General features: G+C 44.0%; 6 protein-coding genes and 3 long non-coding RNA genes across 18 annotated transcripts in view; 5 read left to right on the top strand and 4 right to left on the bottom strand.

Moving 5' to 3' along the window:
• The window catches only part of prkra (protein kinase, interferon-inducible double stranded RNA dependent activator), a 4,108-nt gene extending 918 nt beyond the window's left edge, over nt 1–3,190 (top strand). For all 3 annotated transcript variants that reach the window (XM_028992147.1, XM_028992146.1, XM_028992148.1), the window contains exons 2-8: nt 973–1,142; nt 1,236–1,317; nt 1,764–1,836; nt 1,932–2,049; nt 2,131–2,225; nt 2,303–2,465; nt 2,558–3,190. In XM_028992147.1, the coding sequence (XP_028847980.1) occupies nt 973–1,142; nt 1,236–1,317; nt 1,764–1,836; nt 1,932–2,049; nt 2,131–2,225; nt 2,303–2,465; nt 2,558–2,715 (859 nt within the window). In that variant the 3' untranslated portion in view covers nt 2,716–3,190. The remainder of the gene's footprint in view (nt 1–972; nt 1,143–1,235; nt 1,318–1,763; nt 1,837–1,931; nt 2,050–2,130; nt 2,226–2,302; nt 2,466–2,557) is intronic.
• A 2,397-nt stretch (nt 3,191–5,587) lies between these two features.
• Nucleotides 5,588–45,361, bottom strand: osbpl6 (oxysterol binding protein-like 6). 5 transcript variants are annotated; one of them, XM_028990610.1, is made up of 24 exons: nt 45,235–45,361; nt 31,701–31,929; nt 26,090–26,212; nt 25,892–25,945; nt 24,779–24,892; nt 24,525–24,695; nt 23,105–23,234; nt 20,487–20,590; nt 19,861–19,953; nt 18,996–19,028; nt 18,052–18,220; nt 17,346–17,476; nt 16,074–16,181; nt 15,144–15,278; nt 13,953–14,040; nt 11,795–12,048; nt 11,083–11,220; nt 10,598–10,661; nt 10,292–10,370; nt 9,815–9,959; nt 9,237–9,381; nt 8,526–8,652; nt 7,774–7,896; nt 5,588–7,270 (listed from the first exon to the last, which is right to left on the bottom strand). In XM_028990610.1, exons 2-24 carry the CDS (start codon nt 31,836–31,838, stop codon nt 7,162–7,164), a joined length of 2,775 nt encoding a protein of 924 aa, XP_028846443.1. In that variant the 5' UTR covers nt 31,839–31,929; nt 45,235–45,361; the 3' UTR covers nt 5,588–7,161. The 5 variants fall into 5 exon arrangements, with proteins under 5 accessions (XP_028846443.1, XP_028846442.1, XP_028846444.1 ...); XM_028990609.1 differs by lacking the exon at nt 45,235–45,361 and adding an exon at nt 42,813–43,081; XM_028990611.1 differs by lacking the exons at nt 18,996–19,028; nt 45,235–45,361 and adding an exon at nt 42,813–43,081.
• rbm45 (RNA binding motif protein 45) lies at nt 43,572–49,538 on the bottom strand. Its single transcript, XM_028990615.1, has 10 exons — nt 49,119–49,538; nt 47,221–47,343; nt 47,017–47,143; nt 46,817–46,936; nt 46,557–46,727; nt 46,144–46,273; nt 45,968–46,064; nt 45,663–45,826; nt 45,247–45,439; nt 43,572–43,844 (listed from the first exon to the last, which is right to left on the bottom strand). Exons 1-9 carry the CDS (start codon nt 49,386–49,388, stop codon nt 45,247–45,249), a joined length of 1,395 nt encoding a protein of 464 aa, XP_028846448.1. The 5' UTR covers nt 49,389–49,538; the 3' UTR covers nt 43,572–43,844.
• A 2,571-nt stretch (nt 49,539–52,109) lies between these two features.
• Nucleotides 52,110–88,800, top strand: pde11a (phosphodiesterase 11a). Its single transcript, XM_028991493.1, has 20 exons — nt 52,110–53,470; nt 55,120–55,278; nt 63,399–63,488; nt 63,759–63,899; nt 64,128–64,192; nt 68,141–68,273; nt 68,498–68,573; nt 70,333–70,400; nt 70,663–70,755; nt 71,883–71,933; nt 73,234–73,380; nt 73,490–73,597; nt 75,093–75,202; nt 76,126–76,216; nt 77,178–77,278; nt 77,506–77,583; nt 77,745–77,808; nt 77,899–77,973; nt 79,886–79,969; nt 85,953–88,800. Exons 1-20 carry the CDS (start codon nt 52,688–52,690, stop codon nt 86,529–86,531), a joined length of 3,096 nt encoding a protein of 1,031 aa, XP_028847326.1. The 5' UTR covers nt 52,110–52,687; the 3' UTR covers nt 86,532–88,800.
• A 1,739-nt stretch (nt 88,801–90,539) lies between these two features.
• agps (alkylglycerone phosphate synthase) lies at nt 90,540–119,947 on the bottom strand. 2 transcript variants are annotated; one of them, XM_028991577.1, is made up of 20 exons: nt 119,679–119,947; nt 116,055–116,144; nt 113,741–113,831; nt 113,479–113,599; nt 113,196–113,270; nt 112,363–112,434; nt 111,988–112,067; nt 110,920–111,000; nt 110,261–110,386; nt 109,633–109,741; nt 106,716–106,843; nt 105,331–105,382; nt 101,591–101,667; nt 101,232–101,344; nt 98,196–98,265; nt 97,933–97,994; nt 96,974–97,063; nt 95,846–95,945; nt 95,597–95,654; nt 90,540–91,411 (listed from the first exon to the last, which is right to left on the bottom strand). In XM_028991577.1, exons 1-20 carry the CDS (start codon nt 119,861–119,863, stop codon nt 91,290–91,292), a joined length of 1,902 nt encoding a protein of 633 aa, XP_028847410.1. In that variant the 5' UTR covers nt 119,864–119,947; the 3' UTR covers nt 90,540–91,289. The 2 variants fall into 2 exon arrangements, with proteins under 2 accessions (XP_028847410.1, XP_028847411.1); XM_028991578.1 differs by lacking the exon at nt 119,679–119,947 and adding an exon at nt 116,649–116,762.
• On the top strand, nt 93,294–93,920 carry LOC114797001 (uncharacterized). Its single transcript, XR_003750797.1, has 2 exons — nt 93,294–93,385; nt 93,459–93,920. It is a non-coding gene; the product is annotated as an uncharacterized LOC114797001 (long non-coding RNA).
• Nucleotides 119,948–125,108: 5,161 nt separating the features above from the next.
• On the top strand, nt 125,109–131,262 carry nfe2l2a (nfe2 like bZIP transcription factor 2a). Of its 2 annotated transcripts, none has more exons than XM_028991541.1 (5): nt 125,109–125,274; nt 128,538–128,780; nt 128,984–129,076; nt 129,194–129,331; nt 129,643–131,262. In XM_028991541.1, the coding sequence occupies exons 1-5, from the start codon at nt 125,236–125,238 to the stop codon at nt 130,834–130,836; spliced, it is 1,707 nt and encodes a 568-aa protein (XP_028847374.1). In that variant the 5' UTR covers nt 125,109–125,235; the 3' UTR covers nt 130,837–131,262. The 2 variants fall into 2 exon arrangements, with proteins under 2 accessions (XP_028847374.1, XP_028847375.1); XM_028991542.1 differs by lacking the exon at nt 125,109–125,274 and adding an exon at nt 125,514–125,697.
• On the top strand, nt 125,704–128,096 carry LOC114796979 (uncharacterized). Its single transcript, XR_003750794.1, has 2 exons — nt 125,704–127,249; nt 127,805–128,096. It is a non-coding gene; the product is annotated as an uncharacterized LOC114796979 (long non-coding RNA).
• An 808-nt stretch (nt 131,263–132,070) lies between the features above and the next one.
• Nucleotides 132,071–135,769, bottom strand: LOC114796978 (uncharacterized). 2 transcript variants are annotated; one of them, XR_003750792.1, is made up of 3 exons: nt 135,640–135,769; nt 132,540–134,669; nt 132,071–132,438 (listed from the first exon to the last, which is right to left on the bottom strand). It is a non-coding gene; the product is annotated as an uncharacterized LOC114796978 (long non-coding RNA). The 2 variants fall into 2 exon arrangements; XR_003750791.1 differs by having other exon boundaries at nt 132,071–134,669.
• Between the last annotated feature and the right edge of the window lie 7,028 nt (nt 135,770–142,797).

Here is a 142,797-nt window from a genome sequence, read left to right as displayed (position 1 = left end):
CATGTAATCAAGGTAAATAACGTGGAATAAACCGCTAGTGACGCACGTTTCCTGTTCATTTCATGTAATCAGTAAATAACAGGGTGCAAACCGCTAGTAACGCGTGTTACCTGTTAACTCCATGTAATCAGTAAATAACGGTGTAAACCGCTAGTAACGCACGTTTCCTGTTCATTCCATGTAATCAAGGTAAATAACGTGGAATAAACCGCTAGTAATGCGTGTTACCTGTTAATTACATGTAATCAAGGTAAATAACGTGGAATAAACCGCTAGTGACGCACGTTTCCTGTTCATTTCATGTAATCAGTAAATAACAGGGTGCAAACCGCTAGTAACGCGTGTTACCTGTTAACTCCATGTAATCAGTAAATAACAGGGTGTAAACCGCTAGTAACGCGTGTTACCTGTTAACTCCATGTAATCAGTAAATAACAGGGTGTAAACCGCTAGTAACGCGTGTTACCTGTTAACTTCATGTAATCAGTAAATAATGGTGTAAACCGCTAGTAACGCACGTTTCCTGTTCATTCCATGTAATCAAGGTAAATAACGTGGAGTAAACCACTAGTAATGCGTGTTATCTGTTAATTACATGTAATCAAGGTAAATAACGTGGAATAAACTGCTAGTGACGCACGTTTCCTGTTCATTTCATGTAATCAGTAAATAACAGGGTGTAAACCGCTAGTAACGCGTGTTACCTGTTAACTTCATGTAATCAGTAAATAACGGTGTAAACCGCTAGTAACGCACGTTTCCTGTTAATTACATGTAATCAAGGTAAATAACGTGGAATAAACCGCTAGTGACGCGCATTTCCTGTTCATTTCATGTAATCAAGGTAAATAACATGGAATAAACCGCTAGTGACGCGCATTTCCTGTTCATGCCATGTAATCAAAGTAAAAAACATGGAGTAAACCACTAGTAACGCGCGTTTCCTGTTGAAATCCTGCTCTGGCTGTGAAGCCTCCAGCCTCCTCAGATGGCGAACCCTGAAAAAACCCCCATTCAAATCTTACACGAGTACGGCACAAAAACCGACAGTCTTCCAGTCTACGAGCTGGAAAAGGCAGAGGGAACAGCCCACCAGCCCACTTTTATTTTTAATGTCACCGTAGGTGAGATCACCTGCACAGGTTTGTAGCATACTCTTAATCTCTGCAAGATTTCTTGAATAATACACTATGATATTGTATTATCATGTTACATTGTGTGTATTATACATACAGGTCAAGGATTCAGTAAAAAAGCAGCAAAGCACCGAGCTGCAGAGGCTGCGCTCAAATTGTTGCAAGTGGATTGTGGATCGCTGTAAGTATTGTGGCATGACCCCCTCAATAAGGTTCCCTGTCCTTGCATGACAACATGTCTTCATGACAACATTCTCAACAAAGAATGTGGAAGGTTGCCGGTTCGAATCCCAAGGGGTGGCACTGAGGTGCCACTGAGCAAAGTACCGTCCCCACACACTGCTCCCCGGGCGCCTGTCATGGCTGCCCACTGCAAACGAAGGGTAATGGGTTAAATGCAGAGGACACATTTGACTGTGTGCACTGGGTACTGTGCTGTGGTGTTTCACATGTGACACGTAGCACCCACAACTGTACAGTTAGGATTTACAAGTCAACAAAAGGAACCCACGTAGTAAATACTATGACCTAGTGTCCTTTGGGAATGAACTTGGCTGTGATGTGGTAGGAGCGAGAATGAGCAGCTGTGCCATAGATTATGGTCTTGACTTTGTATTTTTCCTGCAGCGCGCACATTGAAACCGAGAATAATGGATTGTCTGAGACGAGCGACCAGCCCAACTCTGTTGGAATTCTCCAGGTGAATGTCATACTGCTGTGCTTTGTGTGCCTTGTTCAGGTTTTGTGCCACAGTTAGCGTGAGTATTTACATAATTCCTGTTTGATATTTTGTAGGAGCTGGCATTACAGAGGGCGTGGCATCTTCCTGAGTACATAGTGGTGATGGAGACAGGCCCTGTCCATAGGAGGCAGTTCACTGTTACCTGTAGATTGGAAAGCCTCAGTGAGACAGGTGCACTGTGGGTATTTGTGTCCCTAAACTGACATTCGCTGTGCTGGTAAAATGAAATAATTGTTTCAAAATTAATTTAAGGTACCGGAAATTCAAAAAAGACGGCCAAGAAAAATGCCGCTGAGAGGATTCTGGCTAAACTTCAAACACTGTCAGGGTCCACTGAGATCACATGGGTATGTGCTTTTTTCATTCATTTGTAATTAAGAATTATTTAGAAATCAGAGAACTTTAGAACATGTTTTGTCTGCAGACACCAAAGCCCAGGGTTTATTTGGAAAATCTACGCAATTCAACACAGGAGAAGGTATCCCTGCTCCGGACGTGTCCTCTCAGCATTCCCAATACAGACTATGTGCAGATGATGGCAGACTTGTCTCAGGAGCAGGGGTTTGATGTGACTTATTACAATGTTGGTGAGTTTTGTGCATCCCAGCCTCATCGCAACACGTTTGAAATGTTCTAGTTCAGCTCTTTTTAACTCCACTTTCTAACTCCAATTTGGCAGATGAGCTGACCGTCAACGGGCAGTACCAGTGTCTAGCAGAGATGTCTACTCAGCCAGTCACAGTATACCACGGCACCGGCATCTCCCGCAGCAATGCGTACAATGACGCAGCACACAGTGCACTCCAGTATATCAAAATCATGGCTTCCATGAAATAGAACTAGTTATATTTAATTGGATTTCTTTTTGCAGCGTATCTACAGCGGCATCCAAAAGTTTGTGCACCTGACCTTTACTAAAGATAACTGTGAACATGCCATAGCTCAGCAAGGTGAATTAGGTCTGGGACCTTGTTCAAATATTGGCTTGAGAAAGCAAATGTATCGGGGTGTCCAAACTTTTGCATTTCTTCACTCTACAATTCTAGAAACAAACACACAGAAAATAAATGTCTAACTTTGTCTTCTGCTTTAGGAGCACGCAACTGAACATGTGTTTATTATAATACAATATATATTTATTTTTATGTACATGCCTTTCCTTGTACTTTGTGGACTTAATATTAAGTCAGTGCTACCAGTGGCAAATATGACAGACCTACTATCATATTTGCTCATTTGGAAAAAAACGCTGCAACGTATAGAACAGCCTTTTTTTTATGTGAAGTGTAATTGATTAAAACATCACACTGTCTGCTGTAAGGTGTTTTTTTTTCTAGTCTGAGAACAAATTACAATGAAACAATACCAGACACCCAATTGCGTATAAAATTACACCAGTTAGGTTATATGTGAGGAACACAGGAATGCTGATGCCTGTTGTTGTGCGATATTGTCCTTCCCAGGATTCCTCTCAGCCAATCAGAAATATCAAAATATCAAAAAAATAAATAAATTGCAATCCTTCCCCATTCCAGAACTGAAATAAGACAACACAGATATTTCTTAAGGATTGTTTTTTTTATTAGAACAAGCACTATGTAGCAGCCGTGTACAGTGTCCATGGAGAGATATGTTCTTTTACAATTGCACTTCTTCAGAGGGAACCCATCATCAAATGGATTTATGTAACTGAGCTCAACTCAACACACTGTGGTAGTGAAAATCTTAAGAGAAAGAAAAAGAAAAAAAAAGCATAAAAGAACATTTATAAGGCATTAGCGACATTCATTGGCAGGCTATGTCATTTATACATGCAGAGTTAATAAATATTACAATGGATGAGACCAATTCCAAAGTAAAAAAAAAAATCAGGTCCATTATTTACAGTCCCCCATTACTTGTACTTTTGAGTAACAAATGTTAATCAAAAATAATAATCAAATTAATCAAAATTGTGTGTCTCTTTTGTTGGAGGTTAAAGAAAGTCTGCAAGTCAAAGTATCAAGACAGCCTGTCTACAGAAACTATTTCAAGCTATCAAACCCCTACATTAGAATTACTGTCCCAATCGGGGCAGTGGGTGGCCTAGCGGGTAAGGAAACAGACCCGTAATTGGAAGGTTGCCAGTTGGAATCCACTGAACAAAGCACCGTCCCCACACACTGCTCCCCAGGCGCCTGTCATGGCTGCCCACTGCTCACCAAGGGTGATGGTTAAAAGCAGAGGACACATTTCACTGTGTGCTGTGCTGTGGTGTGTCACATGTGACAACTAGTCATTTTCACTTAACTCTCAGTCCATAACTGGTCCCTCGCCACTCTGTACCTCACTGGCCTTCACTGGTCAAAGTCTCCTGCAATTTTTTTCTTATTGATGCCTGAACTCCATGATATTCTACACTGATGACAGGTTATACATTTTATGTATTTTATTATTTTGCATGATGTAAGTGGTTTTAGCTTTTGGGTCAGTTGAACACTGCATGAATAAAGAACTGCGGTCTCCACATTGACCCTAACCACTCTGAGACGTACTTTAAGAGTTTGAGGTAACGTGAACGTAGGCAGGGTGGTCAGGGGCCAGTTTTGGGATCAGACTAATGTACAATAACTGCATTGCCTGATTAAAATCATTAAAAAATTTAGAAATAAACAAAAACACACACATGCACACAGAACTCCTCACTACACTGAGCACAAGATGGGTGGAGTTCCCTTTCATTTAGTTTTTTCTTTAAACACAGATCCCTCTAAGTGAAAAATGTGCTGCGCTGAGAATACCAGGATTCACCGAATACAGACTGTATGAAGTGAAGTGTTGTTTATCTTGATATGTGGGACATCGTGCTAAACTGTGAACGGGAGAACATGCCCTCTCTGTTGAGACCTGTGTCATAGTGTGGTCAGAAATGTGATAAGGCACAGCAAGTGGAGCTGACACAATGGAACCACGTACAGTAATCGGAGATAAACAAACTGCGCTGTGTAACTGGTATTAGCACTTTCTTCTGGCTACTTGTATACCATCCATCTATTTCATGTAACCTAAGGACATAACATGGATAAAAGGTCCCCTATTATGAAAATATTCCTTTGTGAGATTAATACGAGTTGCTCTAGTCTGTCTGTGGTCCTGCAGTGGTTAGAAATGGTGGTAGGTGTAAAGAGTGCTTTGTTCATTCTTCTTCGCCGTTCAGAGAGCAGCAGCTCAGGCTGTGGGATCTGGAATTTGTCCCCTTATGATGTTATAAGGAGAAAGGTTACCTCCTGTTTTTCATGTTTTGTCTGCCCAGAGAATTTCCCCCGGCTCCCCTAAAGAAGTATGTCCACCAACCGTCATGGCTTCCATGTGTGTGAAGCATTTCAGTTGCTCTGTGATTGGATGTAAAAACGAGCACAAATGTATTATTTTTTTTAAGTTCCGTCATGCGAGACTGAAGAACTATTTTTTTCTGGAAAAATTCTGACATGACTTCCTGTCTGCAGCAAACATTGTGATTGGTGATGATGATGCAATTTCCATGAATGCCTGCTCAATTTCTATAGGCCGCTCTCCTCCCCCGTCCCACCTCTCTCCTCATCATTAGCATTTAAAGCTACAGACTGCGAAACGGCGCGTCCTGGTGAAATCTCATTGTGGGACTGGATTAAAGTGGCTGTAATTCTGCACCAAGGCTGAATTTCGGAATTAGACTTCAGATACAGTATTGGGAGACTGGATTAAAGTGGCTGTAATTCTGCACCAAGGCTGAATTTCGGAATTAGACTTCAGATACAGTATTGGGGGACCAATAAGACTGATCGAAAAGCAAAACATTATTTCATAATTGGGGACCTCTAAATGAACTTTATAATGATATTTACTGACGCTTACCCTTATAAAATATTATCTTGATGTTCTGTTCAGGTATTTAAATGATAATTCATTTAAGACAAGTGATTATGTTAATGCACGTGTTTTAAAAATCTACACTGTCCTTCAGATGCATTGAAACCATTTGTCAAAAAAGCATGGAGTGATGAAGCATGCAAGGCAGTAGTGATGTGAACATTTAAAAAACAAAAAACAAAACCATACACTATACACTGGTGCAATAGGTAAAGTCCTGCATCATGGCTACAGTCTCTCAGGGAACCGGGCAGGTATTTCAGTAACATTCACAGTCCACCCCCAACCCTCGCTGTTGTATGAGTCCCCTTTTAATCTTTGGCTTGAAAAAAATATTAATAATGACTCGGACAAAACATTCTTCATATAAGAGTGAACTGTAAAAGTAAAGTAGCTACCCTAATATTCTGCAGTAGCAGCAGCACGCCAGCAGGTGTCGGTCCAGGGCGGTCTCTGTATTAGGCTAGGTTAAAAAAATCTAGAGCAAGTTGCAAATCAGGCCACGCAGAGCGCAGAGGACCATTTGACCTCTAAACGGCGAGCAAGGGAGCCTGGCTAATTAGATTTAGAGCCTACTCAACAATAACCTCGCATGACCTTCTGTCCGGGAAAACAGCGACTGTTTACAGCGACTTTTACAGTTGTTCTCCCGTAAGTACATTATGGCCGCTGTATCCTGGTTGGTCATTTATTTGTTATTATTTCAAGTACAACCTTTCTCAGTCATTTTGGATGAAACGCAGTGTGCAATGCAGCTGCTTGTTCCAGAAGAGAGCTACAGCTATGATGCAGGTTCTGGTGGATGGGAAGGGGGGTTAATGACCTGCCTACTGAGCACTATAAATAAATCATTAAATTAGACAAATTCAAGTTTGCACACTAACTGAATTTAATTCAAAATTTTAAATAGAAAAAAGAACATCGCTAGAGAAAGAATAAACAAAATGCTAATTATGTGACCGGTCACATAATGCAAAATGCAAATAATGTGAGGGTGAAAGCTGCCGTCTAAACATGCATGCATACTGTAGGTAAGCTAGTCTAAACCTATCACATCTGCCGGAAACAGAGTCCTGCGGAAATGAAGAAGAGTGTTGGAAGCAACTTTTAAGGCAAGGAACATATTCTGAAGCCAACATGGCTTTAGGTAAATCTACAACTTATATCCGAAGCTGTTGCCCTGACTAGACTAACTGACAAGTTACCAGGGGGGGGCGGGGAACCTCGGGGTCGCCGGGTTGGGGGCGGGGTGTTGGGTCGGGCACTGTACTAAACCCAAACGTACTACACGTATGCTCCAGGTGTAGTTCCATTCCAGTTCAAAAATGTCTTGTGCATAGGTAAAGCTTCTTTGTCGGCGGCAACGATGATATGTTGAGCACGAGTGTCCGAATGCTACCACAGCTGAAGGTTCTCCAGTTTGCTGAAGCCGGGTTCTTTGCGAAGCTCCCAGTACGTGTTATTGGACACCCACCTCTCTCTCTGGTTGGCATCCACAACTTTTCTGTAATAATAGAAGGCAGGACAGGCTGTTATTTGAAATGCTGCTTGGGTGGTGACAAGATAAATACACGGCCAACAGGAAGTCTGTGTAAAGTGAGCGGGCTGAGGAGAGCGACTTCCTGTTGCTCTGAGGCGGAATGATTTCACAATATGGGGTTTTCACAATATTTTAGGGCTGCAAATAATGATGAATCAGACAGAGTAAAATCTGTAATTCATGTAACACATCTCCACATTTTAGGCCTTTGTAAGAGGATTATGTTGTGCTTTTTTTCCCACCATGATAGAAACATATGCTCTTTTATTGGAATACAAGAAAAAACACTTCTTAATAATGTATGACAAAAACATGACAAAACATGACAAAAAACACCATCTAAAATAGCAACTATTTAATTAATCTTTTATAATCGATAATATTTTTTAGCTGTCCTTGTAATTATTATTAATAATAATATTATTTCTACAATGAGTGAACAGAGATCTACGGTCTTAGATTCTCACTTAAAGAAACGGGGATGGTGCTTGATGTTGTTCTCCTCAAGCCACTTCCTGCGGCCTCTCTGCAGGTCCTCAATGCGCTGCTTCTCAGCAGCAGCCATCTCCACATTACCTTCCTCCAGGCACCTGGGTGGTGAGAATTATCACCATGACAACAGCAACACTCTCATCACTCTAATGAGATCATAATGGCTAATGATATAGAACAATGGCTGTGTTTCTGCTTCTGCACATCTTTTATTAAATAAAATGCTGAAAATGAAAGTGAAGTGATTGTCACACGTGATACACAGCAGCACAGCACACAGTGAAATTTGTCCTCTGCATTTAACCCATCACCCTGAGTGAGCAGTGGGCAGCCATGACAGGCGCCCAGGGAGCAGTGTGTGGGGACAGTGCTTTCCTCAGTGGCACCTCTGTGGTACCTTGGCAGATCAGGAATCGAACCAGCAACCTTCTGATTACAGGGCAGCTTCCTTAACCACTAGGCCACCACTGCCCCACTAAAGTAGGAATATTGAGTAGGGAAATAACTATATATGAAAACGAAGACTAAAGTAATAAGTAAAAACGTGATTCTGATAAAAACTGCTCCTTAAGTGTATTTCCAGGGCAGGTGACTTAGCAAAATCGTTTTTCCTCCAGGTGGTGGCAGCAGTACACACAGATTTTTTAAAATTCCAAATGCTTTCATACCTGCAGGGGATAATGGCCCGTGAGTATTAAACAGCGGTGGGGAGAACAGTGCAGCGTACCTCTGATCAGGCCGAAAGCGAGCATCAGTAAGAGGCAGAAGGCTCTTCATCTCAGGGCAAAGTTCATTCAGCTCAATGGCAAACCTGGTGAACCCGTAATACAGCTCGTAGTCTGTGGGCATGGAGCCTGATGAGGCAACAAACCAGTCATTAAAGCAAACAGACTGCTACTGTCCATCCTCTGTACACTCAGAAAACTGTCATTACAAGCTTCTTCTTTTTTTTAAACACAAAATTAAATCTTCAAATAAACTGTTACGATAATTTGTTTCTGTAATATCAGCGATTGTTTCCTCACTTAATTTTGGACCTATCCAGAGGGAGGACTCGCAGGACACTCATGTGTCTACCTTCATATTTCAGTGCATGTTTCATCATGTACAATCATATTTATAGGCAGTGTTTAAGGTTTAAGTACTGATTACTTTGTAATAATCAAATTGTTCTTACAGGAATAATTAGACTACTGATTTAATACATACATTAAAATGGAACTAATTGTTAAATAAATTATTAAATAAGTAAAACTCATATGAGCAAGAAATAAAAGGGGAACTGAATCAAACGTCCTTATTTATGAAATTTGAACTGCTGCTGCAGATGCAGGTTGGGTGTAGTTGGGCTCACAGCAACACCGAATACCAACAGGGATCGGTCTGCTTTCCTTAACAGCCCCAGCCAATGGGTTCCTAAGGCTTTTTTCCCCCTTACCTGTTCTCCAGATGCACTTGGCAGAAGGGGGGATGCCACAGTATAGGCCCTCGTGCCACTTCCCAAAAAGGCGGTGAACAACTTTACCCTCCTGGTCCATCACGAAGCCCTGCACTTCGTTCACGTTCGAGCTCCAGTAATTTCCCTGAATCCAAACAGAATAAACTTATATTGTCCTGACAGAAGCATAACAGCACCAGGATTTTTCTTCTTTTTATTGCGTCTTAAAAGCTTTGTGTAAATCCTTGGAACACAAGTGGTGCAACATTATCATATATCCTCCTGCTGCGTCACCCCAGGTCAGGTGTCTGCTCGCTGTGATGCGCTTTATTATTGTGTTGGACTCCTGATCGAAAGTTCAGTTACCAAGATGGGCCGCTGCCAAGGTTCTTAACACCTCAGTGCGACGTGGCTGCAATGTGACGCTGGGTGATAAAACAATTACTATTCGCACACATACTTTATTACAATTACCTCGTTTTGGCATTTCCAGCCATGGGAACATAAAGTTCCATAGCTTTACAGACCAGTTGCATGTGACCTAAATCTGTGGACGTTGTGTGTTTTACGCTGCTCACCTTGATGAACGTGAGCTTGCAGATGCAGGCGCTGCTCTTGGTGTTCCTGATAGTGACCTCCCCGTAGTGCTCGATCCACCTCCTCCCACTGAGGATGTTGTGCACACAGGTAGTGACTTTGTTCCACTCGTAGTGGTCACCATACCTGTCGTGAGAGGAGAGAGGCGCTTATTTGACTAATCACAGACAGGAAGAGAGCTCAAGGGCGCGGCTGCAAAGCAGAGGGCGTTGCACACATCGCATTGCTAAACTGCAAAAGTGAATTTTATCCAGCGGACATGGAGACTGTTTCTGTTCAAGCTTTTACTTCGACACATGTTCACATAAAACATAAAATTACTTAATATAAACTGGGCCAATTCTGTTTCATTTCATTTTTTTGGAGTAAATTGGATGTATTGATGATTTACATTCTGATGAATGTAAATCATCTGATGTACTGATGAAAATGATTTACTGATCAGAGCTCATATTTACCTTGGAAGCATAACATTAACGGTCCCAACCGGTAGGATTTCCATAGACTTCCCCCAGAACTTATTCTTCCATCTGACATCTAAAAAAAACGCACACGACGTAACGTGAAACGGTGACAGCTACTGTTGGGAAAAAAATTCATAAATCCTTCCTCAAAAGTAATACCATCTATCTACAAACGTCAGAACATTTTACACACGGCCATTCGTTCATCGGATCTTATCTACAACTACGGTATCAGAAGATATTCAGACCACATCTATTTTCCACAGCTGGTCTGTGAAAAATACAAAGACTGTGCCTTACCCTGCCAGAAGGTGAAATTTTTGGATTCACAGTGACAAGCGGAGATTGGTGGATGGTGGCTGACCTTTACGAAAAAGAGCAAAGTTCTATGCTCAGTGTACCTATTGAAGACATGTACATATTGCTATATACATTGCTAAATGAAAATCCAAATTAATGACATTGCGCCAAAGCCTTGTGCTGTAGGATACTGAGAAAGAAAGAAATAAAAACTACACTTCGTTCTGGTTACACGACATGTCAATAATCTGTTGATCTGCAGTATTAGATCATGAAATATGTATTTGGCTTTCACAGCACATGTACGAGCGCTGAGCCGCATGATAGACAGTGCTAAAGGGTACGCCCTGGGCGACACCACTGCAGATCCGACCGCTAAGTGCGCAGTGACCTCTCAGAGGAGAAGGCATGCCATAAAAAGAGCGGAAGACAAGACCCTGCTTGTGTTGTGGACAGTCACATCAGAGACACTATCACAGGCCTACCTGTTCAGAGAAGAAGCAAAACCCCTTGTCCTCTCGTATACATTCATACGTCTCTCCAAGTAAAGGGTTGAATGGCTTACTTCCCGCTCTGTAATATGTCGAGGAATATCCTGAGACAGCAAACGCAGCAACAATCACCTAGAGGGAAGAGGGATATCCGCCGAGCATTTACTTATTTATTTCTATCGCAGTCGAAGAACAACAGCATGCATTAAACAGATAAATAGAGACTGGATCAATGAATGTAAAAGGCTTTCGAACGAATCTGAGCCTTTGACTGAAATTAGGCTATTTGGAAGGAAAAGAAGCCGACTTAATGAGGCCAACTGCGGCGCTCGTCTGTGGGCTCTTCGTGCCAAAACCGCACGACTGAGGGTTCCTACATCGCGTGGGCAGATCCATTGCCAAATCTGCACCCGCGTCCTGGTTTTGGGTACAGACTGTGCTTATATCTCAGCATTATTTTGATCTATTTCAGTTCCTCCTATTATTCATATCTGTTATATCATAAAAAAATCCTTTGACTTTTGACCATTAAACAGATGCTGCGAGGTAAAAAGCCCATCAGGGTTGGTGTGACAGGGTACACGGCCACATCCTTCTACCGCCTCAGTGTCACTGCTGTTGATAACGGCCCCACATCTAAGCACCTTTAAAGCGTGTCTATGAGGTATGCAAGTGTGAAGGGTTAAGCGCGGGTAACGTGGGGTACCATGCGCTCGAAGGGGTCGTTGGTGTCGGCCGCCTTGTCCAGCAGCTCGGTGTACTCCAGCTCCTCACACATGTGCTGCAGCGTGTTGAGCGGCTCGTTCAGTTCCACCGGCATGGACACCTTCGACAGGTCCTTCCCTATGTTGTTCCTCAGGATGTTCCACAGGTTGATGTTGGTAGTGTCCGGCGAGGGGGCGGGGAGGCAGGTGCGACGGCCGTTGCGGAAAGTGCCTCCCGTCAAATCCCCATTTGGCACTGGAATTCAGTCGGCAGAGGATCAGTACACAGGCTCACATGGGGTCAGATTTACAAAAGTACATAAAGTCATGACTATGCACCTGTCGCCTTCTTAGTCTGAAATTATTTCAATGAATTCATTATAGGATTTGTATTGTGATACAGTTATATGTTTGCATAAATTACCATTACACCTATAAAACAACCTTTTTTTCTACAGAATTTGTCATGTCATGCCACTTTGTCATTGTGATACACAAACACAGCACACAGTGAACAAAATATGTCCTCTGCATTTAACCCTTGACCCTTAGTGAGTAGTGGGTAGCCACAAAAGGCGTCCCCTTCCTTTCCCCGCTAGGCCACCACTGCCCCACAGAACATATAGAATGGAACAGAATAAATATTTTGAATAACATTTCTGTAATATTCTGTATACTGTTATAAAAAACATATATATATAAATTAGTGGTGGGCCGTTATCGGCGTTAACGTGCTGCGTTAACGTGAGACTCTTATCGGCGCTAAAAAAAATATCGCCGTTAATCTATTCACAATGTTGGGTTGGGAGCTGGGTCTATACTACACAAGCTATTGTGCCGGAGTTAAATGGTTACACTAGATTTATAAGTATATTTCTTCTTTCTTGTGTCTTTTAGTTTATTATTTCCTAAAGACTTTTATTTTGTTTTTGAGACCAAGTTCAGGTCTCTTGGACACATGGCGTGAGCTGTGAGAGCTGCGTGGGGTTTGTGTGCAAAAAGTTATTTCTTTAATTTTAATTCATGTACATATTAGGAATATTTTGCATGTGTGTTATTTTGTTAATATTTTTTTTATGTTCTTTTAATACCGTATATTGTAGAGAGAGGTGCAGAAAGACGCGATGTGTGACGCGATGTGTGACGCGACCTTGCTTTTTGTACAGAATACACTTTGCACAGAAAATATATTGGGTGTCAGCTCATCATTTGTGGTTCAAGAAACGATATCAAAAAGTTACACAACGCAGAAGAAGAACCACTACACTATGATGACTTTCACCTTGATACTTTAGCGCGGATGTATACCTAGCCGAATTGCACCGTAGGGGGCAAGAACGAGTCTTCGAACTGTGAAATTACCACATCAAACGTGACGTGGTAACATGGATGCAGCTATTTAAACAGTTGGTAAACCCAAGTACATCTTATTGAACATCATTTATTTTCATCACCAGCTATCATAGTAGAACAGCTTTCTCAAGCAGTTTGTGATGCATTTTGGAAACAGGAGATGAGCCCCTGGTCTAACGCGCCACCTGGCTTGAGAAACCCGTTCTCAAAGACTTACTTTTAGTCATTATTTGGGTAGCACACATATTCTGAATGCCTTCGGCAGAATTCAAATTAGCCATTTTAATCTAGATTAATGTAGATTAATCTAAAATATAGATGAATCTAGATTAATTTAGATTACAGTGAGATTAATCTAGATTAGTTCCAAGATTACAGTGAGATTAATCTAGATTAAGAAAATTAATCTATGCCCACCTCTAATATATATATATATATATATATATATATATATATATATATATATATATATATATATTTTTTTTTTTTTTTTTTTTTTTTTTTTTTTTTTAGGGTATATTGTTGAGTTTGAACAGCGACTGTTCGTGAAAATTCATTTTTTGGGATTTTTTGCATTTGCTGTTACACACAGTTACGCCCCAGAGCAAGACTCAGCTAATGGAAGAGGTGGAGACAGAGAGGGCTGTAATTATGAAAGTGCAAGTCGGGGTGGGCACCATCCGAGTAGAGGTAGAGGAGGCGATCACACAGGGTCCCTCCACCCTCCCCCGACCATCCCCACTCACTCCATCACATTAGTCTCCCACTCTAATGGAACACCGGGACAAAGACAGAGAGGGCGCCTACTTTGTCTGGAAACGATATCCGTGACGCTGGCATTGTCCTCCGAAATGTTATCGCTCACATCGCTGACGTATGACTCATCGTCCGATGCCTGAGGAAGACAGACAAGAGACAGCGGCCTGAGTCTGGAGCTCTCAATCCAGAATCCAGAATCCCGGCCACGAGAGTGCAGGAAGCAGGCAGCGGCTGGCTTTCTTTCTTCCATGGATTCTGCTGCAGTCACTGTGCTGCACGTTTTATGGATAAAGAATACTAGAAAATAACTGAAACAAAAAAGGAATAATATAATATATATATGAAAACTGAGTGGAGTAATTGTTCAAGCATGACGTGGACAGTGCCACTGATCCCCTTCATAATGATATCTTCCAAGATGATAACACACTGTTTAAATGAAATAAATAATATGTAAGACCTTCAGTTGCCAGATATCCACCCAAAACACACACCTATGGTAGATTTGGGTCTCCAAACACCAACTGAGGGAATACACTTAGGAACAATAGCCAAGTACAGTAAGACAGACTGGAGAAAATGAGCCGAGGCACATTGATGGTCTCGTTATTAATAATTTTTCAATTATTAAGTTACCTGCCTATACTGCCTATGTATTCGCTGAACCATCAGCACCTGCAAGTGTTCTTTTATTAGTGCTCACATGCCACTTTATTATCTTAATGGCAGTGCTTAGTGTGTGGCCTCTCAGTAGCATCTAGTGTAGAATTTCACAGAACAACATTAAGACCATCTCAGCACATCATGTGACTTAGGTGCATTAAAAACAGAACGGAAGCCAGCGAAGCAATTGGGCTTTGTGTTGCACTGTAACGGTGGATTCTGTGAATGTACTCAGATGTCGAGGTGTATAGAGGACAACACCTGGGGCAGAAATGGGATTTTATTGTTCTAAACGCAGGCTCAGCAGGAGAGGAGACAACACAGAAAAAAAAACACCACTGGAGGGAAAACAACAGGGCGACGGGTCCTCTCGATGACATATCGCTACAAGGAGAGGCAGGCTGTGATGGGGGTGTATTGTTGTTCCTCCTTAACGTCTCGCTAGGCTCTAACTAACGGGACCCAGGATTTATTGAGCTCCATTAGGAGATCCAGCAGACCTTCCATGCTGGTTCCTGCGGCCTCCCTCTTGCCTCATCTTCCTTCTCCGCCTCCCACATTTTTACTTGTCCTCACCTCATTCTCAGATGAGCTCGCTGACAGCAGCACTTCCTGTGCGTCAAAGAACTCGGACACCGACTCGGACATGGAGAGGCGGCTCTCGTTGGAGGCCTGCTGCGTGAGGGGGATTCCCACGTGGATCTGCTCGTGCTGGGAAGAGAAAGAAAGACACGGCGTGGCCGGGTTTGATGATAATGAGGTGTCGTCTCCCTGCTCTGCTGCCAGTAACCTGCCGGGTTTCCCACTGCCCTGGATCTAGAAGACATTTCAGCAGCAGTTTAATCTCTTCCCCCTGCATCCCGGGACCATCCCTCGATGTCAAGCTTTTGAATTGCGTCTCGAGTTTCACCGTCTGGGATGACTGTTGTGGTAAGCACAGATCACTGAATGTACATTCATGCCTGCGCAGAATGCAGATCCTGAATAAAGAGAGTAGCTCTCGCTTTCTGTGGTGATTGATGTGCATGATTGTAAGAGCTAAAACTGCTGTCTACAGAGGAACAGAAACCAATGATGTCAGTGGACCTGGTTTTTGCCTTCATGTTCATCCCCTGCCCCAGTTCCACGCCCTCGGCCACTCTGGTGAATGTTTACTACATCTATTTAAAATACTTTCACATTCTTAGAGAAAAAGAGACGAATAAATTGCGGTCTTACATTGAGTAACGTTCTGAGAATGACCAAGATAGAAACAAACTGGAAGGTTTAACCATCTTTCAACATTTCAACATACAGCTTACAAATAAAACTCATCACCACTAAACAATATTCTATTCATTTTTTATTTTATTATAAAAAATGTTTATTATTAAAAATATATAGGATGAACAGTACTACAATCATGTCTGATGAGGGCTCAGGCAAATGTGAACACCCCCAGTGTTGTGTCTGCAGAAACGTAACACCAAGACAAATGAGCGGAGCTGTCGGATCGGATGCAATCACCTCGTCGGGGCTTTGGATGATGTTCACACTGACCACTTGCTCAGACAGTACCGACTCAGAGTGGATGCGATTCAGACGGGTACGAAGCTCAGCATTCTGGGACAGGGCCTGTATTCACAAAATTACAACAAAACATCAGGTTTTCCGCTTAAGACCCATGGGATGAAATGCAGTAAGAATGTGAAAGTGGTTCGAAAGATAGTAATACCAGAAGAGTGCAATATGTGTGTGTATTTGTCTATATAAATATTGTCTAGACATCAGGGTGACTGGAAAAACCCGCCATAAGAATCATGAAATCTAGACACAACAGCACTTGGCGACACTGGTGCAATGATTCATACTCTTCATTCTGCCATTCTTTTGGCTCACTGTTGGTCTTTTACATGCTCAGATTCCACATGAATCCAATCACCATACATAATAATACACTACTAGATGACTTCCATACACCAAAAGCTACACCATGCTTTGGGCAGAATCAGTCACCAATTGACTCAAACTAATTTTCAATGAACTGTTTAATGAATTGTGAAATCATGTTGAGAGTGTTTTAGATAAAAAGGTGCAGTCTGTCAAATATCGGCATTTTAGAGGAAAACAAAAGAAGAAGAAGAAGAAATATACTGTCATACATGTATGGGCTGTGAGCCTCCACTGACAAAAAGTACTTAAAAAAATAAACCTACTTTCCTAAAGATTCTGTTAAGTGTTTGACCACTTCAGCTCCATCTATGACGCTCTTATTATTATCCTACAGTCTCCCTCTGTACTCTCTGCACATTAAAAGCAGAGTTAATCTTATTTCCAATTACACTGCCCGAGATAATGCAAGTTAATTAACCAGCTCTCCTCTCCTCTCCCATCTCAAACGATACATTATGTAGTGGCTATAAACCCCATAAATGCTGTATCACATACTGATGTAATAATACAGGTCTCCTTACGAACCATCCAGAATAATCCAGCAAATTCATTGGAACAGTCGTTTGCAGTTTAACACTAACCTATTTTCCTATTTGCGTAATGATTATGTACTTTCAACTCCTCATTATGGTGCAAATGTTGCAGAGGTGTGTAGTCCAGGTTTAGAAAATCTAATTTTGATTTGATATGAACCTTTTGACTGAACAACTGAGTTAACCTTTCAGGTGGTGAGGTTTTTTACTTCCTAAAAAATAAACTAGGCTCCATGATTGGTCACATACAAATATAACTATATAACTATATATATAAAATAACAACAACCCACGCCCTGGTGGTTTCACTCACCTGTGATAAAGACTTTCGAAGGGTAATGACCTGTGCTGACTGGCCGGCCTGCTCTTGGTCAGATAAGACCTGCTTGATTTTCTCCTTCTCAATGGCTACGGTGTTGAAGGCAGACTTCAAGAGGGCGTGGACTGAAATAGAAATAAATCGTCTTGGTTCCAGATAACACCCAACACATACATTTCACTGTTGGTACATTCTCTTACAGTTCCATAAACAAGTTTCTTTTCTGAAAAGGAAAGAAATATCATATGACTGTATTTACCTTTTAACTTACTTGACGTAACAAACCAAAATAGCTCCAGAACTCCAGAAGCTTACTAACACAAAGTGCTAATGACCTAGCTAAAAGTAATTTATTTAACTGCAGCATTAGGCAACAAAATGTATGCCAGAATCAGGCAAAAGAACAAATAACCAGAACAAAGGGTGGAAATCACAAAGAATCCTGTGACATGCCAAAATGGGGCCATATAACAGGGCCATTCTTTATGATCTTATCATAATATTCAAATTGATGAGAAGGAAAATCTTATAATTAATAAAGCAACCTTAAATAAAGTTGTATTTTGTACAGTGACAATTTTAACATCACTGCTGAAAATTGCCTTAATTTTCCTGCTATAAAATTCATCAATCACAGATTTCAATGTCTATACATCAACACAGGATCAATCGAACTACAGAATTTAGGCCTACTTCTTACCTTTCTGGGCAATGGCGCAGAAGTCTTCCTGGAGTTTGATATAATCGGCGGGACACTCAATGGTGTCAGTGAGGCGAGGGACAGGAGTCTGGTAGTCTGCTAATTCAGCGCACAGGTTCGGATTAGATGCGTGCAGCCGGACTGGGGACATGCTTGCGCTGTGAGGGACCTGAAGGGAGGCAAGATGGCAGTGCCATCAATGCAAGAGCAGTGCATGCAGGGATACGGTGGACCACGGCCAACAGAGACACCGGTACGTAAGCATGCAAGCCCAAACGCTGCCCTTTGTCTGCTCAAGATCTGATTAAGCCGAAGGTCGACGCAACAAGATGACATTAACCATTGTACACAACCTGGTGGAGAAGAGGCTCGTTCTTACTGGCTAAAACCAACAATTAAATTCAAATCAGCAAAAAACAACTTTTACCGGCTCTGATGAATAAATCCCGCCTCCAGCAGAAGGTGCACAATGAGAAAAGCCACTAATGGCAGTTTGGGCCCATCTAGGTCTTTTGGGTGTCATCTTGCTGAGTTGACCTGTGGTATTACAACATGGCTGCCACACAAACCACACCGACGGAGAGAGAGAGAGAGAGAGAGAGAGAGAGAGAGAGACACATAGGTGGGCAATGGAACCAAAACGATTCCACCACACAACCATGCTCATGACCGTAAAGGGTGAAGAGGGCACTCAGAGGCACTGCCTCGAAGCAGACAGAGACTCACATTCACTTTGGATACTTTCAGAGCCAATCGGTTTTCTACTCGCCGTAAAGCAGTGAGTCGCTACAGGTACTGCCTTGCTGCTATGATACATGTAAAAGAGGAGACTGTTTTCTTGTGAAAGCCTGTTTAGACTATTGGCCGTGAGTAGAGCAGAGACTCAGAGTGAATGTTATAGTGTGTTAGGTGGACCAGAGTGTCCGGATGTGGACGGTGCTTACTTTAGCCCTTCTTGATTGAGATAATGAGTGTACCTGTGGGTGGGCATGAGAACCAAACAGAACAGATTTACTGTTCCAGAGAAACGATTTTTCAATGAGAAAAATAACTATGACTGAAAATGGAACATGCACACCAAACACAAAAACTGAAATAATCAAATATACACAGTCATGCCAAACACACACAAAATCCAAAATAAACAGATAGCAGATAGGCCATAAATGCGAGGTGTTAAAATACATAGAAATCCCTCTAGAAGAGTCTAGCTAAAAATACTACATTTCACTCATTCTTAATGGACTTCCAAGGATGAATAATGCTCCGGTCTCCCTCCACACCGGTGACTCATATTAATGGTCCCCGTGAGGCCTGGAGAGGAGTTCATATCTTTCTCAGCAGCACTGTACACTGGAGGGGCTTTTTTTTACTGTTAAAGGACCCATTTATGAAAATGCGAGGATCTGGCCTCATGGCGGCAAACCTCAATGCTGTGAAACAGCTAATGTTTGGCCGATAAACTTTGAGAAAAAAAAAAAACGAGATCCATGTTTTTAACCACGTGATGAACATGAGACCATGCTGTCAGACCATTCATTGCAATAACAAAAGAACACTGACACACAGAAAACCTTTTTTTTGTGGCCTATACATCACTGCTGAAAATCGTGTTCACATGCATCTTCAAATATTGAATAATTGAGACATTTTCAATGAAAGACAATCAATAGAGGGCAAAACCAAACCCTAGCAATTACACCTCCCTTCCTGATGGTTGACCTTGGTCTCGCTCTATCCTACACCAATGAAACGCTGCCAAAGACCCATCTGAGACAACTGCTATCCAGTAAGAAAGAAGAAAAGTACCTGCAGTTGCATTTTTGCATCTTTGCTGACACTTTTTGTTCTCCATCTTCTGCTCACACGCTTGTCTTTCTTTGATAAATCTACACAATTGGTCTATGTTACAGACATGGATAAGAATAATGAAGAGGGGGTTAATAAGAAGACATAAAGAAGTCATGACAGTAAAGAACTGCAAGTAAAACATTAGCAATGGGAAAAAAGAACATCATATACAATGAAATATGAGTTTTGTCTATGCAGTGATGTAATGGTGAATTTGCTGAAACATAACGATGAAATGCAAAATGGTGAACTTGCAAGATAAATGGAGTGGTTGCATGATTGTGATAAAGTAACATTTGCAATAAAAGTTAATATGATGCTCATAAGACAAAGAAAACAGAAGTACAATAGGTGACTTATTTTGTTCCTTTCGCACCCCCCAGAGAGTCATGTGGGTGTAGGCCTGTGAAACGGAGTGGGCCTTATGCGATTTGGCCATGAGGGCCTGAGTCACCCTCCTCCATCATGTCTGTGCAACTGTGACCTCAGGACACACCAGATATCCGCTTACAAAAAAACGTCCCTCGGCCAGGCTGCAGCCAGAGGAAGCCCTGCCTGTGGCAGCAGGAGGGGGGGGGGCATACCTGCATGTCGGTGAAGTTGGGTGCGGACTGGGTCCTCTGCAGGACCTCCAGACTCTGCAACAGCCTGCTGAGCTCCATCAGGCTGGACTGGCAGTGAGCAAGTTCTGGGAGAAAAAAATGAAAGACACTTGGTAATTGGCCATGAGGGACAAAATATATTTGACATTTTCAGCCCTTTACCTCATTAAAAAAGTTTCATTGGTCATTTTTACAACACCCACGACAGCTACAGCTTTGAGAAATTTAAATATTAGTGCAGGTTTTAGTAAAGTAAAGTTTAAAAGAGCTGACAGATTTTAAGACAGATTTCATTTCCAAGCTAACAAGAAGTAGAACAGCTATAAAAGAAAACTGGAATGCTTGAATTCTGCACAAAATTTATTCACAAAACTGGAACAGTTCACTTTTTGTGTTGTTTGCTATTATATACAGGAAGTGCAGAATTATTAGGCAAGTTGTATTTTTGAGGAATTGTATTTTTGAGGAATCAACAACCATGTTCTCAATGAACCCAAAAAACTCATTAATATCAAAGCTAAATGTTTTTGGAAGTAGTTTTTAGTTTGTTTTTATTTTTAGCTATTTTAGGGGGATATCTGTGTGTGCAGGTGACTTTTACTGTGCCTAATTATTAGGCAACTTAACAAAAAACAAATATATACCCATTTCTATGATTTATTTTTACCAGTGAAACCAATATAACATCTCCACATTCACAAATATACATTTCTGACATTCAAAAACAAAACAAAAACAAATCAGCGACCAATATAGCCACCTTTCTTTGCAAGGACACTCAAAAGCCTGCCATCCATGGATTCTGTCAGTGTTTTGATCTGCTCACCATCAACATTGCGTGCAGCAGCAACCACAGCCTCCCAGACACTGTTCAGAGAGGTGTACTGTTTTCCCTCCTTGTAAATCTCACATTTGATGATGGACCACAGGTTCTCAATGGGGTTCAGATCAGGTGAACAAGGAGGCCATGTCATTAGTTTTTCTTCTTTTATACCCTTTCTTGCCAGCCACGCTGTGGAGTACTTGGACGCGTGTGATGGAGCATTGTCCTGTATGAAAATCATGTTTTTCTTGAAGGATGCAGACTTCTTCCTGTACCACTGTCTTCCAGAAACTGCCAGTAGGACTGGGAGTTGAGCTTGACTCCATCCTCAACCCGAAAAGGCCCCACAAGCTCATCTTGATGATACCAGCCCAAACCAATACTCCACCTCCACCTTGCTGGCGTCTGAGTTGGACTGGAGCTCTCTGCCCTTTACCAATCCAGCCACGGGCCCATCCTCACTCTCATTTCATCAGTCCATAAAACCTTAGAAAAATCAGTCTTGAGATATTTCTTGGCCCAGTCTTGACGTTTCAGCTTGTGTGTCTTGTTCAGTGGTGGTCGTCTTTCAGCCTTTCTTACCTTGGCCATGTCTCTGAGTATTGCACACCTTGTGCTTTTGGGCACTCCAATGATGTTGCAGCTCTGAAATATGGCCAAACTGGTGGCAAGTGGCATCTTGGCAGCTGCACGCTTGACTTTTCTCAGTTCATGGCCAGTTATTTTGCGCCTTGTTTTTTTTCCACACGCTTCTTGCGACCCTGTTGACTATTTTGAATGAAACGCTTGATTGTTCGATGATCGCGCTTCAGAAGCTTTGCAATTTTAAGAGTGCTGCATCCCTCTGCAAGATATCTCACTATTTTTGACTTTTCTGAGCCTGTCAAGTCCTTCTTTTGACCCATTTTGCCAAAGGAAAGGAAGTTGCCTAATAATTATGCACACCTGATATAGGGTGTTGATGTCATTAGACCACACCCCTTCTCATTACTTAATTGGTAGTAGGCTTTCGAGCCTATACAGCTTGGAGTAAGACAACATGCATGAAGAGGATGATGTGGACAAAATACTAATTTGCCTAATAATTCTGCACTCCCTGTATGAAAGTGAAGTGATTGTCATTGTCAAGCACAGCACATGGTGACACAACGAAATATGTCCTCTGCATTTAACCATCACCATTGGTGATAGGTGGCAGGGAGCATTGTGTGGGGACGGTACTTTACTCAGTGACAGATCATCTGTCAGAAGTGGGATTCAAACCCACGTCTCCAGGAGAGACTGCGAACTGAACGCAGTGCCTTAGACCGCTCTGCCATCCTATATATGGTGTAATGTCAAGATAATAAATGCACATTAGAATTTGAATGACATTTGAAGGCATTAAATTGAGATGTTTTTACATTTTTTTTATTTTAAGATGAAAATGAATGATGTTGCTGGTTTTCTTGTTGCTGTGCCCAGGACTTCATTTTCTCAAGCACTTACTGTTTCCAGACAATGAAAAAACTATTCTTGCACTTCTGCATTCCCTCCCTGTGAATGTCAGGTTTCTATTTATTTTACAAAGCCCGTCCCCTCCCTGATTCTGGTTGGTCAGTCATGTTGAAAAGCGTTGTAAATTGGAACTGAATGTCAGTAGACTCTGCGGGCCTTAAGGCCTAAACTGGTTCCATCTTGTCTTAGATCTTATAAACTGCTCTAAGTTACGAGTACAAACACACTGTATAGTGGGTGCAGTTGTTACCCAACCAGGAAGGGGCGGGGTTTATCTCACCCTCTGCACACTTGTCCATTTCCTCAGACTCCTGCAGCCACGCGGCCACCTTGCTCTGGCCGTTACTGTAGGAGGGCGGCAGGCTGCTGCTGCACACGGCTGGCTGCCAGGGCAAACTGCTGGGCTTCGTCTGAGAGACACAGAGAGATAGTGAGAGAGACAAGGAGAGACAAAGAGCAACAGAGAGAGGTTGGTGTGCTGCTGTCAATCATTTAGCAGCAAATTCCCCCCTTTAGCTCCACAAAACAATCTCATTATCACGCAGTCAAACTGTGGCGAGGTTGCCGTGATGCAATTACCGCCACCAGATCAGGCCCACATGGTGGATGTGAGTCTTAATTGTCTATTGAATATTTACTCCTGTCTGAAAAGAGTCCTCTTGGACAATCTAGGCAATGGGTTCTTCCAGTTAATGCTGCAGACAAGTCGTTATGATCTCATTATGGGCATGAAGAAGAGCCCTCTCAGGGGGAGCGGCTGCTGGGCACACAAAGTATTTCTTCCTCTGCAATATTCTTCAGGAAACTGGTCGTTTGAACTGGGCCAGCTCTGCAGCACCTACAAGCACAGTTTCAGGCTGCCACAGACAGAGTGACAACAGCCACCTTCACATACGTAGTCACAAAAGCTGCCTGAAAAACTGTGACAATAGAGTTGAAATACAAAATGGTGAAATCAGTCGGTTCTTCCCTGCACAGGCCTCTGTTTTGAGATAAATCTATTTAGTGGATTATAGTCTTTGTAAAATTTTGCCTCCATGCATAGTTGAGCTATGTCTATAGTTTGACCAGAGTGTTTAATCGCACTCCGTGTGTGGGACGGGAATCGATTTAGTGACTGATGTAGGCTTTTTAAGCTTGTTAATACTGCACTTTTTCTAGTATGTCAAAGACCAAAACATCAGACAAATACATTTAGCTGGCGGTAAACTGGCACCATGTTGAGTGTTGAATTGGACAGCTTTCTGGGTCTGTACGTTGTGCACAATCTGTACTCCTATTTTGTGAATGAGGTTCATATTGTTCCATGTGAGTTTGGCTTTGCAGACATCATGCTGCTCCCAGAAAAGGCTCAAGGCCCAGAGAAGGAACTGTATCTTAATTTAGATGGACTAACATGAACATTCCATCTAGAATGCAGCATTATCATTGCCATGATGTTTAAATTCCCTTTATTTCCCACTGATGTTTGAAATTCTGTTTCATTTTCTTTTTACTTATACTTCAGTTTACTATTAATAGTTTAAGTTCAAATCAGTCATTTAATCTCAGAACACTTGACTGAATATTTATGTTTTTAGATTTCTTTAAGTTCCAGTTATGTTACATGTTTGTATTTTCTTACACTTGATATTGGTTTTTACAGCCTTGTAAGAAATAGTTTCTTCCAATTTCAGATTTAATTAACAAGAACCGCCCACCTTGGCTTCATGTTGTGGTGCAGGCGTTGCTTGGGGCGAGTCCATGTTGGAGGTGGGTGGGAATGTCCGGAGGCTGGCGTCACGGGGCGAGCGCACAATCTCATTCTGACGGTACAGGCGGTGGTGACGGAGCTTAGACACCCAGGCATCGAAGACATCCTGAGACTTCACCTGCACAGAGGTGATGTTTTTTTACGTTTCTTTTTAACCTCTGGCTGTTCACGTGCATGTGTTTTCCACCCCACCCCTCCTACCTTCAGATGGTAGATGTGCTCCTCCGTGTCCAGGTCGATCCGGCGCGCTCTCTTCTTAATGGACATTACTGACAGGCCCACATCAATACTACCATGAAGCTTGCCTTTCTGAATCTATGAAAAACGTGGTGTCAGTCCAGAACATGAACACAAAGGGCCTGAATGTGTCTGAATCAATCTATAGGCAGGAACCTTCAGACTATAAATAGAATGGAGATGGCTGTCTATGTACTTTTAGAGGCCATCCTGAATTACGCTCATCCTTTAATGCTTGAGGAACATTCGTAGGAATGATGTGTGGTGGTAATTACACCTGACAACTTACTACCAGACCAGCAATTCACTGCAAACTAATCCATCTTCGCTAGGAGATCCATATCTGTACGTCTTGTTGGACGATTACTGTAGACCTTCAGCCTAACTGGTGATGCAATGAGTGTTGTGGCCCTTGAAGTGTTTCTGGTGCACCATGATGCAGAGATGGGGACTCGAGTCGCACTTAAGTCACACAAACAATGACTTCAGACTTGACTTTAGACTTGTCCTTAACGACTCTGACGTAACTGTTGTGACGTGTGTCATAACTCATAAACAATGTCCATTTAGTGTAATTATTTATGTAACTGAGCAAAAGGCACAGGCAAAAAACAAACAAATATTCAGACTGCCAACGCCCACTCTCATGAGAGCACATTGGACATCCCAGAGGGGATGAATGACATTATATCAGTTTTTCCAACGTGCTGCACAGTGTTCTGGGAAAGTCGCAGGCTGATTGATATTCCATCCCTGAGATATGTGCAATGTCGAAGCCATTTTAAACATTTTACACACACACACACACACACACACACACACACACACACACACACACACACACACACACACACACACACACACACACATATATATATATATATATATAAACACAAACACACACATAACATTAGAACAAAGCAATAATAACAAAACTAAAGTACTTGTCTTTATCATGCATCTCAGTTATGTGACTATTATTCCCACTTTTGGTGATGGTGTCTGAAACATTTTTGCCCTTTTGTTTTTCATTCTCCAAAACATTTCTAATTCCAGTGTATATAGACGTGTACTTACATCAATGGGTGATTTGGAGTACTTCAGAATCCCATTGTCGAGAACAAAAAAGCGCTGCAGAAACAAGCAACAACAATCTCAAATGAGCACACAAACACTAAAGTCATTAGGGGGCAACATAATGACTACAAATTAAGTAAGAGAACTTGTAATTAAAGTTACACTTTAATTGTAATGTAAGTCTGTGGAGTCATGCACCTTGTGCCAGCCCTTCAGTGGCCATTTTCGCCTCTTCAGCATGAAACCTTCATGCTTGTCGGGCCGCTGGACGTTCGTCTGGCCAATTTTCAGGCCTTCAATTATTTCCCAGCTGTCAGGCTCCTAAAAGAGATAAACAAAGACAGATAAACATCTTAGATATGCACATAAACCTCTTTCAAACTGGCGCTAAGAAGAGCACTACACTCCAAGTGTACTGTAGATCCTCAGGATCTACAATACGTACATAAAACGGGAAAGAACCACTTAGCACTAGTTATCTGTACCTTAAAGAAGAGAAACTAACTGCCCTTTTTTGTTATACCCTTATTGTCATCACTCCATTAAGCAATTAAATACATTTTAATAGCACAACTAAATGAAATCCTACTTAAAACATGGCTGCATCGTATTCTAAAACAACAACGACTGCTTCAGGGGGGTCACATGCTCACATATAAAGAAAACTGCAGACAGAGCTTCTCCTGATGAAAAATAACCAGCATAAATGAGTACAGCCATCTGCCGCTCCAAGTAAGTGACAAACTGTTCATTTTGACACTGGCAGCCAGAATCCTTGTTGTGGTCCAGGCCAACAAACCCTTAACAGTAGAAGGAATATTTTGCAATGTTCTGTTCTGTATTTACTGCATAATAAGCGTAGTAAATAAAGATGGTTAGCAGTGTATGGGTTTGTTGGAGCGCCTTGTTTGACTTGGTAAACAGTAATCGGATAGTAATTGGATTTTCTTTTGAGTTATTACCACTAGTATGACCATTTCAACAGTGTGTGTAATGCAGTGGCTGATTTAGTGTTAATTAAAAGGTCGAGAGGGGGCGGGGTGAGCAAACGTTCTCCAGTGTGCTGTTAAAGCTGTCTCAGCATTCTCCTGATTTCCATTAGCTTCCCCCCCCTTGCTCTCTCTGCTCCCATGATTCTGTGAGTTCTGCTTATTTCAGGACAGGGGAGGGGCAGGGAAGTTTACCTGCAGCCCTCTCCAGCTCATACAAACAGAGCTGGACCCAGGTTAGCGCCATGTGGCGAACCACGACACAAGGGCAGCGTAATGTAATTAGCTCTGTTGGCTCCTCTACCCCCACCCTCTGAGGGGTGATGGAACGGCCAGAAAGCTCAGGAGGGGTCGAGTGAGTCCTCGCGTGATGAACGGGTGGGTGGTGGTGAGAGGGTACGGTAGATACCATTACTCAGGCCCCCGGACTGAGTTGCTGTTACACAACCCAGGCCCACTGCAATCTGCTCTCACAGTTTCAGGGCTGAGAGGTTTTTTTGCCACAATGTCCTTATGCGTCCATCATCGCTCCTCACAAATCGTTCTTTTGACCTCCTGACAAAGCTTTACGAGATTCTATAATCCTTACACTGCATCTTCAGTAACCAAAAAAGGAGGTCGATTGAGCTGAAGAGCTTAACTGCTGACAAGCAGAGTACTGAGACTATACCAGCCAACAATTTACTACTGCATCTAAATATTTAAATATATATATATTTAAAAACCAAAAAATATATATTTATCTGAAAGTTGAGTCATGGCAACTGGACTTTCTTTTACATCTGAGGATGCAGAATGAAACGTCTCTACATTAAAGTAAGAAAGTCCAATGACTCAACTTTCAGACAAATACACATTTGTGAATCTTCACAGACACTTTTTATTTATGAATTAAATTTTTTTAAAAGGTGAACTATCATATTTGATTTTATTCATTGTTTTATGTTGATGATTATGGCTCATGGTAGCACCTGAAAATCCAGAAATGAAAGAGAAATCCAAGATATGATAAGATATGACATATGATATGATAAGATTAGATAACTATTTATTAGTCCCACATTTACAATATTTAGCAGACGACCTTATCCAGAGTGACTTACAATCACTAGTAACAGGGACAGTCCCCCTGTAGACACGCAGGGTTAAGTGTCTTGTTAAGGGACACAATGGTAGGGGTTTGAACCCGTGACCCCCTATCACTCCTCTACTGCTCAACTGTCAAGGTGACGCATCTTCATTTTTTCCAGACAACAGGCATCATTCTGATTACCTGACCGCAGTCATCTGTTTGCGTTTCAAATAAACCTAATGCACCAACGGGAACGATCCTGTCCCGCTGCGGCTCTGCAGACTGGCGGGACGTTGGAGAAACGGTAATGGGAGAGCCATGCTGTAAAAGGATAAATCGATGGCTCTGCGCGCTGAATGACGAATCGCTCCCTCTGCAACAATTAACCGCCCGCGCATCCTGTCCTCAGCCTGAAAGACATGTATTTTAGACATGCATCGAATTAATGATACACAAGCCTGCTTCTATATCTTGCAACACCGCTGTCCTGAGGGAAATCTTAAATCTTCTTTGGCCATACATATTACTGTAAAGCTCACAAACGCTCCCGTTGCCGAACTCGCTTCAGATTAACACTCAAAACGTACTGACGATTCAGATAACAGTGTTTGTCCTGCAGAACTAGAACTAGACGCTTTTTACAACAGAAGAAACGCTCTCCCTGTCCTGAGGGGACCCTCCCGCGGTGACACGGAACGCTGCAGTACATTACACCCTGATGCCACAATGAATCAACATTACAGGTGTGGCCCGCGAGGCCGAGAAAAAAGGACAAACACTCCTCGGGGGACACTTTAGAGGTAAATGGAGGGCTATAAATACAAATGCGGTGGTGGCGTTATATTGTTACATGACAACTTTGCAGCCCGCAGAGGCTCCCACGTGGAGAGAGTTGGGGGGAGCGTGAGAACTCTGTAAAATAGGACCTGAATGATAAATCCCTACCGAAACATTAACAAACACAGCGACTGAGCCCTGATCGTGATGATTATGTCTGACAGCCCGTCTGAGATTGGAACTTGGGGAACCCTGTTAGAACGGGGCCACTGACATCACAGAGAGCCGATGTTGGTAGCTTTTTTGTGGCGCGGCACAGTGTGGGTCTGTGTAGGTGTGAAATTAAATGTTTAGGTGTGTACGTGTGTGTGTGTGTGTGTAAAATTAAATATATAAGGCACACAGAGCCAGCGGAGAACGGCAGCACTTTGGCGGAACCCCGGCGGGGTTCATCTGCGGTTCACAAGGCAGACTTCACGCAGCCTCCTGTTGTTAACAGGCCCTGCTTATGTGCTGAGATAAGGGACAGCTGTCAGGAAATATCCACATGAGATTTTCAGCTAGTCCTGCTTCAAATACACACACAAGCCTGTGTATTAATAGTCAAATTATTTACTCACGCCACCCCACCAGAAACTCCCCAAAACATGCTACTAGGGAAGCATCTAGCTCAAGAAGCTCAACCGGCACAGGCCGGGGATGATGGATGGGATGTTAAGCACTGTTTAGCTGAATAGCGAATGTGACAGATGCTGCCAGTGTGCCAGATATGACAGAATCACGCGGGACCTGCTGTACCACCAAACCTCAGCATCAGCTACAGACAGGCAGTGATGATGGTGGCCAGTAGGGCTGATTATCAAACCAATTCATTCATTTGCATAATATAAATATTAATATTTTAATGAGAAAATGCTATACTTTATCTCTGTTTCAAGAGCCAGAGCATCGTAGTTATAATAATTAGAGTAAAAATAATAATCTTGCTTAATTTCAGAGCGCATAATATGCTGTGACAGTTGTATAGTAATTATAAATGGCTGAATAATGAACTGAGGAGTGAGAACTCATGTGAGTGAGTACAAACAGACACCATAAGCAAATTTACTCCTCCCTGCCTGAGACCGAAGAGACTAGGTGAGATAAATGCTTATCACACCTCCGCGGCTTTTAAATAGGCGCAGAACAGATCTCCCACCCATCCTGAAGACATTTCAGCACCTCTCAGCTCGAGCGGGGATCAGCGGAGATGTCTGCTAATTAGCGCACTGAAGCATTTTGTCCTAACAAATAAAACGAGGAGGAGTGTAATTCAGAGAGACGACATCGGGCCTGAGGGCTCATACAAAACCCTTCAACCACTTCACATTCCCTATCAACATCAGACTGGTCAATTATATTCTGTCATAATTACGTTATTTTAAGAATCCTATAGTGAGAGACATTTACATTTATGACATTTCAGACGCTCTTGTCGATGCTTTGTGGCCCATATCTGATCGGCATACCTGTATAGCGAGACTTAAATCATGTACATTTACATCATTTATCAGACGCCCTCATCCATAGTGACTTACAATCAGTAGTGACAGGGACAGTCCCCCTGGAGACACTCAGGGTTAAGTGTCTTGCTCAGGGACACAATGGTAGTAAGTGGGGTTTGAACCTGGGCTTTAGTGGATAGTGTTACTAGACTACTACCACCCATAAATCAACCAAAATCATCCGTTCAATAGAAACTAACTTGCATTACCACTAGAAGCCCTATTAAAGAGCAAACAACCTTACATTAAAAACCTAAAAGCACAGTGAGGAGATATTCACAGTAAGAATATTCATCAGTAATTTCTGGTGTTATAGTGCTTATTTCTGCATAAAATTCATTTTTGCAGTCATTTGTTAAATGCATATTTAAACTGATAATTTTATCAATTTTCTACATATGTGTGTGTTTATATGTCTTAAATAAGGTCAGAAGACTCCTGAACTCATTATATGTGTACAGACACCTTCAAACACCAAACTAACTTCCTCTTTAATCTTCACCGCAGGCTCGTGGAGACGTTGCTTTCAAGTGCGATTTCATTTCCTAGCGGCGGGCTTCATGCCTTCAGTGAAGTGTGATGGGTGCAGCACCGGGCTTTAATTGCACCAGTTGCAACCCCCCCGGGGAGAGAACGGCACACACTGATGCGCGAGGGGCCGCAGCTCATTAAGGCGTGTCCGCCTGGGAATCCCGTGGGAGGATGCAGCCCTGGCGCTGCAGAAGCTACACGAACGTGTGCACCCACACACACACCAGCGACACACCGCAGTCAACCCCTGGGGTCACCGGCTGGACAACTGCACCTCACCAGCGTGTCTGAACCGCATGACAGAGGCCGTGGGAACTGGGTTAATCTGTGGTAAGCTGACCATATGTTCCAACTCTTGTACTTATCTGGCCAACTGAAGTGTTTCCAATCGGTTGATGCTGATTACAGTACAATTATAGAGAAGTTTAGATGTTACTCTGCAGCTCCTCAGTCTTTTCAATGGAGAGTAATGTGCAATCTGTCCCAGTATCTGAAATGCCTCCATCATTTCCAGGTTTTATTATCATTAGCAGAACTGTACCTACATTCGCCAATTATAAATGACTTCTAGAGGGAATATTTTCGAGGAACAGTAACAGATGTGTTGCTATGGGAGGGTTGTCAAATGTCCGATAGCTCAATAGTTGAGCAATCACCATTATTGGAATGGAGTGCTGCAAATGGCAGAATGACGAAGAAAAAAGGATGCTGGGATACAATGACTGCATGGCTTGACTTTCACTTCTTAGTCTCAGATGTGGAAACTTGCTAAAAATGGCATCCTGTACCCCTATGATGCTGCCGTAATGAGACCTCCAAGGCTCATAATGAAGCTCTCCTGTGGAGCTGTGAGCTCCGCCCCGCCGTCTGCAGAGGGGTCTAGTCATGCTGCTTACTTGCCGGCTGTCTCTCTGCGAGGACGAAGAGGACGAGGCGCTCTTATGCGTTGGGGTGGAGGTCTTGTGGACGGGCGTGGAGCTCTGCTCCTCCGTGCTCATGGCTCGGGCCTGCTGGCATCTCTGGTGGTGGGACATGGTTTCCAGTGGTGGGAGGGGGTGTCCTCGGTCAGCAGCTCCGGAGCATTATCCGCCCGGCCATCCACTCCAGCTCTTGTTTTCCTCTCACCTTTATCATAGAGGGAACAGAAAGGGGCCATTTAATCCCTTCGTCAAATGCATCCTAATTAACAACAATTCATTTTGTGCACTCAAAACATCACACACTTCATGACAATTTCAAGCCAGTCGACTCATCGCTGCTCTTTTTTTTATTTTTTTTTTATTTTAAACCATATGAAGACAGCGTCTCTCTCCAATCCCGCAAAGACGGTCTCAGGCCTCACAGGGCCTCGGTGACGCTTGTGGTCCCAGTCACAGAGAGCGGAGGCGGAGGAGCAGCCCTCATTACAGCCATCCGTTGCCTACGAGAGCAAAACGTCCAGAACTGCTTTCTCTCTCGGGAGAGAGGACGATGGACTCGTCCATTATGCTGCGCACTCAGAATGTCCTCTTCACCGCCTGATTAGCATAATGAGAATGAATGGTGATGGGTGGAGGATGCAAAATCGATAGAGGCGAAACGGCATCTGTGCACAGACTGTGGTAACAGGCTGAGTCATGTTTAAATATTATTTTCATACGGGCGCTAAGGTAAACACACGCCCTTCGCGTTAGGTGATACGAGCGCTGGTGTTGGCGTAATTGTTCACAGCCAGAAAATGAAGCGATAGGCGTCAAGCAGGTCAATGAACACAGCAGCGGCGCTTTTAGTGGCGGCGGCGCGGTCCTCGTCTGTCGCTGGGCCGGGGTCTCCATTAAACACGCCGTGGAGAGGCAGCTTGGTTTGCTCAGGTTAATTGGAATCGGAGGAGCGCGTTCCTCATCCACATCACGCACCGCTCTATCAGCAGTTGTCCCAGTTTTCCACTGAGGACATGGGACAATGGACATATGCACAGAGCCGCAAGGTTTCCCCTTGGGAAAATGGCCCAGGATTCAGGCACATAAAAAGACAATGAGAAACAAGCTTGGAAAAGCTAGGAGGACGCGTCCTCCTAATAGGCAGCGGTGGCCTAGCGGGTAGGGAAGTGGACTCCTGAGTTCAAATCCTGAGCTGTCATGGTGCCAATGAAAAGCTTGGGTGATTTTATCCATCGAACAAGCTACCATCCCCACTAGCGGTGATGAAATTTATCTCATAATCGACGCATCGCAATGCAGACGTGGACGATTCCGCATCAACGCACATACCGATTAAATCATAGTGACGTTGCTTGGTGATTTTCTGGTGGCAGAATAAAAATGTAAAAATGTAGTGCCGGTAGTGACTGTGGCTTCCTGAGTACAGGGCCGCGCCGGGTAGGACTTCGGTCTCGTCCACAACAATGTTCAAAATGAACGCCCTCTGAAGGTCATACAAGCTTTTGCTCTGCTTTGTAGCTGCGTTCAATTGTTAATTTTGGCAGAAATTGACTCCAAGAAAAACGCTACATGACATTATTTGCATTATTCGACGCCATCCGAACATGCAGCCGCCTGCTGAACGCTCCAATGATCAGAAAACCGGTTGCCGTTTAGTCTGCTCTTTCGTTTTGTATGTGCTCACAATGACAAAAACAATCACCTTCACTCCTGATCAATAACATTTACAACGAAAAGAAATGTGGCACGGCAGTCACTGCGAGACCAAAATAAAAATAAAACTAGTGCATTCAGCAGCTATTACCATATTGGCCTGAATATAAAACTGTTTTTCTCCAAATAAGTCTGAAAAAGTGGCTTTGTCTAACCTCAAAAAATACAATGCAAACATGATACTTTGTCTTAATTAGTCTTGGGAAAATGTATTGTCTTATATTCTTACCAATACGGTAACTTGACGGCACTAGTAACTGTTACTGTATTTTGCAGACAGGATTTGCACGTAAACTTTACAAAGTAAACTTTTCGGGTTATTGTTTGACAGCTAGTCATGAACAGGGAAGATGTTGTAAGGAATAAATGGCTATGAACAAGGGGACGGTTCGGATTCTACATATTATTAATCCGGTAGCAGGGGTTCACAGGGTTAAAGAAACTGGAGCAGGCATCAACCAGTGTGGACCAGAGGAGGATGGGTCACCCTTGATTCCTCTCCAGGACACTCGACCCAGAGTGTCTCTAGGGGACCGTCCCTGTAACTACTGTCGCTCTGGATAAGGGCGCATGATAAATGCTGTAAATGCGAATATCAAGGTTTTCCTTGCCACAGTCACCTTTGGCTTCCTCAGCATGGGTTTTGAAAACCGTAACTTACTTGTGTCAAGGTCCATTGTGCAAAGCACCTCATTGATTGATTGATCGAAACAAACAACAACAACAACAAAAAAAACTAATTATATTCATGGCGTGGGATCAAAGGACAAGAGAGATGAGATACAATTTCTGTCGCTATAAGGTTACATTACTGCACATTGCACTTGATTGCTAACAGCGTGTTAACCTGATCCTCCAGGGCTCACAACGACGAGTAACCCGATAGCCGGCCTACATGGGAGAAAGCCCGGCCCAGTAAACATTGGCGGCGGTCTGGATGGCGGCTGAGAGTCTTTTTACCGTGGCTAGAGGCACCTGGCGAAGGAAAGCAGCGCCGCGACCGGACAGAATATCGCCACGGCATGATGCATCGGGGGACATCTCTCCCGGCACGGGCGCTCAGCACGCACTGCTGGACGGCCGTAAACAGAACACTGCACCCGCCCATTTATTATTCAGAGCCGCCCCACCTCATCAGCCTGGCCCGCGGCCAACACCCAGCTAGTGAGCAGAGGTAAACCCAGCGCTGCTCACATCGCCAGCCGACATACGCGCTACCGACACTACCGTTTCCGAGCACGAAAGGGGTTTAAATACAAAAATTACTCAATGGATAAGGAATAATTATTGAAATAATACAGGAAAAATGATGTGCTCAGACCTACATCTGCTGATGCTCTAGATACTGTACTAGTTGGTTTATTGCTTGTTTAATCAGTACAACTGTTTTCCGATCAAATAAACTCATAGAGAAAGGTTTTGACCCCTTTGACGTCTTTTTACATTTACAGCATTTATCAGACGCCCTTATACACAGCGGCTTACAATCAGTTGTTACAGGGACAGTCCCCCCCCCTGGAGCAACTCAGGGTTAAGTGTCTTGCTCAGGGACACGATGGTAGTAAGTGGGATTTGATCCTGGGTCTTCTGGTTCATGGGCGAGTGTGTTACCAACTAGGCTACTACCACCCTAAACCCATGCGATTAAATTTCAGTAAACTGCTTTTTGACATTCAGTAAAGGTCCCACCGAGATTTGAACTCGGATCACTGGATTCAGAGTCCAGAGTGCTAACCATTACACCTATCCCTTAATAGTCCAAACTAATTTTTTTAACAAACACGAGGGCATCCCTACCTGACTCTTGAATAACAAGCAGTAGTTACAGAACACAGCAAAAGTTTCTTTTGTCCATCTGATACAGCAACATGTTCTTCTATGCCTGTCAAATATGACAGTGCTGTGGTTGAATAGTGCTGTGGAAATGCATAAAGGTCTGAATGAAATAAACAAAGCACTCACAGAAGCCACTGAATGGTACACTAGTTGGTGGTAGATGATGCACCAGAAGGTAGACCCGTTGTGAATACAATTAGGAATCAGTCTGATCCTTTAAGTCCTGTCACGGTAATTATTGCCCTCCATGATCCGTCCCCCCAACTAGTGACCTGATGCCCTTTTTCTGGAAAGCCGATTACAAGCAGCAAAAGCAGATACTCGACCAGAAAAATTAGAACCACGTGATTTCTTGTGAATTCACCTTGAAAGGTCACAAGACCGTACTTCCCAGTGAGAATCTTCACTAAGATAACACAAGGACACAATTGTAAGTGAGGTTGGATCCTTCAACCCCCAAAACAAAATGTAAGTAGATCAAAATACTGAAAGTAGTATTCATTCTAAGCAGCAGTAAAGGGAAGCATTAGCCATTTTTTGCAAGTCAAAAGAAGTGAAATACAGAAGCGAGTAACGCTGGGAGAAGCCCACATCTTCTGAAAGCACACGTTACACCTCACGATGAGGCATACGTACCAATCTTCATTCCTGTTAATGCTCTTCAAAATGTAATGTAACTGGTGCCAAATAACTACTAATATCCTTACACTATTATTACTACTGGTATTATGTGTCCGTTTGTTCACTGCTGTTCAAAATATCCTAGTTTTCTGTGAAAACAATAGAAAAAAAAACTACAAAATGAAAGATAGTCATGACAAAGTCAAAATTAATGATAGTCAAACCCACATGTGGTGATGCACCAGATACTGAACTGGTGTGAAGACGGCCTGTTGCACTAAGATCATTGCAAAAAGGGTTTTCTGATAATTAATGCTGCTTTTAAAGTGACAGACCTGCATTAGTGAACACAGTATTCCATTGGAGTGCAAGACTAACTTGTTATTGATATAGTTCCCGTCTACATGCATGAAGACATTGCATCATTAACAGACATTCCCAGCAACCAGAGCTGGCATGACCAAAACACGAACAATGTTCACTTTTAACAAACTCAAACACAAGACCAAAAAAAGAGCACATTACTAAACAATCGTAAAGATCTGAATGTAGTCTTCATAAAATACACATATCTATTCTGTTACCACGATTTACTGAAAAACAGATATATATCATACAAAAAAAACTGCACAGTTCAACAGCTCTCCACGTCTTTGTGACTCATGGTGCAGCACCGCTGAGAGAAGCAGAGCTTCTGTGGGCTTCATCAGCACGGACGGGACACAGAGGAGGCTACAACGTTCTCTTCATCTTCACAACTGGCACATCAAACCCGCACGCCTACACTGGGGTGACGGGTGGAAGCGCTGTGACACCAGCAGCAGGTACAGGACAAAATTCCGAGGAAGCTTTTTACATAAACCGCTCCGGGACTGTCAGTGCCAAAAAAGTCCTCCTTCACAAGACACAGAAAGGGAATGACTTGGCAAGATTTGCCATATTAAACTGGAAAATGGAGCAGAACAATTTCATTCAAAGGTCGGACAAATAATTAAGGCAAACAATAAAATGTCTTTCTCGTAGTTATTCCAAAAGAAAAAGATAAATTATTGCCAAAAACAAACTAACAAAAGTGCTGAATCATGGTTACCTGGTTGAGAAACACTGTGCTAAACATACAGGCATTTTATGCACAAATACAAAGAATTAATGGATGAACTGAATATTAAAATTTAATAATTTTTGCATCCAATGACTATTTATTTAGCTGTATTCTGTATCCCCAATGATGCCCTCTTTTTGCCAGGCCTCACAAATCCTGTTCATGTATAAAATACTATTTTTAAAAGAACTTTTTTCATTTTTAGTTGTGAAGTAACATTTAAATTACATCATGAGTAATTACAGTAAGTGATCGTAACTTCAATTTCTGCTAAAGTTACCATGATTGTTATTTTTGCCTAAATTGGGCAGCCAGCGTGATCAGCCTTTGGCCTGCTTACTTCTCGTGAGATAATCGTTCATGCTAAATACTAATCTTCACGTTGACAGGCTTCATTCCAGGCAGGAGGCCATGGACAATGACGGCAAGAGAAAGACAGGAAGCTGACACCGTGTCACGCTAGCGTTGATTAACTGCTGTAAGCCAATAGGACAGAAGCAGAGAGACGGGATAAACTTTGGGTCTTTAACCCAAATGAAGGGAGTCTCTCCAGACTGGCCAGCGCTGCAGACGGCCAGCTCGAATGGTGAAACCGATCCTGCCCTCCGTCTATGGCCAGAAGACCTCGCCATGGTATGGGAGTCTGGGATTATCCTCCACTGACCAGAAAACATCAAAGACATCAAAGGGAAATTTGAGTTGATTTTTTAGGGCCCTGCAACCATAGCTGGCCAGTTGCACCACACCCACTCACAGATAAAATTATCTGCAATTATAAAATCCTTCCCAGGGTACCCCCAGTTTTTTTAATCTTAATTTTAAAACTTTTTAAGGCCTTTTAAGGCCACTTTAAATTCAATTCTCAGACCAACATTGCACCTTTGCTGGCAAATGAAAGAAATATAAAAATATACATAAAAAATATATTTTAGTGCAGTAAACATTAACCAAACATCCACAAATTTCACAGACATATTCAGGGTGACGCCCCGGTCACATCATGGTAAAAATATTTTGTATACCGTCACAAAAAGTGTGAGCTTTTAGTTTTCAATATTGTGCACGGACATGGTCAAAATCGTCAGGATGTTGTCAAGAAGGTCCATTTGAAGCACTGAAAATGTTGAACAGTCGTTTCAAACACGGTGTAAGTGTTTTTTTTTCTTCCTGTGAAAAGACAGTTTAACATACACACACCAAACCTGGCACACACATGTGCTGCTGTAAGACAAACACATTTATAATTGACGCCCCTGCACTAAAAAGCATGAGGGGGCGGAGTTTGGTGACGCTTTACTTCCTGGTTTTCAACGTCTGAAACTGCCTGCTTCTCGATGATATGGGTTAAAAATAAAAATGTGGTTTTGTTCTATATTCTTAAGTCCTGATTTGAAACCATGCAGCGAAAACCCAATTTCAATAACTTTTACACTGTCCAAGCGCAGCCTAAAGAACGTCAGGAAATAAACAAGAGTGAGCAGATCTTCACTGTGTTAACTCCTAGGGTTAATTACAATTTGGACCACAAATAATAACAGTAATAAAACAATTATCATATTATTAGTAGTAGTTGCAGCATTTAAGTTATATCAACAATAACACACTGATAAAAATAATTACTGACCTTGGAACCAAACTTTGGGTTTTATTGCAGCTGTAATTTACACAGAGCTCAGATCAGAATGGCAATTCAGTAAACCTCCATAAACGTCAAGGAGACAATTGGCTGAAACCAACTATGTACTAGAACTACTATAACAGTAAAGTATGTGTCATAAGAGGTATATATATATGCACACTTTGCATCTATTTATAGCTGCTGAATTCCCCATTTCAGCGCTGGTCATTTTCTCCATTATTCACTCTGGTACATAAAACAGGATGTGATGGGGAGTAAATAGCTTTCAAAACACAAGGTTGCTGCTCTCACCATGATGGGTCCTCCGGGCCACAATCACCTTGTCCCAGGCAGCGTTCTACATGCTCTGAGACAAGAGCCTTGAATTTCGTCTGTCTTCTGAATCATTTATTGCACTTATACAGACTACATCGTCCATGATTATTTCATAAATGCCTTTTTGAATTTGTTTAAGGTGTTTAATTTGACTGAAGGCAATGGTCTCAGTGAGCTAGGTTACAGGCGTGGCAGCCACCGTCCAGGCTGTCTTCACAATAGCCCTAACATGTGGGCATATCACCATACAAGGCAGGACGCAGGTGATGACGTTTAACAAAAGGCCACTCAGTGCGTTGCCAGGTTTGTAGCAAACGTGTTTGCCGTGCAAACAGTGTCAGATTCAGCCATTCTCAGGTCAGCCTGGAGGAAGATGAATCAAGCCCTTTCTCCCAGCTCAGCAGAATGTTTACTGGAAGCGTAACACCCGGTGGAGAAAACCATCCCCCACCTCGCCAACGTCTGAGTGGATCCATAACGCCGGCCATTCTCCTTTCACCCGTAACCCAGGTCTCACACACACACACACACACACACACACACACACACACACACACACACACACACAGACATTTCGTGTGAATGTGTGTTTACAAGGTGTGGGACAATAAATCAATATGGCAATATACTGTGATACGATGGTATCCGATATCAATGCATCTTTGTCAAAATTTGTTTGTGGAAGTCAGCTTTAACAGCAGAAAAAAAGTGATATCATCTCAAAACCCGAGGTGTACAAAAACACAGCAGAGACTATTTCTTTTAACAAATGTAGTCTTGATGGGAGATCACCTTATATTCGGGATCATTGTAAGTTCCAGTACAATACTTATAATTTTCAAAAACATTTTGGAAAAGGTCATTCATTTTGTATTCAAAAACATATTACCAAATATACAAAATGATATGCTACAGTCATTACACATAATGTGCACATTAGGCCTGTCACAATACTGAAATTTCAAACTCAATACCGATACTAAGGATGGACATTGATACTCAGTACTATTTTCGGTACTACAGGGGGAGGAAAAACAAACACAGAAACTTTTAATTATTATTTTTTTAATAAATAAAGGTTTTTTTGGAATTAGAGCAGTAATTGGGCCGGCCCGAGCCTGACAGAATCAGACCCAACAAGTACACTGTTTTAAAAGCCTGGATATCTTTGTGCGCTTTATTCACGCCGTATGAGCGCTATACTCCATTTCCCCTCCTCAGCATCTCTCGCGCGATAATTAAACGAATCAGCTGACCACTGTAGGGGTGTTGAAATTAATCGATAGTCGATGCATCGCGATGCGGACATGGACGATATTGCATCAGGGGAGTGCGGAATGAACACAGGCCATTTTTCTGCTCATTGTCGCAATGTATTTTGTATTTGAAAACATCATGTGACCATGGAGAACATTTATTGGGTGCATCGATATCGAGGCATTGATAATCGAATCGAATCGTGAGACCAGTGAAGGTTCACACCTCTAAAGGACGGTGGCCAAGAATTGCAAATCAAATTAACATTTTATGAAAAATGTTATTTAATAAGAAAAATTTACAACATGCAAAACAATCACAGACACAAATCACCAATCAAACTTACCAATCACTGAAACAAAACAAATTGTAGTCGGCCAGGATATTCCGTGAACCGGCAGATGCAAAAGTATCGATACCAGTGCTAATTAGTATCGAGGTCAATACTAAGTTTTAGTATAGATTAATATCCGAGAATATAACAACCATTATGTATATATATATATATAACAACCATTATGTAAATTACTCATAATTTTAAGTAATAAGCACTTTTTTCAATTCTGTAAATCAGATGATTTGAACATTATGTTCAATCACTCATAACAATGAATGTAATGTTTCTGAAAATAATCTTAATTTATTCTGTCAACCCTTGCCTGCTGATAGGCTGATTGTTGACCTTTCAGGAGGAAATGACACAACCAAACGGCATTTTCCACAATATTCCAACTCTCTTCGGGATTCACTAGTCATGACGTAGGGCTGAATTGGTGTTATCATGACAGGTTTGAATATCGCGGGTCACCCCGTGATTCCCACTGCTATTGTTCGCGCTGCACTCATTCGAATTACCCCGCGGTCGAGGGAGGTGACTTCATTAAAAGAATCTAATTAGACCCGGCTCCTCGACTCAGACGCTGGTGTCTGTGCTTGTCGTAGCTCATTAAGGTGAACACCGGAGACCCCCGCAGATAAAGCGGAAAGGGGCTGGGCGCCAGGAAACACAATTACCCGTGTATTCATAATACAGTCGCAACTACAGTCGGACGGGGTTATTACCTGGTTATTACCCAGTTATTACCTGGTTATTACCTGACAAACTGCCATTTATAAAAGCAAACGGCGCTCTTTGGAGTGGAGTGTGGGGTGATGCGACAGCGACGGAGAGTCGGCATGTGGCGCAGCGCCTCGTGACTCATCCATAGCAACAGATCGGCAGAACTGAGGACGACACACATGGTGCAACTAGATGCGCAACACATCTGGTGTCAACGTCTTTTTAACCGATTAACAAAGCCCGCGGCGCGTCAGGGGCGCCGGCTTTGACAGCCGTGACGGGTGCCATTGTCCGATTTGTCAACACACTTCACATCCACAGGTAGGAACTTATAAACAGGTAAAGCTGGTGCACCAACCGGGAGAAAATGGAGCCGTAACGCAGGGTGTAAAGTCTGCACCCTGTTAGTATAAATACCCCGGCAGGGGGGGGAGAGAGACGGGAGGACTTGCTCGCCATCCCGTGTGACAGCTCGGGCGAGCGGCCCCGTCACTTGAACAGATGCCTCGTTCTCTCGCTCCGTGACCAATCGTGCGACTGGCCAGTTGTTCGTATCCGACGCTGCAGGCGACTAATTACGATTGTGATTAGCCACCAGCCTCCACCTCCAACCCTCCACGCCCGCGACAGACTAGCTTGTGACTCAGACAATAAATCAGCTTATACCCGTACTCGAGCGACCCGGGGATTTGGCCCAGGTTATCGCACGCCCCGTAGGCGGCGTACCTGACGAGCGGCACAGGAGCCGACTCTGGAACAACGGGGACATCTTGTTTTATGCATGAGATGCATTTTTGCTTCTTTTTTGGAGGAATGGCTTCCCCTCCGCAGGCCGCGCGGCCGTCACGGGGCCTGAATTATTAAGCGAACGCCTAATTGACAGGCGCCGACTCCTTAGAGTCGTCTTACATCGAGGGATGTTATACACGGGGTTGTGTTTCCACCTGTAACCCAACGACTTCAATTAGACGCGGCCGGCCACCAAATAACGTAATGGCATTACGGTCTAAACTTTGGCGCTTTAAGCACTTTAAAAAAAAAAAAGAAATCATTTCTGACAAAAACTAAAAGGGAGGACGTGGGACTGGATGCACCGATCAAGGTCAGGAGAAGGTCCCGAATTTCTGAAAAAAGGAGAGTGACGCCGCATCGTCCCTGCCTGACCTTGCTCGGTGTGAAGTTCCCAGTTCTCTGGAGTCGTGGCTGGGCTGGAGTGACCACCTTCTCCGCGGGGTTGGGGGGGCCACAGGCACGGCACCCCACAATTGTAAAGAAGGTGGCCCCAGAATTGAACGTCCAGGTGTGAATATTTTTAAAGACTGTACCAGGTACACAGGTCACCGATCGATGACCTCGTCCCCGTGGATGCATTACCTCACCGTCATGCCACGGACCACACGGAATTCTCGCTCACTTCCCGTACAACTCGAATTTTCATCATTATTCCATTATTAGTCTGTGGCTCATATTTAGAACGAGAACCACGTCGAAAGTCACAGTCACGATAAACCCGCAGCGGCGGCGGTGCAGATGCGGAGCCCTTACCGACCGCCGTGCGCCCCGGTCACCATGACTCGCCGATGCTCTTTCTCTGTCCCCCGGCTTCCCCGGGCCCGTCAAGCCGCGGCGGAGTCCCTCCCGGCGCAAGCCCGACCGAGACCTCCAACAGTCATCGCTCGTCGTCGTGCGGTGGAGAACCGCCGGCTGCTCCGGGTTCGTGGGGCGAAGCCGACTCGGGAGCGCGCTGTGAATGGCCGAATTCGAACGCGGGCAGACGGACGCTCGGCGCGACGCTCCTCCCTGCAGCAGGGAGCGAAACGGGGCAGACCGGAAGGCCCGGCGCGGATCTCGGAACACGGAGCTGCTGCCACCGGTTCCCGGCAAAACCAGGAACCGGATTCTTAAACTAAACCAGGAACGTTGTAAATACACAGTGATAAAAAAAAATTACTGTGTTGGTCTCAATTTCATCTGAAAAATTACAGGAACGTAATTGATGCTTTATTCAAAGTAGCCATGAATTTGCGTCCCCATTAAAGTTATACTCCCAAAGATATTTTTAGCTGTGTAAATAATTAATACGCATTTAAACCGGGCTTATTTGGCCATCTGTGTGCTGCCACCTAGCGGACCTGCATAGTGATGACAAGAATATTACTATTGTGTTATGCATCTTTAATTACCTATACATTTTACAGATATAAACAACTAAAAATACCTTCTGCAGTAATAATCCAATCAAATCAGCATCTTCATCTCTTTGAATCAGACAAAAAAAAAAAAAAAAAAAACAGAAGCCCAAGATTTTTCCACACATTTATCCACTATGTCTTTTATTGAGATCAAGTACATTGTAAACAAGTGTGCTTATAATAACTTCATCTCATATTCTGTATTGTCTGTTGAACTTAATATGTACACCTTTAAAATGAGCAAGCAAATAAAAAAAAAAAAAAAAGGTACTAAAAGCATTATTTCAGAAATGTAATGAAGTCACTGTCCGTAGCTATGAGGTCGTGTCATCATATATGTCCGTCCAGTCATGTAGAAGGTCATGTTACAGGTCATGTCAAACCTCTGTAAGGACAAGAAATTAGCAGAATTACAAAGGAAAAAAACAAAACTGTCTTATTTCCACGCTCTCAGTCTCCTTAATGGACAAATGCACCTGACATCAAAGATGCTTTTTAAAATTACAGACCATCCGCAAAGGCTGCAAAATCCTGAGTAATAAAATAATAATAAAAAAGAGACAACAGGCCACAAAGAGACCTCCTTGAATTTTGCTTAGATTTACCTGATTCTGGTTGATTCTGAAGCTTAAGCAACATTACTTGGCTGAAGAAATTTCTTTAGAGACCAATGACAAATCATTTTAATTAGTTCTCCTTCACCAGCAGTCAACCACGCTACTTCAAATATAATACTATTTATAATGCTAATAGTCAGTTATCTATGAAAGAAAATTTTTTTTAGGAATTAGCAATACTAATAATACATCGCAATATTAAATGCTGCATTTTCAGTGATCCAGGCAGTGTGAAACTATGCACAATGAATGCAACGGAATTCAAAAAGCAGAAGTTGGTTGAACAGGTCCTGGTTAGGTATCTTAATAAACCATCATACATAATTGCATAAGCAATAAATCACAACCAAACAACATGGTAGGGTGGTAGTAGCCTAGTGGGTAACACACTCGTCTATGAACCAGAAGACCCAGGTTCAAATCCCACTTACTACCATTGTGTCCCTGAGCAAGACACTTAACCCTAAGTTGCTCCAGGGGGACTGTCCCTGTCACTACTGATTGTAAGTCGCTCTGGATAAGAGCGTCTGATAAATGCTGTAAATGTAAATGTAAAACATAAGTTTTGAATTTATTTTAAAAACAGCCATAGAGTGGGTGTGTATTGTCACAATATGATATGCATCACGATACACCATTCACAATACGATTATGTATCACGGTTTATTGTGATACTTTACATACTGCAATAGTTCACTGAAAGATGCTGTGACCGGTCTGACATGTTTTTTACTCTGAAATACCAGGCAGTAATTATAAGTACCATGCTGTACAGCGCCATCTACCGGAGTGGAGGTTGTAGTCGCATGCTGATTCTAATCTCTGCTGACCTCACAAAAAAAAAATGCTCAACAGCATCACCCGGTGGACTAAATCTGTATACAAAAGTATCGATATTTTATGTCCCTGTATCGATACAATATCACCAGGTAAAATATTATGCTATATTGCTGTATCGATACTTTCTAACACCCCTAGGCCTTAGCTCATTTTATTTAGCTTATTTATTATGACTATGAACTGAGAGTCAACTGGTTAAATTTGAATCTATTCAAATCAATTAAGTTTAATGTGACTTGTGACAAATTACAGCTCAGTATTTATCCACACATTGATTTGGCACTGATATATGGAGAAAAGGATTTTTCGGTATCTTACCCATCTACTCACTTAGTACGTTCTCTGCCGCTTGTGAGACTCTTCCTTGGGTGGGTCGGCCAGCATCACCTTCATCTTCACCCCATTCAACACTTTGCCGTGCAGCAGTCCCATGGCTTCGTTTGCATGTTTCCTGTCAGCATACTTAATGTAGCCAACATTGCGTCCAGGCACTAGATACACCTCGATAAGAGACCCAAAACGGCTGCAGGAACATATACAGTCATGGCTATTACCTATTACTTTTATACAAATATGCATTTGGCAAGATTACTTTTACATTAAGAAACGTTTTCTACTTGTTATTAGGATTAGAAATTTATTGAGATACTTATGAGATATCTGACCACATGTCATTTTCAGTTTTTATTTACTGATACTAACCCTACACTTGATTATGAAATTCTCAACAGTGGGTCTGGCCTCACCAGAACACTTCCTCCAGAACATCCACAGGTAGCGGTGAAGGGTTGAAGATCACAAACAGGCGCTCCTTCACCAGACTGTCTGCTGGGGCCAGTTTTTTCGTAGGTGGAAGAGCAACATCTATCTGAATTCTGGGCTTCTGTGGCATCACAGGTTGTGCATAACCCTGCAGTATGCATCAGAATATATGTATATACCATATACCATAACATAGAATATATGTACATAGCATCAATTCAGAAGGACACTTTAAAGAGCTAGGACGTGGTTGATCTTGAGTTCTAGACCAATCAGTCTATGAACGTACTGTGCTGGTCTTCATGAGCTGTGACCCACTGGGACCATTCCACACCATGGACATCATCTGGGCAGCTACAAGCTGCATGGCCATCTTCCCAACAGGGCTTAAGAAAATACAGTAAGATTTTAACCAGGATGAATAGCCGCAATTCAACAGTATTATAAAGTTGTGTAGTGACATACCTGGTCCTGTCTTCCCCATCGTCAACATAAGTCACAATAAGACGATTTCCAGGAGGATACTCAAAGCCATTCAGCTTCTCTTTAGCATACACAGCCGATCCAAGGTTGTTGTAGCGAATCATAGCTTGACCTATTAATGAATTAGACATCAGAGACATTTGTACAGCATATTTTAGGTTTAGGTAGATTATCTGATTACTACTGATGATCTTTCATCAATTAAATATAAAAGATAATCATGAGCTGTTACAGCAACTTATTTTTATTTCGTTGTGACATACGAATCATAAATTCCTAATGAATTCTGCTATGAAGTGTGACCTGTTGGAAAACCTACATGTTATTGACTGCTAAAATGTGGTGTGGAATGAATCAACACCTTTGTCCTTTACCAACCCAACCCCATACGCCACCTTTGGAGAAGCCGAACTGATCCCTTTGCATTTCACAATACTCCAGTCCTGGGATCAGGTCAAACAGTCCGAACATTTGTTCCTGAGAGACGCTGGCCCTCGAGGACACCATGAGGCATCTGGTAATGATGTCACTACTCCACATGTCTCCTGACGCATAGCTGTTATTGTCTGAAATAGGTCATGTCACAGTCATATTTCTGGGGAAAAGAGGAGACCTAAATGCCACAAAGAGACCACACAAAGGCTGAAAATACTACCAATGGGATATCCACTCATGCCCGGGTCATTGCTGGTGTGGTCTGACCGGTTATTGCTGAAGTAGTCATTATCGGAAGAAGAGTTTTTTGTCCTCGGTTCGGCAAGTATGGCACGAAATGCTGCAAAACAGACATGTTCCCTAAATTAATCAAGCTTGCAATTTAGCTACCTGTCTTTCATGTTGTGGAATTTATCTTACTTTTGTCACAGTTCTCTATAGCAATGGCTGCTTGTGACGGCTTGTAGAATCTCACGTAACCTAAACCTTTGCTTTCTCCTGTGGTTTTGTTTTTGATGATGATGCAGTAATCGATGCCTCCGTACTCCTGTTATGAAGACACAATCACATGTGTCGTCATACACTCACTATGTGGCGACCTTAACAAAGTGGCAGGTCACACACCTTAAACGTTTCCCTCAAATCGTCCTCGGTGAAAGTCTTGGGGATCATGACGAATATCCGGGTTAGATCCTCATCCTCTACGTCTCTGTGGCTGCCAGAGGACCGTGACTGGGCAATAAACACCTGCCAAACAGAAACAGAACACACCCATCAAACATCCTACTTCCAGGAGAACCTTCAGCTGTTCCAGGGCGTTGCAGACAACACTGCAGACATTGTAAATTCTAAAAATAGCAAAAGCAGCTTGTTTTGATTAAAGATCAATACATTGGCATGATTGACTATAAGTGTAACATATGCATGAATACATTTGTACACATCAAGTTCAAGTTCAAATTTATTTATAAAAAGCACTTTAAAACAAAGTTCACCAAAGTGCTATACACAGAACAGTAAAACATCTCAGACAGATTTAAAAGCCAAATTGAAAAACATGTTTTGAGGGAACTCTTAAAAGCAGGAAGGGATTTGGCCAGCCTGATGTTCAAGGGCATTTAGTCCCAAAGTCTTGGAGCAGCTTGGTCACCCCCAAGTTTCCTCCTTGTCTTAGGTACAACTATCAATGAATGTCCTGCTGACCTGAGAGCACGTGGAGGAGCATACAACTGAAGCACATTGGACAGATACTGTGGGGCAAGGCCATGAAGACATTTTTTTAGCACCAGTTAAAAGCTGCGCAGCGGCATTTAGGACCACCTGAAGTCGATCAAGTGACCTCGGGTTATAAGCCCAACACAAAGTGCGTAGAACTAGTCCAAACGATTCGTAATAAAAGCATGGATCAAAATCTCAAAGTGACGCAGAGAGAGAAGTGGCTTGACTCTGGACAGTTGTCTCAATCGAAAAAAAGCTGGCTTTGACCACTGAGCTGATCTGTGCATCGAATGTCAATTCGCTGTCCAGTTTAACACCTAAGTATTTCGCTGAATCTGTCAAGCGTTGACTTAAAGATCCTAAGTCAATTTTAACTCTCTCACTTGCTAAAAAAACAACAACATGACGTTTGTCTTTTTTTCAAATTATAAAACAATTATTCTGTACTTTACAACAACACCACGTTGATCAAAATTCCAGTCCATAGCTGATAGCTGAAAACATCTGTTAATGAGTGAATATCTTCATATATGCAGAGAGGAACTTTATCACCAAGGATTAGTCTTAAGTTCCAGTGGTGTGTAAGTCAGTCACCTAAACCTGTCAATAAATATTTCTTATTTATTTCGCAATGTTTTCTCTTAAATCTTACATAATGTATTGGTTTATGGAAAGCTTCCAAAAATAAATGCATGTAAATATATAAATGTGATACATGATGTTCATAAACTTGAAAGAAAAGTGAAGTGATATACAGTGGTAAACATAAGGTAAACATATAGGTACATTAGGTAATTTATATGATTACAATAGATCATTTCAAGTTAAAGGTGACATGTTAAATCCCCTATTATGAACATTTCAGTGTGAGACTATATAATTTTAATATGAGTTCCCCTAGCCTGTCTATGGTCCTGCAGTGGCTAGAGTTGTAATAGAGTTGTAAAGCATGCTTTGGCCATTCATTTTAAAGCTACAGACTCCGAAACGCGCGTCCTGGGGAAATCTCATTGTGGGACTGGATAAAAGTGGCTGTAACTCTGCACCAAGGCTCAATTTCGAAAAGGGGCTTCAGACACAGTATTAAAGGACAAAAAAGCTAAATAAAAAATCCTATCATCAAAAACTGTCCGCGTTTGTTTTTACATATGTACATGATAGTCGGAGGAAAAAAACGCAATTATGTAGGCGTAAAAATAAAGAGATTCTGGAAGTCGTCACAAGGTTTCTAACAAACGAGGGTCGTTCTTCAGGAAAGCGGTTCGTGAACCGCGAATTCAGCCACACTCATCTCACACTCGCACCTTGATGGGTTTGGTTCCCTCCAGCACACACTTGCCGTGCATGTCCTCCATGGCCGCGCAGGCTTGAGAAGACTTGGCGAATTTGACGAAACACACCCCTTTGGACTCCTTGGTCTGCTTGTCTCGCACCACCCAGATGTCCTGGATGTCCCCGAAGCCGCTGAAGTTCTCGCGGATCACGTCCTCCGTGATGAATTTGCTGGTGACGAGGAACAGTCTGCTGTTGGGCGGGTCGTCGAGGTGCGACGACGGTCTGCCGCTGTCTTCCATGTCGAGAGAGAGGAAAACAAGAAGAAGAAGAAGAAAAAGAAAAAGAACTCGACCCGAACGGATCAGAACCGCACAGAGTTCCACGGTCCGCGGCAACAGAGCGGTAGAAGGACGGCGGCGAAGGTCCGCGCTCCGGCGTGTAAATTTCCGCGTTAGCGCCCCCTGGTGTCTGGGATCCGCCCGCGCCAGCGCACAGCAGGGTACGAAATACAGGGTGGGCCATTTATATAGATACACCTTAATAAAATGGGGATGGTTAGTGACATTGAACACATTTTATAAGAGGTCAGAAACTTGTAAATAACTCATGACAGAATAAAGTGGCGTTAAAACCAAGCACACCGTGTTTTTTTCTTGTGAAATTGCCAATAAATTTGATGTGTTACATGACCCTCTTCCTATTTAAAAAACAAAAGTTGGATCCAAGATGACCGACATCAAAATGGCCACTATGGTCACCAACCATCTTTTCCCCCTCACAAATACTAATGTCCCACAAACAGGACGTTTATATGACCAACCATTCCCATTTTATTAAGGTGTATCCATATAAATGGCCTACCCTGTACAGCAATTATCAATATGGGGTTTGTGCGTCACTGTACGTCATTTATTCAATTATTTATTCATTTGGACGTATTTATAATGTATCTATTTACAATGCTTGAAGTTGTTCAGTAATATGGCTACAATGCCAGTGAGAATTCAAAGTGAATTCAGTGTTCTTCCACAATAATAGCTTAAACATTATTGTCTACACGGACATAAGTATTACGCTTTCCATGTGTTTTAAACAATACTCAGTAAAAATGTAAACGGGCCACCACCTTCACCCGTACAGAGCGGTGCTTATCTGTTGTTTTATTGTGCATTTTAGCGACAGTAATATTTACGGGTACGCAAGAATTCTGTATCAATGCGAGCGTTACATGTTGTGCACTTTGCTGTCTGTTGAACATTGGCATTAAATCCACTAAATACTTACGCTTTAGATCTACATATGTCTAAATATAATAAAACGCAGTGCTGTTGCTTTGAATAAACACATTAATCAATTAAAAATTAAGTATAATGCCATTTATATATCAACAATAGCCGGTTCTGGCTTGATTGAGTTTGGGCGCCATCTAGTGGAATCAAAGCCGCTACTGCAGCTAAACCCACAGCGTGCCAAGCACGTTATTACTCCGTATAAATGGTTTACTTACTGATCAGCAGGGACGGATTATGGGTCGTGTGGGCCCAAATGCCACTTGTGGGTCCAAACTAGTGCGGTGTACCGTGTTGTAAAAGCAGAATGATGTTGACAAAACCTTTTGCCGCTATTTTTTTTTTAAGTTAAAAGAAGGTGGCTTAAGTTGATACAGTAAGTTGGATCTCAAATTATAATCAGTACAGCCTAATGCCATTACTTCACGTTAAAGTTAGCACCAGGTTACCCATCTCTGTTTATAGAGACAGGTAGCAACGTAGCGCAACTAGATCGTACCATAACAAACATTATTTGAATGTCATACAATTCATGCTCTAAATCAAAGCACTTTATCTAATCATCCCATTTCTATTCAGCAGCCTGGTTATTATGGGAAAAGATAGGTCTCTCCCCATGATTTACGCATTGCAAGTTCTCCAATGTGAAAAAAACTGTTTTGGGCTAGGGGCCCCACGGGCCCTCTGCACCCCAAGGGCCCCTGGGCAGTGGCCCTGCTGGCCCGGTCCGTAATCCACCCCTACTGATCAGCACTTACTAAACATAACTGATGGCTCGAGTGAATATCTCAGCCTTGTTGGGAGAGTTTTTATGCATGATCTTCTATGCTACTACCACCTAACAAAAAGTGTATGACATTCACTTCTTGTCAGGTGGTAGTAGCCTAGAAGACCCAGGTTCAAACCCCACTTACTTGTGTCCCTGAGCAATACACTTAACCCTGAGTGCCTGCAGGGGGACTGTCCTTGTAGCTACTGATTGTAAGTCGCCCTGGATAAGGGCGTCTGATAAATGCTGTACATGTAAAAATGTTAATGTCAGTCTTGTGTTTTACGCCAGTCTGCTTATTGCTGTAACCCTGCCGCTCACCTTTGGCTGATTTTGTGCTCAGGATGTTGTCAACTAGTCAAGTTCTTCATTTATTATTTCATTATAATGCTCAGAAGACAGAAGGACTCTGTTGTGACTGAAGGAACTGTAATGTCCAATGAATAAATGTCCAGTCGAAGGTATCATCATTTGGAAGAAACCGATTCAAACCAAAACCATTTTATATAAAAAAAAAAGTCAAATCATTCATACAACATGTGCGTGGAAGTTTAGTCTCCGTGGCCATCAGATCACTTCGTGTTCTCTGCTCTGCTTCGTGTTCTCTGCTTTCTCTCACTTTCAGTTCTCTGCTTTGCGCGTTCATATTTAATATTCCAGCGTACAGTAATGGGACGTTCACCCAGCAGGGGACACTGTAACCACGCATCTGTGCGTCTGGCGAGCCCGTGGAAATCTGTATTTTATTTTTATTTCTTTTTTTTTTTACCGACCATCGGCGATGTATCAGCAGGGGACGTTACGAATACTGTGAATACGCTGTCGTTTCCACTGTCATGCGCAGTATGCCCCCCGGCGGGCTTTTTCTAGGCAGCCTCTACGTGTGAGAAATTCCGCTATTTACGCACACGGTTACGCACACGGTTACGCACACGCCTTTCGCGTTAACGCGCTGTGTGCTTCCCAGCCTGTGACCTGCGCTCCCGTGGAAGTGTTCTCGACGCCACCAAAGTGGCCCACGAGCTGCATTTTCAGGATTATGGTAGTTGTTTAAAAGAATAGTTACTTCGACCACCATGTACCACGGACTATTTGCGGGATTGTTCTATTATGAAGCGCCACTCTTCTTGTGGGCGGAAGCCTAGTAAAGATTATGGCGACGTTGTGACCGCACGCCGTCGTCCGGTGCAGGTCGCGCTTGCATCCTCGCCGGTGACGCGCGCGCACGAGAGACGGGCCGGGGGTCGCGCGCACTGGCGCGTCACCGGAGGGAGGGAGGACGAGAGGGAGGAAGGAGGGAAGCTCAGAATCATGAGGAACCGGCCGAAGTTGGAGGGAGACGCCGCGGCGGCGCCGGCGGGCACCGGGGAACGGCGGCGCGCCTCGCTGGGCGGTTTGGGGATGCTTCGCTGAATCACTCCCGTTTCTGTCCGGTTCCGCGCGCGTCGTGTCGCCTGCCCGCCCGCTGCGACGTCGGTGGTGTGTCGCCGTGGGATGCTCTTGCACCGGGTCGCGGCGAACCGCACACGCACAACTAGAGATGGCTGTGGCGAGCATGGCCTTCTCTGACGTGGAAACTTTTCTCGACGACCACCCCGAGTTGTTCGAAGACTACCTGAACAGGAAGGGGAAGCACAGCATGGTGGAGAAATGGCTCAAGAGCCACCAGGCCGCCAAAACGCCCGTCGCTCCGGCCGCGGAGGCGGACAAGCCCGGCGCGCACCGGGACAGCTGGGCCAGCCGCGGGGACGGCCTGCAGCGGCGCGCCTCGCAGAAGGAGCTCCGCAAAACTTTCGCCCGCTCCAAGGCCGCCAACGCGAACCGCACGTACGACGAGCACGTCAACTCGCGGGCGCAGGAGCCGCTGACCAGCATGCGGCGGCGCGCCCTGCTGCGCAAGGCCAGCTCGCTGCCCCCGACCACCGCCCACATCCTGAGCGCGCTGCTGGAGTCGCGGGTCAACATCCCCCAGTACCCCTCCACCGCCGTGGACTTCAAGTACTACCTGAAGGAGCACAACGAGCGGGAGTTCTTCCTCGAGCTGGTCAAGGACATCTCCAACGACCTGGACCTCACCAGCCTCAGCTACAAGGTGCTGGTGTTCGTGTGCATCATGGTCGACGCCGACCGCTGCTCCCTGTTCCTGGTCGAGGGCACGGCCAACAAGAAGACCCTGGTGTCCAAGTTCTTCGACGTGCACGCGGGCACCGCCGTGCTGCCCTCCCTGAGCAACTCGGACGAAGTTCAGGTTCCCTGGGGAAAGGGCATCATTGGATATGTGGCCGAGCATGGCGAGACTGTAAATATCCCAGATGCCTACCAGGTGTGTGTTTTTCTCCGGCACCTCGACACCCCCACAACCTTTCCAGGTCAGAGGACCACCGGCACATGTGCTCACAACCAGCACCACAGCAAGTGGTCTATAGTGTTCATTTAGATGCTCGGTATCTACAAGCATCTATGTCTCTTGGCTTTATTATACTCTACTATTTTGTTATAATGTTAGCAAATAGGGAAAAAAATAGCTACAGCAGGAGCTCATCTCTGAATGCACCCTCAGAATGCTGCAAAAAAAACCTACACACCGTGGAGGAAATAATTACTGTTTTTGTACAAAGAAATGATCCATCAGTGGTCGGTACATTTGAACAGTGTGAGAGAATAAAAAACAAAAATGCATTTCGAAAAAAGCTATAAATTCATTAGCCTTATCATGAATGAAATATGCATTTGATCCCTTGTGCAAAACATGCTTTAGTTCTCGGTGGCAAAACCTTTGTTGGCCATCATAGAGGTCAGACGTCAGTGGTTCCCCGTCCCCACACCTATCCCCGGGCGCCTGGCGTGGCTGCCCACTGCTCACCAATGGTGATGGTTAAAAGCAGAGGACACATTTTGTTGTGTCACCGTGTGCTGTGCTGCAGTGTTTCACAATGGCAATCACTTCACTTTCTTGTATTTGGCCACAAGGTTTGCACATATCTCATCTTTGCAGATCCGCTCCAAGCCATTTTCAGTGCCCTGGCTGAGGTATGGAGGTTCTCACCCGAGATTTGGCTGTACATGGCTCCATCCATCCCCCATCCAGTTGTCCTGTCCCCTTGGCAGAAAATTACCCCCAAGCATAAGGTTTCCACCTCCATGTTTCACGGTGGGGGTGGTGTAGTCGGAGTCACAGGCAGCGTTCCTCTAAACAAACACGGCGAGTTGAGCTGATGCCAAAGAGCTTGATTTTGGTCTCATCTGACCACAAGAGTTTCATCCAGACCTCTTCTGAATCGTTTAGATGTTCAGTGGTGAACCTGTGCATGTGCTTTCTTGAGCAGGGGGACCTTGCGGGCTGCAGGATTTCAGTCCTTGATTGATAGTGTGTCTCCAACTGTTCTCCTGGTGGCTATGGTCCCAGCTGCCTTGAGACGACAAGCTCCTCCTGAATAGTTCTGGTCTGGTTTCACACTGTTCTTATAATAATTGAAACTCCACGAGATGAGATCGTGCATGGAGCTCCAGATCGATATTTATTTCTTTAATAAAAATGCTAATTCATTAATAACCTTTTTGAAATGTGTTACTTTGAAGTTCTGTCTCTCAGTGTTCAAATACACCTGCCGTTGGAATTAGAGACTGACTGTTTCTTGGTAAGTGAGCAAACTTGCAAAATGAGCAGGAGATCAAATAATTATATCCCCCACTGTATATACAACCGTGACGTACAGTCAGGAACCTTAAAAAGTGCTGCCCCTGAGGCACTGAAACATGAGCCACTTGGACGAGCTCTGGACTGAATCTAACTCTGTCTAACAGTGACGATCCCTGGGCTAGATGCACCGAGGAAACTGTCCCATAGTCATAGAAACAAATTCAATAATCTTATAGGTTTGTTTCTTTTAATGACTTTATCCTTTCTGCAGTAGAGAACCTCGCAGAACACAGGCTGTACATCCACTAATTCTTATAATTTTTTCCCCGCAGGATCATCGCTTCAGTGATGAAATTGACAAGCTGACTGGGTACAAGACCAAGTCCCTCCTGTGCATGCCCATAAGAAACAGTGATGGAGAAATCATTGGTGTGGCTCAAGCCATCAATAAGAGCCCAGAAGGTGCTCTCTTCACAGAGGATGACGAGAAGGTAACTCTGGCACTACCGCTGTGCTGCTGATTCGAATGTTCACTTCTTTGGGGGGTTTATTCCATATTTAAATGACAAACCTATGTAAATAATTCATCCTATGAATCAATCGTCTTTGCCTTCAGTCTCATAGCAAAGGTATAGCCCTCCATCAACACCCCAGACGACCAGAACACAATATCAGATGTAGCCCATGGGCCATTTTGGAGGGGAGAAACCAACTACCCCAAATAACAATCCCATCAGTATGTCACACCCATGGTAGCACAAGTATTGTGATTTAACGTTTACATTCTCGGCATTCTATCAGACGCCCTTATCGAGAGTGACTTACGATCATTAGTTACGGGCTCTGTCAACTCAGTGTTAAGTGTCTTGCTCAGGGACACAGTGGCATTAAGTGGGGTTTGAACCTGTGATTTTTAGGCGAGTGTGTTAACATTTGACTACTACTATCATTATTCTTTAACTGCCATTACTACTTACCATTGGGTTTCTCAATAGCTATTCTCAAGCAAATTCAAATTTGGCAACAAGGTCCTGTTTCCTGCAGATAGCCTATCAGCGCTTTTCTCCGAGAATTCAGATTGGCCAGCGACAATCATGAACACATCCAGCATATAATATTTTATATAATACCAGAAAAAGTGTCCCCCTCTGATGTCCCCCTTCCACATGAGAATGTTCTTTTCTAAAATGGAGGCGTTGTCTTAGCCCTTCACACCTTTGAAAGAGGAAACATGGAGAAAGGTGCATAAAGCCTCCACACAAGGTTGGCAATAAACAATAATGTATTTGATTCATGAGGTTTTGCAGCAGCTGCCATTGTATGATGTGTTTGGGGTTTCAGGTCAAGTTGGAGGTGGGGCTAATACATCAGCGTTAGAACTCCTTTTAAAAAATGACAATTTTGGTTCCCCTAAAATTTCAGTGTGGACTCGAGGCAAAAACCAGAAAAAATATTCCAGTTTTTGAGAAAGACTTGTTTGGACAGTCAACAATATTTCTTGCCTATATTTCTTTTTTCTGTTAATAATACACATGCAAGTATCTTTGTAACAATAAATACGTACCTGATATAAATTATAGCAGCGTGGATGAAAACTACATTACAATCAGTCACTCCGAATAACCCCAAAATACCGCACATGGCAGATTGATCTTATCCATATGTGTTGTGAACACGCATGTGCTAGGAATAGCCAGAACTGTATTATAATTGGTCGGGGGGCTGTGCTGATATAAAGTCTAACACGCATTCAAATGAGGATTGCCGCAATGCCTCGGCGGCTGAAAGATCTGGAGCCTGTGATTGGCCATGCGTTTTGTAATTACCGCGGCATTAATGTCTATGGACCAAAACTAATTGCTTTTTTCCTGATTTACCTTTGAAATGATAAAAGTCCAAGAAGGTTACCTGGCCTGACATGGTTATATTAAAATGAAGAAGGAAAAAAAACTGCTCCTTCATTAACTCCGACCATTAGGCACACCGGCGTTGCTCATTATAAACGCGAGCTGGCTGTTTAAGTCTGTCCTGGCGGCCTGGGTTGTTATTTCATTTTACCCCCTATTCCTGGGCTTAGGAGCATGGAGGTAATCCGCTAAGACAAGGTTTAACTGGAGACAGTCTGCTTGAGATGGAATAAATCTGGCAACAAAGACCTCCCATTTAATTTACGCTTTCTACTCAAAAGTTGACATGAAAAGAATAAAAAATGCGTGCACGCCGTAAATAACATAAGGAAGTAACATTCTTGGATCTGCTTGTTTTTTTTCGTGGCGTCATCTAGTAAAAACCCCCAGTCCGTATCCAGTGGAGTGGATGGATGTGCCACACATCTCTCCAGATACAGAGGGGGTCTCCGTCTATGCATATTACATCTTTACACACGACTGTCGGGCCAATAAAATGCTGTTGCAGGTCTTAAACCAAACAGACACTTAGTCATTGGTGGAAGGAACAGAGCCACATATTTTATACCGCGTCTTAATTACATATTAATTGTACTGGGCGGCTGCAGCCTCATTGTGCACTGATCAGAAAGGTGCTGAGCTGGACAGATAGGCCTGCAGAACAGGACATGCAAGAGGAACGTTCCCAAAGTCTCATCTTCTGCTGTTTAGGATCTGAACGGCGTTCTTCTTGTGTCTCTTTTGTGAACAAATTGCCGTTGTGTCACTGCGAACAAGCTTCTGCGGGGTAGCTATCACACGTCTAAGTTCCAAAAACCCCGAAGTTGCGCGTGATATTACAGAGAAGTCCCTTTCAGACGCGCTTGTGGCATTAAAGTCCGTTCAGATACAGCTGCTCTGCCGGCGACGGTGTCAACACATCCCGCGTCAGGGCTCGTATTAAATTGGCGTGAAGCTGAAAGGCTTGCCTCCTGTTTGTGTGCGGCCGTGTAATAAAGCTCGGCAGCTGGCCTGTGAAGACCCGCGCCTTTCACGGCGCGATTGTTCCGCGCCCGAAGGCCGCGGCCCCTGCCGGGCTCCGATTACAGAGCAAACAGTCGCAGAACGTCACGCCGGCAGCGCCTCGTCCAGAGCCGAGCGTCTCACGCGGGCCCAGTTGAGAAGAGGGGTGCCAAGACGCACGGGCCTTGCCGGAGAGCCCTGCCCACTTATTGGGTCGGTGATCCTCGGCCGGGCACTTAGAACGGAAAGGGTGCCTGCGGCTGGCGCTGAATGGAAATGACCGGGTGAATGGCGAGGCGCGGCCGTTGATCTTTCTGCCGGAACCCGCTGATTCCTAACGAGCTATTATTTGGCACAGTTAGTCATTTAGCGCTCGGTCCACGCCGAGCGCGGCCGCGGTGGAGCTCTGAGGCGCTCTCAATGGAGGATGCACGTTCGCGGCCAGATCCCAGGCCGCGGCGCCTCGTCCCTCCGGGTCGTTCTGGATGCGGGGAAGCGGAGATGGCACGCTGATAAAAGCAGCTGAAACGCACGCCAGCTTTTTAGGGGCTTTTTGCTGTGGTGCCATGCGATCTGTAGAGTGATTCTGGGAGTTACACCGTGGATGCAAATAAAACAACGCGGCGGCAGCACTGTCTGCACGGCAGCGCGACCATCATGTTAATGCTCAGAGTGGCTGCTGCTGAATTAATGATGAAATCCTCAGCGTCGCCTCTTCAGAGCTGTTACTGTCACAAGCCCGTTATCTGCGGATAGGATGTGTGATATAACCCCCGGCTTCAGAACACAATTACATGAATTATTTGTGAAGGACGGGTAATTCCTGGGAAATGTGTCTCTAGGCCGCCGCATTTGAATGGTCGGGGTTTCTAAGTATTTAGATTTCTGAGAATGAATTTTTTTTTTTTTTTTTAAAGAACCACAGTTATTGCCGATGACTGCAACATGCAATGGTAGCAATGGTACATAATAATATATATCCTGTTGGAAATTTGGACCAAATTCATAGTAAAATGCCTTTAAGCACATATTTCACATCATTATCATGCATGTTTGTGACTGATGATGAAGGGATTATTGCTGTAATAATACTTACCTCCCTGAGGAGAGTTGCGGATTGCTTGTTTGAATATAGGAAATGTCAATAAATATGAATTATGGATCTTTTAATACAGATCATTGTCCTTAATTAACAATGCTGTTGCATTCTGTTATATTCCTTTCTATTAACTAAGTTCGTACATTGAATATTATTTATAGAGACACATGGTTCCTCAGGCTCTCACCTTTTTGCAGATTTTTTAGAATTATGTCGGTGAACCTACACTACATAGTTATCTGAGCCTATCAAGTTTGTGTTTGAATATAGGATTTAGTCTCTTGATGGAACAAATATCAAACTTTGTGTCTTTTCCTTTGCTTCGTGCACTGCATGTAAATTTAAAAATCCAATTGGTATATTCACAATAAAACATATGAAGCGTCATGTTGGTTTTAACCCAGGAGTCAAACTGAACCTCCCGTTCGTCATTCTTGCTCCGTTCCAAAAGCAGTTGAAGCAGTACTGTAATAACCCTTTATGTGGCGGCCTGTGATGCCTCCTTCTGAAATAAGATATGAAATGTTCTCGGCAGGCTCCCAGTTGCTGGCGTCTCCTCCCGTGTCACATGACACCATGAAGCGTAGCCCAGAAACCTGCACGCTTGACACTGACAACAAGATCTGCTGTTGTTGTGGGTTATTTATTTTTTCATTTTATAAGGTTTTACAGAATCAAGCGTGGGTGGAAACAACCTGGCAAATGCCAATGTGCGCCTATGAATAATGATAATGAAATGGGATATTAACGCAGGACGCATACAAGCAATTTTATGCTGCATTGTTTCTTTGGCCCAAAGGGAATCCAGCAGTCGTGCAGGTTCCTGTAGACGGGCCCCATGAAATCCGTCACATCTTTTCAGTTTTTTTTTTTCCATTTTCTGTTATAAACATTTTTATTCACCTAAAAACGCAATATGACAAATCACATTTAATCAACTGTTCCACAAAGTGCTTGGCCGTTTACTCTTTGCTTTTGTAAACCATTTACATGTAAATAATACGATCATTTCATGCAAAGAACTATTTCACAATATTACACATTCTTCCTTTCGGGAAATAAAAGTGACGTCAACATAAAAGAACGCAAAGTTGCGTAATGAACGGGAACCATGATAAAAAAAACAAGTTTTGAATCCACCGATTTCTTTGAGTTGGCTGAACTACGGAACCGATCGGGCGTGTGATTACGTATTCGACACTGACAGCCTCTTCGCCAAAGCTGACCGAGCATTTACATTGTGTTGGGGCGCAAACGTCCTGAAACGCGCACTGTATGCAATTCCGCATTTTAGAACAGATTCCGTTTTATTTCCTGGATTCTGCAATTCCCGGGCTTTTCGTGGCGTAAATCATCGGGCTATACGAGTACCATTGTTCTGCTGGGTGCTGCCATTTATACTCTTTTTCAACTCTGTTAGCAAAACGGGAGCCAAAAAAACGTTCAGTGTCAGTTTTACTGCATAAAATGGAAAAAAAACTATCCGTGAATTTCGGCTGTAGCATTCCCCAAAAAGCCGTGGAAATGGCAGGCCGCGCGTGCCTTTACGCAGCAGCCATGAGTCAGATGAACGGAGTGATGCCGTCCCTCCACGCACATTCGCCTCTGTGTTTGCGGGCCGCTTGATGGAGAGTTCGCTTCCACAGCGGCAAGCCTGCGGGGCGGTTGAAGTAATGGGACGTGGCCGGCTGCCCGGGGAGCAGCTCCATTCACTCAAAATTGGCAAATTAGCGGCGATTTGCATCCGAAGGTTGCATCATAGCAGAAAGTTGTCCTCCTCGTGGCCGTTAACCAGATGTCCTCTTTCGTTTTGCCTCAAGCCAAATGTTTTTCCTAGTCATACAAATCCCATGTTGGGAGTTTGAGCCCCGGCTGACTGCTGGCGCTGGGTGAACTGCCGTCTCTGAATTGTTGGTGGGTGTGAGTGTGTGAGTGTGTGAATGAGCGGTGTGTGTGTGTGTGTCTGTGCCCAGTGTCCCGGGAGCAAGACTAATCGCTTGTGGAAAGTGAGTGGGGTGATAGAATTGTGGTGGTTCCGGCCGCGCCTGGGCCCTGTGTGATACTCTGTAATCTCTGCTGCTGCGGCGCTCCGTGGTGGCCACCCGCGGGCCGGGCAGGTTTCGAACACTGGACTCGCACTCGCGCCGCGGCAAGTTGCGTGACGCCGGAGAGGCGGTCCACCGAGCCACGACGCGGAGGGAAGCCTCCAGTCAGCGGGCGGGCCGGAGGGGCCACCGCGAAAGTAGGCCATCGGCGCCACCGCCAGTGCACCTGTGCGCGTTTCTGCCACGAGACGTCCGTTCAAAAAAGCACGCAGAGTAACGGAGCCGCGCTGTTACCGTTGTCTTGCCCTGGATTTCGTGCCTCCAGTAAAGAGCAATCGCAGCTAAACGCATCCGAGGTGGGAAGGAGGTCAGAAACGGCCATCGTGACACGAGGAGGGAATGCGGGTCGCGCCGGTGCCGACGGTGCCGAGACTATCCCACTTGACGCCACGTCGGGTGCTTTCACTGGGCAACGCAGTTCATTTGACGGGACTCCGAGCAGGACCAGCGCGCCAGTGTCTCACGTGTCACCTATAGGAAGTAAGGAGATAAGAATGAAGAGCGGCCAGCACCACCCGAGGGCTCGGTCAGTGTGTTCCGTTATTAAACCATTCTTCACCCAGCAGTCAGCCAAGCCGCTCCACCCACTCACAAAAAAAAGTAAGAATGAAATTAGAGGAACTTACGTTGTACCTGAATTCCTGCATTATGTTCACGCCGAACTACAAAAGAGTTCCAGGGTGTCAGTCGTACTGACCATATTGATGGGTGCAGTTAAATTACAATAATTACATGTTAGAGTGCATTTGTTGTTAATGTAATATGATTGTAATATAAATCTCTCTAATTTATATGCTCTTCCCATGTCAGTGGAGGTTTCCTCTGGGTTCTCCGGTTTCCTCTCGCCCTCCGAAGGCATGTGCACTGGTTGCATTATCGACTCTAAATTGACCGTAGGTGTGAGTCTGTGAGTGAATGGTGTGTGTGCCCTGTGGTGTTTCAAATGTCTGCAAAAGACATTTCAGTTTTTAAAATACATTAAAATGAAATGATCTGAGTACCCATCTTAAAGTAACAGTACAAATATTACACTATCTTTTTTAGCATTTTGGTTTTGTTTTTCAGGATTTACATAAATAAAAGAAACTCTTTATCTTTAATGATATTTGTGCATGTGACGTATTGACGGGCAGGTTTAAAGAATGTAGAATGAGTGTTTACGTGTGTTTAAACTGTTTAAAAAACTTTGTTAATTGTCTGAAATTGTTACACTCTAAAAAAAAGCATCCAAAAAGCGGCCCACTCTTAGTTTGCAGTACATTTGCATTCATCAGATGCCCCCATCCAGAGCAACTTACAACCAGTAGTGACAAGGACAGTCCCCCTGGGGACACTCGGGGTTAAGTGTCGTGCTCAGGGACACAATGTGATTGAAATTTTGTGATTTATCTTTTTTGTGCACTATTTCAGGCTTTAGTCATTGTTGGATACACAATTCAATGAAGTGTACACGACAACCATATAAAGCGTGCACAACTTGTTCCGAGCAGTCAAAGTGAGGTGTAGTCATTCTGTGCATTTAAATGGTCAAATAAATAACACAAAGAGATTTGAAGGTGTGTGTGTAGGGAGAAAGCACGTTAATTCATTGTCTGGAACCTTAAGTGTCTCTCAGACAAGGCAATTTAGTCAGCAAGCTGCCTGGCTGTGAGAATTAGGTGTGAACCGAGCATCAATCCGTGCATTACTGTGCTAGCCAGATTAGAGCATTCATTTTAAAATCCCATTTATCCGTCATAGATTAGTCAATCCATTACGCCCGGGATTGATTACACGCGTTCCCGGCGAACTCAGTTTTAAATGGAATAGAAAACAGGTAAATAATCTCTTTCTATTATTTTTTTCCTACTGTTCTATTACCGCAGCCTTCTTTGCACTAATGTAGAAGGAGCTTTGTGGAAGGCAAATGATAAGGGAGAGTAATTATCCGGTCTCCCAGCACTGTGGAGACAAAACAATTAAAAAGTGCAAAAAAATGTTGGCTTCCATGCTACCACCTCCAGTGTCAGACGCCTTCGTTTAATAATGCATGCGGAGCATGATGTTGCGTATAACAGGTTAACGTGTGCGTTGCATTGCAGGTCAGTAACCTGTGAAGTAACCAGCACAGGACCCTGCTGGAAGCAGTGCTGTTTTCACCGCTGTACGAACGTTGCGCATTAATAAAGCATGCGTGCGTGCCTGCTGTTCAACATCGCTGCTAAATTGATTGCGTCAGTGGTAACATAAATAATTTGTGGTTTTAGTTTGACAGGATCATTACGCATTCAAATATAACAGTCTCTGTAGTAGCCAGGAAGGAAAAAGAACACGGAAAAATTACGGAAGACGGGATTGATTACGGGATTTACGTAATCCCCCCGAGGCATGGGGGGTTGAAGGAAGCAACCAAGACCAACACTGAGATGAATTGATGTGTTAGTCGTGGCTAATGAATGCCAAAACGATGCCTTTTCCTGAACCACATTGTAACTATCCGGTAACTAATGACTCCGCAGGTGCTGCAGATGTACCTGCCGTTCTGCGGGATCGCCATCTCCAACGCGCAGCTCTTCGCCGCCTCCAGGAAGGAGTACGACCGGAGCAGGGTGAGGCTGGATCCGGCCGAGCCCACTCACGCTGCTGGGAAACATGGGCAGAGGGAGCTTTCTGGTGTAAATCACACCAGTGAGGCTGGTGGACGGGCGTATAGCTGAAGATGACAGAAAAGACCTCTGTTTATGGTTTATTTATTTTTGCTTTGAATGAAGTGTTATAACATCTTTATCGTAACTTAAGTTATTCCTGCTTTCCAGTCTTTGCTGAGATTGCTGGGATTTTCCAATTCATGTTTCCCGCGTGTTTCTGTCGCCCTACAGGCTCTTCTGGAGGTGGTGAACGATCTTTTTGAGGAGCAGACGGACCTGGAGAAGATAGTAAGGAAAATCATGCACCGTGCCCAGACGCTGCTCAAATGTGAGCGCTGCTCTGTGCAGCTGCTCGAGGACATCGAGTCTCCGGTACGCCACCCCCACCTTCACCCCACCCCTCCCTTCCCTTTCATCCTGCCATCGGTGGCTGATGCAGGTCAATTTGGGCACCAGATATTGACCGAAAAAAAAAAAAACGACGGGCCTTTGTACTTGGCTCTCTCTGACAGTCCGTGTGGAGGTGTTACTGTGGCCTTTCCAGAGGGTGGGGTGGGGAGGGGGGTTAATTACACTCATCCTGCTCTTCTCTTCCTGTAGGTGGTGAAATTCACCAAGTCCTTTGAGCTCTTGTCACCGAAGTGCAGTGCGGACACAGACAGCAGGTAAGACAGACGAGATGGATTTAGTAAAGAACCAACTCTATAAAGAATGCAACTCTACACAGAAGCTCCATAACTCAATTAGTAAGCTGGAGGTAAATGCCTCCATGCTTTAAAGCACGCGACACTGTGTGTGGCATAACTGCTGGAATCTGTTCATCGACACACCCAGAAGTAAATGAGCGATGTGCCCAGTGAATAAAAATCCTCTGCAAATGTGGAAAGCAAAACAATGTGAATTGTTATTCTTGTTATTCATCCAGCAGTATTTTTAAAAATGTGGACATCTTCACATCTTCCGCCCTTTTTTGAATTTGATTGGCTGTATCAAAAAACTATTTGGACAGTGGCAAGATGCATTTCTATTGGCTGCTGCTCAGTCTCGCTCCTGAACACATTCCTGAATATGGAACAGGACTGGGATGTGACACCCACCATTTTTGGGCCAAAAATGCCGTACACTACGCAAACACGCTGGTAAATGGGTCAGTAAGTAATAAAGCTATACATGGTATTTGAACAAAGATTTTATCTTATTATGTGCATTATTACACATTTATTTAGTTTTTCCATTATATATTCTTAGTGACATATATAGTGACAGCTGTGACTTGTATTATTTTTCGGCGGCCCAGTGTCGGAACATCAGAATGGGAGCTGCTACTGGCGCTGCTGCAATCGGGCGGCTTTAAAGCCAGGATGGAGCTGCTCGGCAGAACTGCTCCCTTCGCTGATAAATGTTTTAAACCCAGACATTAAATATTGCTGCGGAGGGATCATTTACATCCCACTGTATATATACCCCCCCCCCCCCCCCCCCCCCCCCCCCCAAACCCCCTTTCAACGTTGATGAGACACTAATTGGCCGCATGCCGTTAGTCTGAAAAAACAAACAATGGCGTAAAATATTGCACCCGTTCAGCCTCGCCTCTGTTAAAAGCGCAGGGCTCTGTCCTCCCGTCCCTCTGCATGCTCCTCTGAACACGACATGCCGGCGAGAGTCTCCGGCTCGGCCGTTAATGCAGCTCGCGGTGCACACTGAGGGTGCATCAGCCCCGTTGCCCTGAAGCCCCTCTCTTTACCTCCTGGAGGGACAGGAGAAAAGTGAACGCCGGCCACCACAACTTATATTGTAGCATTGCCGCAATGCAAATAAACCAAATAAACCCGCTGTAACCTGTTCATTTACATGCTGATGCTACAGTATTAGGTGTAAGAGTTTAAGTTTAGCTAGTGTTCACTTTTTTCATTGTGTGAAGGACACAAAACAGGATACAAGGCCAAATTTGTGGTTTTGTTCAGCGCTGCGTGGACGTCCCCACTACGAGCGCACTAAGTGCAGGTGTAATTAAAGAAGCATTGTGGCAGAATGAGGCAGCACTTCAGGGGAATGTCATGAGGAGCGGCGGCGCCGCAGCCTGGAACACCTGGGACGTGTTGTTCTCCCCGCATCAGGATCCTTTGAAGTCCTTTCAAGTCGAGATTTTGTTTTCCTGCCTTTGTGATCTGGTAGTGTTGTGATCTGGAACAGAGCTCTCAGCCCAAGAAGCGTCTTTTACTGTAGCGCTGTTCAGCATCAGAAGAACAGCAAGTCTTTGGAAGAACTTTGCCTAATTGCTTTAGAAACGTCACATTAGTAAGACGAAGTTGAATTGGGAAGACGATTGGTGTCACATCTGCACTTTGAAAATATGTATGCATCTTCATGTGATTTATGTGTCGTATTAAGGAGCTGCCAACATGATCTGACGGCTTCAGTGGGGATTGTCACAGATTTTCCAGGCCCTCCACTCTTTCATAAGATGGGTGTTTCACTGGGTGTTTCGATGATGGTGCTGGACAGTGCAGATTACGATTATGCTCCAGAATATACATTATGAGTTCTGAAGGGGTTGAGATCCAGCGACCGATCGTCATATTGTGTGATTAACGGCATTTTTATACTCATCAAAAATGAATGACGCCTGTGGACAGCACTCTTTGTCAAGACAGACGCGTTGCAGGATGGAGGTGATCCCTCACATTCACTTTGTATCGATCTGCATTCACCTTACCCTCCGAGGAGATGAGCGGCCCCAAACCATGTCAGCAAAACGCCCCACAAATGAGTTTCTCCACTCATTTAATTAGGCCTGTCCATTCTTCTGTAGTTGCCAGATTGTGTTCAGGCCTTTACTTGCAAGTTTCTGTTCTTCAGTTCATAACCAATCACTCAAGAGAATGCCAGGGACCACATGTTTAGCGCAAAACATCCATTGTACATCAATTGATTGAACAAATTTTGAGCTGAGTGAGTTCTCCTCTTTTCTACATTACATTACATTACATTACTAAATCTGATAGGCTCAATGACTTTCCCCCAGTCCATGTGTTTATTTCATGTACGTACTGCCTAAATAACTGGGTAAGATGTAAATTACAGTATGCATCAGTATACAAATATATGTACAACATAACATTACGGCGAACATTTAAATGATAGAATGTCTGGAGCGCCTGTCCTATTCACTGGTTTGCCAGTCAGAATTCTTCAACTAATTTCTTGAAATATTAAAAACGTAATTTAAGTCTTGTAGTCTTCTGGGTGTCAGGGATACTGTAAAAACACAGCATCAAAAAGAACTGGGTGCATAATTAGTTCCTCCTCCCCATGATACAGAAAATCAACAAGATCAATAAATTTCAGTAAAAAAAAGGGACATCAGCGAACACTCCCCTTGCACTGTGTCTTATGTGGCACTGTGACAATTGGGCCCTGTATGATGTATTTGTCTGGAAATGTAAAATAAAGTGTTACTGAAAGATCTAGAGGAGCTGTTGACCATCTTCATCATCTGACATCCTCAGTGTTCCCATTTAAACATTTCAACCAGACATCGGAACAATAAAGAAGCACATTAACTGTGTTATCTGCCAAGGGGCTCGGCAAGCAAGGTTTTCAACGATTTAAATTAAATGAATATATCAAAGACAGCATTTCATGACATTTTTACCTTTCCTGAAATTCCATAAGGAAACATAATGTCAGCCCTGACATTTCTCCTGCTGCACTGCGGGCGGTAATGTGGTAATCTGAGGCGGCAGGGAGGTGTTTACCCCCAGAGGCGCTGCGCTCTTTGTCCTGTGCCTGTAAGGAACGGAACGGGTGAAATCACAGGGGTTTAAAGTGTTTCCCGTGTGTTTTGCAATCTGTCGATTTGCATGACCACTTGGGATCTCGGGAGTCTGGATGTGCTGAGCGCTGCTGAGCCACAACAAACCTGGGCCGAGAGGAACAGGCAGCAAAACACTCTCGTTCCCTAAGTGTGGGTGGGAGGACGGCAATCATACAGTTAACTTTACATTATGTCACAAGGCTCTAGAGGGGCATATTGAAATGTCTGAAACCATTGGGAACGGCATCTGTTTTACAGAGGTTTTTGACCAGCAAATATTTTATTCAAAATGGTTATTTGTTGTTGTTGGAATAATTTGCTGACATTTATTCATTCACTATTACGTTCATTCATTAGTACGGTCCAAGCATTATTTAAAACACAAGTATAAATCAAATATGTTGACTCAATATTTTGTCATCAATACAAATAATTCACATTCTTTTCATTCAGTGCTTTTCATTTAGAGACACAGTTGCCTAGCAACGTGTCTGTAAAAGCAACATAAAAGCACTTGCTGTAATGTGTGGTCACAGGTGTGCAGTTATGGCTTTGAGTATGGCTCAGCCAATCAGATTTTCACATTTTCACCATTTTATGATGTTTAATAGTAATGAATCAACTACATAATACTTGCTTAAATGTGTGTTCAGTAGGCTTAATAACAGACTAATTATTTGCACACAGTTAGTGGGTATTATATTGCTTCTCTAATTTGTTTCAATTAAGTGCACGTAAACTGTTACCAAAGATGTAGAGCAAAATGATGGTCTCCATCCACCACTGTGTTCTCCAGCTTCAAGGATAGCCTGGAGAAGTCCTCCTATTCCGACTGGCTGATAAACAACAGCATTGCCGAGCTGGTCGCCTCCACTGGCCTCCCCGTCAACATCAGCGATGCATATCAAGACCCCCGGTTCGATGCAGAGGTAGACTTGGTTCCATGGGTTCTATATTTAACAAGTCACTGATATACAACTTGATCTGAATCTTCCTACGACTATTCATTTGAAAACAAATTCCATATTTATGATATTTATGACATATTATTAAAGTGCTGTCTGTCTTTGCTGGTTCTTGGACTGTTAAAGGGGTTAATTCGCACAACGTGGTGCATGTCGTTCATTTCATTGTCTCCCCCGTTTTGCTTCAGGCGGATCAGTTCTCCGGTTTCCACATACGCTCTGTTCTTTGTGTGCCAATCTGGAACAGTAACCATCAGATAATAGGTAAGTTCCGCTTTTCTTTGATGCCAGCGTGGAGTTGGTCAAGTGTGCATGTGAAAAGATATCTTACTAATGCCTGAGCCTCGGCTCGGTGGCCATTACAATTTCAATTAGACTCTTAATCCTTCCAGAACTTTCCTAATCACCGGGCGCTGCTGCTTATAATACGTCTCTCAGCCACCACAGCATCAGCTCCGGGCCCGGGCTGCACTACCCGTGCACCCTGATAAATCATTGATCTCCTGCTCGACGCTGGTGCTGGATATTGCGGCGAGAGGCAACGCTAGCAGCTAGACTCAGGCCCTCTGAGATCTGACTCTCCAAGTCATTACTTTTGCTTGAGTGCAAACCGATCAGCATGGCTGCCAGGAGAGGCGCCGGCGCTGCCTGCACACAGACGGTCAGCAGTAAAATGGGGTTGGCTGCCGTGGTGCATTGTGTGTGTGAGTGTCTATATGAGATAGAGAGAGAGAGAGAGAGAGAGATTTGTGTGTGTCTGTGTGTGGGAGGAATCTATCAGGACCCAGAGCCCATTATAAGCGCACAACAGCAGCAAACGTAAAGAGGCATTAGCAGGATTCCTCACATCCTCCCTCCTTTCAATAGGCCACAATCGCGCACAGTCAGTGCGTTTGCGAATCAAGGGCGGAAAGGTTACGAGTTGAAGGCTGAGCCGCTTTGTGATTGACGGATGTTCAAAATTCTTTTTCTGTTATTAAGCAGACCTTTTAACAAAGGACAATGGCAGTCCAACCTCAGCCGCCCACTGCCTGCGTCCTCGCGGCAGAAGAGAAGTCCTTGGTTTTTGAAAAATGTGGAGATGAATGAAGGGGATCCTGCTGGTTGCCTTGTGCCATTGACAAGACAGGCAGTGGTCACTTTATTAGGAACACCTTCTTTAAAAGGTGCATTGTATGTCGACCTACTGCTGAACCTTCATCAAAAGTCAAACTCTGTCAAACGTTCCAACACGCCTATTGTGTAAAGGCTATGAAAAAAAACAAAATGTGCCTTCATGAATCATTTGAATCATTTGAATCCTCATAAGCAGCTTCATGAGCTGATCATTAACAATAATCTCCTTCAGGAAAAAAACATCCCCATCGTCAGACATAATATGGTTAAAATGAGGACGAAAGTGTGAAACGCTGTCATGTCAGCACGTTTGGCTGCTTTCAATATGAAGCGTTTTGCTTTGTTAATTTTGGGTTTGCTTTATAACTTGATGTGTGTTATTTGAATCTTCGGATCCTCGTTTTTTCTTTTTTGGAACGTAGAAAAGGGTCCAGAAAAGCAGCTTTTGTCTGGTTGTGTGGGCATGGGACCATTCAGCACGGCACTGGACTGCTACAAGGGCTCCTGGTGTGTATGGAGACAGTAGCAGAAGACGGCAAATGCAAACTGTGCCGCATTTTTTATGTATAACGTATGTGAAAAGGGATCGTTATTGTGTCCTAGCGAGAGAAGGAAAGAGGAAGCGGATCAGTCGGCGTTGTAGCTGGTGAGCGCGGCGTGCTGTGGGCGCAGGGTAATGTCGGCGAAGCGCTTACATATTCATCAGCCGCGGAGCCAGGGTGCCTGTGCATTGTTTTATCAATGACTTTAATGAATGCGTGGGTGTGATTTAAAGCTAATTGGGGCTCGGCGAGCGCGGGGCTGCACAGCGTGCGTAAAGGCGGCCGTAATTACCGGCCGTGGAACACAGTGCTGCAGGGGGGGAGCAGCCAACACACTCAGGACTTTTGTGTGTGTTCTGTGGTAGGTGTGGCCCAGGTACTGAACAGACTGGATGGGAAACCATTTGATGATGCAGACCAGCGACTTTTTGAGGTACGAACCATAAAAGAACAGAAATGATGGGGAAAGAGAAATATGATTAAAACATAAATACTACACAGCAGTCCAATATTAGAGGGAAAGCCGTATATATAGAAATCCTGCTGTTCATATAACACGCTGGCTGTGTGAGTGTGTAGGGGCATTAATCATTGTTTGTATCCCACGACACCAGGATGAAGCACACATTTATTTTTTTTACCGTGCACACTGTGTGTAATACAGAGAAATAACAGTGTGTTCTTGTCCCTTCTAGGCATTTGTCATTTTCTGCGGTCTTGGCATCAACAACACCATTATGTACGACCAGGTGAAGAAGTCATGGGCCAAGCAGTCTGTGGCTCTGGACGTAAGAACTGTGAACGTTTATAAAGTTTGCATGGGGGACAATGGGACATCGGCGCTGGGTGGGCTGTTTTTGAGCCTGAACATTTTTAGGTTGGAATTTTGTGGATCTTTACACCCCAACCATTTGATAGCATGAAGTCTGTTCCCTCTTCCTAATTCAGTCCCTTTGGAAACGTGTCTTAATGCAGTTTGTAATGTAAACCCATCAGGTTTTAGCGCTGTTGGCCGCAGTATATTGTCTGATCAGCTCTATTAGTGTCATGTGTCTTGTGGACGTAGGCGGCCGGGCGGCGACAGAAGGGATATCTGTCAATAGCCTCAAACAAAGAGCTGCTTAATTGTTAATGCTGGTGGGCATCGCTCCTGACCAACAACAATGACGGTGCCGTACGCGGTGAGAGCCAGCCCCCCCCACCCCACCAACGTTATCATTCGGATCTCGGCTGAATGGTTGACTGGACCTCTCCAGTAGCGCAGGGATCTCAGGTGAAGCTCGTGGGGTGGCGGCGGTGTTACTGAGATACGGTGGCGGTGGGCAGGCACAGCATACAGATGCATCGCTGCCGGCGGCGCTGAATAAACATGAGCGCGCTTGATCAAATAAGGATGCGAGAGGCGGCCACAGTTATTCCTCACTGGATGCGAGCGCGAGGCACGGGGACGGAATCTATACCGACATCCCTGTTTCCCAGGGCGCGCTGCATTGTGGATCTGGAACATTCCGAGCTAAAAGAGGGACTCCGTATCACCTTGCATTATCTGGAGACCCGCATTAGCCCCGGAGTGTGTGACCGTGGCGTAGGGAGAGCATAGTGGGGATGTGTGTGTCATTCACTTTCAGTGAACATCACTGTTAGTTTGGGATCTTGCTGCTGGGTTTGATCATGCGCGATTCAATCTTTTGTGACAGCGCGTGGGCAGACCTTGTACTTTGCAGTTAACCACAGAAATTAATAGCAGATTGTTGCTTAACTCCCTTCCTGTTCACCAGTCTTGCACTCGGTAATATTCTCATATTCTCATGGCAATTATAATCAACTCACAGCTGCTCCAGCCTTATGCCCAATGGTGTTCTTGTTCAGTATTAATGCATTCAGTGCAGTAACCAGCCATGTTGTCTTCCTGTAGGTCCTGTCATACCATGCAACCTGCTCCAAGACAGAGGTTGACAAATTTAAGGTAACAGATTTAGTATCAGTGTTGATGAATGGTTATTAAAGGTTAATAAACAGTTGAATGTCCTCAATTTTATACAAGACATTTTCTCAAAGATAACTGAAAAAAATACAGCAGTATCACTGGCTTTGATTGATTGTTGAGAATTATTAGTATTAGTACCTACGGTCAATGACAATACAAACATATCCAACATCTAAAAAGTATTTTCACGTATACAGTCAAGTATTCTTATTGAGATGCAATAGTATAACAGCAATTTAAGTGCACAGTCATGTCTGATTATTCAGATTTAAATAACCACCAAATCATGAACAAAAGCAGATGCTTGATTGATGCTTTAGGCCAGCATCCATTTAGACTGTGAAGAAAAATACGTTTCACATACCTAATCGTTAACAAACCCAATCCATTTGTTTGACATTTTCTCAAATACAATAATCAGGCACCGGTCGTTCTTATAAATATATAAAAATCTGCTGTTTTTGAGAAGTCATTGCATTATTTATACAGTACTCGCTATGGGGCTGTTTATGAACCCCACCGGGGTACCATCCATCACTTGGAAATTTCGCATGTGACTCCATGGCCGATTGTGTGTCGATAAATAATGCCCCGCTGTTAAAACAGCGCCCCGAAGTGTCATCCCTGTTAGGGTGCTCCAGTGCTCTTACCCTCAGCCTCATGTTTTTCAGAGCCTCCTCACCGACGAGCGCCCGGCCTTTTCCACTTTCATAACCGGCCTACAAATAGAAGCACTGTAAATGTCACCAGCGAACGGCCCTCCACAGCCATTCATAACGCCAGGGGTCGAGTTAGACTTGCGCACCCGCTGACCCAAAAGGCAAACATTTCCCAAGGAAAGTGCTGGGCTGGCGAGGTGGAGCTGCGTATTCATCTTCTGCCCGAAAGCAGCACGGCGCTCCAGGAGTGCAATAATCTAATTAATCCGGGGAAAATATATATAGAAATTTTTTTTCCCTGTCTGCTCACTGCAACTCCCGATTTGGTTTTGCACGTTAAAAATAGAATGTTTCATTGAGTGCAAATAGTATTTTGCGAGAATCACGCCAAAGCGCCTCTCACCGTTCTCTTATTAGCACGTTGTTCGCCATTTCGATGTGTTTGTAGCGATCTAATTAACACCCTCCCTGTACCGTATGTGCTATAGTCCCTCTGGTCATTATTCCTCTGTTCCTCTATAAGCAGCCCATGCGTTTCATACATTTATTCAAGAATGAGAAGATCCACTAAAGTCATCAAAATGTATTTCTGTCACCGGGTGTCCTACTGGTAAAAACAGGCAGCAAACATCCCCCTGGTCTGTGAGCTGGGCATTGATAAGCTGTCCTTTGACGACTTCTCACTGGACGTGGATGCCATGATAACTGCTGCTCTGCGTATGTTTATGGAGCTGGGCATGGTGCAGAAGTTCAAGATCGACTACGAGGTGGGACCTGTTGTTTGGGAAGAGGGAACTAAATGTTTCATGGAAGATGACGTGTTGGTGCATGAAAGCGAGACTCTTTTCAACTGTCTTCGTCTCCCCTGGTGTGCAGACGCTGTGCAGATGGCTGCTCACGGTGAGGAAGAACTACCGCATGGTCCCTTACCACAACTGGAGACACGCCTTCAACGTCTGCCAGTGCATGTTCTCCATGCTGACAGTGAGTACAATCTCTGCATTCATCCATTCATCAGTCAACAGCAGGATTTCTGTTAGTTGTGCGTCTTTGTTGATGTTGGCTATTGGAAAGCTGTTACTTAACACTCTACGTACCATCCGACCTCTACAACTAATACAAAAAGCTGCAGCACAACTGTCCTTTAACCCTCCCAAATTCTCCCACACCACCCCTCTGCTACCACACCGCCCCTCTGCTACGTTCCCTCCACCGGCTCCCAGTAGCTGCACGCATCAGGTTCAAAATACTGATTCTGGCCTACAAAGCCAAACATGGAGTAGCACCATCCTACCTCACAGCCCTTATTACACCTCGCACTGCACCTCGTATACTCCGAGCCTCCAGTACTGCTCGCCTGGTCCCTCCATCTCTGAAGGTAAAAGGAAGACATTCATCTAGACTCTTCTCCGTCTTGGCCCCTCGGTGGTGGAATGAACTTCCCCTCGAGGTCAGAACAGCTCAGTCACTGAGTATTTTCAAACGGCAGCTCAAGACCTTCCTCTTTATAGGATATTTAGATTAACTTGTAACATTTTTATTGCCTGACTTATGTTTAGAAACTACACCAGAGTGAATAAAAAAATTGTATTCATAGTTGGGGGTCCTAGTGAAGCAGAATTGATCACTTCATCGATGGTAACATGGAAGCACTTTGTAAGTCACTCTGGAAAAGGGCATCATTCAAATGCCTTAAATGTAAATGTAAATGAGATCATCTTTTGTGTAAAACACAGGGTAATGCATGCAGCATCAACTCATCATGGACCCCTGCCAGAAGGTTTTCATTCTGTCACACACTGCTTAGAACTGACCACATTTATTATCGGGCCATTTTAAATCCTGGAGATGACAGATTGACCACTATTTTTCACTGGATAAACTGCAGAAACAAAAACTAAGAAAATGAATGAATTGACTAGTAATTTAAATTGGAATTCATAATGCCTGTACCCGCTTATTATGGTAGCTCAGTAGTCAGTAAGGTTCCAGATTTGATTCATTCTGGTGTTGGGAAGACTGTTTTATAGATTTAAAAGAGCCCATTTCTTCTGCAAATCCTTTGGGGCACTTCCACAAACTGTTTTTATTTTATCATGCATACGTTGAAATGCTATTAGGAATGATTATCAGCAGGGGAAACTGTAATGGCCCCTGTGTCATTCAGAGCTCGGGGGCCCATGCAGCGTTTATTAAGCGAACCACTATTATTTCTGCCATAAAGCCAACTGTGCTCTGAATGGCTGCACTTTAAGGCCCATCCAAGTGCTCTTTGTCTGTCGCTGCCCTCATGATTCAAAAAGCCCACTGGCAACAACCCTTAAAAATGGAATCTGAATGTTCTTACGGATGCGGAATTCCCTTCATATCGCGGTCAGTGAAGCCAGGCGGAAAGTCAGCTCGGGCCGAAACATGAGGACACCAGGGCAGCCAGGGGTCAGCCCAGCCTCTGTGACAGAACCTTCTTTGTTACTGGCAGACAGCAGGATTCCAGGAGACCCTGACGGAGGTGGAGATCCTGGCTCTCATCGTAGGATCCATATGCCACGACCTGGACCACCGCGGGACCAACAATGCCTTCCAAGCCAAGTAAGCGGCCTCATCCCTCCCTGCAGACAGCCGGTGTCTGCCGCAGCCGCTCCAGCTAAGATCAGCCAGAGTCAAGAGCTGCATTGCATAAGGCTTGCATAACAGTCTGTTGAACACGCCAAGCTGGGAGTGACAATCAGGCCACTGGGCCCTAAATGTTGTTCCTTTCACTTACGGTCAAATGTCACCTTAATGTTGTTAAGATTCTGAACTGCAGCTAAATTGCAGAGATGAATCATATTTACATATATCTGCGTGTGTGCAGATAGTAATCGTTCATTCATCAACATTCTGTTTTGTTTCTATTGTGCCTTTTTTTTAACTAATGACTTTGTCACAAGGCAGCTTCGTTGAGTCCGTCCAGCCTAATGACTCAATTAGTTACGCTGAACAGAAGTAATGACATGCAAACATTTACTCGGGTGACATGAGCTGTACAGTGCTGACAAATCAGTCATTTTCCATGTTTAGACTTTACATACAGGTTTAAAATATACCATTTGAAGGACACTACTTTACTGTCAACCTTCACTTTGACGTTGTGTGTGCAGTGTTTTGTTTGAAAGCTTCATCAATGGTGCAGTGGCACTGCAAAAAGTATTATTATATACTTGAAATGAATTCCTCATGGTTGCATGTATTTCCTGAAAAGAAAAATTTCATATGCGTTAGTGAACAAGTTCGCAAAGATATTTATTTCCAATCCTGACTTGATTACATTGCACTACTACATTATTTATGAAAGAATTATGAACACTTTGTGCGATGATGCATTATGAATGCTCTCTAATTATTGTAAAGTATTACTGTTATCTTATTTAAATATTTCTGTTAGTAAAAGTGTACTCTTTTTAAAGTTATAGTCTTCATATATCACCCTTCTGTGGGTTTTTATTCAATGTTTACCTCATGTTTTCACTCAGGACGGGCTCCGCCCTGTCTCTCCTGTATGGGACATCCGCCACCCTCGAGCACCATCACTTCAACCATGCAGTCATGATCCTGCAGAGTGAAGTATGTGCAGTGCAAGCCATGAATTAATCCAGCGCATACCACTCACCATTTAATCCATGCGTCTCAGAGCCCTTTAACACAACTCGATGGTCAGCGGCGCCATTCTGGGAGAAAATATCAGAATTATACTATGAGAAAAAAACGCAAGCCAATTTTTAATGAGCTGAGAGATATGTTGCAACAGGAGAATGGGTTTGTGCAAATAGCTAATTAAAAACAGTTCAGGGTGTGAGCAAGACGGGGATTTGCAGGCTTGGCTCCATTAGGTTCATTATCGCATCTGTGACGACACAGAAAGCTGACAAGCGTTTGCCGGGCAAATCATAATACTTTCTGATGATACGGCAGGGATGTCACTGTCACCGTCATTAGCATATAAATGAGAAGTGTCCCTAAATCACAAGGAAAACGTCCGCAGATTGTGTCCTACCAGCCTCCAGTGGGGATAATGCTGCCTGTTCCTGGAATCCAACCCAACCCACTGCTTTCACTCTGATGACATTTATAATTAGTGCATTAATGATTGGGCAAAGGGACAGCTTTAAAAGTACAGCGTAGTCTCAGTTGAAGCTGAGGGAACCAGTGGTTAATGAAAAGGAAGTGGTGATCTGACTTGTCACCGGAATCCTTAATAAAAATAGCTTGATAACCATGCTTAATACGGCCTAATCTAGAATACAGTTGGAAACTAGTGGGCTCTTCAGTGGAGATCCCTTCATTGTGAGAATGATTAGCCCCTCCTGTCCATGAATCAGGGTCCTCAGTCTCATTCAGATGATATAAGTGTATGCATGACCCTGCCGGGGCTCCTATTAAGCCCTGTTAAGTGAGGTCACGGCACTGAATGAAACAGATCCTGTTTAATTACCGGTTCAGATGTAGAACATTCTGATTGGCTAGAAGTGGCAAAGGATTTTTATTTTCAAAATTGCTTCTTTTTTCCCCCTCCTTTCTGTCTTAGGGGCACAACATATTTTCCAATCTGTCCTCCAGAGAATATGGCGACTTAATGCAACTGCTGAAGCAGTCGATTCTGGCGACGGATCTCACACTCTACTTTGAGTACGTGCGGCACCGCCTCTCTTTCCACATTCACTCCATCTTGGCAGAACAGCATGAAAACATAAAAACGTAATAATCAACACATAATCAACGCTGGCAGCAGCTGAAGTGAGAATGCTGAGCAAACAAACACCAAGGGAGCCACAGTATGCATTTGTCTGAGCCCACACTGCCTCCAAGTGGACGCTGCGTGCATGTGCATCATCTTCTTTTCTCTTGCCCTGCAGGAACAGGAACATGTTCTTCGAGCTGGTCAGTAAAGGGGAGTACAACTGGAACGTGAAGGCGCACAGGGAAATGTGCAGGTTCGCCACTTGCTCTGTATTCAAAGTAGAACGGCCGAATGATCCCACATCCATTAATCCGTTTGATCTGTTCACTTCTAAACGTTCTTTTCTAAATGTTTCATTTTGGTTTGTAGAAGGTTGTGCAATGTGAGGGAATAATTTGTTGTGACCATACCCAGGTCAATGTTGATGACGGCGTGTGACTTGGGGGCGGCCACTAAGCCCTGGGACATATCGAGGAAGGCAAGTTCCCATCGGTGACCCGTAGTGTGATCCCACACGTTCCTCCAAGAGCTGTTCATTCTTTAATCTGGCCCTGTCTTTCATGATCAGGTGGCCGAGCTGGTGACCAGTGAGTTCTTTGATCAGGGAGACCGGGAGAGATCTGAGCTGAAGCTGATTCCATCTGTGAGTTCTGCAGCCCCCCATCGCACGTCATAACCCACTCTGGAGCCGAAGCTCTTTTTCTTCTTTGTCATCACTATGCTCCCATACGATCAGTATTTACCTTATTCCTGAATGGTAGGAGGATGCCGGTCGCTGCAAAGATCAGTGGTTGCGCAGTGCTTGCATCACACAACGATAAAAGAGAAATGGGAGGACTGTCGGCTCACATCTACAGTCCCTGCTATAATGTGCGCCTAAAGCCATCTTTGAACCAACTCTGCTCGACTCTGACCTAGAATTACCCGGTTACACAAGCCAATGTAATTAGGCTCCGCACTACAAACAACTTAACCTCTGTTTGTAGATTCCAGGTCCGTGTGATAACTCCTCTTGACATTTGGATCAATCCAATTATGTGAAGTGGACTGTGACCTTGGTTCGAGAGCGACAACAATACATCTTTCTTTCTTTTTTTTTATTTATTTTTTTAAAGCGATAATAGAGAGGATCGAAGCGACACCATGTTTGCTTCCTCATTTGCTGGTGTTTTAATGTATGGGGGTGAGGGGTGCACGTGTTGGGTTTTTTTAAATAAAGAGTTGTGTTCTTCAGTAATTAGTGAGCGTTGACTAATCGCGCCGCACCACATTGCCTTCCCTCTGAAGGAACGCACTGGCCCCAGGTTTAAAGCCTGTGTCAAAATCTTTAGCCCAGAGCATGTGGGCGTTATGAATTATATATTCTGCTACTGCGCTAGGCGCCCAGTAACTATCTCTGAAGCGCAGCCTCTCCCAAGTGTTAGAAGTGCAGAGACCGGAGCGGCATGGGAAACGTGGAGGGATTCTCATGAAAGGGAACAACACAATCTCCCCATAAAGAATTTTTATTTTTATTAAGCATTTAGCTCAATATTTCAATATTCCCTGTATTTGTATATATTTTCTATATAAATTCAGTCTAACAGATTCTTTGAATGTATATAACAGATTATAATAAATTCTTAATCCAGTTGTTCCTTTCACAACGAGTACCATTAGGCTCTCTGAGTGCTGAGATTATGACCAGCATTAAAATACTAGTGTAGTGTGTTTAATTCATTTAAACAGGGGGCAGTTTTAATGTGAAAAATAATTACTATCGAAAGTCATCCACTGTAAAAAAATGCTGTCAAACACATTACGTGTGGATATTAACTATACCACACTGACAATAAGTGGTGGCCTAGCGGTTAAGGAAGCGGCCCCGTAATCAGAAGGTTGCCGCTGAGGTGCCACTGAGCAAAGCACCGTCCCCACACACTGCTCCCCGGGCTCCTGTCATGGCTGCCCACTGCTTACTCAGGGTGATGGGTTAAATGCAGAGGACAAATTTCACTGAGCACCTTGTGCTGTGCTGATGTGTATCACAAGTGACAATCACTTCACATAAAAAGGATAACTACACTGCATTTAAAGACACAGCACAGCACATCTCAAAGATTTGTGTTGGACCATGTACCACAGATTGAGAACCAAGGTATTCATCATTTGTCAAAGTGAAAATGTTTTATTTTAGTATAAGGGAAAACACCCCAAATTCACTCTCAACACACTACTGACTATAAATGATACTATAAATGAGTTTCTTTTTTGATTGGTCAGTGGTAATATTCTGGATTTGAAAGACAGAATTTTCATTATAAATTCATAAACATAAGTTCTTCTCATGTAAATAATGGAGCAGATATGAAGATTACCCTTGTAGAATTAAACCACAAAGACAAATGCTGGTGATATTCCACATTACTTTGGTATTTTTGAAGCACTAATTCAAATAAGAAATGCTTTCCTGTGTGTTGCGCTGGCTGCTTCTCTGTACTTCTGTGTGGGCTGATGTCTTGTGGGTGGACCTTTGCTCTGGCGCAGCTGGAGATGGTGCTGTTCTTTCCTTTCAGGCCATTTTTGATAGGAACCGGAAGGACGAGCTCCCCGGCTTGCAGCTCGAATGGATTGATGGAATCTGCGCCCCTCTCTATGAGGTAATTCCTCCGCACGCGCCAAGCCCAGTCTGACAGGGGCCAGATGGCTTTATTCCAGTCCAGTGTGCATGACACAGTTTCCAGTTGCCTCGCCGCAACACATTCTCCAGGATAAAATGTCTTTTTTTTTTTCTAAATCCTTTTTTTCCAACATAAAATGATGAGAGGAAAAATGTATTTTGCTCACAGTCAGTCTGTCAAGTAACGTCATGTCCAAGGCACTCAGTGTGGGGAAATAAAAATAGAAGGCTGAAAATTCTGATGTGAAGAAAGGGCACTGAGCGCTGCGAGTGAAATAGGCGGTGACACGAATGGCCATGGTGATACAGCGTGGCTTTCAGCTCCGGTGGCTTTCAGGGAGGGGGTGGGGGTTGTCCTTGTAGTGATGAGGGAGGTGATGAATTGGTTAGAAAGGGTGTGTGAATGAGCCCAGATCAGCTACTGATGCTTTTAATCACATAAAACATTATTTGAGCACATTTTAAAAAATGGCTGGAAAGGATGCAGTGAATCTGTGTTACTGTGATAAAGGCATGGTGTTTGATGAAACTCATACATAAAAATTTGCATGCATTAAATTATACTTGCAATGCATGTTACACTTCAGCAACCAGTCACTTACATTTGAATGTTCCTGTACTAAAATTGTGGAGCAGCATTGTGAGTATGAATCTTGGCTCGGACCTTGTGTGTTGTAGTTTGTTTTGTCTGAGTTGTCTGTGTGTGTGTGTGTCCTAGGTGAGTCCCCACCCTGCACTCAGTGTACCACAATGGGCTCTGGCAGACACAACCTTGAGTAACAGGACTAAGGACTAAACTTCTAGCCTGTAGTAACTCACTTACTTTCAATAATCGCTTGTCGTGAGTGCTGGAGCCCATCCTGGGACAATCAGAGCAGGGCAGGGACACACGCTGTGCCAGACATCAGTTCACCGCATGGTGCACACACTATTCTCTTACACACTCACACTAAAGAGTCACCAATCCACATGGGTGCCTTTGGATGGTGGGAGAAAACAAGAGAGCCTAAAGAGCAAACATGTGACTGAGAATCGAGGCCACAACACTAATCACAATATGCCACAGCGTGGGCCCTATCTTATACTGTATTCCATTCCAAAATATAGTTTTTACTTGTGGTTTAGTCATTTTAATCCTTTAACAACAATCTTGTTTCACTTATGAATGCTAACCTATGTATAAAAGTGCTTTTTCCCATGATCCACCTTATGATTCAAGCATGATTGGTTTTACATTTACAGCATTTACCAGACGCCCTTATCCAGAGTGACTTACAATCAGTAGTTACAGTGACAGTCCCCCCCTGGAGGCACTATGGGTTAAGTGTCTTGCTCAGGGACACAATGGTAGTAAGTGGGGTTTGAACCTGGGTCTTGGTGTTCTTCTGGTTCATCGGTGAGTGTTTCACCCACTAGACCACTACCCCTTTTTCTACATGCATACAGGTTTAGTGAACTGGTGTGACTCGGTGTGGCCCTGGTGTGTCATGATCAGGGTTGAACAGGGTTAGAACACTTAATGCTTCGTTATGTACGGCATAATGAACATTATCCCCACACCCAGGAAAACACTCATTTAAAGTCCTATACAGAAAAAATTAAGATGTGAGGAGCAGGAGTAGAAGCAACTGTCTTATCTCATTCAGAAAAAGAAACACTTTAATGCCAGAGCAGGCTGGATAACCCAGATACGCGAGTGAGCGGTGAATTGAAGCGGCACTGCGTGGGCGGCCTGCACCGGCCTCTTCCGACCGGAGCAGAAGCTTGCAGCGAATATTCCTTCATTAATTCCCCCCACGTCTCCAGTCTCTCCTGCAAAATATGACTTTATCAGGTCCGCTGCCCTCGCTCACGCCTCGGTGACGGGATGGTTCTGTTTAAGTTTCAGTTGCTTTCAGCAAAAACAGGGTCTCTATCCTATCACTGATTAGCATTTTCTGTACCCACTAGTTAATGTGAGATCTTCAAAGCTAGTAATGCTATTTGGATTTATGATGGCAAAGGATAATTGCACATATGAATGATAGTGAAATTTGGTTTGCCCAACCACAACACCCCATGTCCTCTTATGTCCTTTCACCTATTAAAACGTTGAACATGAAAAATAAGAGACTCTAGTTCCCTCTTGATTTATTTGAATGGGGTGGCCCTCTGTAAACATCATGTCAAGTTCAGCTTCTGAGTTTTTTGGACATGGAAAAAAAAAGACGTGCATGAAATGATGCATACCTGCAAAAATTAGTCTTATTTTCTAGACAGGAATATGGTGATTGTGGTTGTTCGTTCCTTACCTCAGAAGGTGATTGTCTGTTTTAAAAAGATGGAACCCACAGGACCATGTAAATGCTAACATTTAGAGAACTGAGATTTCGCATCCAATGACCAAACCAACACCAATTAAATGAGAAACGGTGGAGTGGAGAGGAAGTTCACAGGGGTTTGTGTCTGTGGGAGGAGAAGAAAATCCTACAGATCTCTCGGTGCTTCAGTGTGGAATATTAATCCGCGGTTATGTAAACCTCCAATCTTCAAAGCCCACCAGATAGCTGTGTCTCTCCCACAACTGTGCCATTGTGCTACTTTACTGGAATATTGATGGAATACTTGTCTCCAGGACGACTGTAGAGAAATTAGGGTCCCTGAGGATGAAATAGGGTCCTGTAATTATTGACTTGGAGACAAATCATTACATGCTTTAACCTGAAAGACTGCATATTGACAACATATTAAAGCAGAAAGCTACAGTGGTTGTATTGTGGTATTGTAAGTGCTACATGAAACATGTATAACATAAATAACATTTAACATGTTATTAATAATTATGAATTCAAACTAATTTTCCACTATATTGTTATAAATGTATATTATTTATAGACAAAGGTTGCCTAGCAACACATCAGCAACAGCAACATAAAACCAGCATGTGATGCATCTGTATGGATGTGACATCTATGACATCTAGAAGCTGATACTTTTACAAACTAATCATATTTAACAACTGGGTCTATCCATATCGATGTAAAGTGTAAAAGTCATGGCCTGTGTGACCTCCAGCTACATTTGTAGTAATATAGATCTTACTGGCGCTATTCGCCACATCAGTGAGTTAAAGTTTGACCACCGACTCATCACGGCTGCTGGAGCTCATCCCAGGACAATGAGCACCAGCCCAGGGCACACACACTCACATACCATTCACTTAGCAGGAATCTCATAAAATGATAACCTGTTAAATGTGATCAACATGTGGGCTGCCTTTCGAAGGCCTATGCAAAGTGATGAAAAATACCATATGTGGTGGCAATATAAATAATGCAACAACAAAAAAAAAAAAGAACATTCTGCCTCCATAAATTAAAACTTGACCTCTGAGTCATGCTGAGGTGGTGAGGCATTAATTTATGTAGCGTACGCTCAGAATAAAGAGTCAGCTGAAACTAAACCCTGAACTGCCAGCAGACTGTAGGTCTGTATTAAAAAGCTAGGAATGAGATGTGTGTGTATATATAATTTACATTTTCTGGTGTCCCCATGTTTTTTAAGACTTGAGGTTGTAAACCTAACTTAAACATGACCCCAGTAACCTCAGTTTGGGGTAAATCTTCAGCTTTCAAAAATAAAAAGGCAAGATGGTCTGATGTATGCAACACTCATTTAAATCCAAGGTTGAAAATCCATTCATATTAAAGCACTACCGGCCAGGTCTAAAATACAGCCTGTTGCCCTTAATGAGGTGCAGACATGGATATGTTAATCAGCATGTGCACACACGGCAGGTTCAGAAGCCTGCAGTAAAGCCTCCATTAGCAGCTGCCTGTCACAGCGACAGCACACCCCAGAGACGGCTCAGTAGGTGCAGAGGACACATAAAGAGAATTCAGGGGATGCTATAGACTATGTGCTCTCAGACTTAAAATGTGATGATGATGATGATGATGACAGACCCCTTCCTTAGCGTGATTCACATTACACACTGGTATAATGGTGTTTCACAACATAGTGCTGACAGCAATGCTTAATGCATTGTGACAGGGCATCCATATAATAACGTTTAAGAATTAATAATGGCAGCCAGAGCTGCGGATGGCAGTTTTGTTTTTGCTGCTGCTGGTATCCAGTGCAGAAGGCCTGATGAAATGTGGGTTAATAAGAGCGCTTAGTGAACCCGGGCACTTCACATAACATTTAGATGAGTGCTAACGTTAAGTGTACAGAAAAAATGCATAGTTTGGCTGTGAAAGAGGGTGTCACACTGACAGGGCTCTCATTTAAAATTCAGAAGAGAGTGAAAATAAGCCTGCCTTTTTACATGATATATTAAAAGATCTTTGGTAAAATCTGGCCTGCAAATCCAGATTCAGTTCCAGATTTAGATGAAGTTCATTCAGTGCTTCAGTGACTGGCTAGAGCAGGTCTGGAGGCTGGAGGGCAGCTCAGTTCACACCTTTTTGGTAACTGGTAACTATGGGCACTTGTGGTGAGTTACACCCAATGTATTATGGGAAATACACTGAGGACTAGGTCTGGATGTATGTGTTTTTCATCCTGTGACCAGTACATTTTTACATTTAACTGAGAAAGCACATGTACATGTAGTATTCACAGCCTTTACCATGAAGCTCAAAATTGAGGTCAGGTGCCTCCTGTTTCCCCTGATCATCCTTGAGATTTTTCTGCTGCTTAACTGGAGTTCACCTGTGGATAAAACAGATGTTTGGACATTATTTGGAAAGGCACACACCAGTCTATATAAGATCCCACAATTGACAGTTCATGTCAGAGCACAAACCAAGCAAGAGGTCAAAGGTATTGTCTGTAGACCTATGACACAGGATTATCTCAAGGCACAAATATGGGGAATATTACAGAAAGATTTTGAATGTCCCAATAAGCACATCATCCTAAAGTGGAATAAGTTAAAAACCACCAGGACTCGTCCTAGTTATGGCCAGTTACCTAAACTGAGTGATCAGGGGAGAAGGGCCTTAGTCAGGCGACCAAGAACCCGAACTCTGTCAGAGATACCTGTACACAGACGAGAACCTTCTAGGACAACCATCTCTGCAGCAATCCACCAATCAGGCATGTATGGTAGAGCAGCCAGATGGAAGCCACTCCTTAGTAAAAAGCACATTCACCAAAAGGCACTTGAAGAACAAAATTCTCTGGTCTGATGAGACTAAGATTGGGTTTGAATGCCAGGCGTCTCGTTTGGAGGAAACCAGGCACTACTCATCACCAGGCCAATACCATCCCTACAGCGAGGCATGGTGGTGGCAGCATCATGCTGTGGGGATGTTTTTCAGCTGCAGGTCTGGGAGACTAGTCAGGATAGAAGGAAAATTGACTTCATCAAAGTACAGAGACATTCTGGATGAAAACCTGCTCCAGAGCGCTCTTGAACTCAGAGTGGGGCGACGGTTCATCTCTCAGCAGATGCTGAGCAGATGCTCAACGGTATTGAGTAAAGGCTGTGAATACTTATTTAGATGTGATTTCTCCATTTTTTTTTTGTAATAAATTTCCAAAAATTAAACTTTTTTTCACATTGTCATTATGGCGTGTTGTGTGTAGACTTCTGAAGAAAGAAATAATTTAATTCATTAAGAAAACAAAATTTGAAAAAAAGTCATGTTCTGTGATACGCACTATACTGCAGAACTATGTGTGGGCTTGTTCACTAGTGTCATGTTAGAGGCTTCCTCCAGACTTACAGAAATAAATAGATAAAACATGGTATTTAATGACATTTGTGCATATTGACAGGCATGGTCTTTAATGAGAAAATAATGTGCATGAGAGCTGTCAATCATTGCCATTTTAGACTGTTTATTAAAACATCATTAACGATTGTGTTCTGGGTGACAGAAATAATTACTGTCATTTTTTTCTGCCTCAAGATCCAGATAACTGCTATTTTTAAATAGTGCTAACTGGTTCCTTCCTGTGTGCCTCATTTCCAGACGCTGGTGAAACTGAACCCCCGGCTGCAGCCAATGCTCGACATGATCCAAGCCAACAGGGCCCGGTGGGACGAGCTGCACCAGCTGAGGCAGCACAGCCAGGAAGGGACGAAACCGGCAGATCCGTGCTCCAGCGAGGCGCCCACCAGCGGCTGCGGCTGCCCCGGCAGCCACGACAGCGGCCCGGCCTGCAGCGCCCCCCCCCAGACCTGCAAGCTAGCCGCCGCAGACCCCCCTCCCGCTCAGCTTCTAACTCACACACGGCCCGTGGTGCAGGAGGTGCTGCGCCTGCAGAGGTTTTCTGCTCTGCCCCTTTGCTATTTGGGCACCAACAGAGAAGGGCACCGCGGCAGGGCAGCTGTGCAAGCCACACCACTTACCACCCCGCCGGCGTTTTCAGGGAGTGTTCGTGCTTCACACGGCGCGGTCGCAGGGCGGCCGCTCCAGGCTGCACAATCGCCACGATTCTGGGCCGTGAAGGACGCGCCTGCCGTGTACAGTGCAAAAAGTGTAATCTACTTCTGTTGCTACGTCTGCAGTGTCTGCTACGAAATTATTTGGCACCGAAGCAGGGCGTGATGCATTCGGGGAGGACGCTGGTCCCTTTTTTCCCCCTCTTCTCCTGTACTGCACATGTTTAATTTAATGGAATGAAATATGCAAGTTCTTTGTCATTTTGGTTTATGCGACTACTGAGGAGCCAGTGTCGGTGAGGGACCAATGGCGGTGCTTGCAATGCAGTTACGATACACGTCTCTACACTGCGCTTTGGTTAAAATGCATGGCATCCTCACCAGGCTTCATAATTATCCTGGAAATAGCTGGAAATAGGCTTTCGCATTCATGCTGATAAGGCATCTTAAACGGTTAGATTTGCCTTCATTAATTACAGCGGAGTGACAACTTATTATTATTGACCAAAATTATTTTGATTTTGGCATTTGGTGTTAGTTTGGCATTCATGGTTTTGTTGCAAGAGTAGATGCAGAGTACATAGATTTAACCACAGGAAGTGACCTAAAGCAAATGGACGTGCCTTTTCTCTTTCTTGTACTCTCATCAACTTGCTGCTATCCATTATTGAAAACAGCTTAGTAAGGTATAGAAGTAGTATAGAAATAGCCAAAAATAGAAATGTATTTTTTGAACTATGGAATTGCACAAAAGTTCATTCACAGACTCTGTCAGGTGTAAAAATGCACTGTGGTTCCTGTGGTCAGAGGGAGTGAATATTGCTGTACTTTAACCTTGGTTCATACGGTTAGTTTGCCAATGTCAACTCAAACTTCAGTTTAACAGGAATGACAATTTAGTTCCAATTAACTAATTTGTTTGTTCTTGTATGTATCTAAAACTTAATAAGTGTACTTCAGATGATGCTAGTGAACATACCCCTTGCACCAGTCTCAGGGTCATTCGAATACAGCCCAGTATCTTACACCATAGAGTTATTAATAATTATTAATGGGTGATTCTTCAACAATGGTATATTTTGTATCCCTGGATCCCATTTACTTCACAACAAGTAAAACATAAATAATAAGTAATGATACATTCATTTTATTATATAACAAGATAACAATGAATTATACCCTGCCTTCATCCTGAATTTAGAAATAAAATCATTTTCGCCATATACAAATGAAAGATTATCACATTCTTTAATCAAGTAGCATTATCTGGGAACATTGTTTTAGGGACTAAAACAATTAGTCTACAGGGACTAATAAAAAAATAAGAATTTAATAAGTAATATTAAATAGTGACTGTTTACTGGGTGTCATTTCCAAAAAAGTTAAACTGGACCAATTTCATTTTATGATGTTTGTCTCGTGTGTATTTTATGCTAGAAACGCCTCACAAGGTCATTTCCACAACATTGTTCTCTCACACTGTTGAAATGTCAAATAAATGTAAATTATTTGAAGTAATAATCACAGCCACCATCAGGATGTGTTTTTAGAGAGAATGGAGAAACAATCCAATGCAATTAGTTTATATTGATATCATATAACATTTTCTAAAGCTTTTCAGGACAAAATGGACAACAGTTGAAGAATTACCCAAGAATAACCTTGGCTCATGTTTAGAATTAGTTTGTAGGCACATCATGCCATTACCCTTTAAAAAGCCACACTTACAGGTCATTTTGTAGAGTTCGGCAGCATCTGTAGACATCCCAGTTGAGGATTGATGGCATTCACAATAACCATATAATTATTTTAGATTTTCTAAATTATTTCCTTCAGTAACTCCAAACCAGAACATGGGCGTGAAGCCTGTGTTAGCTCAGTTTTGAGATGAGAAAAAAAAAAAAAAAAAGAACTACAAGCAGACCACCGTCACCGCTTCCAAACCATTGCTGCATTTGTATTAGTCCACATTTTAAACTGTTGTAGCATTGTGAACTGGAGTTGATAAAACGTTGCTGTGCTCCGTGTGTGGCATGGACCTATGTGCTCTAGTTAGATAGACCTAAATACAACTGACAGCGGGACACTGTTGAATGCATGAAATTCTGGAAATGGCTGCTATCTGTGTTTGTTTGGGTTGTTTTTTTTTTTAAGAGGAATTACTCCTAATTTCAAATTATTAGCAATTTGATAACATTGTTGTCATTTAATGTGACTGCATGGATTGTGATATTGCATTATGGTGGCATAGAACAGATATTCTAAGACTTGACAGCTGGGAGAAGGCTTGCATTTTCTTAATTCTCACAATTTTACAATTCTCATCCTTTTTTCTGTTAATGAGTGAGGTCATTGGAACGGATATTTAAAGGCATGTTACTAGGGAATTTGTAATGTTCAGTTTGATTTAAAATAAACGTGTGCTGCTAGTAGAACCTGCTTTGTCTGCACTTCCAGGATTTTGCTGCCCCTTAGTGGGACTTTTTAACCAACCCTGCATCTCCTTTCCCCTTTACTCAACAGCTACCCTGTGTGGGGAGAACTGGAATTTTTAGTTTATTTTTTTTTGTTTTTTTTAAATCTATGTTTCCAACAGGATTTAGATTTTTATTAAAACAATGTTAGATATAGCAGATGAAGAGATCTTGTATCGGGATTCCACAGGTCATTCATGTCTTTATCACTAATCTAAGTGCAGCTCTAAGGTAGTTAATTAAATCTGTAGTCATCACTGTCCAGTTTTGTGACACTTTGATCCAGTAGGCCAAGTGAACCGGACCTTTCCATTTGCAGTTATTCTTTTGCACTTGGTCTGTGGTGCAGCTCTCGTGTTTCAGAGCCAAACGGTGGCAGAGAACAGCGGAACAGGACATAAAAACAGGAACCTGTTCACTGTGGTACAATGCTTGTGCGAAGGGAAGCAACTGTTGTGGAGGAAAAGTAAAGTGGAATTGAATAACGTCTCTGGAGACGCTGCAGGCCGTGGGCAGGTGTGGAGGTGTTGGCAGCAGGAATCCCATTCACACCACCCCAGCACAGTGAACAAGGTGAGGCCGTGGGGCGTCATGCCCAGTTCTTCCCACAATGCCACAGCTCAATGACGCTCAGGGGCAGCACGGGTTGAAGACCATGTACCAACAATAACAAAAGGAAGACTTAAGAATTTAGGAAATTTCAGTTGTATCATATAGATCTAGACACTCACTTTTTTTCCATAGATTAAATTTATTGCACAAACAGCACTGACAAAATGGTACTTCATTGTTAATACATTACCAAGAAATGAGGAGCGGAGGAAAAAAAAAATTAAGAACTCTATTAAAGTGACTTTTTAGTGACCAGTCATTAAAAGTATAGCAAAAAGAAAAAGAATGGTCCGTCCAAGACCCCTGGTCCATGTTTGGGGGCAAAAGTGGAGCAGGTAACTGCAGCGGCCTCATCTATGATGTCTTTTCATCCAAAACCTCACCTTCTTTACCTAAACGCACAGGCGAACTTTCTTCAGGTTCAAAAAAGAAAGATGAGAACTTATCATTTCACATCAGAATGGACTGTGGAAAGGGGGCAGGACTGCATCAGTTTCTTTCAAAACGAAAGTACAGAAGGTGATGATTTAAAATTGAAGTAACATAGTTCAATTTAAGTGCAGTAAGTGTCACAAATGTTCATCACTTGAGAGCTGCGCACAAATCACATAAGTCTTTTTGCATATATGTTTAAATAAAAAAAAAATTACAGCTTATAGTCAGGATGATCCGAAGGAGTCCGTTGTACTCGTACGCACAACGCTTGTCTAATTTATATACATAAAATGTACAAAGCTATGCATACAGATCGGTAGAGTTCTCTTGGCAGAGTGCCAAATCTGAACGTGGCGAGTCTTTGGTACAAATGTAAGCGATGGAGCTTTCTGCAGGACTGACCATTGGACACTCTGCTCAGGCAAATCACCATGCTTGGCATGGGCAGGAGAAGAAAAGAGGAGAGGAAAAAAAAAAAAAAGCTAAAACGGGGGTCTAATGGCCCTAGCTTTCATAACGGGGTGCATCAACTCAGACACATTTACATTTAATAAAGAGGCACTGGATTTGTTTTAATTTCAACAAACCGAATAAATTCAAAACGTAGATCCATCAGTAACTCACCAAAACACACACAGGGAATGGCAACCATGAGAAAACAACATCTCTTTTTTAATATATATAAAAAGGCAAAAGGGTTACTTTTAGGGTTAAAGGTCACACACACACATCTTCTTAAATGTGCCCATTACACTTGAAGGAATGAGGAAGGGGGGATTTTCTTGTTTGTTTAAAGGAAGGTCACACAGAGTCACATTTTAAAGTGTGGCAGACTGGAGGGAAGGCGGACAGTGAGAAGGCACAGTGCTTTAGAAAGCGCAACTTTTACAGGGTAGAAGATATTCACAAAACATAACAGGCTCACCATACATACATAAAGAATTAAAAGTTGGCATAAATTCTCGCTGATGTGACACATCAAGCGCATGTCGGCATCGTGTAACCCAGGGAGCACAATGTCAGGGTCGCTGAAATGAGTACTAAATCCACTGTGACTGTGACAATACAATAACAGGTACATGTACAAAAATAATAATAATAATAAACCGTTATGAATAACAATAAAAGACAACAGGGACAGGCGACGGTGGGGGTCGTGTTACTTTAAATGAACTTCGGCCCACGGAGAGGCCCTGTACTCTTCCAGCAGAAGACAGAAGAGGAACGAGGGCGAAATAAAAACACGGTTCTTCAGTTTAGACACTTACAAAAGGACAAAGAGGCAGTGTGTATGGAATTTCACGTTTAGTCAGCACTGATTCCAATTGAGCTAGAAAAAAACATTTCGATAAGGGAGGAAGGGGAGGTAAGAAAGAAATAAATCAAAACAACTAAATTGTAAATTAGAGGAGATTTCTGTTCCCAAATATGTTGTTCGGGTCCAGGTAATCCTTGACTGACTTCAGCATGCCCAGGCCGACGCTGGAAATGGTCTCCTGCATCCACTCTTTCCGAAGTTTTCCAACTGAAGGATCAAGAAAAAGGGAAAAAATAAACATAAAAGGGAGGAAGAAGGAAAGAAAAAAAAAAAAAAAAAAACGGCGTACGCTTGATTGCTCAGCAGGCTGCTGGGAGCCAATCAATCTTGCGAGAGTGAGTGAATAAACAGTGGGTGATAAATGCTTTTATTCAGAAAGAAGAAATGTTTTGCATGGCATGATTTATGGAGCCCAGCAGACTATCAAACTCATTAGGCTGTGTGTTTCTCCCAGAGGAGGAGCTGGCCACCGTGCACCGTCTCCCTTCTGCTCTGTCTGCGTCTCCTCCCTCGTCCTCCTTCCCTCTCCACCCCGCTCTGCACATGCAGGCCCCGAGCCCTAAGGTGGCCACGTGTGGCATCTCCACCCAGCGAGAACGGATACACAAAAAACACGGGAAGTAAAAAAAATAAAATAAAACTTCACGAGCGCTGCTTGCGCCTCCAGATATCCGGAGTCGTTACGCGGAGGGGATAAAATGACTCGGGGTCCTGCAGTCCATTCCCGGTGCCCACCAGATGTCCAGGCGGACACACTCCAGATCCCACAGACATGGGGGGAGAGGGTGGGCTGGGAAACATCAGCGACGGCCGTAACCTGATCCCCAGCTGCTCCCTGGCACCCGGTCAACACACAGGCACAACGATGACTGCAAGCCGGGAGCTTTCCTCAGCTCCTCTGACTGGGAAAATGGGGGGAATTATGATCCTTACAATTCATTCCGTAACAAAAGGATCAGAATACAGGGCTGTTATTGCAGTTAAATGAGCCTATAATAATTTACAGAGGCAACAACCGCGTCACAGAAGGCACATTGTGCATAGATGGGTTACCAAGTGGAATTAATTCTCAATGTTTGGACTTCAAAAAAATGTTAAAAAAAAAAAAAAAAAAAAGTGTGTCCAGCCATGTGAGACAAATGACTACAACACTCAAATAAACAAAATTTATCTACTCAAAGTAGGGCAGATAAATCTTTTTTTTTTTTTTCCTTACAACATCTGAGTTTTATTACAAGGACCAGGCTAAACATGGAATAATCATGTGACCCCATGAATCTGGAACTTTTTCATTGCAATGCATTACCAAGATGCAAAAAGATGCACATTTTGCTGCTGGAATGGATGTAGTTGGATCAGAACACATCAGACCTGTACATATAAATTCACAGATTTTTCTTTATGTTCCTACATTGAGCGCATAATTGGTTTACAATGTTAATGGCTTGTAAGTAATACAATTTTTAGAGACAATCCAGTGTTTATTAAGTATGACAATGACAAAAAAATCCCCATAAAATCTATTTTTTTATGCTAATCATGCTGTACTCTTTTAGTTCTGAAGGGTGTTGAAAGCATTTGATGTTCCAGTAGTCACAAAATTAGACAAACAAGAGATTGTGTGGTGGGGTTTAATTGCAGAGGGCACAGGAATAGCATAAAATATTTATTTCATATGAAACGAATCATTAATCACAATAAGCCTAATTTTCTGTCCTAATAATACAGGTTTCAACCAAAAAAAAAAAAAAAAAAAAAAAGTGGCTTTTCACATCAAGCAATCACCAAACTGAACATCTGTTCCCTCTCTTTCAGATAGAGCAGCAGGGTCGGAGGTCACCCCTCCGCGTCACCTGTTAATTGTGTGATCTGAGGCAGGACAGTGTTGGGGGCAAAGAGGGACACGGCAGAGTAGGAGGGCACCACGCTATCAGCGGCACCCAGACAACAAACTGCTTTACAAAAATTAATCTACCACTGGGGCCGCCCCAGCGACTCCTCCTGACAGACAGGGCCAAACCTCTTGGGGGCTCCTCCTCCCAATAGGCATGGGACCAATGGGTAGGGAGAAGCAGGAATCGGAGGGGCGTGGCCCTCTGTGCTCCGCCCCTCCCTCTGCCTCCCCCCCGCGGTTAGCCCCAGCCCTCCTTGTACTGACGGAGGAGGGGAAAACAGAAGGAGGTAAGACTGCATCATTGCCTCCATCACCGGGATAATTTACACATCTATCATGTCACTTTCTCCGTGCTCTCAGTGCTTTCACAATCAATCTGCCGCGGCTCCGAGCGTGCAGCTGAGAGACATGCAAAGCTCCACGCGAGGAGGCAGCCATGTCGAGAGGTGGGGGAGGACAGGAGGGAGATGAAATACTGACAGCGGACACACCGATGCGTGTAGATTCTCAGGTGGCATGGCCGAGGGAAAAATGGAGCCTGAAGAAGCAAAGCTTAACCTGTGCATTTATATTGTGTGTGTGTGTGTGTGTGTGTGTATGTATATATATATTTTGTGGGTACCCAGGCCACCTCAGCCTGTTGGAGACCCCCACTCAGGTGGCCTTTCTCCCTCCCAGAGAATATCTCCAGAGCTGGATGTGTTCCTTATAGGTCACAGACCAGATCTGAGTTGAACAGTGTGAGGGGGCAAATACACCTACTGGGTTTTAAATATTAATAAATAATACCAGGGAATAACAATAAAACAATTTTAAAAAATCCATGCTGTTAGACATACTTTATCAATATTACGATACAAGTATAAAAAGTTCTGTTTTTAGTAACTTTGTTGCAGGACATGTGTACGCTTTGTGCCATAAAAGTATAAAAAAAGATTTTTACAATATATTGCCAGTGTACAAAATAAAGGTTCACGGGTACAAAGAATTTACATAATTTCTGAAGTCTTATGAGTGTCAACCAGGAGAAACAAAAGCACTTTATTTTTGCACAACCCCAAGTCTGCCATCTTCTGTACCATTAATCACTATTCATTGCGGCAGAACATGCAACGATATGGCAGAAGTGAACTGTAGGGGAAGAAGGCCAGAACAAGGTCGATTCCTATCAGGCACTGAACGCTGGAAACATTTGTTCGAGTTGAGCCCAGTGCGGGTGCCATCAGCCGAGCTGAAGGTGGGAGAGCCAAGGAACATGTACACATGTGTGTGAGCGGGTGTGAATACGCTCCTCCTCTCCAACCTGCTGTAAACACAGGCTACCTAAAGCGTAGATTTCCCGTGGTGCCCTCCCACCTTGCCTTCCCAAGACTACATCTGTTTTCTTTGATACACAAAACCCAGAGAAAGCGGCTCCATTTGTCACACGTTGATTGTGGCCAGACAAAGCGGTCTGTCTGCGGCCAGATAGCGCGCCTCGCTGTTATTAATCACAATTACAGAGTGCAGCGCGCACGCGGGAGGTGCATCAATACTGCCCCCTTCTCCATCTCGGGTGGCCAGGCCACCACTTACCAGTCAGTAAATACGGCCGATAACAGACATCCTCCAAACCGCCCCGCCGGCTCCTTTTATTAGCGATCTTTTAATTTCGCACCTTCCCCGTGCAAATAGAAAAGAAGGGGGGTTAAAAAAAAAAGCTGATTTAATATTAGCGCTGATTCGCAGCATGCTGTTTTTGACAGCGGTGATTAATAACCTGAAGTGATGTATGAAAACAGCCAGGCGGATGGCAATATAGATAAGGCAGCCATTTCGGCTCGACCTGATAGGGCACTGGGAGCTTTCCCCCCCCTCCCCCTCCCCTGTGCCTTTCCAGCTCGTGTTTCATTTTGTCCAAGTCGAAATGAACAAAGAGCAAAACCTTGGCCATTTGTCTCTGCTGTGGTCATTTTTGCTGCTGTGGTTACTAGCGGAGAATGACACTTTCAACGGATATTCATGGAAAATCCTTCTTACTTATTACATAATTACACTGTCTGGATGTAATAACTGATAGGGGATAAGTTGCCAATTCATTTATTCCTAAATTGATGGCACTGTGTAAAATATTACAAGTTCTTTTTACTAAACTTCTGACCACATTTGAACATTCCAGGCCATTTCAAATGATTAGCTGAAACTAATCAACTACCTAAAACATGTTTATAGCCACTATTAAATAATAATAAAACTAACACTGTAAATTATGAAGTGGTTAGCAGTGGTTCTCAAACCTTTCCTTGTTTGGTGAGATCTAAATCAGAAGTTGACCATGTTGAAAATCAACATGGAATGCACAAAGCATTTTTCCCCTGGACCCAGTATAATGTATAAACAATGAAAAAAAATGCATTAAGTGGGGTAGAAAACTGACCAGGCAGTGAAATGTTATGATGTAACAGTGTGCATTATGACAGCATGTGCATTACACTAAGAGCTGAACTTCTAGGACTCACCCCCATGGTGGTGTGACAGGCTTCCCCCATTGGCAAGAATCTCCTCTCTGGCAGCATGCTGAAGGGACATGGGGACAGTGGGCAGTCAGTGGAAATGACTGTTCTGACAGATTAGTAATGCATGCACATGGATGCACACATGTACTTTCTATTTTCACTAGTCAGTTGGCTTCATAAAGCAGCAATAATCAGTAACAATCCATTATTGGTTCAAGGCAATCACGCTCTTATTTTTAAAGGATGTCCCACCTCTACTTGCTCATACACATGCACTGGGTCACTCAGGCCTCTGTAGTTAAAGGCAAAGTAGAAGTAGACGCAGGCGCCGGCATCGTAGGTCTGTGTTACTCTGACAGTGAGAGAGAGGGAGGCCACAGGTTTAAAACATAATAATATGTCTGATAAAACATATTTAAAACATAAAAACTGGTCACATAACTTATTTCCTCCGTGACCCCAAACTCTATGTAATGTTTTCATGAATGAAGATGGCCCAGCCACTCTGTCATGTTTCATCAAATCACATTATCAGCATATTAAACCGGCATCAGTGGGCTGTTACGACAATTTGCAATTACTGAAAGCACTGAAGAAGTCCTTTCAAAACCCTCAAAATGTAAACCCTCTCCATGACAAACAATAGTTTTTCTGATCCTTACAAATATACAATATGAAAGAATATGGGGCAAGTGAACACTAAATTCCCTTTTAAATGATTCAGGCTTAAGGAGAACAGGAGCTTCAGTCTGTGATGTGAAAACTATTTAAAAGATGAAGAGTAAGTCAAAGGCAAGTGTGCGTTCTGCTACTTTCTTTTGGGGGGTGGGCAGTGCAGAGACAGAGGGCGTTCCTTTGACATGGGCCATCACTCGGCGCGGTGGCTCCCTCTCAGAGGTTAAATGGACAGATCAATCTTGTGAGGGACAGCTGTGCAGTGCGGGTTGGGAGATGAATGGCTGAGGACGGCGAGGCTGCATGGGCAGGGCGGCGGGACGGGGGACAGGGAAGTGTCTGGGGCAGGGTCAGTGCTCAAAGTCAGCCGGGCTGGACCCTGGCTGGACCCCTCCCCCCACCCACCTCTGATTCTTTTCCACAGGCACTTAAGCCATGCTGTGCTACGCCAATTTGCATTTCCAATACAATAACTCGTCACTTTAGTGAAAATATTCATATAACAATTTCACCCGCCTGCAACCCATACTTTATTATAAGGAATCTAACTTCTGAATTGCACACTGGTGCAACACTCTTCCAAAACAGACAACTGGGATAGAGTTTATCAGGTAGGTGGTCAACAGGACACCAGTTCATGGCTACAATTAGTGTTTGTGAAGACAACGCAACTCAGTAAGGACATGATTTCTATATTAACCTTACCTGCATGTGGACAGAGGGGGAAACTGAACACCCTTCTCCTTGCACTCTCTCACAATGCGTTCTTTAACGTTCCGGCAAAGGTCCAAAACTCTACAAATGAAAAATAGAAAAGATGAGGTCATTTAAAAAAAAAAAAAAAAAAAAAACTAAAAACACAAAGCTAAATGTCCCAAATGTGAAATCCAGATTAATACAATTGCACACTTATGTCCAGTGACATTTGAGTACTTTACACACACACACCAGACACCCTAATGGACTGTGTGCATTTGTGTTTGTGTGTGTGTGTGTATAAGAGAGATGTTGCTGACCTATAGACCAATGTGAGTGTACACGTGTGGATGGACACCCACCCACAGGCTCTGTAATGGGTGCGCTGTGTTTCTCTCAGGGCTGTGCAGTGGTGTGTGGAGGTGGGGTAATGGCCTACACTCACACCACGGGGCCTCGATGTGTGTGTGTGTGTGTGTGTGTGTATGTGTGTGAGATGTCCTTATAAAGGACTCCTATGGACCACTGGGCAGTGGTGGGAGACGAGCGTCATTTTCCCCTGTCCACTGGAAAGTTGAGACGGGGTAATGAGGGGACAGTTGTAGTCCACATTTATCGCCTATCAATACTTAATAGGTGGCAAGTTGGCATTTAACATCAGCCCATGCACAACCTCTAAACTCATTGCTTTTTTCACTCCCCCCTGTGAAGGGGGATCAGGGTCTTAGGAGGTTTTCCGCCTCGCTTCAGAGAGCAGAGAGCCTCCAACATCCCACCCACCCAAACAGACACAGGGACTTAATGGAGGAAGAAGCAAAGCATGACGGCGAGGTCGAAGTCTGCTGCGGCTTTTATGTTGATTTGTGTGTGTGTGTGTGTGTGTGTGTTTGGGGGTTGGGGTTTCTACGAACCCTATTTAACCTTGTGGCAGGATAGTTAATAATGTACTTGAGTGTACTATACCCCACCTGTCCCAAGGCACCGAGGTCTCAAACGACTCGCCAATCACATAGTATTCCATCCCCAGGTCCTGCAAAGACAGGGACATCAATAGTAGACGATTCTTTTGAAGTGTCACTCATGCAGACAGGGGTTTCAAAATCAAGCAGATGACAAGACGTCCGCTGAACAAAAGCTACGTCTTCAGGACCACCGTTGTGTTGGAAGAGCCGTTCCATGGGCGCGAGTTCCTGAAAAGAGAGTAAGGAGCAGACAGACAGGGAGAGCTCACCCGTAGATAAGCGATGACGAAGGTCAGCATGTAGCCCCTCTGCCCATTGTCCTCTCCAGCTGCCAGGCCCCTGCCAGCAGACAAGAGGGTTAATTTTTAACCGGACCCTTTTCACGGAGGTCCGTAACTGCAGCTGCCTCCTGCTAAACCACTGCCCTGTCAATCCCGCAACGGCCACCGATCGATGAGGCTTCCGCTCATCCATCACCATCAGCAGCTAATCAAATTTTCATTTAGGACCCCGGGCTGAGCAGCGGCGACAAAAATCTCCCCATTGACTCTACATGCTTTTAACCCAGAAACAAATATCATCCGCAAGCCAGCGAGAATCAATCAACCCGCATTGGACAGGAGATGATTATAAATCATGTATATTGAATCTGTTCCAATGACAGAACATGAAAAAAAATAAATAAAACTGAGCGTGTCACAGATGGTGTTGTGAGGTCACGACTTCTAGTGACCTGTTAGGATCATAGCCTTAACTGTACAGCGGCTCCTTGTTGTGGAACGGTGGCGTGGCCACTTCCCTCTGCTATGGACATTCTTTAATGGAGTGGAACGCTGTGGTTCCTGGCGAGCCCCTGCGAGGAAGCCCCCCCGAGCATCCTCACAACATCCGCCTCTCAGCAGGCGCTCCGTTTGTGAGCAGGCGAGGCTCCTCAAGCACATTTTTTACACTAACATTATCCTAAGTGACTAACAGAGTAGCAGTGCAGGAAAACTATCTTGGGAATTTTGTGGTAGCGACTGCAAAAGGCTCAAACCCCGTTATTTTTCGGTACCACAATCTGCTGTTGTTGACTGGCTGTTTGTGTCATGTCACGTTAGACGTGAAGTTTTGTCACAGAGGCCAGAAGGGACACAGATGTTCAGAAAACTACCTAGCATTCACACAGCGCTCCTGACTGCAAAAAAGTTATCATGAAACCTATCCAGCATGACCATGAAAGTGTTTTGATGTGTGATGCATTTGACAACTCAAGAGCATATTGAGACATATTGATCATTCCCCCTCAGAAAGACATTTTTTTTGCCCTGACAGAAAAAGGAATATTGTCAAAAGAGAAAAGTCACCAAGAACAAAAATTGAGCAAAACAAAAGATGAAGTTAAAATTAATTAAAACAATGCAAGGATGTTGTCTAAATTGTATGTTTATAAGAGGAAAATTGAGTCCATTACTGAATTGATGAGGTTGATCCAAGGGTTCTTACACATTTTTACAAAATAATTTCTATGAGTTTGGCCCCATGACTTCAATGAATAAGGCAAATTTTCATGACCAAATTTCTGAGCAACTTTGAAAAACCAAAAAAAATTGGTTAAAATAAATGTATAACAGGGAGGCAACAATAAATAAAAAACAAATATAAATAAGTAAAACATTACCACAAGTTCTGGGCAATTATACAATCTTGATCGATGATCACATTAAAATTCATCTCAGGGGGCAGTGGTAGAAGCGGATAAGGAAGCGGCCCCATAATCAGAAGGTTGCCAGTTTCCCGAACTGCCAAGGTGCCACTGAGATGCCACTGAGCAAAGCACCGTCCCTGCAGTCCCCTCCCTGGGGGCCTTTTATGGCTGCCCACTGCTCATTAAGAGTGATGGTTAAAAGCAGAAGATTTATTTCATTGTGTCACCGTGTGCTGTGCTGCAGTGTTTCACAATGACGATCACCTTCACATTGCTGTTGCCATTTTTCACGATCACAGCCTGACTAGGAGCGCATGACTAAGACGGAAAGGAAATGAGCGGGTTGGACGTAAATGGTTCAGTGTTGCATGTTGAGATGTGTGTTGCATGTTTACATGTGTAGTTGTAAACCTAGAAAAACGTTGCTTGCGCAGTGTCACAGGAATGTATTCGTTATACATTCAAATTTCAAAAACTCTTGTAGAAATTTATACGTTTCTTTCATATTCCAAAATTTTTCCAATTGTTCATTTTCCAGGTTTTTAATGATAATAAGAGATAGTGATTGTGATAGCATCCGCCTCTCTTTGTTATAATTGTTGTCTGTATGTACTCTGAAAATGTAAGTCGTTTTTTTTTTTTTTTTTTGGAAAATCTAGACCCCAGTTCAAGTGCTCCAGAGTAGCGCCAGGCAGGAGGATGTCTGTGACGCATTACAGCACTTGTACAGTCACAGGCGAGTTGCATTAGGTGAGGAGTAGTGACAGCGGCACAGTGCACGTCCCTCCTCAGGGCTGATAGATAACTTATTTCCAGCAGGGCCGCTATTGATCTGCCTCGCAATCAATCAGAGAGCAGCCGGCACTCGGGCAGTTCTCCATTACTCAAGCCCCCCTTCCCTGAATGAGACGTTCTCCACCCCTCTGCCACCCAACCACCAAAACAGGCCTGACACAGGGACGGCCACAGGCAATCTATCACGGCATGGTTTAGGCTCAGCTAGGTTCTTCAAACACTCTCGCGTTCCTGCGGCTGCCTTGAGGGACACCTCTCACCCCAGATCACCCCTTGCACTCTCAAACCATTTTTTACTCTATCCCGTAAACTTTCCAGAGGAAACATCACATTAGCAAACAACTTCAGTAAGCTGATGCTTGGCCTGAAAAATTTGGAACCACTTTTGGAATGTGGCAGGTGGCATGCTTAGGTGGTAAGTGTCAAAGTGAACAAAGAACCCAAGATTTACTGATGAACCAGAGAAATCACTGTCTCCCCTAACTTGCAATCTTCCCACTTTCTCCGAGGTCCTGTTCTGAAGGTCACAGGCTCTTTGAACGCATGTTCAACAGTGAAGCACAGTGTTATGCAGTTGCAGTGCAAATGCATTTGCTGTGTTGTGCAGTTGCAGTGCAAATGCATTTTAATGCAGTTCAGAATGAAATAAGGAGACAATCAAAATATATGTTTTTTCTAATACTGTGGAGTGTTACAAGAACAGTGACTTCCTGAAAAGAAGCAAATTGTGCTTACACGGCAAAATTGCGGGTATGATGCACTAGAGCAATATAGACACTGAAAAATTTGAGTGGCACAGGAGGTGATTGTCAGAGATTCTCACCCAAATTTGGCAGCAATGTCATAAACCAGCTTCTCATGCTGAAGAACCTTCTCACGATCTCCCTCAAACAGCAGGGTGGCCACACACAAGTGGTGTGGGTCAAAGCCTTTGAACTGTTCAATAGAGGAAAGAATGTCATAAAATTCCATTCAAATAAACACGAAGCCCATTTACAGCATTTATCAGATGCCCTTATCCAGAGCGACTTACAATCAGTATTACAGGGACAGTGTCCCTGGAGCAACTTAGGGTTAAGTGTCTTGCTCAGGGACACAATGGTAGTAAGTGGGATTCGAACCCGGGTCTTCTGGTTCATAGGCGAGTGTGTTACCCACTAGGCTACTACCACCCTACCTTACCTTTGTGATGTAGAACTTTTTCAGTCCATCCAGGAAAGATGTAAAAATGGAGGAGACTTGAGGTTTCAATGCATGACCTACAGTGGAAAAACACACAGATTAAATTTCTAATAATTAAATCATTGGTCAGAATCAACATGTGACACCATTCAGGAGGTGACCAAACTAAAGAATAATGTAATTCACTAAACTTACTACAAAACCCTTAAAATCTGATTAATATGGCTTAATAATACAACGAAAATATTGTGGTAATGTTTGTGGTAATAATAATAATGTAGTAATAATTGCCTGTATGCAAAATCAGCATACAGGCAATTCTGAAATGTAGAAAAATGTAACTATGTTGGGGTACTTCACCAAAAAATACAACAAAACATTAAAATATAGCCAACAATGCTGCATGAATATGGTTAAGCTCATTAATATGGTTGCATTTTGCAGGTTAAAAAAAAAAAAAAAAAAAAAAACTTTGACAAGTGCTTTATCACCAAGACAAAATGTGAGCTGTGAGTAGAATAAGCTGATATACGAACGCCGTTCCCATGCCAGGTTGGCCCACATCTTTAACCTGCTACCTCTGGATGTCCAAACAGCAGCAGCGTGTCAGATTTATTTGCCATTTAAACAATGGGAGGAAAATAAATTGTAACATTTGAATACAACTGTGGTGAGGCTACGAGGGACGGGCGTCATAAATCAGCCGGCCTCTGAAGGGAAGTGGGGGTGACACCACCATATCAGTCTTCCTCATCCGCACGTTTTGATTTATTCCCGATCGGACGCACAAAGCGCCTGTGGACAGCCCAAAAACGAGGTGCGAGGGCCGACGGGATGGTTATCAATCACATGGAGAAAAGTCATCAGTGACTCTTCAGAGACTTAACAGCCCATTTATTTTCCTCAGGTCCCAACAACAGCCTCAATCATATCACATCTTAATTGTTTCCATTTATACCTGCTGGTCTTGTGGTCACCAATTGCCTCAAATAATCAGTCAGATGTGATGATGATGATGATTATAATTAATTTTGAGCTTATGTTTGTCGGGTAAAAATAATAAATCTGCAAATTGTCTGCCATATCATAGAGTGAAATAACAGCAATAAAAACTTCAAAAATTCAAATCACTACATCTGACAATCACCATTAAACTTGGACTCCAATTCAGTTGAATTTATTACATTTACACTTTGTAATGTGTGTGTGTGTATATAATCAAATGGAACCTGAAATTTATCAATTGTAGAGACATCAAATGTAATCATTTCAGTAGACACAATGGAATGTAATAAAAGTATCGTTTATATGTTATATGATCTGTAAGGGCTGCATTGTATGCAATATAAATTTGGCCAACATGAGAGATTTTGATTATACCGGCCTATGGCAGAACTATCGGAAATAACAAAGTCGCGTCACCTGCACAAAACCACGCCTACTTGCATCAGAAGCTATTAGCTTTAGGCTAGAGTGCATGGCAGGGTTTCCGCAGAACCTTAAAAAAATAAAATAAAATCAAAAATTCTATAGTTTCCAAGGCCTTAAATATCATTACAAGGCCTTAAATATTATTAAATTACTAATAATCCTTAAATCAATAGTTTAAAAGGTCTTAAAAATGACTGCAGAGCGAATAAACAGAATAAAACAAGGTCCATGTGAGCACTGCACTTAGTAAACCCGGAAGTGCAAGTGTGCATGAAATGAAGCAGGGGCAGTCCTAGACTGTTTGGTGCCCTGTGCAAAAAAGCAATTATGTTTCCAAAAAAAAAAAAAAAAATTTTTTTAATTTAAAAATTAAAAAAAAAAAAAAATCACACGATAAAATCTAGAAAACAAGGAGGGCCTGCATGAAAAAAAAACAATGAACAAGCATAGTGTTATTTAAATATTTTCTGATGTATGTGTGTGTGTGTGTGTGTATATATATATATATATATATATATATATATATATACACACACACACACACACACACACACACACACACACACACACACACACACACACACATATATATGGGTGTGACAAAGTCCACTTTCAGTAGAATTGGCCAGATGTTTTCTCTGGCTATACGGTTATGCTATACGTTTATGTATAATAGCTTATTATACAATTTCCTGCTGAGGTGCCTTTAACATGGACATGTTACACTTTGAAAAAACAGTTATATTTAAATTTACTCATCAAGTTATATACCGCAACATATACAGCCTATGGTTCAATTTATTTTGCAATATGAATTTTATGCCATATCGCACAGCCCTGTATTATAAAATTAGTAGAAGACAGTAAATTCAGTAAAAAGGGTGCTTTTGAAAAATTTTGTCTTAGTATTCAATTTTATTATTCAAGGGCTAATGCATATCAATATAATTGCCCAGATTTATCTTCCTTGGCAATGGAAATTCACCTGATCTATTCTTCAGAGGGCAGTATCATTAAAACCACAAGATAATTCATTAAAAAAGCCAAAACTAGTTTAGGAAAAGGCTCCGCTTTTCAGTTATTAGTGGGAAGAAACCTGCTTACTTCAGTTCTCCCGCTCAATGCTAAAGAAATGCACACTCTGTGAAAATGTGTGAAGAGCAGAGGGGCTAATGAGACCCCCTGAGACAGCAGAACTTTCCAGAGATCTCTGACAAGACCTGACACGCTCCACGAGATTTCAAGGAACGGTGTCATAAAACTTCAATATAGGGATGGCTTAATTGTTGTCACGGCGATTTTTCACCGTCCTTCAGACGCTTTTCCCTGTGTTTCTCCCTGTTCGGCTGGAGAAATAATGATCAATTTAACTTTATACAAGGCAACGGAGGGTGATCGACTCCACAGATAAATGATGTCATGCAAAATTAGATCGCTCCGCATCATAAAAATTCCACACACTTAAGTCAGGCAGCAATTAAAAAAGGGAGAGGCAGAAAGAGACTATACAGGGGAAGTTTATCACACTTAACATGAATTAAAAGTGAGAGTGTATGCTGCTTGGCACTCTACCCTGTTTGGGAGCATGTTCTACAAAGAGAAACTAAGATGGCAAATTCCAGTAGGTGTTACTGCATCATGTGAAGTGAGTCCTCTGTATTTAACAACCAATCACCAATTCTGAGCAGGGTTCAGCCATGAAAAGTGTCAGGGGAGCAGCGTGTGGAAGGTGCCTTGCTCAAGGATGGTTGGTGGATTTGAACCTGTGACCTTCCGATCACAAGTCCACTTCCCTAAAAGCTTCATATTGTGTTCAATCTGCTCCTTAAACGGAGGAAGAGAGAACGTTTTATTCAGGATCACAGTCATCTGACTCCAGAGGCAGAACTATTGTTTTCATCCCTGCCCACTGCTGCCTGTGACTGGAAGGTCTTCATCTACAAAGCTGTGGGTCCCTCAGTCAAAAAAACACCAGTTCCAAGAGACCAGTGGGAAGCAGGGTTCCCATGGTAACAGTCTTACTATTGGCTCCTCCTATTGTGCTTAGTAGTGCTCCCTCACTCATGTGTTATTCTTGTTCATTTTCCTTGCTCTGCCAATGATTTGAGGGAAATAGATTACTTTTAGGCTCTCACAGAGGATGTTTTTTGAAGGTGGATTTAAGGAATTCAATTAAAACAGGAGGTCAAGAAGTCAAGAAAGTTTACACAAAAAAAAAAAAAAAAAAACTACGAAAATTGATGACTGTCCATATGAGAGTCTGATGATGGGTCAGTGCATTTGTTTGTTTTTGACCACAAAGTACTCACCAAACTGAAACTGCTCATTGTCCATTAGACGAATGGAGGCTGGTGCACACCTCTGATGATAGAAAAAGAGTAACGATTTTACAATGTAAATAAGCTGGTCCTTTTCTGATGTTCCTGACTCAACAAAAGCACAGTTGAATGTGAAGAGCTTGTACATACTTTAAAGTATACTGCATACTGCAAAGTAATATATATATATCCATTATTAGGACAAATTAATTATTCGGTTTAAGTATGCTGTCACCCATTCATAGTCATCAGGTGTCTGTGCAAGCCACCATGGTGCATCATTGTAAATTACTTGTTTCAATAAAAGGCTAAATAACCAAATTGCAGGTGACTTTGTAAAACCCTTTCTACCCATAGTTTACCAATCCACACCAGTATGAATAATTAAATTGCTGGGAGAAAAAAAAAAAACAAAAAAAAAAAAAAACAACCTCATTGACAGCTTTACTGAACAATCAGTTGCAAACGTGTCGGAAGTCCTCTCTGAAAGGCCTTTGTACCACTTCTGCAGAAGACTAATGGAGATTAAGAAGTTTCAGCCAGAAGAAGCAGAGATTTATATGCAGTGATATAGAGTGGAGGGACACTAAGAGAGCAAAAGTACGTGTGGCGTTGAACAGAGTGCTAGGGGGAAGTTTAAGTCCATATCTCAGCTCAAAGCCTCCCTCTCTCGGTGCAGGCAACTCAATCAATAGCTTAATTGTGCACTTTAAGACAAACTCCTTTATGTGGCAGTAATATGGGGGGGATTGCATAAACCACAAAACATAAGTTTGTCAATAAAAGTCACATCAGCAGACCATCTAACTTTACACCATCTGCCAAAAATTGAGCATCGCATGCTCCTTTCACCAATCCAGTACTGTTCATTCAAAGGATGGACTCCAAAAGACTTTATGGTGTCTTGATGTATTTGGCATGTCTCTCAACAGGCCACATTTCTGCAATCTAGAGGCTTTTGGTATTGGACAAGGTCAGCAATGGCACAGGGTCGGCATGGGATTGATCTGTGTTAGACACGTTCCTATTACAGCAATCACTACGGTTTTCAAATATCAGCAGACTTGAGGACTGTGCCGGACAGGTCTGCAGTCACTCTCTCACACATTACCAAACCTTCCCTGGCATGTGCCATTTGAACAATATAATCAATGTTAATCCCTTTACTTTTCAGAGGGTTTGAGGACATGGATGAAAAATAAAAAATATATTAGCAGCAGAGGCAGTCAATTTTTACTCACTAAGCAGTTCCTTAAAGTTTTTCAGTTCTGAGGACATTTATGAGGCGTTGAGAAGAGTACAAAGATCAGGTGCGAGTGAAGAAATAGGAAATGAAGTGTAAAGGAAAAAACAGCAAAAAAGAAATGTACACAGACCTGTTTTGCGACCTCTCTTAAGCAGGCCACGCCCTGCTGGAAGTTAGGGAAGACCACTGAGCCATACTTCTGGTACTCCGGGATGGGACGGATCTTGAGTGTCACTTCAGTCACCACTCCCAGGGTTCCTGTAGAGGAAGTGTCCATCTTAAATGATCCAAAAGCGATCAGAGGCTAAAGGCATCTAAGATGTGTATCAGTAACATCAGTGGGACAAAACATAATTCATATAGCACACAGCCTCACATCCACATTCGACTCTCCACGGGTGATCCCAGGGTTATTTCTCAAGCCCGTGATCTTGTTTCATCAATCACTCAGGGAGACAAATGAAATTTACCGACTGGACCATATCAAAGTAAGGTATAACACATAAAAAACTTATACAAGCCAACCCAGCATGATACTGGACATCTTACTACACCTCTGAGTGTGGTGGTCCACGTTTCGTTTACCCAGCTCAGAGGAATAGCGGAACACATAATAAAATAATACACGACCAAAACCAATAATTTCCATCCATCCATACAACTGTAGAGATACTATGTCCACATCATAATATGATCCAGCCCTTGCCCGAACCGAACAATCTGAGATGCAACACTTTACCTAAAAGCTGTCAGAATGCGTGAAATATGGATAACGGACAGCCCAGAGTACATAATAAACATGGCAATGAGCGGTGTTTACAGCTCCCAAAGCACATGGAGCGCAGGGACCACTGGCTCAATAAAAGCGGAGCCCCAGCCAAAGCTCTATTAGGGCTGTCATCTAAACGAGATGTCGGTATATAGTGATAACCTCCTCTATAAAAGCCCTTCGTAATTCTGCCAGCAGTATATAATTCTGGAAGAACGCAGCTGAACGTCTTTTTTCCCCCCCTTCATCCAATGCTTCTGTGGTTTTAGAATTGTGCCTGGATGTCAGGCTAATGAGCATAGGAATGTTTTAAAAGTAATTTTAAAAAAGAGATCAAAATTGGGCAGGTCAGTGAAATAGATGATCATTGGAGAGAGAAGAGAAAAACAAATTCAAGAAATTAGATGAATGAATAGTGGTCTCTCCGGTTTGCAATGCTCATCAAACTGCATAGAGCCATTTCCTCTATACGAGTCATACATTAAACCACGTAATTACCACATTCTGGGCCATGTGTGTTGTTGGTTAATTAGGGTATTTAATCACTATGCATTGGCTGCCAGTTGAGATGCCCTGGTTGCTGTTGAGACCTTCTGAGGGACAAGTTGTGCTGCTCTCTAGTGGCCCATCTGAGAACAAGCGACTATTATAGCAGACAGGGCATTCCTGCATCTACAAGGAATCCCAGCACGGTTCAGACAACAACTGTTCCAGTAATTTTCCAACCCAGTCCAAGACTGTGGCCCTTCTATCAACATCAGGGTACACATGAGAGACAAAGATCTAAAAATTCCATTCCACGTCCCCTTTTATGTTGACTTAAAAAATCAGATAAAATAAATCTCACCAAACCAAGGTTTGAGAACAACTGCTGTGGACATGACCTTCACCTTCCATCCTGTTTTGACTGCTGAAACCTTATATTATGTCATTTATTATTATTATTATATTTAATAGTAGCTACAAACCTTAGATAGTTGTTTAGCATTACTTTAACATGTTTTTTTTTTTTTTATCAATATCAGGTAACAAAAGTTTCTGATTTAAAAAAAAAAATAAATAATTTAAAAAGTAGTTTTGACAGTTTCGTTTTTTTCAGCATGTGAACCAACATGGCTGTCAAACACTGCAGCTAGTAGCCTGACTGAGGGAGTCGTGATTCGGTAGGGCAGCTCGTTCAAAGCGAAAGTGGCCGTTTCACATTGAGTTATCTCCATGTGAGATAAGATTAGAGCTGCTTTGAAACATGCACCTGCATTAAAAGGGAAAAGGGGCTGATAAGCAGCACTGGAAACTCAAACTAATTATTATTGATCATTCCCTTTAAGCTGCTCACTTGCGAGGGGAGCACGGTCCTTTACATTCAGGCCCTTTCAAGGTCGGGGAGATTAAGACGAGCAGATATACGGTGTAGTCAATGAAGACAGGAAGGGCCTTAATCAAACTGAGGCCACCTGTTTTGTATGCAGAGTCTGGCAAGTGGGTGTAAAGTTTGGTGTGGAGCATGTGACACAGGGGGGACATGTCCAGATGGTGACCCTGGAACCACCGCCTCTGGGCTCCAAGAAGGCCACGCTCTGCCAGTAGAGGTGGTCCTGTCCACCAGCCGCCACATAGAGCACAAATTCCCACAGAATCTGGTTATTCATTTCTTAACATATCAGATGAGGTTCATGATGTGAAAAACATTTTACGTTAATTACACTGTGTTAGACTTGGTAGGTTATCAATCTTGGTAAAAAACCCACCCCATGTATTAAAACACTAGTTAAAACCCAGTTGCTTAATAAGAGAATGATAGAAAATAGTATGCTGCAGTAAAGCATTTGGTAACTTTACTAAATTCACGCATAAATTAAACATGTGCCCTCCCAAAACTGAAGGACATTTAAATGAGATGATTACAGTTAATGAAACATCTAGATGGACTACAATTCACAGATGTGCATTAAACACTCAGGAAGGGGGGGACCCAGCACATTATAATGAGTACAAATGGAGATTCCTGCAGCAGATTGCTGCGCTTTGTTGTGCGAGCGCACCCACAGCTGTCTAACAGCACCATGCCAACGCTTCCCGCACCACCCGTTACGGGCAGAGCCATGGCATATGGCCGAATTCTCAGTGGGCCTACACAAGGACGTGGCCACACATGGGTGGGGGTGGAGGGGCAGCGTATGGCGCCGTCTCCGAGTACATTTTTCCCCCGCCGGGTGACACAGTTATTGCTCAACTGACCGTGCAGGATTTAACACAGAGAAAACTACCAGGCGCTCACCCTCGGAGCCCAGGATGAAGTGGTGGATGTCGGGGCCGGTGGACATGCGTGGGCCCTGACAGCTCTTCTCGATCACCCCTCGAGGGGTCACCATTTTTATGTGCACCACCTGTAAAGAAAAGAGGAGCCACTTTACACAGAGAAGCAGGGAGTTCCCATTCATAGACGTACGTTTTGGCTGGTCACAGAAGAGGCTCTTAAACAGAAGTTTGTATTGTACTGTACTTAAATCCACAGGAATAGAACAGCATCAGGGCCCATCTATGCTCAGTGTTAACGATGCCTATGGATGTGGAGAGAGTTTTTAGTCTATAGTTTGCATTAATTTTGTTCCTATTTGTTCACGTTTAGGAAAGTCTGCTAAATTACGACAATAACGTAAAGGATGTACACTTCAAATGGATTGTGTTGGTTTGACTTCAATACTTTCATACATAAAGCCAGAAATACACACCCAGGCACAATAATTTTATATTGCCGTACAGTATAGCCATGCAAATAAACGCAAAAAAAATAGAAGATAACAGAGATGACTCGAAACTCTTAGTCTCTTTTAACAAAAATGCTTTCAGTATCGTATTGTTATTATTATTGAATCGAAAAAAAAAAAAAATGGAAGAGCACATACCAGATCCTCTATATTGCCATAGATATTCTTCTTCATGCCTGACGCCCTGGTGGCCACCCAGCCTCCCAGTGAACTGAACTCCATGGAGTCGGGCTCGTGACCAGTGCAGTAGCCACTCTCATTGAGCTAGATATAGAAAGAGTGCACAGTTAATTAAAATATCCCTAGGTGACATTTGCCTCAGAGTTGATGGTGAGCTATGGTCCCCAAGCTGCGTTGGAGATGGAGGCTTTGCCAGGTGATGTGGGTAAAACAGGCCCATGTTTTATTACAGACCACCCCCCCAGAACCACGCTGGTTTAATGCTGGGCCATCTGCGCCATCATTTCGGCCCCTGCTACATGCATACGCGTGATCTGTTTATGATGCAGTGCACACACATTCCTCTACATCAAAACACCAGCTCCCATTTTTCTGAATTAGTTTGATGGTGCCATCTGCTCAGAGAGTGCAGTTCAGTCTCCACCACTCACAACCGCACTGGCAGGCGTACTTCGCTCAGCTTCTGGTGAAATGGCAGCTCCCAACGCACCATGCAAACTTACCAGAATTTAGAGTCTGGGTCTTATTGGTTAAAAACCACATGGAACTGGAGATTTCCCTTCCTACTATGGGCTCTTCACATCTAGTGCATGGGTGGTTGCTTAGTGGGAACTTACCAGCCTCTCCAAGTCTTGCCCAATGATGCCAGCTTCAACATGGGCTGTTAAGTTCTTCTCATCAATCCACAATATTCGGTTCTGTGGGGAGGAGCAATAAAAGTTGCACAAAATATCGTCGACAATGAAATTTTATGGCGCTAAAGCGCTCCCACAAACAGAAGAGAAACACGAGAACAATGGTCTTTTCTTGTTCGGCTTCGGCTTTGTATCAAAACAGTGTACTGCATCCAAGCAACTGACATTCTTTTATGAGAGGGAGGGAGCCTTAAATTAAAGTGCTACTGCACTGACAGCGGGCACCTATGGCTGTTATACCCTCCGAATTCACTCCAGGTAGCAGACACTGAACTGTCAAAGGCAAATAAAGGTTGTCCTGTTGCAACAGAAATAAATGTTAGGACCAAAAAAAACAAAAAAAAAAACGCCATTTCGGTTGGCAGTGGCGGTATTGGGTCCACAAGAGTTACTGCTAGATGGGAGAAAGCTCCATTAGACAGATTCCAAAAGGTTAACCTCCTTTTAACATTCAATCCCACAAATCCTCATCTCATTTAAGCACTCCTCAAGGCATGGAGGCACACAGCTTGAGCTTCCCCAGCGCCTGCTATCAATCACAACTGCACCCCCTCCCCTCCTGGTAATAAACTGCCCACTGCTGTCATACTGTGCCTTTCATGTGAGGGGCTCCAGGCCACATGGCCCCGTGACCCTCGACACAGTGCACTGGTCACTGGTATTTATACACCCGGACTCAGAGGCCGCACTTTCCTCTGGATCAGCCGAGGATGGCGCTATCAATGTGAAGGCCGGCTACTTTGATAAGGACCAGATGCAGTGTGGATGGGGAGGTTGTGTTTTAAAAAAAAAAAAAAGAAAAAAAAGAAAAAAAGGAAGATATATAAGGAGGGGAGAAGTCATGTTCCCAGCACTTCACATTTCAACAAAAAAAAAAAAAGGAAGGCTGGGCTTTGCTTCAGTACAGTAGAGGCTGATTTAAAACGGTACCAGCTGTAAGGATGAGGCCTCTATCTTGCAATGCACTCCCTCTCCCCTGTTACTACTCACCATCTGTGATGTGTCCAGGGAGACTATGGAGCGGGTCTCCTCAGGGGGGCACTCTAGAGCACTGGACACACTTGTCCCACCTTCAAACATCAGATACAGAGAGAGAGAGAGAGAGAGCTGGGTGTTAGCAATGGAATTATATTCGACCCACAAAACCCACTCACATTGTTTCACAGGCTTTTTATACTAAATATGCAAGCAAAACCTGTTAGTCTCAGCTGTGAAATCACCTACTCACTAAATGCACATTTCAAGGAGAGCTTATTCTGTTTTTTTATTCATAATTCATGTGTGGGTGGAATGAGAATTCCTGAAAAAAAAAAAAAAAAAGCACAACTGCAGTGGCCTGATAGAGGAGTCAGGCTGAAAACTCACCTCCATATGGTATCAAACAAACACTGTGTTTGCATGCCAGCTCCACGATTTTCACCACATCATTATGGCAATCTGCATGTAGAAATGGGATCATATTAAAATATTTCACTTCAAATCAAAACATCAAACTATACATGCTGTGAAAATGACCTTGACTTGTAAATCCACATAATGTTTTGAATAGAACATTAATGCTTAAGAGTAAATGAAGGAAGACTGGCGAGGTTCTAGACCCTTCTCTCTGAAGAACCAATGAGAGAAGAATGCCAGCAAGGAGTTAGAGCAGAACAGAATTACATGCCACCTCATGCAGTCCGGTCCCATGTAAAAACACAATTAAGTGTTGTGCCCCATTTTCGACCCAGTGGTAGAACATTTTTATAAATCGTTATAATGCCAGCGCATTTGGGCAATAAAGAGGTTTTTCGGGATGGTGCCGGGACCAGGGAAGGTTAAAAAGTAAAGCGGATTTTCCAATTTGGGCTGCAGTAATAGAAGCCCGGTGATTTGCTGCCCATTTGGGAGGCTGCTAATCAATCCAGCCATCAGTCAACACTCATTTGCATGATAAAATAGTGCCAGCCATAACCACGGCAAACCAATCTCGGGACAGTAATTCACAGCAGCAGCACGTCGCCGCCCGGCTGCATAGGATTGGATGTCAAGCGCCTTTCCCTCTGACGCGGCTTATTAAACACCCGCTCATACATATTAAAATCCCACAGCCGCCGCAGAGATTAACCCTTTAAATCACTCCAGCCTGGAGGCACTGCGGAGCTCAGGGCTGTGTGAAATATAAAGCCCTTGGTAATCCTATGGAACAGGACACTCACTTGGCCACACCACCATGTCCGGGCAGCGCCCGACCCTGCCGTCACGTAGAGAAAAGATTTCATGTAAGCAGTGCCCTGGGAGGGAAAAAACATTCCAAACATTACATCAATCGGATTAATATGTGACCAAAACAACATGAGGTACATGTTTAACTTGATGTACAACTGAAATAATTCTGCAAGTTATTCTTGTACATTACTTCAAATGAAAAAATGTCATAATTTATTATCGCTGTCCTAATCATGATTATTCTCACAGTTATTAATTTAAGAAAATTCTAACCATGTGCTCGGAAGACCCGGTCCTCTGTATCATGTGAGAAGGGGATACCAGTGGACTTCAGCTCTTCTACAAAGGCCTCGTTCAGTGAAGGGGGCGCCACAGCGCTGGTGTTCAGACTGGGCTGCAGCACGACAGGTAGGCGTCAAAACAAAGAACCAAAAACAAAAAAAAAATAATAATAAAGACATTAACATCCATCCTCTGCTGCTGCTGCTGCTGCTGCTGCTGCTACAGGCAGAATGGCAAAGGTGAAGAGGCTCACCACTGCTGGAGATTTGTGCTGCAGGTTTGCTCCGAACGTCCCCTCAAACCAGTCCTTCAGACTGGGCAGGATCAACCCACTTAATCGATACCTGCAAGATACAAACTTATCAGCGACTGCGGTTTCGATGAGCCATGCAGATTCATTCTGATTTACTCCTTATCATGCAAATAATGAGAACATGAAGATAAGTTTCTAGTTTATTTAAGACAGGAACGTGATGGCAATGTATTTGCCATCCATTGTATATAAAGGGGAATCTATCAGTGGCAATTAAGAATGCAACCGTCTTGCAAAGTAAATGACGTGCCTAAATGAAAAAACCTTCTGTTTTACTGGGCGGAGTGGAACGAGGAGAAAATCGCTCATTGACTTTAATTTATGCCTGGTGGGTGTATGTAGACCAAAGACAATGGGGGTGGGGGGGGGGGGGCAATGTCATTTGGAAATAGAGTGGAAAAAAACAGAGCCATTTCAAATTTATGAACATATGGTATGATGCAGATGAGACGTTAGTGGAATTTATAATGTGTTCTTTACGATTCATGATTGGCTGGTGTGTCGGAATTAAAACCACCCAACTAGCGTGTTGGTTGTGAATAGCCTATTTAAAACCAGTCTATGAATTTTTATTTTAACAAATAATAATCATTTAAATAATTTGGTAATGTTTTCTTTGTTTTAAAAATAAAATAAATTTTGCAAAATTGAGGCCAGACCTCCTGAATATTTAAAGAAACATTCATATTCACCCCAGAATGTATAAATGAATGTATTCATTTCTCATTTAATGGCTTTATTTGTACCACAGTGGTGGCATAATAATAATAATAAAAAAAAAGATCATATTGAGAAAAAGGGTCATGTTAACCTGCCTTTGAGGTGTGTAAAGTGAACCGTTGATGAGCTGATCACTGGTAAAGCAGAAATGCCACGCTACAAATTCTCAGACAGCCACTATCTTAATATATATTTTTGGCAAAAACCCGTGTGCAGTGTTGTTATTTAATAATCATTCGGTTAGTTTGTGATTTGAACTGGCCGGCTAAGAATAAGCTAACATTGTTAGAGCTGGAAATTTACCAAAGTGGCTTTGAGGCAGAGGGGGTTTATTGGTAACGGTGTGTTTTTAAACCTACGATTTTATGATTGTGAAAATTTGATGAATGTGCAATTTGATTATTATGAACTGTTGCAAATGTTTGTGTAAAGATTATTGATTCTAGTCTATCCAGACAAAAGGTTTGGTCCAGGACTATAAAGACTGGCCCAAGCTTGCAGTCGAGAGATGAGAGTTGATTGGCGATTGAGAGAGCTTGGTATAAAGTTCATTAATACATTTAAAAGTATATTTGCTGAAATATAATTTAATAAACTGAGTCTGAATTCGAACTTTCACTTTTGTGTCATCTTCCCTGCCACCATCACTGCTCAGCTGTCCTGCACAGGGATTTCTTCATGTCCCCATTACACAACCCATTTCAAAAAACACACTAAAAACCCTTCTTGTACGGCATCAAACACCAAATATTACATGGATGCAGCGACCCCGGTTACAGCATGTCCCCAAGCTTTAGTCTCCAGCGGCCATACATCACCATTACTCAGAAAAAACATCTCTCTCACTAGACCCCCACTTTCATTGTGGGTGACAGAGATAAAGGTGGAGCACAGCAAATGGAGTTCTGCCAAAGACAGAAAAAAAGTATCAATTTGGTGTCAGCGTAAATTTAGGCCACGCTTTGTCACAATAGAAGTAAAGCGCCGTGTAAGGAAAAATTTATTCTTTATAAAATTTTCCATTTGAAACATTTCTGAATTCAACTCTTAAGACTAACAAATACGTATATTTGTCACACAGTATGAAAAGTCCTTTATTTTCTTTTTCCTGCTGAACATAACGTCTACTGGAGTGCTGCGAGCGTTAAAGGTTGTTAGAAATTTTCACAAAACCGCCTCCCACCAAGACAACATTCCTGAGCTTTCTCTGAGTCCTCTGGCTGCCAGCTTTCCCTGCTGGAAGAGAGAAAAATACCAGCCACTAGATGGCACTAGTGCTACACTCTACACTTCATGTACAGCGCATGCTGGCAGCAGAGAAAAATCTGAAGAATTTCAAACATTGACAACAAAGGAAACATTATATTTCGACACACTCAAAAACACTTTCATCATTTCTACTCGTCTCGTCTGTGTAAGCCGTAGTGGTGAGTGATACTGCATGGATCTGTCAAGTTAGATCATTCAGTGAGCACACATACAGGTCTTCAGGGTCACCGAGACATTACTATCTAGTAGACACAACCATGCTTACCTCTTGCCAGTGAACTCTCCCTGGCCTTTCTTGTTGAAGAAGAACTTGGAATCAGCGTAACCCCAACCGTTCCATTTCATTATATCCTGCCTATGCATCGAAAAAAAAAAGGCTGTTAAATGTTTATTAGGTACATTATAAAAATATCATTATCAGGAACAGTAGAAATATAATCAAAAGGGGGTAACATGCTACTATTAATACTGCTGCCGATGATATACCTTAGGTGCTGAAAATGCCATGAGGCTGCCACTAACACGTCATCATTACCACCATGACAATCTATGGCATGTTTGATGCCACTATTTGGCTTCTAATCTGTATTAAATCTAAACTGTTGCACAGTTCCTACCAGTCCAGTTGCTACTGCGGGCTTCACTCCAGAGCTACTACAGCTGAACTAATGGTTCTTCACTTCAGTTGAACATCGAGATGTTTGGCCACCTGTGATTTATAACGTGGTTATAAGGGCCATGGCAAGGCCGGACATAATGGGCCAATAAGCTCCGGGAACAGGTCTCAACCAATGTAACAGTTTGACCAAAAGTCTGAACGTTCAACTTGCTACCCTGAAACAAAACACAAAACATATACCTGTCTTTAGCCGTTTCGTTTGAAGACTGGGCAGTCAAAGGAGGGACGGTGAGCAGAGCAGGCATTGTGTGCACAAAACAAATTCAACGCTGGCATAATAAAGCTTTTTTTTTTTTTTTTTTTTTGGTGCAAGATCCGACCAGTTCCATCAAGTTTTCTATTGTCATATCCACTTAGTGAACTGATGGCGGGGTGGGGGTGGGGGTACATAAGCCTGGACTTGGGAAAGAGGAAATTGATCCGGCCACTAAATTCCAACGACAGCTAAAGCTTGTTGAGAAGCGCTAATGCAGCATGCTTGTTCCGTTTTATGAATAATCAAGGCCCTGACTGTCACTGCGCACGCTAAATCACGCGAGGGGGGTGCCACAGGAAAAGCGGGCTAAATTATGCTCCCCAATCCTGGTGTTCACCTGCTGTTGTGCTACAGGCTAGCGCGTCAGACGCACAAACCATAATTCAGGCGACTCCAGGGCACGAGGGTGTCACGTGCCCGTCACGTGGAGAGAGTAAATTACAAGCAGAGCAGAGGTGACGGCAGGCGGTGACGCGCACAATGCATGCTGTTGTCTCTGGTCCCATGTCACAGTCCGCCACCGCACCACAACCCGGCAAAAACGGCACGCATCAACAAGCAAGCGGAATATGACTGTCAGGAGGTTAATGAATTTCTTGTGTAAATTACCAGCAACTACAGAGCTCTCCTTCCATTAGCATCAATCCTGCGAGACTGGGGGCAGGCAGCTGCGCACAGGCAATAAATATAACCGTAAAACTGCCCTCGCCGCCAGCACGGGGACCCAACGCAGCCACCAGACGCTCCTCCGAGGCGATGTGGGCATAGTCAAATGAGTCGGGCACTGTCTGGCCAGATCTTACGCAAAGGGCCATACATTACCTACAGGGTGGTGACCCTCTAAAATAAACAGAGGTTAGGCTAGTTGATCGAAAACTATTTGGTTATTAGACGTTAACACACACACACACACAATTCCTACAATTCTTTAGTCACTAAAAAAAACAGCAGAGAAACTGAGCATGGCGTATGCTATTAGCTACGTAATTAGCTTTGTTAGCACAGGATGAATTCACAGAAACCGAATTTTTAGAATGAGTGTAAAAAGTGTAAACATTTTTAAACAGAATTTAAAGTCACAGCATAAGTGAACATGCTTAAGAAAACATTTGGGGGAAATATATTGGTCAGTAGCCATTGCTAAAGCTAATCATATAAGCTAATGAAAAAAAAGAAAGAAAAAAAAAGCCATAACACATTTACATACCAAAATTGGTCAAAAACACTGAAAACCCATTTTCTAATTAATAAAAAAACAAATCAAATCAATGTTCTGTAATGTAGTAAAGAATCCTATACCATTATCACAAAGCTAGCCACTTTTCATTAACATTTATGCCCTTTACCAGACCTCCACTGGTCTCATGATTTGACTCGATTACAATTATCAACGAATCCCCAAAATTTTCTACATTATTTCACATGATGTCTCCAAATACAAGAGTTGGGGTCTCCTCCGCCCTTCTGGACACTCCGATTTGCTACAACGTGCGTTTCAGACGTCCGTGGCATCAGGACTGAATACAGATCTTTTTCCCGCTCGCAACGAGGTTTGCTGGTGAAATACCGCATCATGCTACCTCCCGAGCCTTTTTGCACAGGGTTGGGATTTATACGGTTTACCTAGACCTAAACTCGCCGATTTACCTTGGTTTACATACGCTGGTGTACGGTCAGAGTTAGGTGATCGATTCACGCCATGGTAGACTCGCTCAATGAAGCAGCTCAAGTCGACAGAACGCCGGCACTACTTTTTACGGAGAACCTTTATGTCCTGTACTGCATCAATTCAGAATCATCCACATCTGCATCGATTTTAAGAGTTCACTTATAGCGAGCGACTTACAACCAGTAGTTTCAGGGACAGTGTCTCCACTGTGAGGGGACTGTGTCTTGCTCAGGGACACAGTGGTAGTAAGTGGGGTTTGAACCTGTGACTTTGTGGACGTCTGGTTCACAAATGTATTCTTTCCCACTGACTAACCTTTAGACTAAATATGTCAAGTTTATTTGACCTCGTTAACATAAACATCCATTCAAATGCATGATATCAAGCCTTGTTCAGACATGACAGCGTCTCATAATAAATCAAACCACTTGACCTTGTGAGACTGCATGTGGCCCCAATTTCTCGTTTTATTTCCTTAGATATTCGGTCAACAGAAACCTGAACAAAAAAAAAAACGTGAAAAGCTCAGCGGAGTGCGGTTGTGTGGGGACTTGTGCAACTTTACAATCTGAAACTTGAGATCGGCAAACGCCTGCAGACCCGTCCATCCTGAACCAGCCCCCCCGCCTGCAAACACAAGCCGACCAGGAACCAGCCACAAGCTCTGCTGCGTGCCTTATCAGCCCCGGCGCGGCGCCGCTGGAACATTCTCTCGGCGTGTCCGAGGCTCCAGCCCTGCGCGGCGCACGACGCTAGGTGTCCCCACCCGCCCGGCGCCGGCGCTTCCTCATAAGGAGCCGGTCAGGCCACCGGCGGCCTCGGCCAATCAGGAGGCCGCGCGGTCCTGGCCAACTTTTACCTACATACCAGCACCGGCGTCTAACGCGATCTCCGGCCCCCCTCCCGAAATGCAGAGCCCGGCCAACGCCGGGACCGACGACGCTGTCCGACAACAGCGACGGTTCAAGTGAAACGCGTGACGCGTGAAGAAGCCACTTTGTTTACATCACGCACGACTTGAGCAGCATGAAGAGTGACGCGGAGGCGGCCTTTAAATCGGTCCACGCCGCCTCCTGCCTCCGCTCTTCCCCCCCTTATAAACGTGCAAGGCACCGACGAGCGGCGAGGACGGCCGGGGGAGGGACCCGGCTCCGGCCACCGCACCCACTTCGCGCGAGATGAATGGACACTTTGTTTCGGGACCGCCGAGCCCGGTCCCCGCCCGGTCCTTCCGTCCAGCCGCGAAGCGCCGGGCTGCGATCGCGGATCGCGGCGAGGGTCTCACCTCCTTTTGGGCACCGAGCAGGGCGGCTTGTCGTCCGGCTCGGTCGTGCCCGCCCCGGCTCGGCACTCCTGCGCGGCGACGCCCGGCCGCTCCTCCGCCCCGAGTCTCCGCAGGTGGCCGGCGAGGACCCGCAGCCTCTGCTGGGCGATTCTCTGCCGCTCCGAGCCGTCGCCGATTGACGCCATGCTGCTTCCGTGTTTGTAGAGCGAACGGCGGAGCTGTCAGGGGTCAGCGGCGGCAGGAGGATATGAGGTAGGCTGAGCGACTTCCCGTCGTGCACCGCGCTCCGCCCCAGCCTGTAGTGTACTGTAGTGTACACCAGGAGCACCCTTCTGCAGGCATTTAACACGCAGGCCAGCAGAAATGTGTCATATGTTCTCAAAAAACAGTCATTTATTACACACTTCACTGTGTGGGAGCAACGTTTTATATGCAATACAAACACTATTACAACTATTAATAAATTGAAGTGATTGTGATTCACTGCAGCAAAGCACACGGTGACACAACGAAATGTGTCCTTGAGCAGTGTGTCCGGGGAGCAGTGTGTGTGGACGGTGCTCTGCTCGGTGGCAGGATTGGATTGGATTGGACCAGGATTGGAACCGGCAACCGCCCGACTCTGCTTCCTTACCCTCTTGGACACCACGCATTATTATATTAATAAAGGGAAGTGATTGTCACATGTGATACACAGTGAAGATTGTCCTCTGCATTTAACCCATCACCGCGAGTGAGCAGGCGCCCGGGGAGCAGTGTGTGGGGATGGTGCTTTGCTCAGTGGCACCTCAATGGCACCTTGGATTCGAACCGGCAACCTTCTGATTACGGGCCGCTTCCTTAACCGCTAGGCCACCACTGCTCCTTATTAAATAATAATACTACTACTAGGGTGGTAGTAGCCTAGTGGGTAACACACTCACCTATGAACCAGAAGACCCCACTTACTACCATTGTGTCCCTGAGCAAGACACTTAACCCGGAGTGTCTCCAGGGGGGGACTGTAACTACTTTACTTTACTTTACTTTACTTTATTTGCCAGACGCTTTTATCCAAAGCGACTTACAATGGGACTACTGATTGTAAGTCGCTCTGGATAAGGGCGTCTGATAAATGCTGTAAATGTAAATGTCCTGTCAAAAATGGCACAGGATAACATGCGTTCCCAGTGGGTGAGTTGTATATCATATATCATATAAATATCTATTGGATAGACCTGGTTTATGTATTAAATTAGATATATTGGTGACTTGGTCAATAAAACATCATACAAATGCACAAATAAATGAACTTACAAGATATAATGTTCTACTGCACAAGGGTGAGTGAAGTTGTACTGGTTACACTGGCAATAAACACACAAAAATCCTTTAAATACTGTCCTTGTTGGACTGCCATGTAATTAGAGAAGTTGTAATTAGAAGAATCAGAAAGGACTGTGTTCCAGGGTGCCATTCTGTTTACCCAAATGTTCTTGTTTTAAGCACACAGGTCGCTTATTTTGAACAGGTCATAAAAACACTGCCATCAGCAAGACTGGTTGGGGGATTTTAGATGTATTTTTAACATGTTAGAAGGCCGTTTCACGTCTTCAACCCCTGTTGTAATAACACGATGCACTATGTTTATTTCTAGATATAAAACATTAACAGTTGCCACAGCTTTTATTATAGTTACAATAACCAATATTGCGGAATATACACTGCTAAAAAAAATAAAGGGAACACAAAAATAAGACATCCTAGATCTGAATGCATGAAATATTGAATGAATGGAACTTTGTTCTTTACATAATTGAATATGCTGACAACAAAACCACACAGAAATGTATTAACCCATGGAGGTCTGGATTAAGAGTCACACTCAAAATTAAAGTGGAAAAACACACTACAGTCTGATCCAACTTTGATGTAATGTCCTTAAAACAAGTTAAAATGATGCTCAGTAGTGTGTGGCCTTCACATGCCTGTATGACCTCCCCACAATGCCTCGGCATGTTCTTGATGAGGTGGCGGATGGTCTCCGGAGGGCCAGTCCATAGTATCAATGCTGTCATCTTGCAGGAACTGCTGACACACTCTAGCCACATGAGGTCTAGCATGGTCTAGCTTTAGGAGAAACCCGGGGCAGGCCGCACCAGCATATTGTCTCACAAGGGGTCTGAGGATCTCATCTTGGTATGTAATAGCAGTCAGGCTACCTCTGGCGAGCATATGGAGGGCTGTTCGGCCCCACAAAGAAATGCCACCCCACACCATTACTGACCCACTGCCAAACCGGTCATATGGGAGGACGTTGCAGGCATCAGAACATTCTCCAAGGCATCTGAACCTGCTTTCATCTGGGGAAAGAACAGGGCGCCAGTGGCAAATTTGCCAATCCTGGTGTTCTCTGGCAAATTCTAAACGCTGCACGGTGCTGGGATTTAAGATCAAACCCCACCTGTGGATGTCTGGACCCCATGGAGTCTGTTTCTGACCGTTTGAGCAGACACATGTACATTTGTGGCTTGCTGGAGGGCTCTGGCAGTACTCCTCCTGTTCCTCCTTGTACAAAGGCAGCCCTGCTGCTGGGTTCCTGCCCTCCTACGGCCTTCTCTATGTCTCCTGATGTACTGGTCTGTCTCCTGGTAGCACCTCCATGCTCTGGACACTACACTTCTACATTTACAGCATTTATTAGATGCCCTTATCCAGAGCGACTTACAATCCCCCCCTGGAGCAATTTTAGGGTTAAGTGTCTTGCTCAGGGACACGATGGTAGTAAGTGGGATTTGAACCTGGGTCTTCTGGTTCATAGGCGAGTGTCTTACCCACTAGGCTACTACACTCTACACAGTCAGACACAGCAAACCTTCTTGCCACAGCTCGCATTGATGTGCCATCCTAGATGAGCTGCACTACCTGAGCCACTTGTGTGGGTTGTGGACTCCGTCTCAGGCTACCACTAGAGTGAAAGCACCGCCAGCATTCAAAAGTGACCAAAACATCAACCAGCAAGCACATGAACTGAGAAGTGGTCTGTGGTCACCACCTGCAGAACCGCGCCTTTATTGGGGACGTCTTGCTACTTACCTATAATTTCCACCTGTTTATTCCATTTGTACAACAGTGTGTGAAATTAATTGTAAATCAGTGTTGCTTCCTAAGTGGAGAGTTTGATTTTACAGAAGTGTGAGTGACTTGGCGTTATATAAAGTCTTCCCTTTATTTTAGCAGTGTATATGCATTTGACAGAAATCAGCCTTGGAAATAACTTTATTGTTTGTTGACAGAGATAGGAATCAAAATCTGTGGTCCTCCATCCAGATGTAGTGTTGGTGTCCTTCAAGCTTGAGTATCAACTCCCAAAACAAAGTTCTGTAATGCACTGACTGCAAACAATTAAGAGTCAAAGTGTATCACAGAACTTTACTTGGAAAGCCACAGTAGAGCCTGGTAATCTTCTCCGCCAGACGTCTTATCTCTGTCCTGGAAATAAAAGAATGGTCGAAAATCAAATTAGTCGAACATTTATTTTGCAAAAAGAAAAGGCGTGCGGGGGCAACGGCACCCTGGGCCTGTTACAACTGCAAAGGTGACGGAAAAATGGGAAAAGATGCCTACAGCTGGAAACTTGGGAATAGTTCTCTCACACGGACACCCCCCCAACACACACACACACACATGCAAGGTTCAACATATGCTGTAGTTACACGTGATTACATGGGAATATATTTTAACGTGACAACTTTGGAGTTTACTTTCCGCTTCAGCCTTCTTCTCTCTTCTTCATGGTTTGTTAAGTTAACAATCTTCGATACGTCAAACAGCTGACGTGTCAAAAGGTCCCAAACGTGGACTCATGAATATTAAAGCAGCGGAGGGGCCCACGAAGCCGCACCACGTTGCACCCACGAGAGAGAGGAACCCTTCGCACCCGGGGGTTCTTTTAAAACGTCCCACTCTCAATATGTCACCGGCCCGCGGAACCGACGCGACCTCGAACGAAGTCCGAATCGCAATGCACTTTACCTTCAAGTATATCAAATATCATGCACTTTCACTCGAGGAGTGCGAGCGGCTTCGAAGCTCGGAAACTCACAGCTCCAGCCGGTGGCCTCCGTCCGTGCGTAAATCGGCGCGTTTTGGTTGAACGTTTTCCCGTCGCTGACGCGCAGGAGGCACTTTTGAGGCGCGAAGGAGCAAGAACGTTGCGGCGCTACGTACCTGGCGGACCCGGGAATGCCTGCGCTTCGTTTCTCTCGCACTTCTCCTCCTTCTTCTTCTCCTTCTTCTCGGTTTTTTTTTTTTTTGCAGGTGACGTCCTTGCGTCCGCGTCCGCACGCTGCAGCTGGAAGAATGTCGACGTGGAGCTGCCAATCGTGCACGCGCATGCGGGAGCGCGCTCGAGAAAAAAAAGGGGGGATAGAGAGAGAGGGGGAGAGGGAGAGGGGGGGAGAGAGAGAGAGAGAGAGAAGGGTAAACTATACATGCAGGCTAATTTCAGACAGCGGGCGGCGGTGGTACCCAGTACCAAGAAGTGGGGTTACCACGTGTTGAAACGTGCTAAAATATTCACGTTCTTCGACAAGGAAAAAAAAAAAACAGTACAAACTTCATATTTATTTCCCTTTCAGCTAGACCGACCAAGTACGTTGTAAAATTATGCACTTAAATTTTTTTTGTTGTTGTTGCTCCATTCCGTCCCTCTCATCAGTGCACACTGGTGGCCTCCAGATGTGATGTAGGCACGGTGGCAAAAATCAGATGACAACAAAAAGTTCTTGGAACTTGAAATGGCACCCGCGTGCCAGAATGCTCCGGACAGCCTTCGTCCTACACAGTACGTGGTAGTAAGGGTGGTAGTAGCCTAGTGGGTAACACACTCGCCTATGAACCAGAAGACCCAGGTTCAAATCCCACTTACTACCATCGTGTCCCTGAGCAAGACACTTAACCCTAAATTGCTCCAGGGGACTGTCCCTGTAACTACTCATTGTAAGTCGCTCTGGATAAGGGCGTCTGATAAATGCTGTAAATGTAAATGTAAATGTTTGCGTGCACTTGATAGCTGCCATTTAAACCGGTAGGGGTCGCCAAGTGACAGACAGTGACGGGTAGACAGTTCGCGGTCTTCAACTTGGAGCTCCCGTGCAATTAAAGAGTGCACACTAATAACTACAATAACTGAGTAGTAGTGAGTGATACACGTTCACGACGCCACTACTCAACTGCACTGCCTAGGATACTATTTTCGTACCTTTGCGTGTAAAACGCTAACGTTTCGTAACAATAAACTTGCTACGGAATATTCTGTCGCCTTGCCCCATTTCAGAAGGCCACGGTTTATAGACCGATGGAGGGGCGGGGCGGGGGCGGGGCCCGGCACCTCCGAGCCGCTCGATTGGCTGCCGCCGCAAGTGGGCGTGCCGGCACGCGCCTGGGATTTTCCGTGCGTTTCCGCGAGTCTTCAGGCTGAGCGGCGGCCGTTTCCTCCCCAAAAACGACGTCTGCGCGCCGGGAGCCGCCGCCCCTGTCCAGCCGCCGAGTGGGAATACGAACGCACCGCGACACGATGGAGGTCGAAGCGCCCAAAGCCCATCCGAGTCAACAGGTACACGAACGAACGGCGCGACGAGCTGCGCTCTCCACTCACTACTAACACCGCGGATTGGAGGTTAAACGTGGATTTTAGCAAAGTCTGCCATTGTTGTCAGTTGTTCTTATGTCGTCGGTCACGAACGCGACACGGGACTAGACGTTTTTTTTTTTTCTTCATGACGTAATTACGTCGTCCGTGGCGACGCCGCACCGCGCCGATTTCTGCGGGCTGTTCCGGCCGCCTGGGAGCGATCGGTGTGGCGGGGGAGGCGTTTCCTCGACTCCGGCCGGGCCGCGCCTCTCGGTCGCTCCGCAAAATTCTGCAAAGTCATTGAAGTCGCCCCGGACCGTCCGACAGCGTCGGCCCGGCCCGGCCCGGCCCGGCCGGACTGTCCCCAGAAGCGGCTGATGATTCCGAGTGCGGCCGCGTGTTGCGGTGCGTGTTTCGTTTTATTTCATTTGTGTCATTTAGTCGTGTGTGGGGTTATTATTATTTTTTTTGGTGACTTGTCGGCCGTCTGGAGTCCCCTTCAGCCCACAGCGCCCCATTGCGTGTGATCCTGTAAAGATGGCATCGGTACCTTTGCTCTGTTCAGCTGCTTGCACAACCACCGACAGCCGAAAAAATGGAATGTCTTTGTTTTTTGTTTCCTTCCCTTTATCATCCTGCTTCACTGACGTCACCACGTCACGCATCGACGTAACGGGCCACGTTCCAACGACTTATGGGCACTGTTACCTGAAATTGGACCGGGGTCAATTTATGATTAATTCTGGACGGACAGAAGAGCTCGCTTTAAACTAATTGAGTAACTGAAAACTGAGGAGAGGTGCGCCAGCAGGAAGCAAATGAATATTTCAGGGGTAGTCGTGCCCGCCGAAGCAACGTGTGAAACGGCGGGCCTGGTGAACGGTGGTAACGTTACACCGGCTTGTTCTGTGCGCCCGGGCCGGCCGCGGGCGTCAGGCGGGCAAACAGGTTTTCATTGTGATGACGGTCTCGCTGTCCGGGGTGACAGGTGTCTCTCGCTCACCTCAACGCTCCCATGTCTTCATGCATCCACTCACAACTGGAGACAATGCAGTCCGTGTACTCGTACGTTGGCACGAAACCGTGCCAGGTTAGTAACATTTTGAGAAAGTGAAGGTATGTCAGGGACTAGACAAAATCTTTTAATTACCAGGAAATTCGTATTTCTCCACTCTGTCGTTTCCTCATTGTATAAAATTGATAGAATAAAGAATCGGATTATCCCATTACAACTCACAGAACTGATAACATCTCTCCCGGGTCCATAGTTGTTTTCTTTGTGTTCTAGTATTACTGTAGGTTTGTGTTAGTGTTACATATTTTAGTAGTTATGTTCAGTTCAGGCCATTTCACAGACCAGGACCAAGAAAACCACTCCTGTTTACTTAAACATCACTTTTTTTTTTTTTTTTTAACCGGACCGCCATTAATCCGTGTGCAAAAGACATGTTTAGAGAAGCAGCTTTACTCGGTGGAAAACGAAGTATTTACATAGAAGCTCTGCCTTCTACGTCCTCAGAATAGTGCTTCAGTTGTGCCTGTCTTACATCATGCTCACTGAATCCGGCGCTGACCAGAATACATACACACATACTTACATTATGGATGTAGTGCTTAATGGGACCATAAACGTTTTTTTTTTTTGCGGCAGGCCTCCGAATGAATAATTTCATTTAGTTTGCTGTGCTTTAAGTGTTTATTAACCATAAAGTGAGAGTTAGACACGAGACCCGCTGTTGTTCAGACGTTTCATCATCCTGCCCACAGCTCTAATCTTGGGCTGGAGAGGTGGCCTGACTCACCCAGATTAATGATCGGTGGAGTAGCCAGGCCAACGCTACTGATGGAACCTGCCCTGGCTTTCATAAACCAACACTGGCCTTGACATAACGCTGTACAAAAGTTAACCCGAGCGATTGGAGGTGAATGAACCTGGATCGGGGCACTTGGGATAGAGGTCGGAGCCTGCACTGCTATTATCTCTCATGTTGTAGTCATATATAATGAACCAAAACGCCTCCATGTCCACATGAAATATTTTCACTCTTCCGCTTTTCTTTCTTTGTGACTCGCTCATACACACAACATAGTTTAGTATAATACTGCTATGTTATACTATACGATGTCAACCAACATGTGGGCGTGTTCAGCTCTGCTTTTCGCATCATGCCTTATTATCTGGAAGTGATATTTTCACCATGTGATCAAGGACTATCGCTTTGCTTTTTTTGTTTTTTTTGGTGAATTGGGGGGAAGGGTAAACCACATGCTGCGGCGCTTCCTTCTGACCTAATGCGCTTCTTTGTGCAATGCTCCTCGCTTCTTACGCAGGTTTCCCCCCTCGCTGTAAATAAGCTGAGGGAAATGGATGTGGCAGCCCGGGGGTGGGTGGGAGGGAACAACTGTTTATCTCTCCGCATTCTTTATCTAATGGCCAGCTAATAACCTTTGGCAGGCGGTCAGAAGAGAGCTCTTTCAAACTTCCATAAACAAGCTATCTTGTCCATTCCAGAAGCTCGCCACGTGTGGAGCGTATGGTTGGGACGTGGAGACGGGAGTACGGTTTTCTCCGAAACTCGTCTGAAAAGGCGTTTAGTAAAACGCTTGAGGGCTCCTGACGATCTTTGAGCTCGTGGTCATTAAATATTGACGTTGCGGCGAGCGCAGTCCAGGAGGCGTGCAACGCGAACCCCTGCGCTAACGCCGAGGTAAATCATAGTAAGCGATCGCTTACAACGCCTCTCAAGCCCTAATATTTTGGGCTTCAACGTGAAACACAAGCCAGTGGAAAAAAAAAAAAAAAACCTTGTAAAAAAAAATTGTATTCATGTGTTCTGTCTATTCTTTTTAAAGGGGGGGGGGGGGTGATCTGGTTCCCTAAACAGTAAAACCACAGACCTTGTGACTCGCTGTGTTCTACGTACTGAAAGGGAACCAGAAGTCGAGGGATGAGGGAGGTAGAAACAACACACACAAAAGAAGACGCTGGCTCGTTTGCTGTAATGTCCCGGAAGACACCTCGTGGCTTATTAAAATCCACCCCTTTAATAACGTCCTCGGTGGGTGTGGACACGACCCACGGGAAAAAGGAGACGCGCGTCTTTTATTCACGAGCCCTTCTTCATTACGCTGGCGATTACACCGTGCCGGGAGGCGTGCTCCCATAGGGACAGGGCGTGGCCGGCGCTTCAGCCCGCACGTTCTCACCTGGTCGCTCCCCTCTCTACCTCCCCGTGCCTCGGCAGGACATGGAGCTGATCGACATCCTGTGGAGGCAGGACATCGACCTGGGCGCCGGGCGCGAGGTGTTCGACTTCAGCTACCGGCAGAAGGAGAGCGAGCTGCAGAAGCAGCGCCAGCTGGCGGAGGAGAAGAGGCTGGAGCTCCTGCGGGAGCGGGAGAAGGCCCTGCTGTCCCAGCTGCAGCTGGACGAGGAGACGGGCGAGTTCGTGCCGAGGCCCGCCGCCCCGCCCTCAGAGGCCACACAGGTACGTCACGGCGGCCCCTCCTCGCCGTCCGCACGGTAGCCAGGTAACCGCCGCGGTGTAATTATGAGGACGCAGGTGGCTCGGGTTTTAGGCTGCCGAGAAACCGGCCCGCGTCAGGAATGGTGATTAAATACAACCGAAGCCGGGCAGGGCGGCAAAAACATTAAATAATACAATAAAATACAAAAGTATTTGTCTTACAGAATGTGAATTTTCCTGAAGAGAATGGAGACGCCATGTCCTTCGACGAATGCATGGAATTACTGGCGCAAACGTTTCCTCTCGAAGCTACACAGGTAAGATTCATATTTTAATATTTAAGATTTAATATTTTAAAATAAATGTCATTCTTTTGCATTTCATTTAATAGGTCTCTTTTTTTTTTTTTTTCCTCCTATTTTATGTTTTTATAGACCACTGCCTCCACAGCAAGCGACGCCCCCATTATCATGACCCCAGAGCAGCCCCCAATCCAGCCAGCTTCACTTCAGAAGACCTGGCCGGATATGGACCAGGCCTGGATGGAGTTGTTGTCCATTCCCGAGCTACAGGTATAGCAAGAGGTTCACCTTTCCCCACATTAACCAAAAGGCGAAGGAATGCATGGATGGTGGCGGTTAGAGCTAGATAAACACTTTCACCTTTGTTCCGCCCGTCGTGTGTGACTGTGCCGGACGCACTTGGATGAACCCTTCCAAATATGCAGCAGGTCCAGAAAATCCAAAACATACAAGCACACCTATTTCCTTAAGCAGTTACACAACCTCAAAATTTCCCAGCATCGTCAGCATTAACTAACTATTTTTAACTCTGATTTAATATGCATTATGTGTATTAATTATACATGAACGTCTGATTCCAGGAAATGCTGGAGCCCCGAGATTACCTGAACACAAACGTGTCTACTGAGACGCAGGACCCAAATTACAGCCTTTTCGTGCCCAACATGACTGACGTGGCCGCCACAACTGGCGAGGTCTGCCCTCCCGAGTTCATCAGCGGGACCCCAGCCAGCCTCTTCAGTCAGATGTCTTTGAAGCCCTCGGACGTGAGCAACAACCTCAATGCCGACGGTTTCTGCGAGATTTTTTACACCGACCTCCTAAACACAAACGCCGCGGCCCAGCCCTGTGAAGGCAGCAATGAAGTTGGCCAGTTGGCGGAGATGCAGCAGGGTTCACCCCTCGGACCTTTGGAAATGCGCGACCTTTCATCGGCAGACGGCCTCAAGAACAGTAACAGTGACGTGATGACCGAATTTCCCGATTCGGATTCGGGATTGTCTGTGGGTGCGAGCCCCAGCAGCAGCTCCCCTGAAAAGTCCCTGCACGAAGACGGGTCCTTTGGGTTCAGCGATTCCGACATGGACGAGATGGACAACGGTCCAGGGAGCACAGATTCAGGCTACTCCGACTTGTTCCTGACATCGTTCTCCACAGACGTGGAGCAGCCTACCACATCTGCAAAGTCCGCGGCGGCCCAGCAGGCCGACATGAAGGTCAAGCATCCAAAGACGGAGCCTGTGGAGGCCAGCGGCCATCCCAAGCCCCCGTTCACCAAAGACAAGCAGAAGAAGCGCGCGGAGGCACGCCTCTCCCGAGACGAGCAGCGCGCCAGGACCCTCCAGATCCCCTTCTCCGTGGACACCATCATCAACCTGCCCGTGGACGACTTCACCGAGATGATGTCCAAACACCAGCTCAACGAGGCCCAGCTGGCCCTGGTCCGCGACATCCGGCGCAGAGGCAAGAACAAGGTGGCGGCCCAGAACTGCCGCAAGCGCAAGATGGAGAACATCGTGGGCCTGGAGTACGACCTGGACTCGCTGAAGGAGGAGAAGGAGCGTCTGCTGAGGGAGAAGGCGGAGCAGGGCACCAGCCTGCGGCAGATGAAGCAGCAGCTCAGCGGCCTGTACCTGGAGGTGTTCGGCATGCTGAGGGACGAAGAGGGCCGGCCCTACTCCCCCGCCGAGTACTCGCTGCAGCAGACCACGGACGGCAGCGTCTTCCTCGTCCCCAGGGTCAAAAAGACACTCGTCAAGAGCGACGGCAACTGACGCTCATCGGCTTTTGGTTTTGCCTCCTTCTCTTTCCTCCTTTGTGGCATCATGTTACTCAAGGCCACGCACTATGCAAAATAAACTTTCTAGTTGAAATTTTTGCTTTGCGTCAGTAAGACGGCAGAACTATTATATAGTTTTGGCTTATTCTACTCTCTAAACGTTTTTAATATCTATTATTTTATACTTATATTTCCCCCCCTAAGATTCTCCTATCCACATGGTTTGTAAATACATTTATACTTTATTTGCTATAGAGATGAAATAGTACCGTGTATATATCAAATATATGTTTTAGAAGGCTAACAATTTGTTGCAATCTCTGTCGTTTAAGTCCGTTTTTATATTATCTTAATTTACTGTTCAATAGTGATTTTATCTCCTGACCCTGTGCTTTTAAATAAACTGTTCATTTTAATCAAAGGCGCGTCTTGTCACCACAGTAGTGCATTGTGTGATCTACTTATGCAATCTTCTCCTCTCACATGGGTCGCAATCACCCCATAATCACTCAGCTATTAAAACCGAGCATATCAACGTAGTATCGGAACAAGCTGCGCGATGATAGCGCTCACGCCATTCTCGGAGAACAGAGAACGTTGGCTGTGGCTCATTTTGAAGCCCACCACGCTTGGGTTATGTAACCAGGGCTTATTGTCCGACCACGCCCCGTGTGAAACACGCGCGATGGCAAACATCTCACTGTTTGCCGTCAAAGGACATTTTCTCCACAAATCTTTGAATGCCAAGCCCACGTTCGCTTTTCACTCCCAGTCCCGCATTATGGTGGCAAAACAAACAAGATTAATCTTTTTTTTTCTCCTTTCTCAAAATTACAAAAGGGGGTTGAGCTGCTGCCTCCACTCTTGCTCATAAAAAACGACTATTTTACACCGCTTGAAGGTGGTGTACCACAATCAGGGCATGAGGCACCCCTGACAGACACACCCTCACCTGTTTCAGCAGAGCCCAGTTCATGTCAAGCGCAGTAATGGAAACGTGATTAAGTGCCCCGCAATCGGCGTCTTTAAACAAATACGTGCCACGCCCACAGGCAGGACTACAGTTTTCTCAGAAACCTTATTCTGTTCATCTGAATGCATTCTGAAATAAATGACTTGTAAAAAAAAAAAAAATATATATATATATATCATTTATAAAACAAAGAAAAAATAAAAAATTTTATGTGCTTAAAATGTCCTACCACTTCCACACACAATAATTATATAGGTAACTTTGGCAAAACTTTATTTACACAGCATTTATTTATACATAATTTGGTGCGAAAAAATTTGGTTACAAAAAATACAACTTACATATAACTTAAATACACATATCTTTTACAAAAGAAAAAACATCCTATTGGGGAAATTCATTAATTATACAGAAACTGCAATGACTAGTTTCAACCAGAATTTCCTCACATGACACAACCTAAACCAACCTTAAAATCTGTCCAGAGAACTAGTTCTACAAACCGCATTGTTCAGCATAGACCGAGGGGTGAGACCGTGGGAGGACGTTTAATCAGGTTTTAGACGTTGAAAAATGTGTCACCTTACCCTTCCCGTACCTGTGACAAGGACTCTCTTTCCCAATCTGTAAATCAAGCAAAGTGGTTAAATCTTACCTGCTCCATCATCTGGCTGTATGAACCTAATATTCTTAATGCATAAAACAGAAAAAAACGATACACAAACCTTTTTCTTCCCGAAGCTGTTCCCTGAAGAAACTACTAGCGTTGGAAAGCTCACTATTAAGGGGTTCATATTATCCTCCACCCATCCAGCTCTGCTGAAGATATTCTGTATGATAAAGTTTAACGTTTATGACCCTGAAACTTGATCAATGACTTGATCTTTAGTGACTTGACCCTATAGCAGAATTTGCAGATGTTCCCTTGACCTTTGAAGATGTTAAGGCTGGACATGTTGTTCTTTTTAGCCTGCGCTTGTATCATCTGCTTCAGTCTCAATTATACACTACACAACTTAATTAATCTGAGAATTTTTCCATGTGTCAAAATATTGAAACATTCTAGTGTTCTATTTGTACAGCGCAAATAAAACCCCATACGTTTTGATTCTCACATGTGCCTGCACTATTATTTACATTTACACTTTGTACTCAGGATTGAGTACAACACAAGCATGTAACACGAAAAAAGTGCACTTGGCAGACAAATTATCAGTGGGAAAAGGCAATTTTTAAAAAATAAAATATGTGGACATTTGAAGCCTTGGCAGACAAATAGTACAAATTAAACTAAATATAAATTAGTCAATAAAATAAAGATTGCTGCACAAATCACAAGTGCTTTTGGCCAAGTGCACGAAAAGAAAAGTGAGACGTCCAGAGGAGGAGCACAGGAATGTAAAGACACTAAAAGACTTTCTGGTGTCACTAGCTACACTCTTGACCTTTGTTGCTAGGGGAAGCGGTTTCCGACTTTTCTTTACAGACTAGGGATCCTGGCTCCTTGAGTGCTTCTCTAATGCCTTTAAGTAACCTGCAGCTTTCCTGACCACTCCTTTCCTGCAAAGAAACGTAGCCTGTTGAATGGATTCAGGATACAAGATCCTGTTATTCTAAGTGAGAAAATGTTAAATCTGCCCCCCAAAAAAGCGGGTAGTGTTATCGACACTTACCACTGCTCAGTAAGCGTTAGTATCGACACGAACCGTAACCCCCGCCACTTCCACCACATCAACCATAGCCAGCTGTAAAAGTAGGTGGGTTATTGAGCACTATCAGTTACTAATTTATACAGTGTTTGTTTACTGAAAAGCACTTGCCACCGTAGAGTCCACCGGAATTTCTTCTACCAAAGTCACTGCCCTTCACCACAATGCACAAATTTCATTCACTCCTGTTCTAACATTTTGCAGTGACTGACAAAATATCCTAACAAATAATAATTTTAAACCAAATGAGTACCTCCAAAGTTTCCTCCGAGGTTACAATTTTCATAAGCTCCATACCCACCGGCTTGATTACCATATCCTGGGTCACCTCCATATCCCCCTCGTCCTCCATCATAATTACCACCTGGAGAGAGTATCATCATTGTTCTACGTACAAACAAGTAGACAAAACCAACATTTCACACATTTCAACACACACCCACTAGCAAGGCTAATATTAATATGTATTCTGCACATTCCATTATTCAAATGGATACTACAAGTATGGTGAGCCACATACCATCTCCTACAAACCCATCCTAGCCATCGCCTCCATAGCCTCCTGTTAGTAATTCATTAAATAACATCTTCGGCCTCCCGGTTTGTATATGTATTAGCTTTTCTCTGTCTGAGAATCCAATAAATTACACATTGAGCCACAGTTGGCAGTGAAATGTTGTACTCAACCCTTTGATTAGATGCTGACTGCTTTTCCTGTTTGGGAAGAGCCTTCCCGACCTCACAGTTGTGGGAATTTATCGTGTGATACTTCTGAGCAGATGCTAAACGAAGATGAACATCATCAGAACGTTCAGCGGCCTTTGGACCTGATCGCAAAGGCATGCCATACCAGCCATTTTATCAACTGGGTCATGATCACCACAAGTGACAAAACAGAATCCCTGCTTCTTTCCCGCGGGACGTTCCTCCATTACATCAAAGGCCCCAGGGTTAGATGAGTCCTACGAAAGAAGCGTTTGTCACCGCGTTCACAGTCCAGCGTTCTCGTGGTGGAAGTTTGGGTTCCACAGCGCCAACGTCCACCTTACGCGGACGGGCCTTCATTACGGCGTCCACCTCGGCCACGCAGGAGTACGTGACGAACCGAAACCCTCGTGAGCGACCGCTTGTTGCCTCTCGCATGACCTGCACGGAAGAAATCGAGTGCCATGAATAATTTAAGCCAAAGGAGACACTTCTGGAATTAAACGTGACTCAATCAATGCTATTGTTAGGTGCGGCCCTCAGTGGTGGCAGTGGTGGCCTAGCGGTTAAGGAAGCGGCCCCGTAATCAGAAGGTTGCCGGTTCGAATCCTGATCCGCCAAGGTACCACTGAGGTGCCACTGAGCAAAGCACCGTCCCCACACACTGCTCCCTGGGCGCCGGTCATGGCTGCTCACTGCTCACTCAGGGTGATGGGTTAAATGCAGAGGACAAATTTCACTGTGTGCACCGTGTGCTGTGCTGCTGTGTATCACATGTGACAATCACTTCACTTTACTTTACTTTAAGAACGGGCCCTCAAGCTGTCCTCTGTGGTTTGGAAGGCCAGGCCTCCAACGCAGAGTTTCCTGAGCTGCTCGGCCCTTCTTAAATCGCCAATTCGACAGCAAAATGAGCAGAACTCCATCAATTTACATCACGGTAATGCATTTTGTTCGATCCTATTCGTTTCTTTACGCAAATCAGGTCACATTTTCTTGACGCCACAAATTGAGCACATTAAATAAGTGTTATATTTGTTTAAAGGCGTAGCCAAGCGTTTACATCTCGTTCTCTTGTTGCGAATTTGCGCCAGAATACAAATCCAGAATATTCCACCGAGTTCACCTTGCTACGCCATTTTAGATCGTTTTATTTTCCCGATGCAACACCGACCAAGTTCTAATGACAAAATGCACTTTCCTTTGCATTAAAGGACGAAACGAATGTGGCTCTGTGAGTGATATTAACGCCGCTATACGGATGCTCGGCGTCACGGTGCAGACTCGCCACAGAACGCCGGCAGAGCGTGTTCACTTCTGCAGAGACTCGGGCGGTAAAACGAGGCTTATCTGCGCCGCTAAAATGTCGGCGCTGAACGCGAGGGACACGTCGGTAGTTTAAGAAACCTACCGTGCACTCATATATGTGGAGTTCGGATTAAAACACGCGTCGCTGCCCCAACAAATAAGTGACCTTCCCGTCCATCTCTGCGTATCCGAGCCCACTCTCTGGCTTTGGATCAACGCCGGAATCGATTCCCCGAACAGACGATTCACGCGGGTGAATGAATCTGAATCAGCCATGGCATAAACCTTCGCTATCAATCCGTTTTGTATTTTAAAATAAAAGCACAGTAACTCCAGATGTATACGCATGCCAATACTTTGGGTTTAAAAGTGCATTTTCGTATATTATGTGCTGCCTAGTGATTCACAGCTTCGGTTCTTTTCCCAGACTCGATTCAGTCGAGCTATGCTGCACGATGATTCAACGGGGTGATGACTGGGGACTGTTGCCCTGTTCGGGGTTTATTAGACGCGTTTTGCATGAAGCCGGATGAATTATTACGACGACGGCTTGTGCGCAGAGCATTTAAAACGAAACCCCTCATCAGGCACAGACAGGGACCACTCGGATTCCGTTTTTTTTTTTATATTGGACAGGCCTACTGGATGCTTTTTAGAGCCCTAAATGTCTTTATTTTGTCTCACTAGAAAACGACACGTGTTTTTTTACTTCGCCAACAGTGGTGTTACATCCGTAAGCCACCTTTTATAAAGTGTTGAAAAAGCCCCTGGAACTTTCCAGAATTGATGCCACGTGACTGCACTAATTGGCCCCACAGGTATGGAAGCTTATTCCTGCTAAACAGAGGTCGACATATAAATCGTGTCTGTCGAGAAGAAGTTAAACCCTGAGGGGAAACATACATACACGGGACTCTAATCAAATGTTGTTTGTCTCTGGACTGTAGGTCTAAGGTGAAACATTTACATAATGACATTTTAATTTTGCTCATGACTTTATGGCCAGACAAACTTTTGGGGCAGTGGTGGCGTAGTGGCCCCGTAATCAGAAGGCTTCCGGTTCATCTACGGGGCAGTGGTGGGCTAGCAGTTAAGGAAGCCGATCCACCAAGGTGCCACTGAGCAAAGCACCGTTCCCACACACTGCTCCCCGGGCGCCTATCATGGCTGCCCACTGTTCACCAAGGGTGATGGGTTAAATGCAGAGGACAAATTTTCACTGTGTGCACCGTGTGCTGTGTAAAGTAAAGTAAAGTGAAGTGATTGTCACACGTGATACACAGCACACGGTGCACACAGTGAAATTTGTCCTCTGCATTTAACCATCACCCTGAGTGAGCAGTGGGCAGCCATGACAAGCGCCCGGGGAGCAGTGTGTGGGGACGGTGCTTTGCTCAGTGGCACCTCAGTGGCACCTTTGCGGCTTGGGATTCGAACCGGCAACCTTCTGATTACGGGGCCACTTCCTTAACCGCTAGGCCACCACTGCCCCGTAGATGATTCTTGCCGTGAAAAGACATGTCCTAAAAGTTTATCACATAACCAAATGTTTTTTTTTTATATATATGTCAGATTAAGCATATGAAACGGTGAAGAATGCTGGCGATGTGTCCACTGATGGGACGGAAGCCATGCCCCTTCCTCACATGTCCGTTACTATTATAAGACAAAAAATGGACGCTCCATCTAGCTGCTTCATTGCAGCATAATTTGATTCAGGACAGGAGGACAATGATCTACTTGACACTCAACCATGTCCCTCTCAGCATGCATTTTAAGGGTAATTATTTTCAAACATTTTTGCAACTTATCAATTATTGACAGGGCAAACTTTTTTTTGCCATTAAACTAGATCATTTTATTTTTCTGTGTAGCCACAGACAACCAAACCTGCTTCCATCCTAGGCTGTGCAATGTGCTAATAGTTACAATAATGAAGAGGGACAATCACTGACACTAATGCCAGCTTGCACATGGATGGGGTTATGTGAAGCCACGTCGTCAGTTTATCATCAAGCTATTTCACATTTCTGAACACAAAAAAGTAATGAAAAAGTGTTGACCGGTATTTCTCCACAATTCAGTACTGCATGTTTTTAGCAATAACTGAGAACAATATAGAAACAGTACCTTTACACAGACTTTTTGCCTCTTTTCCATTAATGGTATTGTCTTAAATCATTCAGGATCTTTTTTTTTATACATATGTATATGATAGATTATCTATGGTCTGTATTTGCCTAATCTAGTATGAAATCCCCATTCTTTTCTACTTTTAGGCCAGAAGAGTGAATGTGCATCATCAAAGGTAGGAATCCAGCTTTGCTCTTTGGCTGTGGTTTGTGGTTGACACTCCTGTTTAATTGGAATCTACTTTACCATGTCCATAGACGACTTCACAAGTATTTGCATCAGGCTTTTTGATAAAGGCCACATTTTTTAACACTGTGGCTCAAGATTACAGAGGATAGTTCCATATCCATGGCGCATGAACAGACTAATTTTACCTTCAGTTATATCGCAAGACTGCTGGGTCTATATTGGTTGATTGTAAGGGCATCTACTAAGTGCCATTAATGTACATGTAGAAAATAACTGAAATTGGTCAACTAGAGTGATTTGAATTGTTAGAATATTGTATAATCTTAACACCTTATGTCCCTTTGCTTCTGGACTGTTTCTACAATGTTGGTGTAAAGGTCAGTATCTGCCCTCTGCTGGTGGCTTCGTTTTGTCCTTGCATTCTTCATTTCATCAGGAATGGTCAGACACTCAGAATCTGGTTTATACCAAGCTATTGTTTTAATTCAATAAGCAAGATCAGCAGGGGAATTGTAGATCACCCGGAACACTGAAAAACAGCATCCACGTTTTCAGCATTTGAACAGGGCTCTTATTTTGAATTGCATGCTTTTCTCCGTGTAATGACATTAGAAATCTCTTTTTTCGAATTCCTGGATGCACGAGTGTTGGTCAATTTATGACTGCTTTATGGGATGGCATAATGTCTGTCATTACAGTTACAGTGTGTCAGAAAAAATACAGCCGTAATAAAAATATCCCTTTATCATCATCATTAAACTGTGACTTTTATTTATTGTCAATTTATAGGCAAAGGTGCAGGAATAGGGATGGCCACGGCTTGTCGTTTTTTATGTCACTACTTGTGTTTTAATGTGAAGGAAAGAAGTGTTTTTGGGTTGTGGCTTTAAAATATGAGCAGGTAGACCAATGCATGTGTGGCACACGAGTGGCGCTTTATTTAATAATTTGCTAATATCAATCTAGTCAGTGCTTTCTAGGGTGAACAGTGAGCACTTTTCTTTTTTTATTGGCTGTAGCGGACATTGGTCACTCGGCTGGCTTTCTGTGTTTTTTTTTTTTTTTTTTGGAATTATCGTGCCATTAAAAATGCATTCATTTCTCATTTTCTTGTTTACACGCGCGCGCGAATGTCACTAAATATGAATCAATTTGAATGGTTGGATCATCATCATTATGATTTCACTTTGCAGATTGTGTAATCTCCAATGCTCCACCTATGTTTGCTCCGGCACATTAATTTGCTAGTTAAACACATAATGAGAATTCAGTAACATAATTATCTGCATCACGGTCTGCCCTTAATTAAGGAACAAAGGTAAGTCTGTGGTTTCAGCTTTTACTAGATTTTTATCAAACAATACGAGATATATATATATAATCCTTGTTATTTATAATTTATTACTGATCACATTAAACTCCTGTTACGTGAATATTGATGTGCATGTAGTAGAGTTTGTCTATAGAGATCCCCGGCTGCCACTGGAACAGCATCGAATCCTCCAGAAGGAGAGATGAATATTCCGTTCACAGCATATTCAGCTCGTGTCAGTGTGGTTGTGTGTTCGTTCCGGTGTCATGTGTCTGTTTACACAGTAGTTACTGTGTCCTTGGCGTCCTTCAGGTGTGCTGAGCGTGTCTGTCCGGCTCTGGCTGCCATCCCACGTGCCCCCACTGTCGTGTGCTTGTGCATTATCCGAGCGGCTGGCAGTGCGCGCTGCTGTCTGTGGGCCGATTGCGGAGGCGCGCCGGGCCTGTATCAGGGGCGCGCAGGTGGAGTTTGATTTATGCCCCGCACGCCGCACCACAAGGCGGCCCGCGGCTGATGGCGGTCCTTGCTCTTTTTACGCCGAGGTGACAGTCTCCTGACACTGACATGCATCATGACCTACTCACCCTTTACTGCCCGCCTCGGCCTCCGGGCATTCCTGCTCTCCGTCTACAGCTCACTATCTCCTTCTATCTACCTTTTTTTCCGGTGAAAGAAGGTCACATTTATCAGTTTCGTGTGTGCCTGTTGACTCGTTTGATAGTTATCGCTGTTGGCTTTCCTTCAGCGTGGGTGATTATTAACACCGATAATAGCTGTAATGTTTTAAACAGCCCCAACGTTGGACCGAAGGTACACAAACTATGAAATGTCATATATTCTTTGGATTTATGGATGCTTTGTCCAAGGCATTTTAGCCCTGAACCAGGTTTTTGGCAGATACCCGCATGAGGTAACCTGCTGTGGGAAATAGTACGGGATGTCACCCCCTTCACTTTTAAAGACAGCACTTAGGGCAATAATTAATACAGGGTTTTATACCCTTTTAAATCCCCAAATTACATTTCACTATTTCTGTCTGACAGCATCCCTTGTCAGCATAAATCTTTAAGGAAGCGCAGCTAATTGCCTCATTAGCCGGGGTAACATGCTTAGTTGGGCATCAGATTAGTTAGAGCGAAACTTGACCTGACAAACTTGACAAAAAAAGAGAGAACGGTACCAGAATGTTGTATTAAAAAAAACACACACACACACACAACACACAACACACATCAGCTGCTGAGTAAAATAACTTCCATTCCGTATCGAGGTTAAAAATCCCTGAAATCCCCCAGTCCGCTGCGGCGTATTAATCGGTGCCGAATCCGCCGGTAGATGGCGCAGTGCACCAGCAGGTGTCCTTCCGACCAGAAAATGTCCGCACTGACAACCTAGGCCCCCTTCTCACTAGTCGTCGGTCGCGGTCGTGGCGGATTCCGCCGCGTATTTTGCAGGGTTGATGTGACTCCTCTTGTAAATGATGATAGGTAGTGATTATTATTATAATTATTTTATTATTATTATGGAAGTGCCTACTTTCGCTATCGAACGTAAATATGAATACTTACCGAAAAAAAGCGGAATTGATGCAGATTTGGTAATATTTAAGACATTAAATACAAAGATCACACGTATTCTAGCTGAGCCACGACGGCTTTGACTGGTGCAGTTTTAAGAGGTCCCTCTAGGTGGCGCCGGCATCCTCTCCTGATGCCGGGCGTCCGTCAGGCCTCAGTCGGCTTCGCCCCTGCACGCCGGAATTATGTTAAAATCCGTACGATCGGCTTTAGTTGGTGGTGGGTAATAGAAGTGCCTGCACGTGGTATATTCAAAAGCGAGCATTCGTGCATCCCGTTACGTTTGATTATTAATAACAGCCACCGGCATCACCTGGAGCGCAGGCCCGACAGGCGTGCACTGACCTTGTCCCCGGGCGGCACTGCGGCGCGTCCATAAAGCGGCTGCGCCCAGACGGACGTACGCAAGTGGAAACAGTGAGGAAATGGAGAAAATGCTGGGGACGGGGGGGAGGCGGAGGGGGTATTTAGCCGCCGTCTATGGCCGTTTTGCATGCGAACACAAAGCCAGGGGTTCACGTCGGTGCTGGCCCGAGCCCCTCTCCCAGGAATTTTAGGAAAAGAACAATTCCCCACATCTGTTTCCTCCTGTGCTGCATGGAGGAAACTGGGTGTAAATCTAAAAAAAATAAAAATAAAAATAGAAACGAGGTGTCGCTCTAAAGTGAACGGATCGAACAGTCCGTGTTTTATGGCTCGGTGTTTACACATCCACACCATCAGGAAACAGTGAAAATCATATCACCCACACAAAGCTGTCATACTTTCAGAGTAAACTGATTTGGACAAAAACTAACATCCTTGGTAATATTGAGTGACACGTAATGACAGGCAGCTCCTGGCTGATATGATTACAGAAAAAATAAGGTCTGTGTACACAGACGTAAACGCATATGCAGTTAAATCAGGAGTCTATCAAAGTTTATGGAAACTCGTGTGACGTCCCTTTATGTGTGTCATAAACGGCTCTGCACGGTCCCATTCACAGGCTGGACACCGAATAGATGCAGTCGTATCAACTCTTCTAGCAGAACCTTGAAGCCCGCCATGTTTATGGCCTCGCGTTTCACACCGAGCTGGGGGGAACGTCCCTCTGTCTCGGGCCGACCAGCGGGACTCCATTTTCTCTTTAACGCTGTCTTTCTGTTCCTCTCCACCCCACGTCTGAGGAAAGTATTACCCCCCCCCCCCCATGCGCCAGTGGGTAAGTTCACTGTAAGCCGTTTTCCTTTTCTGCACGGGCTGTAAATGAATCGTCAAGAATGTGACTTCGGGCCTGTAATGCCCTTGGCAGGATTAATCTGAATCACGAATTAAGTCAATTAGCTGGCAGGCAAATAGCAGTTCACCATCTTTCCGTTCTCCTCGCCTGTCATATGTTGACATTTGCGGGGGAAATCATTCGAAATTAAAAAAAAAAAAAAAAATGCCGCTTATTTCATTAGCAAATACAGCAAATAACATATTAAAAATGACATCAAAGAGATGTTATTGCTAGCATATTGTTATCATCCTTCCGTGCGGATGGATTAATTGTTGTCCGCCGTGGCATTCTATTGATACGGCAAGCGAAGCGGAGGCGAAGCCTCTCTAATGAGCTCCAGGCCGCAGCTGGAACCCGACTAAAAATAGAGAGATAAAGGCGGCCTTCTTCAAAGAGCTCAGGGGGCAGTAAAGCCATGTAGCATTTGTTTGGGCTCGTCCGCGGCGCACGTAATAATTCTTCTGCGGAGGAAGGGAGCGAGGCGGCCGCCGCATCCAAAAAGGCCTCATGCTGAAACGGCGAAGGAACGGTCCCCGCCTAATTACGCCCTGACCGAGAAAGCTCCCTCTTCCCGTTTTGGTGGTCAGATCCCGCCGTGATATATATGTTGTATTGGAAGGAATGGCCGCGAGGAGGACGAGGAGGACGAGGAGGAGGAGGAGGAGAAGCGCTCCAGCGTGTTGTGGGTATTGATGTGCGTGAGAGGGCAGGGATGTGTGCTGTAATAAAGCTTTATTTACTGCCGCCCGGTGGCGTGGAGCATTTCCCTGAACTGCTAATCCACGG

The sequence above is a fragment of the Denticeps clupeoides genome, chromosome 9, assembly GCF_900700375.1.
Source record: "Denticeps clupeoides chromosome 9, fDenClu1.1, whole genome shotgun sequence".
NCBI lineage: Eukaryota > Metazoa > Chordata > Actinopteri > Clupeiformes > Denticipitidae > Denticeps > Denticeps clupeoides.
This window is presented reverse-complemented; position numbering and strand designations above follow the sequence as displayed.

What these genes read in the sequence shown, in the direction of transcription:
- osbpl6 (XM_028990610.1), bottom strand. Translation starts at nt 31,838, where the DNA reads ATGTCCCACCACCAGAGATGCCAGCAGGCCCGAGCCATGAGCACGGAG. An exon ending in CGCAGAGAGACAGCCGGCAA is followed by an intron (nt 26,213 to 31,700) that starts GTAAGCAGCATG and finishes TATCTCTTTTAG; the next exon opens with GAGCCTGACAGCTGGGAAAT. An exon ending in GGATATCGTTTCCAGACAAA is followed by an intron (nt 12,049 to 13,952) that starts GTAGGCGCCCTC and finishes ACTGAATTCCAG; the next exon opens with TGCCAAATGGGGATTTGACG.
- rbm45 (XM_028990615.1), bottom strand. Translation starts at nt 49,388, where the DNA reads ATGGAAGACAGCGGCAGACCGTCGTCGCACCTCGACGACCCGCCCAAC. An exon ending in CATGAGTGGATATCCCATTG is followed by an intron (nt 46,728 to 46,816) that starts GTAGTATTTTCA and finishes GACCTATTTCAG; the next exon opens with ACAATAACAGCTATGCGTCA. An exon ending in GATGGGGAAGACAGGACCAG is followed by an intron (nt 46,065 to 46,143) that starts GTATGTCACTAC and finishes TATTTTCTTAAG; the next exon opens with CCCTGTTGGGAAGATGGCCA.
- pde11a (XM_028991493.1), top strand. Translation starts at nt 52,688, where the DNA reads ATGGCTGTGGCGAGCATGGCCTTCTCTGACGTGGAAACTTTTCTCGAC. An exon ending in AGCAGTCTGTGGCTCTGGAC is followed by an intron (nt 70,756 to 71,882) that starts GTAAGAACTGTG and finishes GTCTTCCTGTAG; the next exon opens with GTCCTGTCATACCATGCAAC. An exon ending in GATCTCACACTCTACTTTGA is followed by an intron (nt 77,279 to 77,505) that starts GTACGTGCGGCA and finishes CTTGCCCTGCAG; the next exon opens with GAACAGGAACATGTTCTTCG.
- agps (XM_028991577.1), bottom strand. Translation starts at nt 119,863, where the DNA reads ATGGCGTCAATCGGCGACGGCTCGGAGCGGCAGAGAATCGCCCAGCAG. An exon ending in TTGTTTGATACCATATGGAG is followed by an intron (nt 112,068 to 112,362) that starts GTGAGTTTTCAG and finishes TGATGTTTGAAG; the next exon opens with GTGGGACAAGTGTGTCCAGT. An exon ending in CCTGTCACACCACCATGGGG is followed by an intron (nt 91,412 to 95,596) that starts GTGAGTCCTAGA and finishes TTGATCCTTCAG; the next exon opens with TTGGAAAACTTCGGAAAGAG.
- nfe2l2a (XM_028991541.1), top strand. Translation starts at nt 125,236, where the DNA reads ATGGAGGTCGAAGCGCCCAAAGCCCATCCGAGTCAACAG. An exon ending in CGCCCTCAGAGGCCACACAG is followed by an intron (nt 128,781 to 128,983) that starts GTACGTCACGGC and finishes TTTGTCTTACAG; the next exon opens with AATGTGAATTTTCCTGAAGA. An exon ending in TTCCTCTCGAAGCTACACAG is followed by an intron (nt 129,077 to 129,193) that starts GTAAGATTCATA and finishes ATGTTTTTATAG; the next exon opens with ACCACTGCCTCCACAGCAAG.